We start from the raw sequence: 144,179 nt of genomic DNA, 5'->3' as shown, positions 1-144,179 counted from the left end.
GTCCAAAAGATTACGACATTAACCAAATTAACAAGATATTTGAAAGATTAGGTACGAAATTGATATAATTAAAAAGTTAAGGACTAAATTTATATACAAAGTCAAAATTAATAAAAAAATCAAATTAGATTCTAAATTGAATTCTAATTGTTGTCTAGTTTTGCTCCACACGTCATATTTAAGTTTTTTTTACTTATTTTTTTTTTTTTTGTTCTAAGTAAGTTAATGTTGTACGAAAGAAGAAGAGTCTAATATAAGTAAACCTTTAAAAAACTCAATTAAAAAGAAGTAACCTCATATGTGCATCCCAAAAAAAAAAAACTATAAAAAAAGAGTAAATCTCATATATATATATATATATATTTAAAAATGTGCAACTTTTATACTAGATATAATTTATATATATATATATGTGTGTGTGTGTGTGTGTGTGTGTGTGTGTGTGTGTGTGTAATTGTAATTGTTTTTAATTGTACCTAGGGACGGAGCTATGTTTGGACTTGGGGGACAATGCCCTCCCCCCCCCCCCCTCCCCTCCCCAACTTTTTTAAAATTCCACTTTCATATATATATATATATATATATGAGAGAATCGAGTGAGATCTTGTTTAAATGATCTGATATTATCTGATCAAGGTTTGAAACAAGAATCAATGGTGGATCTGAACAGACCTTGTTGTTGACACTACCGCTAATGCTGGGTTTAATTATGTCTTCATCTTCTGCTTCATAGTTCAAGCCGTAACATTAGCAAGAATAGAGAGTGAGGGAGAGGGAGAAAAACTCATATTTTTTGTAGAGAAGAGATAAGTGTCAATAGAAAATGTCAACAAAGGATAGAGATAAGATTCAATAAGATTTCAAGAAAGAGAAATATATATATATATATATATATAGAAAGAGAGAGAGAGAGAGAGAGAGAGAGAGATTATGTTATAATAAAAAATTTAAATAATATGTTGGTCATAGACTCACGGGTACAATGAGAAAAATGGAACAGGTGAAACAAAAAAGATTAAAAATATAAAATAAAGTTGGATTTTTGTTTTAATGTTTTAGAAATCAAATGTGTGGCTATCGTTAGAGAAGTTAATGGGCAGGCGGGCTAATGGGAAAAGAGAAAAATTAAAATAGATGGTCTGTACTGTTTGACTTTAGTGGTCCTACTTAGTAGAAACATGGTAAATTTCATGTTGTGCAATGAATTAATATTAATATCGTTGTAATTCTATTTTTTTGTAGGTCAAGTGCTGGTAAAATTTATTAAACATCATAGGTTGAAAAGTTTTCAATGAAAACATATCTCTAAAAAAAGGTTTGTTGTGGTATGTAAGATATGTTTATTTGGCTTTTTGTTTAGGACTAACCTAATTTTTGTGAGGCATGTAGTGGATTCAAGTGTGTAGTTGGATGTATCCCTAGCATTATTCATAAGCTAATATTGATGATTTATTGTTGTTAACCTCTAATGTTGATGTCATAATTTATAAAAATCTTAAAATTAAAATTTGAAAAATCACCAAAATTAGTATTAGTTTATTGCAAATCTCAAATTGCATCTACAAATATAAGATTACGATGCCAATGAATGTGATGAAATTTTATGAGCTTTACATTAAACTTTGCCCCCCTTAGGTTTGTACCCTAACTCTGTCCCTGATTGTACCCTTGCATATGGTATATACTAGTTGATATATAGTGTAAATGATAAAAACCAATTATGTAATTTTTCGTTAATAATATTAGGTCGGAAAGTCAATGGAATCATCAGTAACAAATAACAAAAATATTACTTCCTTATAAATAAATAAATAAATATAAAATTAAAAAATTTCAACAAAATATAAATATATAAACTAAATGTAATTTACTTCCTTAAAATTTGGAGTAATTTGATTTTGCACCTTAAAAATTCAAAAATCAATAAGTAAATTAATATTAGGACATAATATTTCAATGTTATACCTCACAACTATCCTTAATATTGTTGGATGCTATATGTTCTCACTGCATTCATAAAGTTTTATTCCTTCTCTTCCAAAAACAAAAAATTACATCTGTAGGTGCTTAAGAATTCTTGCCTTTGGCTTTGGTATTTTTGGCTTGATTGCCTAACCTTGCCTTTGGCTTGAATTCCCTTGTCCCACATTGGAAAGATCTCTTTCCTCTTCATGCCTTATAAGGCATGAACCAATGGATGAAACTAGTTTGGTGGTGGTCTTCATCCATTGGTTCATGCCTTATAAGGCATGAAGAGTTTCCAATGTATGAAACTAGAGTGGTGGAATTCAAGCCAAAGGCAAGGTTAGGCAATCAAGCCAAAATACCAAAGCCAAAGGCAAGAATTCTTAAGCACCTACAACATCCATAAAGGAAAAATCTCTCTCTCTTTTTATTGCCAATTTCTTTATTTATTTTTACATCACCTTTTATCTTATTCACAAAATTTTTTTGGGATAAGTTTATCTTATTTCACTTGTTAAACATATGTTTATAACAATTTTACAACACTTTTACAACAAATTCTAGATAGTAGGTTGATGAATGTAGTTTTGAATAGTTATGTTCAATCCCCACGAAAAACAAGACCGTCTCGAAGTTTTGAATGTAACACTTAACCCCTTTATGATATTGTTTTATATACAAACCATTAAATATTTGTTAAAATAAAAGGTAAATTGCTCATGTCATGACATGTGTCCATATCTAGAGTTGTATATTTCACAAAAATCAATACTATAATGACTCAAAAAAGAATACAATGAAGTTTTTGTGTTAGACTAAAAAATCCAAAGGCGTTAAAGTGTTACATAGTTACCAGTTTATGCATAAACAATATTATTTATATCCAGAGGAACAAATTTAACGCCTACAACATCCATAAAGGAAAAATCTCTCTCTCTTTTTATTGCCAATTTCTTTATTTATTTTTACATCACCTTTTATCTTATTCACAAAATTTTTTTGGGATAAGTTTATCTTATTTCACTTGTTAAACATATGTTTATAACAATTTTACAACACTTTTACAACAAATTTTAGATAGTAGGTTGATGAATGTAGTTTTGAATAGTTATGTTCAATCCCCACAAAAAACAAGACCGTCTCGAAGTTTTGAATGTAACACTTAACCCCTTTATGATATTGTTTTATATACAAACCATTAAATATTTGTTAAAATAAAAGGCAAATTGCTCATGTCATGACATGTGTCCATATCTAGAGTTGTATATTTCACAAAAATCAATACTATAATGACTCAAAAAAGAATACAATGATGAAGTTTTTGTGTTAGACTAAAAAATCCAAAGGCGTTAAAGTGTTACATAGTTACCAGTTTATGCATAAACAATATTATTTATATCCGGAGGAACAAATTTCATCTAGATTAAAAGCAAGAAAAAAAAAAAAAATTGCTCTTGTGGCTAAAGTGTGTACTGCCGCAAAGCCTTGCTCTAAACTATGAGAGAAGAAGTTTTGAAAAGAGCTAACATAAGACATAATATCTTTAACTAAATGACCAAAAGAAGAATGAAACATATCACCATGCCATAGAGAATTTATAACAATCTTGGAATTGCCTGAAAAGATGGACTAATGGAGGCCAATTTCTTGGGCAAATTGTATTGCTAGCCTAGCAGCTAGCATCTCCAAAATTACCATTGAAGAAGGCTTCAAAATTCTCTCTGATAGAACCACCACGACGTTGTTGTGAGAATTTCGAATCACCACCCCAATACCCGCTTCATCATATTCTTCAAAGATCACCCATAAAAGTTTGTTGAGGGAGTCAACAGCAGGAGGAACCCATACCTTCTTTGCAGGCCGTGGCTTCTTCAAAGGAATCTCTCTAAATTGTTTGAAATTCAAGAGGTAATTCCTGTATGAATCAACAATTAATTCTCATGACACAATAGATTCATTAAAGCAGCTTTTGTTCCTATGGTTCCATAGGGAACAAGTTGTAATAGCAAACAACTTGAAGAACAGTCTATCTCTAACCAACACTGTTAAATGAGCAAAAGATCCGAATGAAATTTTAGTTCAATCAATCCAGCCAAAATCTTGACACCAAACTAGTTGAATATTTTCACATTCCCAAAGAGCATGCATGGTAGATTCCATTGAAACTTCAAGGTTTCTGTATATTTAGAGGAAACTGCAAGAGAATTTTGTGTTTTTATCCTTTTTAAAAATCAGTTCAAAATTGAGCGTGACTTATTAGTAGTTTGGATTTGGTTATTTCAAATGCACATCTCTCCCAAAATGAGTTATAAAATATTAGTATTTTCACATGCATATCCATCTAAAAAAAATTAGTTTTAAATTTAATATTTTCACACACACATTCCTATAAAAATTGGTTTTAACTTTTAACACATGTAAATAAAATCACCAAACTGATTTTACTTTTTTATTTTTCTTATATGCGGTTTGTCAAAACACCATTTTAGTATTAAATAAGTTTAGAAGCAATTGTCTTTTGAAAATTTCAAACCACAGCTTAGTACCCTTTTGGATTGCACTTAATTTGGTGTTTACGTTTTTTTTTTTTTTTTTTTTTTTTTTTACGCGTGAAGTAAAATCACATGAATTTATTGTGCAGGGGACAAAAAACACTGTTTATGCACTGTTCACAGATCCCACGACATTATTCACACATTTAAAAATTATTTTGCTAAGTATTTTCAGTTTCAACAAAAATAAGTTCAATCCAGACGAACCCTTATTATACAAATGGTTGCGTGTGTGATGATGTAATGCAAGTTAGGTAAAGTTTTTTGGTAATTATTTTTTAAAAATAATTAAAATAAAGTAGAATATTATATAAGATGAGATCCAAATGTAGATCCTTAAATCTATTTAAAAAAATAGTACGATTTTGATCACCTAATATGCAGCGTGTATAAAATGTTCACATGCATATCCATCTAAAAAAAAAATAGTTTTAAATTTAATATTTTCTCACACACATTCTTATAAAAATTGGTTTTAACTTTTAACACAAGTAAATAAAATCAGTTTGGAACTGATTTTACTTTTTTTTTTTTTTTTTTCCTTATATGCGGTTTGTCAAACACCATTTTAGTATTAAATAAGTTTAGAAACAACTGTCTTTTGAAAATTTCAAAGTTCAAACCACAGCTTATTGTACAAATGGTTGCGTGTGTGATGATGTAAAGCAAGTTAGGTAAAGTTTTTTGGTAATTATTTTTTAAAAATAATTAAAATAAAGTAGAATATTATATAAGATGAGATCCAAATGTAGATCCTTAAATCTATTTAAAAAAATAGTACGATTTTGATCACCAAATATGCAGCGTGTATAAAATATTCACATGCATATCCATCTATAAAAAAAAAAAGTTTTAAATTTAATATTTTCACACACACATTCCTATAAAAATTGGTTTTAACTTTTAACATAAGTAAATAAAATCAGTTTGGAACTGATTTTACTTTTTTATTTTTCTTATATGCGGTTTGTCAAACACCATTTTATTTTTAGTATTAAATAAGTTTAGAAGCAAATGTCTTTTGAAAATTTCAAACCACAGCTTATTGTACAAAGGTTACGTGTGTGATGATGTAAAGCAAGTTAGGTAAAGTTTTTTGGTAATTATCTTTTAAAAATAATTAAAATAAAGTAGAATATTAGATAAGATGAGATCCAAATGTAGATCCTTAAATCTATTTTAAAAAATAGTACGATTTTGATCACCTAATATGCAGCGTGTATAAAATATTATAAAATGACATTCTCAGAATTATTTATGATGGGTCACAACTTATGTGTATATCACGTTTTTGTTGTTGCTGAGAAGCGTGCATAATAGTAGTAACACCAAGTATGATTGTCACCAACCTAATATGAGACTGATCATATTATTATTAAATTTTTTTTATGGGAAGACTAAAAACTTTATTCATAAATTGAGATAGTGACTACATTTTAAAGAAAGTGCTTGTTCTAAGAAATAAGAAATTTCTTTATTTAGAGAAATTATCAATGTTTAAAACATGTTTTGACTATTTTGCTAATAAACGAGTTAGCTTATAACCTTGAAAAAATTCAACCAGACAAAAGTCCCAGACTTATTGATTTTTCAAATCAAAATTCAAATGACCAATTTTTTTTTTTTTTTTTTTAGAATTCTAAGTATTTTTAACACATACATGGGGAGAAGGAAGATGATTTAAAAAAAAAAAAAAAAACTAAATTGATTGTTCAAATCAAAATTCAAATGACCAAATCAACTGCTCATATGAAAGTCCAAATATGATATTAAAAAAAAAAAATGTTACATTAAGCGTGAGTTTGGATAGCGGCAGAAGAGTGTTTTCAGCGTTTGCGTTTTTAGCTAGGTTTCACGGCATTATTCATGACCCAGCCAAAAATACAAAAACGCGCATACCAATGTATTTTTGGGTCCCATGACACTATTCACACATTTAAAAATTATTTTACTACAGTATTTTCAGTAATAATTTATCAGTTTTTAATAAATAAGCGGTATCCAAATACACCCTAAATTAAAGAATTAGAAATTTTTTTTTTTTTTTTGAGAAACCAAAGAGCTAGAATTGAAGTTCTATAAAAAGAAGAATATTGTTTCATAGACAGTGATTTTTTTTAATAAATCTCATCCTAACTTAGACTGAGAATTTATTGGAAAAACAGATCAAATTTTCAAACCCGATCCAATCTACCTAAAAAAATTCTAATAATTGACTTAATTTATTTACTATTTATTGAAATTAAGGAACGAACACAATCTCAAAAAACAGCGCAAGCCGTGTTAGGCACTTTCGGTTGTTAAAAAAACAGTCTCTTTCAATAAATAAATGACTTTCTCTAATTTCAAATCAGCCCCTGTCCTCATTCGGAATTATAAATCGGCCCTCGTTCCCGCTTTCACCTTTTTCCCCAAATCAAAACCCTAGCTTTCTCTCTCTTCCCCAAAATTCGCTTCCAATTCAATCGAATTCCACAGAGCGATTCAGACAATATAGATACAATAAATGGAGAGGATCGTCGGAGATAAGTACAAATTAGGTCGCAAAATCGGTAGCGGATCGTTTGGTGAAATTTTTCTTGGTCTGTTAGAATTTTTTTTTTTTTTTTAAATTTTTTGGTTTCAGCTTTGATTTTTTATTTTTCATGATTCTGAATATTTTATATTTGATTTATTTCAGCTACACATATAGACACCTTTGAAATCGTGGCGGTTAAGATTGTAAGTATTATTTTGATTTTTTTAATTGATTTTTTCTTTTGTGTTACGATTATTGTTTTTCGATGAAATTAATGTTCTTTTCGGAATTTTCTGTACAAATTTTCCTTCTAAGAAATTTGATTGTATCAAATAGTATTCTGTTTAGAAAATAAAACAATGTTTGTGTTAGCTTTTTTGTTTAGCTAAGGTCAGTTTGGTTATAGCTCAGATAGTAATACATTTATGGTTTATAGGAAAACCAGAAGACGAAGCATCCGCAATTGCTTTATGAGGCCAAGTTGTATAGTGTTCTTCAAGGAGGAAGTAAGCTGAAATTTTTTTGTTGAGACTTGAAACTTGAAAACTATTATGAGCCTTTTAGCTTGGTTATGTTGTTATGGTTGTTAATGAGTCCATTTTTTTGTGACCCATCAGATGGTATTGCGAACATGAAATGGTGCGGGGTGAATGGAGATGATAACATTCTTGTCCTTGACCTTCTTGGACCAAGTCTTGAAGATCTCTTTGTCTACTGTGGGAGGAAGTTTTCCTTGAAAACAGTCTTAATGTTGGCTGAGCTAATGGTAATCACTTATTTTTACCTTGTCATAGCTTGCTGCAGCCTATGTTTTGCCATGTTTTTAACTGTTATAGAATTGTTGTTCTTTTGGGGTTCATTGGTCTTATTTTTTATATTTCTTTTCAGGGTATCTTCATGTATTATATTTGGTCTTAAGAGTTGTGTTCATTATAAAACTTTTGTTGTATTTCTTATGTGGTGATTAAATTGTGACTTTTTTTTAAATACAGAATTTGTTACTGGTTTTTAATTCTTGTAAGTCATAAAACTCCAAGTTGTTTTTCTTAATTTATGTCAACATGGCAATATTTTTTTAGTACAGCATGGTGTGTTGCATCATTAGTGTTGCAACTCACAAATAGTTATATTTCTAATGATTACATTTATTTAGGGTAAAATAGAATCAACACCCTAGAGGTTTGGGCTAATGCCAGTTAGGTCTAAGACATTTCAAAACTAACCAACTTGGTCCCTAATTACTGTGAGAGGAGAGAAAAATGAGTAACTGTTTAGGGACCAAGTTGGGTTAAGGGACCGAGTTGGTCCGTTTTGAAATGTCTTGGACTTGGTTGACATTACCCCAAACCTCAAGGGTGTTGACTATATTTTACCCTTTTTCTTATAAGTAAATATTTCATTGAATAACAGAAAAAGGGATGTCACCCATCTACACAGGATGTATACAGCAGGGTCGCCAACATCACAATCATTACATTTTCTTAAATGAGCAAATATGTAATACTTTTGATTTTGTTTCATTCACTAAATTGCAGATTACGAGAATAGAGTATGTGCATGCTAAAGGATTTTTGCATAGAGACATTAAACCAGATAACTTCCTCATGGGTCTTGGCAGGAAAGCAAATGTGGTAATAATTATTGTTATTCATTCTACTTTAATGTCTAAACTCATAATATTTTGTCTCCCCACCCCCCCCCCCCCTCCCCTCACACAATCTATATCTGTTATCCATTTTTTTTCTTAAATTTGTTATATTTATCAGGTTTATATTATTGATTTTGGACTTGCAAAAAGATTTCGGGACCCCACGACAAATCGGCATATTCCTTACAAGTAAATATTCTATGTCTAGATCCTTGCTTGAAATCTGGTGTGTTTTTTGTTTCTGATTTCTGTTCTGGATGGTCTTACCATGTTAAATGTATATTTTACCCATATTTTCGTTCAATATGGTTCAGTTAATGTAATTATACATTTTAAATGATTTTCTTCAAATTCTGAATGAAATTCTATGGTTGACAGATAACTTTTTCATGTGAGGAGATTTTCTTTTAGGGAAAGAATTTGAATTTTTTTACTGGATTTTAAAGCATAAGAAATTTTTATAGAAGTCTCATTTAAAGAATTGTAAATTATTGCCATTGCATCCGCACATGATGGAGAAAGTAGAATGAGTTTACCGAAATATGGAGATGGCTTTCCTGACAAGGCTGCAATGAATACTGAAACTTTACTATATTTTACGTTTGTATCTGTATTTCTCCATTTCTATAGCTTTTGTTTTATGTACGCACTATCTTATATCTATGCGTTTAGGGAAAGACTGAAACTAAAGATCTCTCTCTTTGTTCGTGTGTAATCTTGATTTCTCTTATTTCTTTAAATTAAACTATATGCTTTTGATAATGCTCCCAACTTTGTAAACCATAGGACATCTTAAATTATCTTCTCCATCTGTAGTTATATAAATAGTTACGTTTTTGTTATGGTTATGATCAATGTTTGTCAAAGAGAATACCTTAATCTGCTTGTGTTGAAACTCTTTCAGTTGGTATGCAGATTGGTCCAAAATCTCCTTTTAAATTTTGCCTTTTCATTTTTCAAATAGAAGTAATAATTCTTGAACTTTTGCTTTAAGTTTCTTCTTACTGATTTAGTGATTCATTCATATTAGGGGTCAGGTTCAAGATTTACTTGGTGGAACTTTTTGGTAAATGTTATATGACCTAAAATCTTTTTATTGGCTCGGTTTTCACCAAACCCATTGTTGGATTTTATTTTTCTCCATGCTAGTCATGTTTGTCAAATATTATGATGGTTGGAGAATAAGAACTCTTTCATCAAATAAATTGTTCTGTACCAAATGCATGAATTTGGTTCTCAAAAAGAAAAAGAAGCATGAATCTATGAATATGATGGTTGATGACATTTGATTAACATGAATATGGCGTGCTTAATAAACACGGAATATATGATCTAACTGTGGATTAACAAAATATTTATATTATTGAGTGTTACACCAGATGTAAGTTGAATTTGACCTTTATATTAGTAGTTGCATCTATTTTACTTGTTAATATTCTAATACTCAGATCTCAATTGGCTAAATATTGCTTTTCCCCATCCTCTTGATAAACTCACACAGAGAGAACAAAAACTTAACAGGGACTGCACGTTATGCAAGTTGCAATACTCATTTGGGAATTGGTAAGTAGAGAGATGTAGTATGTTCCATCTACTAGATAGATTGCTGTACTCTTTCCTTAATTTCTGATTTCAATTTTTTTTTTCTTCTTTTCAGAACAGAGCCGTCGGGATGATTTGGAGTCACTGGGCTATGTTCTCCTGTACTTTTTAAGAGGAAGGTATGTCTTGCCTTGGTTTGTAGTTTTTCAACAATGTTGAAGGTTTAGATGTTTTGACTCCATCAAATTGACTGATTTATTTCTGTATTTAGCCTTCCTTGGCAGGGTTTAAAGGCTGCCACAAAAAAGCAAAAGTATGACAAGATATGTGAGAAGAAGTTATCAACTCGTATTGAGGTTTGTGTCCGTAATGTGATGGATGTATGCTTTGTCTTTATGATTTGCGTTGAGGAAATCATTTGCATATTCTAATATGCTTGTCTTTTTGACTCTCCCAATCCTGCCCCAACAAAGCATCCACCCACTCGCAAGAAACTAAACCTTTTCTCTGACAAGTTCGTTTTCAGGAGCCAAAGAATATTGTAAATAACCTGAAAGTTAATTTGAATAACAAGAGCCCTTAATGAAAAAGAATGTTTTTCAAAAGATGGCTGGCATTTTACAGGGAATCATTATTGTGCTCTTTGTGAACAAGGCATAACTGTAAATTTCCATGAGATATACCACCAAGCAATCAAACAACCCACCCCCCCCCGGCAGTGGGTGCACATGGGGACAAAAAATGTAAATTGGGGTTGACACTAGAGTACACTATACTAGATAAAATCTAGGAGAGGAGGATCAGTTTTAAAATATTTCTGGAGATTTATTTTTATTGGCTAAATGAAATTGAAATTGCAAAATCTAGTGTTTTTTTTTTTTTTGGGGGGGGGGGGGGGGGTGTATAATATCTATGTTTTAATTCAACTGACTTACATTTGTTTATAAAAGGTCCTTTGCAAGTCGCATCCTGTGGAGTTTGCATCATACTTCCATTATTGCCACTCATTGACATTTGATCAGAGGCCTGATTATGGATTCTTGAAGCGCCTGTTTCGTGACTTGTTTAATCGGGAAGGTAGTGAATATTACAATTCATATCTTTAAATTTTGCTGCACGCCATTGGTTTTTAGAACTGTGAATCAGACATGTTGATATTTTGTACAAATGGTTAAACTTTCCTTTGAGCTGCTACAGAAGTGTAATCATTTGCATTGGATGTTGGGGTTTGTGTCACTAGTGGTGTTTATCAAAAAAGGATTAGTATGTGTCTGAAAACATGACAATGTGAGCCAAGCACATCATGCTGATTTAGACATGGTTTATATAGCCAATTGGACTTTAAGAGAATCAGATAACAAACTAAATAAAGGCTTCAAACAGCATAAGATTATTTTCAAATTTAATACATTCTGTCAGGCTATAGAATAGAGGCTTTGGCTGCTTTTGGTGCCTGATTTAGTTTTGATTTTTCTCTATTCTGGCAACTCTAGCCAGGGATGCTGGTGCTGCCCAAATTAACACTTATTCTATAGGTATGGTAGTTAGACATACAGGATTCTCTCATGTGACTCTCGTGTAGAGAGTGAGCAGTTTTCCCATCCATCGGGCTGGATAAGCCATGATGAGAACAGTTCAAGGCAATTACTTAGGTTACAAAAGAATATTATTGAGCCATGTTGATGATGCTATAAGGCACTAGCTGTGTCTTCTTTTCATATGGGATTTTGTTTCTCCTTGGAAACAAAACCAAATTGCTATACTTCTATACTATGGTGCATATATAGATGATAAATTTGCATCGTTGGTTTTTTATTTCTATTTTAACATGACAAAGTTTAAACTTCTAAGGTTTATTAGACTTTAGTAAGTGGACTATGTTGTACTTGATAGATTGATTTTTCAGATTTGTGGGTCCATTATTTAACGATGTTGTTCTATTCTAGATTCACCAGCTTTCTTTCTTTGGAAAACTTTGTTTAATCATATTATTTGGTAGTGTCATTTTAATATTGTTTAATCTCATTTCTCTGCTGTTAGATTCTGATTGACAGTCTTGTTTGGCTTTTGATATACAATTTCCCCATATTTGGCAGGATATGAGTTTGATAATGTATTTGATTGGACCATTTTAAAATACCAGCAGACACAACGGACAAATATGCAAGCTCAATCATCTGTTAGTATTTCCATCACCTTTTGATTTATCATCAATTTCAAGTAAAATTGCTTGTGATAAAATTGAATGTGTGGAAAATTGTGTTTCTGTTAATTCCCCCCCCCCCCCCCCCCCCCCTAAACACTGATTTAATTATATCTCCATGAACTCTTAGAAAATTACTTCAAATAATTGATGGCCTTTCTAATTGTTGTTATTATTGAATCTTACTTGTTTCTGTTTGCCGGAGGACTAATTGTGGAATTTATCTACATGTGCTTATGATGGGTTTAGGGTTAGGAGAATTTGTGGATATTGGGTTTAGAATTGTTGAATAAAGGTTATGGGTTGTGTTGGGAATTAAAAGGTGGTTGGATGACTTTTCTTAATGGTTATTTGATAGAGAAAGTATGTGGGGTTTTAGGGTTTTGTTAGTTAAAAGAAAGACCTTGATGTAGGTTGTAAGGAAGAAGGGCGAGAGAGGATTTTATGGTGGCCATGGGCTATATTTATCTATAACAATACCACAAGAAAGAGAAGAGAGAAGAGAAAGAAAGGAAACAACAATAAGGCCAACTTGCCTTAATACTAAAACACTCAATATTTTATTGATTAAATCCATTTCTCTTTGATTACATTGAGCACACATTTTTATAGTCTTGTACTAGTATTAGGACTCTTGGTTTGACTAGTAAACTAAAAACTTAATAAGGTAATAACTAATATCTTAAAAAAGACCAACTTAAACTCAGAAAATAAAACCTTAGATACTAATGATTTTGAAAATTTTAGACTCAATTGAACTACCAAAATACCCTTACTTCACAGGATTTTTGGAAATTACAGTTTTGTCCTTGAATTGAAAATTGACCATAGCTTATTAAATAAAAACCCAAATCAAAAACTGTTTTAACCCTAGGACATAAAATAAGTCTTGAATAGACAAATTTGCATAGTAGCAAATTGATCTTCCATGGCTGCATCACTATTCTTCTCTCACAAGTTTATTACTAAATTTGCAGCCAGTTACTGGAGCGACAAGTAGTCTAGCAAAGCCTATGGATGTGGATAAGAATAAAGGTAAGCTTCTGTCTTTTCCCTTACGTGCTGGAAGTAATTCTCACCAAACTTAAACCTGTGACTGCGAACCGGGATTGCAGTCAACCCTGAATTCATTGTGGAGGGTACAATCAGGAAACTCCCCACAAAAATGTAATAGGTCCAGTTTGTTTTACATAGCATATTGGCACGTCTGTTGTGTGTGGACCATTCATCACCGTAATTTATTATCCAAGAAAAGTAAAGTAGAAATGAACAATGGCTTGGAAAACTGGGTTACAGTTTAATCCTGGATCTCTTTGGGTTTTTGATGTGTGCCTGGACAGCTGCAGCCCTTTCAGCTGCCCCTTTGGTTATTCTTTATCCATATAGGAAGATATGCAAGTCTTCATGACTGGGATTTCATATAATTCTCAGTTCAGATCTTGATCTAAGGACCATCATTGGGGTGATCATGGGCTAAGCCATAGTTAGATTTGGCCTTTGGCTAAGAGGAATGTTATTTATTTGGGATACTGTAACTTTATATTTATGTTTTATTTGATTAGAGAGCTCGTATTATGTTTAGAATGCTGCTTTACAATACATCATCATGTATGGTGTTCATTTTTTAATTTCAGGAGGCAAGGATGCTTTTTATTCAGCCAAGGCTACTGAGCCTAGAGAACCAAGTAAAAACACTCATCAACAGGTTCATGTGCAGTTTAGATCATCAGAAGCTCAGAATTTGAGTGCTTCAAATCTGAAGGAGAAACATGTAAGACTTTTTCTAATCACCTTTTGCACTTGATGTGGTATAATCTTTGTATCTCTCATAGGTTTGTTCCTTATTGGTTGTTGCAATTATCATTTCATTTTGTTATAATTTAGTCATATCTGGAAAATCAATGTGAATCACAATTTTTGATATCAATGTTGCAGACTGTGAGCAATGCAGCAATGGCATCTACTTCGTCTGCTATGCCAAGATCCTTCAAAAGCAATTTTTCAAAACCTGATGGGCAGGCAGAAACTGCATATGCAGGTCGTGGGCTCGGGAATGGAACTGGTACTTCAAGCAGCTGGATGGCATCATTAAAACGAATTTCCTCAACCAAGTAACTGGTATGGGGATTTTACTTCATACTGTTGTGATCCCTTATGTTTTAAAATGTTCTTACATTCTGTATGGAACTTTTTTAGGGCCAAAATTTTTAGTAAAATGCATACTGTTGATAGGCTATTGATGTTTGTTTACCCTTTTCATTTTTCCTCTAGTTATGGATCCAAAGGATAGCATCAAAGCATGCACAACATTGGCAACTACAATGAAATTTGGAATGATTGAGATCTTCTGTTGCAAAATCGAATGAAGTTTTAATATAAGGGGACTACAAAGTACAGACGCATTGGATACTGCTAGGACTTGGTCAAATCAAAGCTTGGCACTCGCCCTCTCAAGTTAAAGCTTGGATTTTCTGCGTGCATAGGTGGCAAAAATGACTAAACCAGTTTCAAATCATATTGTTCAGTGGATGATATGTAGTGTTTATTCCATTATTCTGTTAATTAGTAGATCATAGAAATTCTTTGATGTTATTTGGTTGTTTTGACTATAAATTTCATTCAATTCAGGATGAGTTGCTTTCTGTTCTTATTGCTGTATCTTTTTTGGATCAAAGCTCTGGAAGTTCACCTGGATAGTTTTGATCTCAGGTTCCCGAATTTGAGAACTACTGTTGCATGGTTGTTCAGGTATCAATTTATTTTGCTCTATGCAGTTACTTGTAATTGATTATATAGTGAGTGCTCTATTAACCCTTTTTGGCCCTCATTTCTATTTTTCTATGCTTCAGATTTAATATATGAGAAGATGTAAAGGATGAATGGGTGAAGTTCATGGAATCTTGATGTCAAATGGAGATGGTTTGTATGATCCAACTTTTTGTTGGTCTAGGGATTTTCGGAGCTGTGGTTCTTTAGTGTAGATAATTTCAAGGGCTCAACATACACCGACTCTCTCTCTCTCTCTCTCTCTCTCTCTATTAACAACCCCCCCCCCCCCCCCCCCCTCTTTTTTCCTCTTAGTCAAGCAATAGTTTTTTTTTTTTTTTGGGTGGGGAAGCTACAAGAAGAGGGTAGATTTGAATCTAGGTTCTCCCCATGAGGGAGACAAGGCGTGGCATTGATTCACAAAGAACTTGGCACCGAGCACTAGATCCAAAATTCCCTAGAGATACCAGATCTACACTAGATAGTTGGTGCTACATTGCATTCCACATATGAAAGGGTTCCGTTGTTTTTAGGGCTTTGTAGTGGGTCACATATTTTCTTTGCTTGTGACTGTGTCTTTACCATTATTTCGTTTGGTTTATTCTTTTTCCCTTATTTTATTTTTATATTTTTATATAAGAGGATGGAGGCAAAAGAAGGAGGTTGGGGGGATTAACTCTCCGTCCTTGTGTTTCTCAACCATACACCCTCTTCAAAATGATAGATAGATTTTGTAAGGGATTAAAACGCACTGGATTTATATTTATATAGCGTCTCTATATGGTTGCTAGGGAGCAGTTTCTTCATTCTTGGCCTTTAATTACTAACTTTTTTTTGCAAGTCTTAACTGTAGTTTCTTGCAAGATAGCAGGTCTTTTGGCTTGGAATAATAACGTAGAATTTGTAACTAATTGCATTATTATTTCTCTTTAAACAATCGTCACAAGTTAAATTATCCATAAGCATTAATCATATCATGCTACATATTTTACACGCATATTTATTAGCATGTAGTAGGCTTGTCCGTGTGCAAAAGGAAATTTAATTAAGACTAGTTTAAGTGCAAGGTAGTAGCTAACACGCCAAGCATTAGCAAATGATGAGAGTACAATACAACAATTTTCTGCCTTTATCAAAATTTCTGCATAGTTATTTCCTTCTTGGTGTGTATGTTTGAGTTGTACCACCTCCAACAGCTAGAGACCTAGAGTAGTGTTTTACAGTCAGAGATTAGAGGACTATATAGGGGAGACATTAATGGAGTTAGATTTTTCTTAATTAAAAAATTGTTCTGGGTTCTCCCACTTTGAGTCATCTGTGTTAAGCTTGAAGAAACTAGTTGGAGGTGGCTCCCAACCAATAAGTTTATAAATTGTTCTTTTGTCTATTTTCCTTGCATTGGGATCAAATTTTGGTCTTCTATTGCCTTTTGTTCCTAGTCATCCAAATATGCTGGAGAGCTATGGGGAACAAAACTTTCCACACAATCTGGGGGGACAAATACTGGTTTCCAATAAGGAACAAGTCATTTGTTTGATACAATCCCCCAACTCTTAGCAAAAAATAATTTTTCGGTAGTTTCTGCAAACCCAATTTCACCCTAACTCTGCAACAATGGAGCAATCTTTCTGGATGTGTTAAATTCTCTGGGGCATGTCTACAAGGGTATGGATCTTCAGGGATGTGTAAAATTGGTTTAGAGTGGGATCAAAATATTCAACCTACATGTGAAACCGACCTACAAAGTTTAGAATCTAAAGGGACCAACATTATTTCAGGCTGTCCCAAATCAACCTTGCAAGAATTAGGCTTAACAAGGGTCTGTTGAAAGGTGAAGTGATTGATCATTGTTCATTGATCACGATCAGGATTTACAAAACTTAAAAGGATATGGTGACTTTATTACACGATTTTCACTTCGAGACATGATTAAAGACTTCGGCCAATGATAAAAGAGCTAGAATATATAGATGCCCTGTACTTTTTGGGTCAGCCTTAAAGTCACAAAAATTGACCACATCAAATCGAACCAACTGGCCCAAATTTAAGATTATTACGATTTACGAGAGGTTTAAGGTAGGGCCAGAGGCTTTGCTTGAATTTGTCTTCTTGTTAAAACCACAGTGTGATACTTCGTAAACTGCCAAAGAGCCCCTCAAATTGTGCTTTGTGCATTTGTAACATTTTTTGACCTCATCTTTTGATGGCATGCCGCACTCATCAACATATTTTCTCAGTTTACATTTGGTCGGAACTTTTTTTTTTTTTTTGGATTCAATTCATTTGGCCAGATTAGAATGTGATAATCCATCTTTCTTGTGAAAATTTGAGGAAATTAGCCAAGATAATCAGGTTCAAATCCTCTATTCCTCTATTTCTTGTAACAATTGATTTATTAAAAAAAAAGAATTCCTATTGATGGGAGGGTTCTGAAAATATAGACTACACTGTTCATGTAAAAAAATACATAATCATGCCAATTTTGGTATCCGAGTGTTGGAGACATTAACCAGTGTGGAAGTCATGTGTCTCCGGTGGAAACTTGTTTTGCTCTGACCAAAAGCTGTATCATGTCTAATTGCTAACAAAGTCATATTGTGAATGCATTTTCTTCTTCATATTAAATGAACAATAACATCTCTACAAAAAAAAAAAAAAAAAAAAAAAAAAAAAAAAAAAGAAAAAAAAAAAAAGAAAAGAAAAGAAAGAAAAAGGAAGAAGAAAGAAAGAACAATAACATTAGTGGGACGATTTTCATTTTATTAGGAAGAGTGAAAGTGGCAAAGAAGTGGGGACAAACATAACTTGTCATATTAGTCCTGATTTAAAACCAGGAATACAGAGGCAAAATGGGAGGAGAGGGGTAGAGAATATAAAATTATGGAAAATGCTAAAGGTATAATTAGAGACTTCACGTGAGAGTGCATGAACTCTTGCCATGTAGCACTCTAATATTGCATTTAACTTTTTTTAACCTCTTCTCATTAAGTTGTTTTTACTGCTACTTAAAAAATTATGTTAACTTCTTTTTACTATTATCTAAAAGATGGGCTATTGTTGAAAATTAAACTAAGCATTATGAAAAGCCCAAACCCACTTATTTCCTTACATATTATGACCTAAGTATGATCCTTTCTCATGTGTAGATGAAAGTCCAGACCCTAACCCACTTACAAACTCTCTTTCTCCTTCCCCATTGTAGATGAAACTTGAAAGCCAAAACCCTGACTCACTTAGAAGCTCTCTTCCTCCGTACAAGTTTCCCTTTAGACTACACATACTCTTCGATTTCTTTACAAACAATAGTTTGTAGTTCAGATTCATTGATCCTATTTGACCAAACCAACGTTCCTACTCATTTTTCAAGTCTTAATTCAACCACTTTATGTAAAACAATGGAGATGTATGGTCAAGGAAGATATACAATCACTCTAAAAAAAAAAAAAAAAAAGGAAATATATAGTCTAACCTCAACAGACCCACCACTTTATTTTCTCTTCCTCTTCCAAAACTTCTCTCTCCCTCTCTCATTTTGAGTGCTATATTAGGATTTTCCATATTGAAAATAATATTCAATCTTACCAATGGGCTACACATTGGAAGGATTGTCTACTAAGATAACGAGTGTTTCTCTTGATGTATTACAAGAATAGTTCTTAGGTACTCCCAGAGCACGGTGAATAGTGTTCCCTTATATCACATTTGTGATAGGCCCACTCATTAAATTCATAATGGGATCCATCATGATTATGAGAGGAAGGAACACCATTTTACTATACTCCAAGAGCACTTAAGAATTTCCTGTGTTAAAGAAAAAGTCAAATGCTATGTGATATGACATAGTCACCAATAGTCATATTGCATTCAACAATATTCATATTAAATTTTGAGTCGTCTATGATGCTATAGTACTAGGTATGAAAACCAATTTGTTAAGGACTTTTGATATGCTCTTACAATTGATTAAGAAATTCACAAGAAGTTGGATCAAATTGCTTGTGTGCCTTCGAATTGCCATTTTTTTTTTTTTTTTTACACAAATGCATGAAAGTGGTAGGTCCATCATAAGTTTAGATATTAACAAACAATTGAGATACTATAGTAATAGATTCTAATAGCATTTGTCATTTCTGAAAATCTAACAATTTATAGGTTTCTAACCACAAATATTTGGCATAAAATCTATGATGCAAAAATAATTTTGGTATCCCATGGTAAAAACTAGAGAGGACTACATAAACTTTTAGTTAGATGCACTCCAATTTTTTATTTTTTATTTAGTATTTATTGTTCAAGTTTGAGACCAATATAATTTAATTATACCTTTTATAAATATAACTTGAGACCAACATACTTTTGGGCAAAGTTTTCCCGTGCATCGCACGGGTTTCCGACTTGTATGATGCGTCAATTTGTAATATTCTTCAAACATCACTCTAAACTTATAAACCCTTTCTTTATTTAGTCAAACTAAGATAATCAATTGATATCTCCAAAAAAAAAAAAAGTTAATCAACTGATACGATGAAATTTATGGTTTTTTTAAAAGAATAATGTGTTACTCAAATCTTAAGATAAGTTGACATGTGGATTCTAGTTAAATTTTTTTTTTTTTTTTGGTTCGAATGAAAACCAATTAGAGATTTGAGTTTGAATATTGTCTACATCAAAACCAATAAGTGTCTTGATTTGATGATAAAGAACAATTCTCAAGAAGGGAAACACCATAAGTTCAAATGCCATTGTATTTAAAAAAAAAAAAAAAAAAAAAATTAAAAAGTCCTCAAGAAAATTACAAAACCACAGCAAGAGTGCAAGACAACCGGTAAACAAAATATCAAGAACTTAGTAGCTAGGAACTAGTTTTGTGCTTGAGATCTGAGATTATGAATTTCGTTTTCTTTATAATTTAGGACTTAAAGAATAAGAGAGAGCTCTCTAAAATATATCTCATAGACCCAAATGGCCTCTAATGGATCAAGAAAAAAAATGTTGGTGCCATAACTTTTTTTAGTGGAAGGATTCAGACCATCTATTATGTGAGACTCCCCATGAGATCTGTCTAGATGAGTTATTTTATATGTGGGTTACCTAAAATTTTACATTATAAAATCTTTAAAAAATTGTAGATACGCCCACATGCATAAGAGGCTAACAGTCTACCTACCCCCACCCCCCCAACAAAGAAAAAAGAGACAGAAATACTGTTCTTATTCTGATACTATGTAAATTTGTTAGAGAAGAATGTAATATATTGGTTGTTTGGAAGGTTATATATAACTCCGTACCAAAAGGCCCTTAAATTCCTACTTTAAAAAGAGATAGTGGTGACAAATCGGAGTCAAGTCATGATGAATCTTGCAGCTGAGAAAAAATGGGTCTTAGCTCTTTATGGAGTGGAAAACAAAAGCACCCATGTACGTTGGGGACAAGAATGATTGATCTTGAGTTGGGTCCTTTCATATAGTATAAAGAATGTACCATGTACCTCCACTTCTATTGCTTTTATTTTCTTCAATAAAGAAACAAGCAAGCAATTGGACTCACCCTCTTATTAAATGTCTAACTGTTCTTCATCTTCATCATCTTGCTCTTGCTTTCTTACTATTTAGAAGTTGCACTCTTGCCACTATCTTTGAAGAGCCTCAACTGAGTGTGCACGTATTACAATTGAAAAGGCGCCGTTTGGCTTCTTGCATTAATTTCAGCTCTATAAAATAAGAAAAGCATTTTCAAGACGTATAAAGAATGTACCACGTATACCTCCACTTCTAGTGCTTTGAATTTGTTCAATAATGTAACAAGCAACTTGGTCTCACCTCCCTTGTTAAATATCTAACTCTTCTCCCTCTTCATCATCATCATCATCATCTTGTTCTTGCTTTCTTAGTATCAAAAGTAGCAGCCTTGTCATTCTCTTGAAGACTTGAGTGGAAGTATTAGTGTTGAAAAGTAAGGCATTGTTTAGCTTCTTGCTTTTGAAACAAAGTTTGCAACTTTGCATTGATTTTAGCTCTATAAAGTAAAAGAATTTTAAAATTTTTAACAAACATAAACTAACTTTCCATGATCATAAGCTTCATTATGACAAGATATAGGGCATTAAGCCCATTTTATTGTTGATGTCAGTGAGCTCGTGTGTCGCCAAATGCTTGTCGCATCGGCTGGAGAACATAGATGAAAATGCTCCACCAAAGTGGCTGCCAATATCTTCTGCCCAACCTGAAACTCCAACCGAGTCCATGGAGTTTCTTGCCAGATCATGGAGTCTTTCAGCGATGGAACTATCCAAAGCTCTTACCAGCACAGATATTGCTTCTAATATTCTTGACAAGACACCATTAAGCTCCATTGGCATTGAAGCACATGATGCAACTCATGCAAGTTCTATGACTTCAAAAGAATATGTAAGATCCTTGCTAAACCCTTTTTTAAGCAGTAAAATGGTTTCTTAATTTCCTTCTAATATGTTTAAGAAGACCATTCTAATGTGTATGAAAACGAAATCTTTTGAGTGTTTCCATAAAACTGAGGCCTAAAGAAAAACAATATGCAATAATCACTGAAGATATTTGAACACTTGATCTGATCATATTGTTATTTACTGCATTGAGTAATGAAATATCATATATAATCTTGCTTGTCATGTTTTGTATACGTTGTCTTTGATCTAAACGTTAAACTACTTCAGCAGTTACCAAGTGGGGACAGCCCTCCAATTTCACCAAGAGACAGTGATGAAATGAAGGTATATCTCTCTCTCTCTCTCAAGGGGCAGCAACATAACTGTGGATACAATCCACTTGTTTTTCCATGTTTTTCCTGTGATTGGGCAATTAACCAAGAATTATTAAAACTAATGATAACTGTCATATTTGTAACTGGGAGATCCAACCTCACTGTAGCTATTCCAGTGGACTTTTGGCCCTCCATCAAAGGAGGTTCAAGTCTAAATCGAACAATATGAGTCTGATCATAATTTTCCTGAAACAATAATCTGCACAATTGTCTGTTATGAGTATTATGAAGTTATTTTGTTAAGTTCTATTAGGTTCTCCTTTAACATATACATCAAGAACAGGTCGCTAACAGCGCAGGATTTGCAATTTTTCACCCAAACACATACACAGCAAGGGGATAGCAATTAGATTGGATGAATAGTCCATGATTACCTCACAGTCAATAAATCTTTGCAGGAAATATTTTTACTTCATCAAGCACTCAATCCAGAGTTCATTTCCAGTCATCTGCTCATAAATGGGGTATCTCATACTCATATTCATTAGAATCATCTGTTTCCTACTTATCATCATTTTCATGTTTGTTATTACTCTGCAGCTATACAGGAGCTTACTGAGAGGGAAAACAATGGGGAGGTGGTTAAAAGATCAGAAGGAAAGGAAGAAGCAGGAAATCCGAACCCATAATGCACAGTTGCATGCAGCAGTATCTGTGGCAGGGGTTGCTGCTGCTGTTGCGGCACTTGCAGCTTCAAATGCATCTCCTGATATGTCAGCTGCCCATCCGAAAATGCCTTCCAAAATATCTACAACAATAGCATCTGCAGCAGCTCTAGTAGCATCCCATTGCATTGAGATTGCAGAGGAAATGGGAGCTGATCATAACCATATCTCAACAACAGTCAACTCTGCAATTAATGCAAGGACTAACGGAGATATCATGACCCTAACAGCTGGAGCAGCTACAGGTATCAAAATCCTTCTCAAGTGTTTTAAAATTCCATTATTCTAAGACGAAAAGCTTGACCCTAACAACTTCAATATGTTAGTCTAGACTGCTCACTTATCTTGCATCACAGTCAAGCTCCACATGGACAACGACTAACATAACTGTATAGAAACATGTTATAACATTGATTATTAGTATACTTTTTGGAGACAACATCAATTAATAAAATGTTACAGTGGAATGTTATCTAATTAACCATTAATTAATGCAGCCTTAAGAGCAGCTGCCACCCTAAGGGCCAGGCTGCAAAAGGGGAATGGAGCTGCAACCTTTGCTCAGGCTGACGAAATGGGTGAAGAAGGCAAAGAACCTAACATCTTGACAGCTTTGAACTTTGTCTCTAAAGGAGGAGAGCTTCTCAAACGTACAAGGAAAGGTATATGTATATAAGGATACTAACGAGAACCATCCATGATAGAACTGTGATTATATCAATCAACCTCATATAAGCTACAATATTAATGTGACACTCTCTGTTATATAACTGTCAATTGCAGGGGCTCTCCACTGGAAGCGAGTCTCTTTCAACATAAATTCAAATTGGCAGGTAAAAAGCCAAAGAGGCTTGATACACCTCTATATATAAGTATAAAATAGATCAAACTAATGGCTCCAAGCAATGCCCTAGTTTATTTTTGGTTAGTAGCAACTTCCCAGTTGAAAACGATATTTTTTCCCTCTATATATATATATGTGTGTATATATATATATATATATATATATATTAACCCATGTGCTCTTAATTATTGAACATATGGATGTTCGTCATAGTTCTTTTTTTTTTCCTCTCTCTGGTGTGTTTTTCTTATCTTTGTAAATCATCATTTTAAATACATATTCAAATTGAAAATGAGAACAGGTTGTAGCTAAAATGAAAAGCAAGCACATGGCAGGAACATTTACTAAAACAAAGAAATGTAAGCAAAGTCTCATACCCAAAAATAATCTAATTTGTTGTTGCTTCTGCCCCCTGCCAACTGTGTTGAGAAAGCTGTGATTGCAGGTATAGTCTCTGGGGTCTACAATGACACACCAGCATGGCCCGGAAGGGAGAGGGAAGATGCTAGTGAACACATGGCTTATTTTGGGATAAAAACAGTTGACAGAGTAATTGAATTTGAATGCAGAAGTAAAGGAGAAAAACACATGTGGACTGAGGGGATCCAGCATATGTTGAATTGCCGTGCCAACATAACCTAATGCTGATAACAGTTTACAATTTGAAATACTGTAAAATTGGATTTTCATTTTTTTTAACCATCATAACAATTAACTTGTCGTGTACATCAAATGTCTATGTTCATGATGAGAAATGGCCAAGATAAACATTTTTATTTGTTGTTACCGGGAGATCCAACTGCACTATAGCAATAGTGGACTCTAGGCCATCCATCAAAGGAGGTTCAAGTCTAACTTGAACAATCTGAGTGATTGTAACTTTCCTGAAGCAATAATCTGTGCAAGTTCTCTCCCTGGTGTGAGTATAATGAAGTTTTATTGTTATTGTTGCTGTTGTTTCATTGTTGTTGTTAGTATCATATGACAATACTACACTGTCTCACCCTCATGATTAGTGAGAAGGAATAATGCCGATTTATAAAATTATTTTAGGTTAAAAACCATATAAACGAGTTATGACCAATAAATAAATAAAATTCTGGATGGGCAAGAAAAGCATTTATATCTACTGTTATAGTCATATACAGAGTGATTTTATCAGCAAATTGGGATACGGCCTGTTATCACATGGGATGCTTCTGGAGATATAAGTTTGGAAGAATGTGAGATTCTGTAGACAAAATTGTTATGATGAATTCAGTCAGGTGTAGCAGCTATCATGAAGATTTGGTCACTCTAGTTCCCTGAGAAAATCTTTATTGTCAACAAAGACCTGCAAGAGGAGGAGGCAAATAGAAAAAAGGAGAGAACAAATCAAATAATGAAGACCAATATTTTAACCCAATAAATCAACATAATCTTGGAACCATTTATTGCTTATACAAATGTGTAAATTTATTTCATACGTAAAACCTCCAGATAATAACTTATTTATTATTATGGCATAACAAAATCTTGCACCACCAATTGATTCAGGCAATGTCAGTGAAAAAGTTATCTATTATTTAATTGGAAATGCAAAGTGAAGTTAACTTTAATTTACTCTATTTTCCAAAATCTTGACTTGTGACATAACTTGAAATTTATGAAGCTTAACAGGATTGAATAATTTTTTTGTCATAGGCATAATTGGAGGACAGTCATAATATATAAAAGAGTTACACTCCCCCCCCAACAAAAAAAAAGATTGGCAAACTGTAACAGTTATCCACTTGTAACAAAGCAAATATGAGCAAGATGACTTCGTAAGTCCAGCCACACTAAATTCAAGAATGTTGTGGTCAAAGCCTAAGGAAAGCAAGAAATCATGACAGTTTCTCATTATGAATGTGTAAAATCAGAATTTTGATCAAATCATAGCTAAAAGAATCAGAGCTTTTACCAATTTCCAACCATCAGGATCCAAACAAGCGGTGATCTTGGTGTTGATACCTGGCAAGGGCCCAGGTTCACGAATAATCTTCCCTCCAAATAGTTTGATTGCTTCTGCACTCTTATAAACATTGTCTGTGCTTAATGCTATCTGCCACAAAATAAAAATCAGTCACCGTATATGATAACAAGAGTGAACCCCATATGGGGCACTATATAACAATTTCCAAAAAGTAAAATATGCTTTAGTAAGAGGAAGAGAATCACCTGTGTATAACCATTTCCTTTGTCATACTCTGTCACCCCATAGTTATATGTCAGTTCAAGCACTGCATTCTTATCTTCAGGACCATAGCCCATGATGGCATTTGTATACTGGACAAGTAGAAAAAAATTAAACAAATCATGTAGAGTAGCAAACTCCAATGATACAAAGCACAGAGTAGCAAACAAATCATTTTAAGTAGCTAAGCTTTTTAACATGGATAGCGAAAAATACAAGTGATGCACTGAAGTGCACAGAGTACTTCATCAAGAAAATGGCTCTCACATTAAGAATGGTGAACCAAAGAGCAAGGTTTTTAGTAAGCTCCTTAGCTTATTTTCCGCAATACCGAGAAAAATGGTTCCATTGAATGGGAAACTATCTTAGCACTCTCCTTTTAAAATAGCAATCAGTTCTAAACATTTTGTAATAAAGCAAAATTCACATCGTGAGATAACAATGACTGCATGGGCAATATCCCCAAACCACCTATATTTGAACAAGGTAAGACATGTCCAACACAGCTTCTGCCTGAAAGATATCTTATTGCCTTTTCCAGGAAGAAAGAAATAAGGGGCAAATGGGGGGGGGGGGGGGGGGGGGGTGTGGAGGGGTGTGTGGGAAGCTTAACAGGAATAAGATTCAAATACAAAGCGGTATTTAACACTACAGAACTAAGCCGGGGCATCCTGTTCAGATATTATGTATCAAATAGATCTACATAAATGGCCTACCAAACACATCAACCATGTTTTTTCCAAATCAATTGAGAGAATGAGAAGAGTTGATGAAGCTAATAAGTGTAAGCCCCAAGATTATCCCAAAAAATGTGTACTCCAACTCCTAAGGTGGCTTAGACACCTATAAGCCATCATCTTTACTCCTTAGCAATGATGGATTAAGCCTTAGTGTCTGAAATTCAAAGGAGATGAGTAGAAGAAGTTCTGAAGCACAAGTCCCTAGCTCACCCCAAACTAACAAATATACTTTTATTCATGCATTATAGCCCAACAGCCACCTTCTTAATAGGTTGGTAGTAAAGATAGTTGACGCTCCAGAATTTGGCAGTTCATGTTGAAATTAGCCACAGCAACCTTTGGTCAAAACTTGTACAATGCTGTCTAACCAAATTATGATGGTATGCAGATGCATTTGGATTATCATAAAAAAAATTTATTTCACAGGCATACAAAAATATTCTTGGAATTTGTTAGCAGTGATGTGTGAAGTTACCTTGTACTCAGGGTTATCCCTTTTGTGGAGAAGTTCCATGCCAAAAGCCTTTAAATTCAATAAGAAAAGCATAAACTTTAGGTCAGTTACAATCATAACAGCCAAAAAAGAAATAAACTCATTTAAACAATAAAGAAACATGTTTAAAAACTGTGTACCATTACTCACCTTTTTATAGAAGTTTATGGAGCGATCAAGATCACCAACTCGAAGCATCACTTGACATAGGGGCTCAGGAGTTGGCCCCCTTTCCAAAAGCTCAAAATTATAACCATTAGGATCTTCAATCATAGCAATCACTGTACTACCATTTGTAACAGGTCCAGGTTCCCTGATAACTTTTCCCCCCTTTGCCTTTACAAGATCAACTGTTTTGGCAGCCTACTCAGGTAGTTGTATGCAAACCATAGTAAATCAAATGTAAATTAGTTGACAAGAGATTTAAATGTAAATCAAATGTAAGTGACTAAAGATATTCTGCAATTCATGGAAGTGAATTACACATGCCATGTGGCAGATCCTCATAAGATATTGAGCGTTACGACTTTCTGAGAGCTCTTTTTAGCAGAACTCTTTGCTAACTAATGCCTATAGTGGACCAGTAAAACAGATTCAAGGTTTGACTATCATTGGCAAAAATATGCTCTAACTTTAGATGCACTAAATTCTCAAGTTCACAGTTTACTGCCCCAGGATAAAAATATTTTTCTTATAAGGGGCTAAAAAAACAGAAGTTATGAGCATTTTCAGAAAACACAGATGCTGTTGCTAGAATTAACATGATTTTCAATATATAGATGACAGAAGTGACAAAAAGAATTTTTATAACATTGCTTGATAAAGCATTGTCTGCAGAATGCTGTTTTTGAGTAAATAAAACAAAAATGCAACACTGCAGTTGTTTGCATGAGACTAAACCATCTCCATTTCAAGAAAAAGGAACTTACATCCTCAACTGCAATACCAAAATGGCCAAATCCAGTTCCAATATCATACTTGTTCACTCCATAATCTGCCAACATGGTAAAATTTTAAAATTTGAAATTTATAGAGAAGCCATCATACGGTATGGAAGTGTACTACAAGTTTTTTTAGAAGGATGAAGTAGACTTGCATTGGAATAAAGTGACATAGGACAATGACTTACTGTAGGTAAGTTCAACAGTAACATTGGATTCTTCAGGTCCATATCCAAGAAAGGCATTTGTATATCTATCCTCTGGTATGTCACGTTTTCTTAACAACTTCATTCCCAAGCATTCGGTATAAAATCTACATCTCATTAGACAATTAGCTATCTGTACAAAGTAAGAATTACTGAAACTGTATTTGTTGTATAAAAATAAAATAACAAAAGTAATTTTTCTTCATTTTTTTTTCAAATATATACTTGTTGTATTAAATAGGTGTACTTTATAGTCTTGTCCAAGTCCCCGACACTATAGACAAAATGGAGCACCCTTCTGTTGTCATTTTTTACCCAATCCATTGCATCTACCTCAGTGAAAGAGGTGCTTTCTCGTGTAATATTTCCAGCTGTGGCAACCTTAGTTGTGTTTCCCTCTGCTGCAAACAACTTAGATGCTTCTGCATTAAATAACTGTGACTGGGGGAGAGCTGGAGAACCATTTAAAGTTCATTAATACACAGCAAAAAGAATTCAATTGATGCGTCCTCTATTCAAAATCAATAATGCTTGAAACAAAGTTATTCATTGTCATACCAAATCATTAGTACTTGAACCAAGAGTAATAATAGCAAAGCTACAGCCTATGCCCATATTATTATGTTTAACTATTCCTTTTCATGAGTTTGTTAAGCTATCATATTTCCTATCAGTGTATCAGTCATTACTGATCTATGCAGCTCCACTCAAACCACTGCTTAGACATCTCTCTCTTAGAGAACAAAAACCAAAACAATGTATTAACAATACAATGAGTTTAACTTTTTACATTAAAAAAAGTTATTTATTTTTTCTGTAGAAAAAGGTACAAAACCCAAAAAAAAAATCTATAAACGCATTTTTCAGTCATTACAGAAGCAAACAAACCTGCTAGAGCCTAAATGGGGGTTGATGGTTTTAAATAGCAGGATTATAAAACCCAGTTGAATAGTCCATTTTAGTTTTTATCAATTTATCATCCATAGCACAAATTTTTGAGGTTAGAATAGTCTTGTATAATTAGTGAAGAAAGGGTGTTGTCCAGCACACTTATACCTTATTTATTTGAGTCCAAAAAGAAAGGTTAAGTGGTGTCTCTATATGTTATATGAATTACTCAATTAGAGTCTCCCCAAAGTGTAATCTCCGTAACAACAACATTGACGATTTCAACTACATTCAATGGGCATGTGCATCTTTCTTCTGTATCCTCAACCGCCTTGGCCGAGTATTACAAATCGTGCTAATAGGTAGCCTCCTCTATTAGCTTTCTTTCGTCTCTATCATCTTTAGGCTCACGTTACTTGGACCACACTTTCAATCAGTAGCCTTTATGGCTTTCTTTCTAGTCATGCATCTCTATCAAACCATGCTTCTAATAAAGAGACTCCACAGCCACAGGTATGGAGTGCACTGCACTCAACATTCAAGCCTCAATCATCGCATGCATTTGGCCTTTGTTCTAGCTTGTTATCAGCACTTCATTTGGTCCAGTCTGGTACAATCCACATCCAATTCGATAATGATTTCCTGTAAGGTCTTACTCTTTCTCTAAACTCAAGTTGTCTTCAAACTTCTATCTTTAGTTTGAGGGGAGATGTTAAAGATATCAAGGCCCAAGTCTATTGTATCTAAATTCTATTTGGCCTCCGTTTGAATACCAATGAAAAATGAAAATTATTTCACTATTCAGCTTATTTTTGCTACTATTCATGAGCCCCACTGTACTTTTTGGTACTATTTATAAGTCCCACTGTACTATTTCAGCTAATTTTTACCTTTATCTATAATACTTTCAGCAATAAATTTTCAGTTTCAACAAAATAAGCGATATCCAAACAGACTCTTAGAGTGTAGAAAAATATCAATTCTAATGTTACTTGGGAGTATAAGAAAAATAATCATTATCCTATTTGTAGTTCAAGTATTGTTGGTCTTGAATTTAGCCTACTATAGATACCTATGAAGGGCATGTAGGTCTCAAAGGCTAAACGACATTAATTCTCTATAATCTCTTTCTTGTCTCATATTTTCTATATTGGTAAGTTTGATATCAACTTTTAGCTTTTATATAGAGCTTTTCAAAACCTCACTTTTTCTTACATTTTCAAAAATTTTCAAAGTATAAGTATACTTTAGTACACTTTTAGCAAAAAAAAGTAGATAAGTTGTTCCAAACAGATCCATATATATAATAATTTGAGAAGCCTTTGTATAGAATCTCAAATTTTTATAGGGAACCACATAGAAAAGATTGTCACAAACAAAAAAATCAGCCAAAGCCAAGCCACACAAACACACACACACACACATATATATTCAAAACAGGAATTTTAACCTCATATTAATCTTCAAGCAAAACCACACTTCGCCTTGTTATAACTACATTGCCAATTTAAGTTGTATTTAATTCATTTTCATAAATCAACACAACCCAGAAGCTTAAAATTTCAAATAGACAAAAGTAAATGCAAATGCTTTTCTTTCTTTTCCTCAGATTACTAGTGAACCAAACAGAAAAACATACCATAAAACTCCAGAAATAACAAAAACCAACAAATGGGTTCTCTTTTTTCTTTTCTTCTAATTATTTAATAAAACAGAATGTAATAAAATAGAAATCAAAGGTTTCGTGTTGGGTGCTCACCAATGCCGAGCTGAAAGAGAGCGAGTCTTCGAGAAGTGTTGTGAACGGGAGAGAATTTCAAAGAGGGTGGTGATGGTGAGTGTAGAAGAGAAGGTCTTGGCGTTGAGAGATTTAGAGCAACTGATACGGAAGCCATTGCTCTTGCTACTGTCAAAGCTCTTTGCGCTCTTTGTTCGTTTCAAATTCTGTCTGGTGGAAGAACGAAGTTACATCATTATCTTATCACTCCACACAAAAAAGGGAACTGTCATCGTTCGTTTAAGTACTTATTGTGGCGACCATTAACTTGTTAAGACGAAAGTCGTCACAGAACGTGAGTTTCGTAACACGTTTTTTTCTTTCTTTATATATATATATATATATATATATACACACACACTGAACCGAATGGACTGCATTGGACTTAATAGACCGAAATGGACCAAAATAGACTGAAGTGGACCGAAATGATTATAATTGGACTGAAGGGAACTGGAATAATCTGAACTGGACTGAATGGACCAAAGTGGACCGAAACGGATCAAAGTAGACCGAAATGCAAAGTCAATGTGGCTCACTAAGAGCACAACAACAATAAATATTATACTTCATCTTTTAGATATTATATAGTGATAGCTTTTAGACCCCTTAAAACAATTGATTTAACCTAGGTAATTAGCCAAGTTGTTACTTAGTCCAATTAAACAAGTCTAGGTTATCACAATAACAAAGATCAAATCATGCAAAGCAACGGAAAATAAATAACACAAGATATGATCACCCAGGAAACCAAATCGGTAAAAACCTGGGGAGGATTTGACCTAACTATCCTCAAGGTAAACTTGAATCCACTATCTTGAAAAAATCGAAATTCATACAATAAGACTTACAAGCCCCCACGCTCGACTTCTTATTGCTACCAACCAGTAGAACTTATTGACATGACCACGTGCAAACTCCGAATCCACGGACTCTTTCTTTCTTGAATTCACCACCAGCTACAAGCACACCCGCTTGTGTTTTCTTTAAGTTTCAATGGCAGCAACTGAATTGATCATCAAGGCGTAGATAAATCTTCTCCTTGAAAACCCTAAGTTTGTGTAAAGGAAAGCTCATCTAGATCTCACAAGAGATTTACACAAACCGCAAATATGAGCAACACTAAAACGTGGTTAGGGTTTGCCTTTTATACTTAGGACAAATAAGAAACCCTAAAAACGTTTTTAAAACACTTAGGGCTGAGTTGGACGAATCTGCAGAAAAACATTCTACCCGAGCTTCGATCGATCGAGCCAGGCCGAAAGACATAATCCTTTCCTGCTTTAACTCGATTCCAACTTTACATAGATGCACAACTTTGAGCTAGACTTAAACACTTCTAAATACATTGTTTTGATCATGGTTTGCCAACAATACAAATTAGAGTTCTAAATACATAAAATCCTAAGACTTTAGAACCTAACATATAGATAAGGCTACACATGCATTCACTTTAACATCTTGAGATCATTAGTTAGCCCATCTATATATGATGCTAAAATCACCATTTAGAATGGAATTAAGGGTTTTGTTCCTTAGATTGAAAAATCTAAGAGTGTGAAAAGTTAATATATATAACATTATGGCCAATGACCTTTTGATCCATTGGTAATTTTTTTGGTTTCTAATAAAATTTTCAAAGTTCAGATTCCTATATATTCTTAATGGAATACACCGAGTTTTGGAAACATTTGTTTTTCTTGGTACGTAATCCAGAAAAAATATTTTGGGAACTTGATAGAAATTATTCATTCCTATAGAAGAAGTCCTCCCTCCTCAAAGTCAAAGCTTTGTGTCTGAATCTTTGGTTGATGAATCAACACTAAACATTTAATTATCTAATTAGTATTCCAATAAAATGATTTAAAAAGAAAATTGGTACAAATATAATGGGTAAAGCTTAAATATAATATCTTAGGTGTAATATGTTAGATTTCCCAATTGAATATAAATACTTGACTAATAAAACAAAAACAGTGTTGTCTATTTCAAAGATAATTAAATTCAATCCATCCAAATGTTTAAATTTAATTGGGAAACCCAATGTATTGTACTAAAATTTTACCTAAATATGATTATGGAGTGTATTAGTAGTACTATATCATACTCAATTTTTGTTAACAAAGAACCCTGAGTTCTTTTTCCTATCTAATTAGATAGGTTATGGCTTTAGCTACTAAAAAGGCAAAATGGCATAACACTTTCAAGCTCAAAATTGTCTTTTTACATGTTCATAAAACTCCATGGATGACATAAGGTAGAATTCACATCGTAATGAGTAATTATGGAATTAGAGAGAAAAATGGTCATTTCCTAGGCAAGTAACTAAGGTTGTGAATTGTGATGATCAAATCGTATGAAAGCTTGATCTCCATTAGTTAATTATTGATTTCCATGTGAGTTTGAGTGAATGGACTAGCATACTAGGTAGGTATATATGTCATGATAACCTAGTTTTACCTCTTTTGATAGATTGGTCTTCCTCTTCCTTTTTTAGGAGTATACTCTTGTATTTTGGGGACATTTTCTTCTTATCCTTATCTAAATAGACCATACACCTAAACTCTCACTTCTTACGATTCTATTTTCACCAGTAAATAAGCCATCACCAAGAAATAAAGTTTACTGTCACTAAAACGGGATAGGAAAAGTGTAACAAAAACAAAAATTAAAAAACGGACTGTACAACTAGGATCCAGCATATGCCAATGTGGATGCATGACCATCTTTTCTGATTCACCACATGCCAATTAACACATTGCAGGCCTGTAGCAGTTTGACTTGCTCAAAAAGTATTTGGAGCTTTTGCTTAATTTTCAATTGTTGCTAGAGGACCATAAGAGTGGAGTCATCATGACTATGAAGACAAAGTGTGGTGAAGCAGAGCGATCTTTCACAGCACAATGGACCCACCCACTCATCCCAGTACTCCAAGCCAAAAGGGAGCCAGTGAGCCACAACAAACTCATTTTAGTGGCATATAAAGTACAATCTGTCAAAGTCGAGACTATTTTTTTGCTATTTTTCCATTCTTTTATTGAAAAGAGATGACCAGATTTGTAGGATCAAAGCATTTGCAATTATTAAAGCATTCTCTGGAGGTTCTAACTGGGGGCGTTCACGAAATTGTTCACCCCGCATAACTGCACCTAAACAATCAAATAGCCTATAAAATGGGGTAACCACCTCGTACCATAGGTGGCGGTGAAAAAAGGGCGCAATGCAGCGCAGTAATTTGCAGTTTTGTGTTAAGAAAACCATACAAAATCGCACCGCACTCATATATATATATATATACACACACAAAAGATGAGATATTTCACACTGATAAACTTGTTGGGCTACTCTTAATCAGCTCAAAACAAAGAAAAATCAGTCTAATGTTTTAAAATTTGGCCCAAAACAAAGGAAAAACCAGTCCAAATTTATGAAAAATGTTCCAACCCAAAACCAACCAAATCACATTGTGATACACGATATAAAACTGAAAGAGAGCTATGGTTCTTGAAGAGTGTTCTAGAAGAAGAAGAAAGAAAAACTGAATCTTCCGTACATTCAATAGATTACATGAAATACATCTTATAGACTAACCAATCGTAACTGATTGGGTGCCAAAACTACTATTCTAACAGAATTATCTAGTGTCCAATAGAACAGAGACACGTGTACATCAATGTAACTAACTACATTCCAGGCCTTATCCTAAACAACACACAGTTATACAATATATTGACTAAACTACAAGTCGTTAAGCTGTAATACAACACTGAGCTCTATGACCTGAAGTTTTGTTGACAGTACTTGAAGCAACACTACTGGAAACAGCACCATCATCCTTTACAAAAACCACGTCACACATGTGACCGCAAAACTAAAATGCGGTGTGGTGATGATTTTGGCCAAATTGCACCTTGCACTACAATGATAAAAATAATCAAAAAGTACACCGTGAACACCCCTTCCCCTAGTTCTAACCATGCTTACACCATAGTTTGGCATGAGTATGAGTTTTAGCAAAAGCTAGATACATAGTTTAGGAAATTTTTTGTGTAGATTTTATTTGAAAATGCTAGAAGGATGAAGTTTTCTACGCTTCATACAGGCTCAATGGCGTTGTATAACTTCTAACAAAATGAGGCCAAAATAGGTATTTGCCCCTTTCGCCCAAAAGATGTAGCAAAATGTCCCTGTTCTGAAACTATTTAGCAAAATGCCCATATTTTGAAACTTGATTTGATGAAAATCAAGTTATTTGGAAAAATTCACATGGAACTCGAGTTCCATAATTTTTTTTTTTTTTTTTTTTTGCCTATAACTTGATTTTTAGATAATCGAATTTCAAAACAGGGGTACTTTGCTAGATAGTTTCAAAACATGAGTATTTTGTTACATCTTTTAAGCGAAAGAGGCAAAAACCTATTTTTGCCAACAAAATGATAAATAATTTAATTACCTATGTACATATATGTCGGTTTCTATATGCCATAAAAAAAATTCTAAGAGAACAATTAATATTGCTCTACTTATAAGAAAATGATAAATAATTAACCTATGTACAAATATGTCAGTATATAAAGAGAACAATATGGCTGTACTTTTAACAAAATGATAAATAATTAACCTAGTATGTCCATATATAGGTGACAAGCACTTTTTGCTCTCGCACAGTGTATCCTCAAGGCTTTCAACTAGAGACTAATCACTGTTTGCATCGGGTGGGCCCACAAAGGGGTAAAGTGCTGGCCTAGGAAATTCTTTTCAAAGTGTAGGTAGCAAGACTTGAACTAGGGAGCACACCCAGTCGAGCCCAGTACAAGCACCTTGAGACCGAGAGCCCAACCAACTCGACCAACCCCCTAGGTTAAGGTGCCAAGCACTTGTAACTAGATAGATCCCATCTGTTGTTTATTAATTTGTTTTGTCACAGCTGCAATAAAGATGATGAGCAATTAATGTACGACATGAGAGAGCTATTTTTTTTTTTTTTTTTTTCCGGCTGCAAAGATTCATTTCATATGCTATTGCTGTGGTAGGATGATATTGGTGAAGATTATAAGAAAGCACAGAAACCTTGAAGGGGAAACAATGTGCGAGAGAGAGAATGAAGATTGAAGAAAATACTGATTTCAATTCAATAATGAATATGTACAAACTCTGTGTCTAAATACCAAAACAGAGGTTTGGAAAATATCCCAAATCAGTTACAGCATGTGTAATAGTCTGTTATTCCACGTGTGAACATCTCCTACTTTAAATACACTACAAACTACACGTAGCTTTACATACAGAAAACATAAAACTACAATGACTACACTTCACTAATGTCGTTTAGTCAGATAGTTCATTTCTTTGCTTCTTTCTCCATTTGCTTCATCTCTTCTCTGTCTTTCTGATGTGAGTAGCTACAATCTTGATAAAGATAGCTAGTGGTAACTTGTTAGCAAGTAGCAACCGCAACATATTTTTATACTTCTAGTTTGAAAATGATTTCTGTGATTATGTCCTAACTTTAAAACAAAAAAATTTTCACAACCTTTTTCACAATAGTTAAGGATATATTATGATTATTATTAGTGCTAATTAAAATAATATTAATAGTAAGTTAATGTAAAAATAATATGTTATAATCATAATTTATTATGTCAATAATTATATAAAAAAAATTGTAAAAATTATTATGAGCATTACTGAGTTTGGGATAATCCTTATCTTCAAGAAATCCAAAATTGGGCAATGGGAATCATTAGAAACGTTTTCTTTCCCATTAATAATTGAGATCCCACTATTTAAATGTCAACTAGACATAAATATGAAAAAAAGATGAGAAGAAGACGACACTAGCTAGAATTCCAAAACCATAGACGACCTTACTTATTAGAATATGACAACTTCTTCAATCAGAAGCAAACCAGCGACTCAGCTTTTATGGATTATGATGAAGGAAAGACAAAGAAAAGAAAAAGAAAGGATAGAATGTGCCCTCAAGGCCTCTTTTATATTGATGTTGTTAACTTGCTCATGTGGCCATTGACCAATCACTATGTACATCTCTTAATCACTCAAAAGATTCCTGACCTTCTTTTTGTGTTTGGTGGATGAATAATAATGCACCATGGTGTTCAATATTGATTGTTTAGTAGGGGTTCGCAATATATTAGACCCTAAAAAGTTGAAAAGTTTAATTCTAGTAATAGTAAAATAAAGCCAAAAGCACTAATGTTTCTTTATACTTCATGTCCAGCACATTTGGCATACAAATAGCCGATGGGAGACCAATTATATTATGTATACTGTATTTTATTAAGATTAAAAAAAAGAAAAAGAAAAAAGAAAGAAAGAATATACTCTCTTGGCATTTACATTCGACTTTGTAAATTTTAGTCAATTTTTAAAGTAAAAAGTCATTTATTATTAAAAAAAATTAACCACCTACTTTTCAAATATACACGTCTCTTCATTTTCTTACATCCAAATAAAATATCATTCATAAATTATTTTTTATTTTTTGAGAAAGAGATTTCTAAACCCACCCTATATTTAAGAGTGTAAAATCAAATTCAAATCATCAAACAGACCCTATAGTCAAAAGGACAAAATTATTTTTATTTTTCAATTTTAAGAGACCAAATATTTGAGTTAACTGAAATTTATAAAATTTAGGCTATTCATTATATTTATTTTCTTCATTATAAGTGAATGGGACCGATATAGATCTTACCCTTGTGGCCTTGCCTAATAACTGGCAAGCTTACAAAATATTGCGAGTCAAATGCGCATCAATGAAAATGAGCCAAAATGATTTCGTGCTTGTTTGGTACATGCATTTAAACAAGTAATTTTCAGTTTTTAAATAACATTACATATATTTTCACATACTTTTTCATCCATACATATTTCTAAAAAATATAAATAACATTAATAGAACAATATTACTAAACGAATCCTTAATTGCATCATGCTATCGATTGTGCCCTTTTCATCAAATACAAAAAGCAAAAGCATGTAACAATAATTGTGCAAACCACATAGTGCTGACTTATGAATATAAAGCTTTGTCAATGCACTAGCAAAGCCAAACCAAAGTTAATAGCTTTTCAGTCTTGAGCTTAGGGGGTCCCTTATACCAAACTTCCTCACTGAAAGGGTGTTTGATCTCCAGGAAATCATGGCGAAAATTGCCTTGGGAACCAGGCGAGAGGCCACACAGCCCGACTGCATCCAGGCCCTTGTTGTTGAGTTCATTACAACCTTCCTTTTCGTCTTTGCAGGAGTTGCATCGGCCATGACTGCCGGTATATATGTATATTCTTTAAATGCACTCTTTATCTTGCATACTAGTATAAACTTTTGCATTTTACATTTTGATGTATATAGTTGTGTGATTAATATGATACATGCTTTGCTTTCTCATCATAATTATAGTAAACTGCCCATATATGTTCCTTGAACACAATTTCTCTTAATAAAACTAATCTTCTTGAAACTGTTTTGATTGCAATTACACCCAAAGCATAAAATGTTTCTTTGATGAACAGATAAGCTAGCGGGAGGTTCACTGGTGGGCTTGTTTGCCGTGGCTATAGCACATGCACTGGTTGTGGCAGTGATGATCTCTGCTGGTCACGTATCTGGTGGTCATCTTAACCCAGCCGTCACCCTTGGCCTCCTAGCCGGTGGTCACATCACTGTCTTCCGGTCCATTCTCTATTGGATTGATCAGTTATTAGCATCTGCAGCTGCTTGTTTTCTTCTTCAGTACCTTACTGGGGGATTGGTGAGCCAAATGATACTTTTCAAACTGTTATATATATAATTTGGTCATATCGTTGTTAATAAGCTAGGAGAAAGTCTAGGGCACAATTTTATGATCCAATTTTTTGTTACAATTTTGACATGGTCAACTATAAGTGAGTCATTGTAAAAGTGATTGGCCACCATATATTCACTGCGCTCACAGTCAATTACTTCAACATGTCATATCAAAAATTGTGGCAAATGATCTGATCACATAAAAACTGGTTGTTCCTTACTATATGTTTTTTTTTTTAATCTTTTGGTGGCTGCAGAGTACTCCAGTTCATACACTAGCAAGTGGAGTGGGCTACTTGCAAGGGGTTATATGGGAGGTTGTTCTAACATTCTCCTTGTTGTTCACTGTCTATGCTACAATTGTGGAACCTAAGAAGGGGGCCAATGGTTTAGGCCCTATTCTTACTGGATTTGTAGTGGGGGCCAACATCTTAGCTGGTGGAGCTTTCTCTGGGGCTTCAATGAACCCAGCTCGATCCTTTGGTCCTGCTTTGGTGAGCTGGGACTGGACTGATCACTGGGTTTACTGGGTTGGGCCACTAATTGGTGGTGGGCTTGCAGGTTTTATTTATGAAAATTTCTTCATCATCAGATCTCATGTCCCGATTCCCACTGAGGAAGAAGGTTACTAATTGTCCACAGTGTTGTACTCTCTACTAAAAACTTCTACTTAGCTGTATTTCCTGTAATGCTTCCTGTGGATACTTTTTCTCACTTGTATTTAAAGCTTTCTATTTTTCTGTCTTATCTAGTTTTCATCATCGTCAATTTGGTGGAAATGCTTGTATTAAAATCTTTTGTGCAGGAGTTTTTTTTATTAGAAATATCAATGGTCAAATCTAGTCAAGCTCCAAGATTATTATTTAACTCTAGTCTAAACTCATTGTATCTAAATGCACTTGAGTTGTAAGCAAATTATATCCTATTTATAGTGCAACCATTATATCTCTTTGGTTAGTCTATATACAATCTAAGATTTAACCTACTATAAATATCATTCAATAAGTTCATGGTAAAATATAGAGTTTTATAGTAAAGACATGATTGTTCAAGAACTAATCACCATGGTAATTACAACTTCCAACAAAGTTGGTGTTAATGATCACTTGATCAGTATCATATACATTTTAAACAAAGTAATGTTTTATCTTATGACCTAGTATTATAGTAATGTTTTAATATTTTTTTAAAAAATATTTTCAATTAAGTGATCGGTTAAAGATAAGATGACAATTTTTCTCCCTTGCCACTTTGCAAGTGCATACAAATGTCAGTTTTGTTTTAGATTTTTTTTCTTTTTGGGAGGGGGCTCCAAAACCTATAAAACCAGTTAAGTATATATTTTCTTTTATGGGAAATGCTAACGAGTTCCTACATTTAAAAAAAGTTATTATGAAAAATGAAAAAAAAAAGTAATTAATACTTTGACAATTTTTTTCATTTTTCATAAAAATTGTATCAAAACTTTCTTAAAATTGATTATTAATAAGTGCACAAGGCACTCGTTAGCATGAACCTTCATTTATAAGAGTACTTGTAGTGCACTCGTTAGCAGAAACCTTCATTTATAAGAGTACTGCCTACAAGTTGATTCAGGTGATACATATCTGCCTTAATTAATTGTACTAAATGAAAACTAAGGCTTCACCAACCTCTTTGTTACTTTTTCAACAGCAACCCACTGGAGGAGTAGGTGAGGGATATAATGGCGAAAGTGGTGATTATTGGTGAATGACGTGTTACACATTTTTCAAAAAAAAAAATTTGGGGTCTATAAATGCCAAGAACATAAGGTGACAAAATTCATTATGAGAACTCATTATAGCTACCTAACAAAGAGAACAAAAATGTAACTTTATTTCTAGATTAAAGGGGCTACCTACAAGCCATTTGATCGGTATACCTACTGCATATAAAATGGTGTACGCCCTTAAGTCTCATATGTCCAATCAAGATTGTTACAATTAATATAGTAGGAAGGAATGCACCAGAGCTAGGCAGTCTCATTGATTAGTTGATTCCTATTAAGAAATAAGGTCCGATTAATAGGTACTTCTTGGGCATCTATTAATCAACAAATTTAGAAAAAAAAAAGTTATGAAAAATTGAAAAAATTATCAAAATTATCAATTATTTTTTCATTTTTCTATAAAAAATTTCTTAAAATAGTTGATTAGAGCATCCATTAGTAAAATCCTAAAAAAATAAAGAAGTAATGGAAAACTATTTGTTCATTTTTTTTTTCTCTTTTTTGGGGTTCAAGGGAGAAGATAACTAATTGATTTTTATTATTATTATTTTTTGTTTTTTGCTTTAGGTTAATGCATGGAACTTTAACCATATTAGAATATGGGTAAAATTTAGATACAATATTTTAGGTATAATATATTTAAGGTATTTTTGGATGGTAAATTAAGACTCCAACATATAATTTACATGTCAATATTTGTTCACAAAAATCAAGGAAAGCAAACAATTTTTTTTTAGAAACAATAAAAAAATTACATATGCAAATTTTATAAAAGCAATTCTACAATTTTCCTTCCATTTTATTTAGATGACTCATTTTACTTTCTTTTCTCTTCAAAATCCAAATTAAGATGGATGATGCTTAGTAATTATTTGAAAATTAAGTTTAGATTCATGATTTTTTAAAATATAGTAGGATATTATATTATAAATATGTAACCAAAATGTCAGAGTTAAAGGTTATGAAATTCTCCTCTTTGTCCTATTATTTTTTGATCCTTCTCTAATCTCAATAGCACCTCCATAATATATAATATCTTAATATATTCTAAGGGTAAAACACTAAAACTTTAAGGTATTTTCGTTCCCAAACACTTGGGTTACGTTACCTAATAAAATATAAATAATATTATCTCTATTCAAGGAAAATTAAATGTCCTTCCTTGTATAAGAAGATCACCAAGCATGAAGAAAAATAGCAACTTCTAAACAAACATGGAAATTGAGTTTGTTCGTTGAAAATTCAGGGGAATTGTGATAAGCCTTATAATACAAATAGCATTAGTCATATTTGTCATGGCTTCTAACTGCTCTATTTTCTTTACAAGGTTACAGATAAGTGGAGTGAAAAAAATATTTATTATTACTCATCTACTGAAAGTAGTTACCTTGAAGCTTTTTCTTTACCCATGAGGGAGACAACACAGGGTTCGTCTCATACTCCATTTTTTGGGTCCTCGAATCGCTTTGGTCCACATAATCATAGCATACATTCTCATCAGGTAAAACCTTAACCCTCCAAACTTTAAAAGTTTGGTCCAAACTTGAACTATACAGTATAAAACCCATGACAACCTTTTCCATTTCCAAACAAGCAACTAAGCATTTCACTGGCCCTCTATGCCCATCTAACACGGCCAAGCATTCATGGTAACAACTACCTTCCTCTCTCCTCCAAATTCTAATCGTTGTGTCCTCTGAACCACTGAATATTAACTTCTCAATAGTCACTAGGCAAAGAACAGCGAAACGATGTCCTTGCAAAAATCCTCCATGGTTAAATCTATAAGACATTCTTTCTTTCTCCCAAAAATTTATGGTACCGTCTGATGAACCTGAATAGAGGAAGCGATTATTGTTGAAGGATGGACTCAAGGCCAATGCATTCATTGGAGATGGTTGGAATTTCAGAGTCATTGTGAGCGTGTGTGAGTCTTCCATGTATACCCTTCTCCATATTTTCACAGACCCATCAGAAGAGCATGTGAAAACACACCCATCATCTTGGTTCACCAATATTGCATTTACATGATCATCATGTGCCACAAATGAGTCTACGCATTTCTTATCTGAAACCCGCCAAGCTTTTACTGTTCTATCGTGGGAGCCAGTGTATAATAGCCCTTCAGCATGGTAATAAGCCATGCAAGAAACACATTGCTTGTGTTGTTGTGTGTTGGTTCTTGGGAACAAAAGAAATGAGCTTCTTCTAGGAATAGAGCAGACCTTCTTGGACTGAAAACAACCATCTGAAACCGTGAAGTTCCAGAATCGGACTCTGTGATCTTTATGCGCAGTGAAAAGCATGTTACCATAGGCTAAAATTGCCCGGACCTCACCACAATTTGCCTTAACATAACCACGCTCCATGCAATCTGGCTGCCTCCAAGCATGAATTCGGTTACTATCAGAGCCAGTAAAGACTACTTCCTTAGAAGCTGCGATGGAATAGATGGTGCCCTCGTGGCGATGGAGTGAAGCTATACAGTGGTAAAGCAGTGATGGAGATGGGGTTTGGAGAGGAGAGAGTGTCCATGGTGATTCTGGGCTTGGGGGTGCTATTATAAGCCCGTGCATTGTGTTGTGGGGGCTACAAGCCATTTCAGGGCTACATTGGAGATCATGTTCATACATTTCTTGATGGGTTTCGATAGAAAGGTGGGTGGGTGATCGTGTTGTATCTTTACCCATGACGCTGAAGAGAGATCTCTTTCCAGGGTATTCCATGCTAGGAGCTAGCTAGATGGTGTAAGAAAAGGAGCTATGGGCACTTACAATGAGGCTGGGCTATAGATATAATCATATAAAGACTTGATGGGTGGTGAAAGTTATGAAATCATTAAAGGGCTTGAATTCCGTAGGACCTAATTATAAGCATGGACACGTTTAGCAAGTGGCAACAATTAAAAAAATATAAATAAATAATAATAATAGTAACGATAATAAGTATGGACACCGACACAACACACAACATTACAATTCTTGAAAAATTACAATACCACAATTAATTTTTTTTTTTTTTTTTGAAAATAATACCACAATTAATTAAAGATGCCACAATCAATCAATTAATTAATATATATATATATATATATGTTTAAGTATATTTTATGTTTATTTTTTGGTATTCAAAATAAATATAACAACTACCAATATAATAATAATAGTAATGATAATAAGTATGGACACCAACAAAACACATAACATGACAATTCTTGAAAAATTACACAATAAAGATACCACAATTAATTAAAGATGCCATAATCAATCAATTATCAATATATCCTCAAAAAAAAAATATATATATATATATATATGTTTAAGTATATTTTATGTTTATTTTTTGGTATTCAAAATAAATATAACCACCAAAATCCTTAAAAACATATTAAAATAAAATAAAAATTCCTCTCTCAACACAATAAGAACACAAATACAAAATTGTCCTCATCATCTTCCACATGGTTACATGTCAAACACGAATGTGTAAAGGGTTTTGAAGAGTTTGTGCATCTGAGCATAGGACCATAGGGGTGGTCTTTGTGCTAAAGAACTCAAAAATTCTTAGGAGAATCATTTCATTTCTAAATATACAAATCCTTTGTTTCAATTTTTGTGTTTCATTTTATATTCTATCAATCACAACTTACCATAGATTCTTTTTACTTTTTTTTTTTATTATTATTATTATTATAACCAAAGCTTAAAATGAAAATATATTAAATTTTTTTTTTTTTTAATAAATAAAATCCAATTGTGTACAAATATTTATAAAATGAGTGTAGTTGAAATGAGAATGATAAGATAGAAATATAAGTGGAAATACACAAAAAGATATGATTCAAAATGAAGAAATTAGCTCAAAGATAAGGGATAGTCCTTATTGATGAAAGATAAGGGAGAGTCATTGATAACTTTATAAGATGGTTTGATCATTTTCAAAGGAGAGTAACTAATGAACCAGCAAAAGAAGGCGAATTGATCTAAGTTGAAGGAATGAAAAAATGTAGAGTAAGACAAAAAATAACATTAGTAGAAAGTAATAAGAAAAAACATGACAGTTAAAAGAGTAACATAGACTAGACTATGACAATAAATAGAGTAGAATAAAGGAAAATAATACATATGACCATCCATTAATAACTTATTAAGGATTTATAACCCACCCCAAAATTGTGAGACTAAAGCTTTTTTTGTTGTTGTATAAAAATTATGTAGTGAATTTTTTTTTTTTTTTTTTGAGAGAATGTAGTGAATTCTTATTAGGGTAATCATTAACAAAACCTATATATCTTCACCACGTCAGCATACGTCCATGCAGCCATTAATATTTTGGGTGTGGTGGTTCTAATCATTTATAAGTACATCTATTTCTGATGAATCATTTATAAGTAATTAAGTTTTCTATTTAGATTAGCAAAAATGTTAGGTAGGCCCTGGGGAATCTGCCCCAATTTTCTAAAGAGGGACGACCAAAAAGTTAATGGTTCCTACCAAATGACCTATAGGTCTTAATGTTAGGAGTAAATTTGTATAAATGTACTTTTTTTTTTTTTTTTAAATCATATTATATATAATAAAAGTTGAGCTTAGTCGTCGTGGTTGCACCACGTGGTTTCACCAAATTACAGAAATTTTATTAAATTTTTAGATTTTTAAAAAACTAAAGAGGAATAGTATACTACCAGAACTTTAATTTATTCTTATCATTAAATAAAATTAGATTAACATTATTTTTTTATTTGTTAGGATATATTTCTTAAATTAAGGGATAATATTTAACATACAAAAATTTAATTTAGATAATATTTATCATTTAATTAACATTATTTTTTTATTTTTTAGGATATATTTCTTAAATTAGGGGATAATATTTAACATACAAAAATTTAATTTAGATAATATATCATCTAAATTTTCAAAATTTTAATATTATTAAATTAATATTATTTTATCAAAATATCAAGCAACAAAACTTGATTATTAAGGATAAGCACAATCCAAATTCTTCAAGAGATGTTTTATATAAATCTATCTCAAGAAACAATATATATCTCTAATAATTTGATAATCTCTATATATTCCAAAAAATAGTATATATCTCCATTAATTTGATAATTTCTACATTGATGACATTTAAATATATATATATATATATATATATCAAAATTCCTTATAGCTATCAACCACATTCTCTTTCTCTTTAAAAAAGAAAAGCTCCAACGTTGATGGGGTGGAGAAAACCCAAACAGCTCCACTTCTCAAGCTTTTCTCATTTGCAGATTCTACTGATGTTGCATTGATGATTGTTGGCACCGTTGGAGCCATTGCAAGTGGGTTAGGCATGCCCCTTATGACAACATTGTTTGGCCTAATGATCAATAGCTTTGGCAACAACCAGAGTAGCATCACAGATATTGTTAGTATAATTTCCAAGGTAAATAGACAATACACGGGCTAAGAAAATAAGGTTTACTTCAATCTTTATGAATGGAAAGATGTGACTTAAACTTTTGATTTTATTTTTCACTACTTCCCTAAGAGTTTAAACTTCAATTTTCCCATTTTATAGCATGTGTAGGAATGCATTTGAATCTTTGATCCTTCTTTTATATTTTTAGAATTAATGATTAAATATGGTTAGAATTAATAGATTAATTTTAACAATTTTCTTATTTGATTTTTATGTTACATCAAATTATCAAGATGTTTTACATGTGTATTCTTGAATTATCAACTTTAATTTTAATTTATAATATTATCAATATTATATTAATTTTAGATTTATCAATTGTTTAGTATGTTTTTTTAAAAAATAATTATCAATTTAAAATTCAATTTGGAATTATCAATTTAATTTAGTTTTAGGAAGAAATCTTACCCCTTATTTTAGTGAGATAATTATTTAGACTTGATAATTTTTTCTTTTATATTTATTGAATCTATTAAAATATAGAATTATTTATACATGTATTTTATAAGCTTTTTTATAAAACCACTATATAATAAAAGTTGGACTTAGGCGCCGTAAATGTACCAAGTGGTTTCACCAAATTGCAAAATTTTTTTTTTAGATTTTTAGATTTTAAAAATATATATTATATATATAATTTTTCTTCTCCTATAATTTTTAAGTTGATAAAAAACTTAATTTGATTATACCAAATTCTTCATCTAATCCTTATTTTTTAAGTGTAGTATATTATAATCCAAATTCTGTGTCTATTCCATTTAATCCACCTAATTTAGAATTTCTATTCATGATAAGGCCAAGTGCTGCAACTTCGCATAGTATCCTTTATCCTCCCCCCCTAGCATTTCGAGCTATTATGATCAGAGGAGTGAAGATATTTGCGACAACATGTACACCAACATTGAGCTTGACTACTACAACTTTTATTTATTTATTTATTAATGACATGTCCTAAAATTGTTAGGATACTAGAAAAGCAATGATGAGGTGCTCAACCGTGGTATGATACTAGGATTGTAGCAATTTTAGGATAGGTCATTAATAAAAAATTTTAAAAAAAAAGAAAAAAAAAGAGATAATTATACTCCCCATCCTTATCTTTTGATTTGAGAAAATTACACTCTATTCCAAACCTGTCTTAACATTCGTTTTCCAAAATTATCTCTACTTTCAAAATGGATTGGATTGGATTGATTAAAAAAAAAAAAAAAAAAAACCACTTTCATTGGGAGGATATACACACAGGGAGGAATAAATAATAAATTTGTTATCGACTTTTTTTTTTATAATATATTTTGTTTTAATTTATTTATTTTTCGGATAAATATCAAATTTTTGGATAAAAAAAAAAAAAAAACTAATAATGTTAACAACTTGATCTTTATTATATATTAGGGAAAAACATTGTAATTAACATTAACAACTTGATTTTTATGGTATTTTATTATATATATATATATATATATTTATTTATTTTGCTTATAACAACTTCTTCACAACTTAAAATTATTATTTTAAATAGAAACAACTTCTTAACAATTTTTTTTTTGGGGGTTGAAGTTTACCATGGTTGAAATTTTGTTTTGTTGAATAAATATAGGAATGATTATGGATAATAGTTTTATTATATCATGAATCTCATCTTTAGATTTTCAGGTCACTATAAATAATAAGGCCAGATTCATGATTTATTTCATTAATTATCTGTCATTTTTTTAAAGTTATTTGTTATTTGTTTTTCTCTCAAATTCAATCCCTCCTCTTCACTTCAAAATATAAATTCCCAATTTTGTTTTTTGTTTTATTAATAATGTTGTTTTTTATTTTATTTTTTTCAGGGAGTTTCATTGAGGTTCCAAAGCACTCGATCAAAAGTTATTCTTAAAAAAAATTTCTTGAAGTTTATATTCACATATTTTGTTTTGATAGGGTGAAATTCAGTGCCTCCCCCCACACTTCAAAGACAAAAATTCAATTCTTATGTAAGTTTATCTACTTTTATTTTTTAATGTTTTGTAATTTGGGTTGTTCATAATTTTTAACTATTACATTGAGGTTACCACTTAAATATGCTTTCAATTATTTTTATTTTTAATTTTATTGAATTCAAGGTTTTTTCATTTAAATATGCACTTGAGTTTTTTTTTTTTTTTTTTTTTGAGAGATATGCACTTGAGTTTTAATTATGCAAACTCCCTATATATTTTTCAGGCATCTCCTTTTATATTAGTTGCATAGTTATCTACCATATTCTATTCAATTAATTTTGGATTTATATATAATTTTTTTTTTTTAATAAAAACTTAATCTTACACAATATGTATTCATTATATAACTTAAAGTAAAAGGTTACTTCGTTTAAAAAAAAATAAAGTAAAAGATTTTTTTGATTTTTTATTATCTATTTAATTTTAATTAATATATAAATTATTATTTTTTTATTTTCATTAATTTACACATGATTCTTGATTAAACCGTACATCGCATGGGCATAATACTAGTTAGTATATATACTAGGCCATGCTAGCGAGTGCCTTAAGGGCATTCATTAATAATATATTTTAAGAAAGTTTTGATACACTTTTATGAGAAATGAAAAAAATTGTCAAAATATTAATTACTTTTTTTTCATTTTCTATAAAAACTTTCTTTAAATGGATTATTAACCAATGCCCTGAAGGTACTTGTTAGCATTTCCCTATATACTATGTGTTCGGATAAATTAATTAACCCTAAGAACAATTTCCAAGATCAACTAAATCTTTCACATGTGAACTTAGAGATATACCCCCTTTTAATTTTTAGCAGTTCCAAATGCCATTTATTTCCTTGATCTTAAGTCCTCAAGAGTAGTATCTTGCAGTTATTTCATTGTCGGCCTGTCGTGATTTCCTTTAGGACACTCCTTGTAAGTTATAACAAGACCCAAAGATTACAAATTAAGATTTTCTGAGCAGGAAATAATTCTCCAAAGTCCAAATACTTAGCACAAACCGTAGGCCCAAATGGAAGAGAAGGAAGAAGGCAATTGGTTAGTCTTAGTCGGCATTTATAGATCATTTATTTGAGATAGGGGCATCACGAAATTCCATAATATTCACCCAGAGCAATGAATCGTGCAGCAGTTACAGTTGGGTTTATTTGATGAGTGTAGAGCATCAATTAATGCACTCACAACCCATTTTGAGTGACATTAGGCATACTACAAATTTATCATAGAAGGAAGGAAAAAGAACTTTACTACATAGTTGTTTGTAGATTAAATCGTAGCTGTTTTATTGACTACTCCTAATTATAGCAGATTTTATTATTATTATTATTATTATTATCATATAAAATCCTAATTATAGAATTAAACCTTTGTAGTTCTATACTTTTCTTGATATAAGTGCATAATTTTAATTTAAACTAAAAAAAAGGATTTTTTTAATGGTTATATCTTATGTTTGGAGAAGAATCTCGTCATTTTCCTCTCACCTCTGTTTCAAACATAACTTTAAACACTTCAAAACACAAAAAGTTTTCTTTTCTAATAAGTAAGAAAGTTCAACAATATATACATAAACATAAATTTTTCATGGGTCGGTGTGCTGTAACTTACCAATCCAAAAATAAAAAGGAAAAAATGTAGAAGCTGTTAGGAGATTCAAAAGACAAAATATTATTCAATGGAAATATAAAAACACCTTTGCCAATGGTTCAGTTGCAATTTTCCTTCATCTTGCCCTAATCACTACCCAAAAATTCTAAATCTTTTATTCAGAAAGCCCCATATATATATTTTTTTAAATCCCTAATTTGAAGATCATACAATGAAACAATCTCTTCAACCTACCTCAATCTGTCTGATATGCAACTTCTTTATATATATATAGAGGTAATGGCCTGGGGCTGGTTGGGTTAAAACCCCAATGCCTAGGAACCACAAGAGGTGATGGAACCATTGGGGTATCCTCAAACCCCATGTCTGATACCCAACTTTTCATCTACAATTCTATATCTCTATATAAAAAATTTACTAAAAAATGTTTTAATTAAATCAAGATCCAACAAAAATTTGGTTTTAGGGTGTTTGTTGAGTCAACTACTAAAATCATTGTTCTAATTAAATGAGCTCCAACTCTGTGTAACTTACAAATTTAAAATAAAAAGAATAGAGATTTAACTCTCTTTTTTTTTTTTTTACATGCATCAGTAAGTGCTCAAGCCTAAGTCTTCGTGTTTGACTTCCGCAACAGTAAAAAATTTGGCATAGGGACAAGGCTCTTGGTGATTCCCTGATGTATGATCTTTTTAACCATCAAAGTTTAGGTTTACACAATTTTTTTTTTCTTTGTATAGGTTACAAGATTAAATCTTAGAAAAACCAGACACAAAACAGAGACAAAATTTGGATATAAGATATTAATTGATATTGGGCTGAGTCCTCTAATCAATTTGCTCCGCATAGGGGCAAGCTCAACCAAATCTAACTTAGCGTGTGCACTGCCCACAGCCAACACAATTTATCAAAAGGTCACTAAAATTGCAACCCACCCTCCCTATCACATAGCTTTCAGCCATTCACCCTAACTCCACTGGTGCAACCTATCCAAAAGGTTGCCAATATTGGCTGCATAATCACTACATATAAAATGTTGCATAATCTAGGTAATAAACGGGCATCCAAGGATACAAAGTATCTCCAGAATGAGGACTGACTAATACACATTACATGAAAAAACACAAAAAGGATAAAGATTGAAAAGTCACCAAAACTTTGCGATGATAGTTGATTATTTAAAATTTGAAAAATAAGGCAGCAAGAGATTTAATAAATATGTGCGACAACAGTACTAATGAAATTGTTGATAATTTACCTCGAATGAAGACATCAAATTAGTTACTGTAAGTAGGATTATCGTAGCAAGGCATTGTATAAAATGGTCTCACTGCCAAAGGATAACGGTGGAGAATGTAGAACTCAGTGTCATACCTATAATCAGAAACAAAATCTGCTTGTCATTTATGTACAATTTTTGAATCATTAACGACAAAATGTAAATAAGAAAGACAAGAAAAGAACTACATAAAAAGCATAGGTAAGGATAAAAGATCAAGTAAGATTAAATTACTTCTGTAGAACAAGTGGTCCCAACTTTCTTTCTGCCTCAGTATTTAGGTCCCCAAGAGGGTCAACTTCTACACCAGCATCCTGTACAAACATGCCAAACTTTAGGATCACCCCTTCTTTATTTATAAAATATAAAGTAAAATAAAACTTAAAAAAATTTAAAGAAGGAAGGAAACTTTGCAATTAGCAGCAGCCATGTGTTATACAGTGTTAGTCTTACTAAGCATAAGCCCCCACAATTTTAAATCACTGAAAGCAAAAGATGCCATAAATTTTTCAATCAGCCATTCAGCCTATTCTATCACCTTTTCTTTTAATGTTATACAATTTGAAATTTACACAGGATAATAATTACTGCCAAAAAGAGAAGGAAAAGAATGCACAACATTCAAATAACTATGGGACTGGTAGAAACTAATTATAAGCCATCTAGAACTAGAAGTCCTCCATTGCCAATTCTTTGTGTTCTAACTCATAAAAGTAGAGAAGGAGTGGGGGGTAGATCAACCACATAACACAGATACAACTCAGCAAAACACCATGTAACCCTCAATCCCAATAGTTGCCTCACCAGCTAAAGAGAGTGTCTAATAATACATACCACTCAATTGCATTTCTCCTGCCTGGTTTACTATGAATATATTTTTTTCCTGTTCAAAACCTATGTGCCAGGGACATGGACACAAGGAACTGCCAATCCTATTAGTTTCTGCCCCGTGAAGGTAAGGTTCATGTAATTTTGTTAAATTATTTAAATCTGACAAAGTATTGGAATTAGGAAAGTGATTATGATAAAGCCATGTAAATAAGAACTGAACCCCCAACTGTTAATTTTTATTATTTGTTCAGGTTATTCCTACCTTAATGATCTTAGCTACATTCTATATATTCAAAGGTGATGCAATGGCATAAAAGCATTATCCTTTTTTAGCTGAACTTAAATGCATTATCATTACCTTGAGCATTTGGATACCTTCCTCAAATGTAAGCCTTAGGGTCTGTCGCAGGTACTGCACATATAAAAACTTAAAATTAGTTTTAAGATTAAGACAAGCCAAGGGGGATGCAAAATGGATATAGTTCCTAAATAGTCCACAAGTATTATAATGGATGAACATAAAGCAATTTTCATAAGCATCTTGAATATATAGGCACCTAAGAGTCTAAGACATCATATACCAAACAGAATGTTGTAACCAAAGTATTCCAAGATTTTGAAACTCATAATAAATAATTACCTTCAGAGGCTCAAATGGATATTGCCTCCCCACTGCTTCTAGCTCCTTCGCACAATTATTGTTCAAGGAATCAAACATTGCAACAAATAAGCGGTCCACAACATCCATAACCTACACAAACCAGCACAGATCGTCAGCAAAGTCTAGACCAAAACTAAATTTAGATGCTGATTAGAAAAAAAACCTCAGAAATCCAATTTTACCTCAAAATAATGCTCCTTGATTTCCATCTCAACATCAAGACCTGTATACTCACACAAATGTCGATGAGTGAAGGAGTCCTCTGCTCTGAAAACAGCGCCAATCTCAAACACACGTCCAAAATCACCACAAATTGCCATTTGCTTGTGAAGCTGAGGTGATTGAGCTAGGCATGCAGGTTTCCCCAAGTAGTCCAGTTTAAAGACAGAAGCACCACCTTCACTTGAGCCAGCTATTAGTTTTGGTGTGTGGATTTCAACAAAATCCCCCGATAACAAGAATTGTCTAAACACCTGCACAGTAATGAAAATAATCAAGCACATAGACATCCAGCCTTGGAATATTTCAAATAACAACTAACTCTAATGAAAAGATCAACAAAAACCTCAAATTTGGACACTACTTAAGATCCATAGAGTACCATCATCTTCTTCAGCACACATAAAATTTGGACACTACTCAATAAGCTCATATATAGAAATAAAATGACGGGCTTGTTTCTCCTGGAAATACTGATGATTCAATACCATTTCTATATAATTAATTTCACGATACATGTGAGGCATAGATGAAAGCCTACAAAACAATTAATTCAAATAAAGGAGGTAGTACTCAATGAGTTCCAACTGATGATTTTAAGTGCTTTACAAAATCATCAATTATTATTTATTAGTTCATCCTTTTTTGATAAAATTACTATGAAGTCCATTAAAATGTTTGAAACAAAAAATAAGTTTCCAAATATGAATCCATTATTGAAAAGTTGAATATGTATAAGTACAAATCCCAACCTTCCCTTAATTTCTCTTTGGGTAAGGGAAGAGAAGAGTACTATTCTCTCATGCTTTCATGCCTCTCCCTGCTTCCATTTTTATTTCTATGTCCAATCTATGGCAACTCACTCCCTCTCTCATGGAATATTATCCTATTGAGATATGAGACAGTAACATGAGATACCACCTCCTCTCTCACACACACACGATGGAAAACCAACTGACGTGCTTTTTTAGAGAGGCCAACTAAAAATTCTGCATCTACAGATTGCTAAAATTGATACAAGGTGCACAATGATGATGATGACAAGCAATATATCAAGTATCCAGAAAGGGCAGTAACTTACAATCCCAACTTGACACTGAATGCAAAAAATTCCTTGATTAGCAGGCGTTCGCATGTCAAGAACTCTATAGTTCAAACGAGTATCTTGGTTAACCCAAACAAGCTGCTCTCCATTCTGTACCAATCAAATGATCCAATAATAAATATACGTAGAAATGGCCAACGTTTCAATATAACAAAAGGTGTAAGAATTTTTAGCAAAGTTCAAGATGATTGCAGATATGCCGCCAACTGATAGCATCTTCTAATTGAAACGCTAAGATAAGTAGGAATGACAGGAGAGATAGAGAGAGAGGTCTTTACTAGTGAATGTACCTGCAAAGCTTTTTCAATTTCAACATCACTACGAGCAGCATCTTCAACATTGATGGGTAAGGCTGGCATAGCTTTGTTCTTTCGAACTTGAAATTCAACCTTCAAACATATGAATTTAGAATTGTACCCAGCTTTTATCCTACCTTCGAATGTAATAAATAGAAAAGGTTGATGTAGGAAATGAAGTTGCATGCGATCATTTGAGTAAGTCACTACTAGAGGTATCATTAGAATTAGGGTTAATTCTTTTGTACGAACTTCGATTCTACTAGTAGATTTTGTTGCCTTGAGGATTGTTGGTAAACCCTTGGGATTTTTTCCCGTTAGGGTTTTCACTCCATTAACATATTGATGTGTTCTTTTCTTTCCGCACTTGGTTATTTAGCAATATTGTTTATGTGGCATAATTAACCTAACTTTGAAATTGCAAATCATAATTGGTTAATTAATTGATTCGATTTAAAATTGGTTAAAAGATAACAACCAGGGTATAAATTTTCCAACAAATACAATAGTGTAGTACCTAGTGTAATAGAATAGTGCAACAATATAGAGATACACTATAAGAGATAGTACAATGGGCTCAAGAATAGGCTTGGGTGGAGTGTACTATTCTAACAGTCCCCTTAAACTCAAGATGAATCACAAGAAACCAACCTAAGTTGGTATACAAAAACGATTTGGGGAATGTTACTTTGTGAAAATGCTTGAGAACTAATCATGAAATGCAATTGAGTAAAGCTATAAGGAGCCCAAAAGGAGAAGAAACAAATAAGGACAATCTTTCTCAATATACTTGGTCCATTCATGAAAGAAATTGTTATGGGCAATTTGAATAGCACTCCTATTGTCATAGTATACAAGAGTACAAGAAGATTGATGGACACCAAATCTTGTAATAAGCATCAAAACCAAATGATAAGAGAGGTTCCAAGTAAGAAGCAGTGCCTAGAAGTGGAACCACAATTGGTAGGGCATGCTACCAAATTTAAATCAACGTAGGCTCTAAGCATAAGAGGTGATTGTAAGGAGAAATGTAAGCCATGAAAAAGTGTCGGCTTAAAATAGAGAAGATAGTGAAGAAAAACAATGAATTAAGTAGTGTGGAGCTTCCATGAATTGACGCACTTGATAAACGACATATGAGACTAGATTCTAAAACTTCTCTTCCTATAGTGAATTTCCTTATATTAGGGGTAGGGTACCCCTATAGTGATTATTCCTTTTGAAATTTTTTTCACTTTGTCACTATATCATTATATTTATTACTTTATGTTTTTGGTGACTTGATGGTTTGTGGTATTTGAATTGTTAAAACTATGATCACATAATAGGTTAATCAACTAAGGGGTCTACTCTAAAAGATTTTTTCATGCATAAATGTAATTTAATTCTAAAACTCTTATGATTATAATTTCTGAAAAGACTACACACTCCATCTCGACCACAATAATTTTCTTGGTTCTTAGGGTTCCACATTCATGGATATCAGTAAGAATTCCTACATATAGATCGTTTTCTCAAAAAAGATATAGTTCAAAGGTTCATATGTCATCGGGCCCTTTGTTATCATCTTAAAATTGAATAATTTAATGGTGATGCTCATAACAGTGCTTCCCACAATTTAATGGGATTTTCTGCCACATGGGCTGTCAACTTAGTTAATGATATTCTGGCCTAGGAGAAAATGGGCAAATGCCCATCTTTTGAAACTTGATTTTCTCAAAATCGAGTTATTAAAAAAAAAAAAAAAAAAAAAAAAAATTGGAGCCCTATAGTGGCATTTTAAGGAGCCTATAGTGACATTTTAAGGACCTATAGTAGCGTTTTGTAACTCAATCTCCATCACGTCAAGTTACATGCAATTTTTTTTTTTTTTTTTTTTTTTTGGTGCCTATAACTCGATTTCAAGGAGCTTGAATTTCAAATCGCCACTATATGTCCTTAAAACGTCACTATAGGCTCCTTGAAAATGCCACTATAAGGCTTAAATCGATTTTAAGAAAATCGAGTTTTAAAAGAGGAACATTTCCCTAATTAGTTTGGGAAATGGGGCAAAATGCTGGATTGTTTTTTTAAAAAGGGCAAAGGCCAATTTTTTCCTCTGGCCTATTATACTTAGATAACATGAACTGTATAGCTAATGCAACAATTATTGGTCTCAGACTCTCAATGGGTTCCCTCAAACCCCTTATATTTGCTAGGGAACCAAATCATCAGTGTCCAATCACCAAACTTAATTCGTAAAGACAACATAATCTAGAGTTTGTTTGAATGCAACTTTTTATTGAAAACTTATTTGTTTAGTGGTTGAAAACTGGTTTATATATTTATATATATATATATATATAGTCGTACCCCTAGTTAGATCAGTTTACAAGCTAGAGGGGCTGTTTTGCGATAATGGCTATGAAGCAAGTCGTGTTGTAGAGAAAAGGCACTGAGCGGGGGGACCTACTGTCCTTTATTACACTTTAGACTAGAGCCATCCCTTTGATTGTCTCTCTCTCTCTCTTTTTTTTTTTTTTTTTTTTTTTTTTTTTACTTTTTTATCTGGAGCTAAGTTATATATACTTATATGGTTATCCTATTGATCTTTTGTTTCTAACTGCTATATTGTATGTTGAATATTATGCATTGCGCATCGCATCAAGTTATGTTAGTTCTTAGTAGTAGTATAGTGCCAATTGACTAAATGCAATGGTGAAAGGAAGATCTTACTTGACATCTACACCGACCAAACTTCAATATGGTTTTTTTTAAAGTTTTATCCTAGCTGATTTTGTGGCCAGATTGTGTCGATGCCTAGAATCTCTTATGTACCTCAATTGTAAACTAAGTTTTGACTTGATGTCACCGAATCATATTGGTTTTCAAACGTGAAATGGCTAAAATCATTAGAACCAATAACTAAGTAATGAATTTGATCTTCAAGCTTAACTACTATTTTCAGTAAAACTTTGCTCACTTTCTAAGATGCATTCTAGTTTACTTATAATTAGATTGCTTAAAAATTAAAATGACATAATGTTCTCTTTGAATGAGACCACTAAGCCCTAAAAGTTAAAGTTATGCATTTTGTTTTGACTTATATGATTGACATCTCACTCATATCTAATGTTTTCTTTCCCCCTTGAATTCATGTATATGGATGGCAAAAATGCTTTGCCCCCCATTTGACCCATCTTTTTTTATTATGTCTGGTTCGAATTTTCCTCAACCGAAAAGGTGATTGATTAGATAAATATAGGTATTGCTCACTCTATTCCATTCCATGTAATTGTGCCATACCTCGAATATGTTTTTCTATATTTTTATTTAATATATACTTTCATCTTTATTTATTTATAAATATCCTATTTATAATTTATATTTTTACACATATTCTATTACCACCCCCACCCAAACACCTTCTTTCTCTACCTTTTAGTACTCTCACAATTGCTCCTCTCTTTTGTCTTTCATATCTTCTCAATGGCCAGCCCACCTCAATGCCATCCCTACTCACGTTAGATTTTTGTGGAAATGTTAGGAGGAGGTTATATTTGGGGAGGTTGTTTACTTGGGCTATTGTTTATGATTACTACTGCTGGGATTATTCCTCACCAATGAATCTCTTGTTTTGGAGCGCGGGGCTAATTGTGTGGGGTCCAATTTCTGCACACTCTTTATGGTCCCCTTTTGTCCTCCTCTCTTACGTGTAACTACCCCGTACCTGTCCTCCTCATGATCCGATCCACTACCTCCAGCTATGCCACTGCCAGCCATGCCACTGTCGACCTCACACCGAATCATTTCTTAGGCCAAAATGGCCATAAAATCCTAACTATGTAGTTAGTAGTTCTGGTTCCCAAACTATATTCTTTACTAGCATCTCGAGTCTAAGAGACACGATTTAGGGTCTATAAATCAAGTTTTTGGGACTCAATTTTCATGGGTTGTTCACGTCTAATGTGGCACTTTTTCCAGGTGGCACCTACATGGAAATCGAGTCTCTAAGACTCGATTTCTAACCCAAAAATAATATTATTAATGACCCAAAATGCAGAAACAGCAAAAAAAAACGCAGAAAGAAAGAAAAAAAAGAAAGAAAGAGAAGAAGAAGAAGAAGAAATGGAGATGCAGCAAGCCGACCCAGGCCGCCGCGCGACCCAGGCCACCACGCGACCCAGGTCGCAATGCAACCCAAGTCGTCGCGCGACCCAAGCCGCCGTGCGACCCAGGTCGTAGCGCGACCTAGGCCGCAGTGCGATTTGGGTTTTTTTTTTTTTTTTTTCTTTCTTCTCTGATGAAACATATTTTCTGTTGTTGTGGTTTTCTTTTCCTGTTGTCCTTGTGGTTTTTTTTTTTTTTGTTTTCTTTTTAAATGTAAATCGAGTCTTAAAAACTTGATTTTCATGTAGATGACACGTGGAAAAAGTGCCACATCAGACGTAAACAACCCATGAAAATCGAGTCTCAAAAACTCGATTTATAGACCCTAAATCAAGTCTCTTAGACTCAAAATGCTAGTAAAAAATATAATTTGGGAACCAGAACTACTAACTACATAGTTAGGATTTTATGGCCATTTTGGCCTAAGAAACGATTCGGTGTGAGGTCGACAGTGGCATGGCTGGCAGTGGCATAGCTGGAGGTAGTGGAATGGATCATGAGGAGGATAGGTACGGGGTAGTTACACGTAAGAGAGGAGGACAAAAGGGGACCACAAAGAGTGTGCAGAAATTGGACCCCACACAATTAGCCCCGCGCTCCAAAACAAGAGATTCCTTGGTGAGGAATAATCCCAGCAGTAGTAATCATAAACAACAGCCCAAGTAAACAACCTCCCCAAATATAACCTCCTCCTAACATTTCCACAAAAATCTAACGTGAGTAGGGATGGCATTGAGGTGGGCTGGCCATTGAGAAGATATGAAAGACAAAAGAGAGGAGCAATTGTGAGAGTACTAAAAGGTAGAGAAAGAAGGTGTTTGGGTGGGGGTGGTAAAAGAATATGTGTAAAAATATAAATTATAAATAGGATATTTATAAATAAATAAAGATGAAAGTATATATTAAATAAAAATATAGAAAAACATATTCGAGGTATGGCACAATTACATGGAATGGAATAGAGTGAGCAATACCTATATTTATCTAATCAATCACCTTTTCGGTTGAGGAAAATTCGAACCAGACAAAATAAAAAAAGATGGGTCAAATGGGGGGCAAAGCATTTTTGCCATCCCTATACATGAATTCAAGGGGGAAAGAAAACATTAGATATGAGTGAGATGTCAATCATATAAGTCAAAACAAAATGCATAACTTTAACTTTTATGGCTTAGTGGTCTCATTCAAAGAGAACATTATGTCATTTTAATTTTTAAGCAATCTAATTATAAGTAAACTAGAATGCATCTTAGAAAGTGAGCAAAGTTTTACTGAAAATAGTAGTTAAGCTTGAAGATCAAATTCATTACTTAGTTATTGGTTCTAATGATTTTAGCCATTTCACGTTTGAAAACCAATATGATTCGGTGACATCAAGTCAAAACTTAGTTTACAATTGAGGTACATAAGAGATTCTAGGCATCGACACAATCTGGCCACAAAATCAGCTAGGATAAGACTTTAAAAAAAACCATATTGAAGTTTGGTCGGTGTAGATGTCAAGTAAGATCTTCCTTTCACCATTGCATTTAGTCAATTGGCACTATACTACTACTAAGAACTAACATAACCTGATGCGATGCGCAATGCATAATATTCAACATACAATATAGCAGTTAGAAACAAAAGATCAATAGGATAACCATATAAGTATATATAACTTAGCTCCAGATAAAAAAGTAAAAAAAAAAAAAAAAAAAAAAAAAGAGAGAGAGAGAGAGAGAGTCAAAGGGATGGCTCTAGTCTAAAGTGTAATAAAGGACAGTAGGTCCCCTCGCTCAGTGCCTTTTCTCTACAACACGACTTGCTTCATAGCCATTATCGCAATACAGCCCCTCTAGCTTGTAAATTGATCTAACTAGGGGTACGACTATATATATATATATATATATAAACCAGTTTTCAACCACTAAACAAATAAGTTTTCAATATAAAGTTGCATTCAAACGAACTCTAGATTATGTTGTCTTTACGAATTAAGTTTGGTGATTGAACTCTGATGATTTGGTTCCCTAGCAAATATAAGGGGTTTGAGGGAACCCACTGAAAGTCTGAGACCAATAATTGTTGCATTAGCTATATAGTTCATGTTATCTAAGTATAATAGGCCAGAGGAAAAAATTGGCCTTTGCCCTTTTTAAAAAAACAATCCAGCATTTTGCCCCATTTCCCAAACTAATTAGGGAAATGCTCCTCTTTTAAAACTCGATTTTCTTAAAATCGATTTAAGCCCTATAGTGGCACTTTCAAGGAGCCTATAGTGACGTTTTAAGGACATATAGTGGCGTTTTGAAACTCGAGCTCATTGAAATCGAGTTATAGGCACACAAAAAAAAAATTGCAACTTGACGTGATGGAGATTGAGTTACAAAAGGCCACTATAGGTCCTTAAAACGTCATTATGGGCTCCTTAAAATACCACTATAGGGCTCCAAAATTTTTTTTTTTATATAACTCAATTTTGAGAAAATCAAGTTTCAAAAGATGGGCATTTGCCCATTTTCTCCTAGGCCAGAATATCATTAACTAAGTTGACAGCCCATGTGGCAGAAAATCCCATTAAATTGTGGGAAGCACTGTTATGAGCATCACCATTAAATTATTCGATTTTAAGATGATAACAAAGGGCCCGATGACATATGAACCTTTGAACTATATCTTTTTTGAGAAAACGATCTATATGTAGGAATTCTTACTGATATCCATGAATGTGGAACCCTAAGAACCAAGAAAATTATTGTGGTCGAGATGGAGTGTGTAGTCTTTTCAGAAATTATAATCATAAGAGTTTTAGAAGTAAATTACATTTATGCATGAAAAAATATTTTAGAGTAGACCCCTTAGTTGATTAACCTATTATGTGATCATAGTTTTAACAATTCAAATTCCACAAACCATCAAGTCACCAAAAACATAAAGTAATAAATACAACGATATAGTGACAAAGTGAAAAAAATTTCAAAAGGAATAATCACTATAGGGGTACCCTACCCCCAATATAAGGAAATTCACTATAGGAAGAGAAGTTTTAGAATCTAGTCTCATATGTCGTTTATCAAGTGAGTCAATTCATGGAAGCTCCACACTACTTAATTCATTGTTTTTCTTCACTAACTTCTCTATTTTAAGCCGACACTTTTTCATGGCTTACATTTCTCCTTACAATCACCTCTTATGCTTAGAGCCTACGTTGATTTAAATTTGGTAGCATGCCCTACCAATTGTGGTTCCACTTCTAGGCACTACTTCTTACTTGGAACCTCTCTTATCATTTGGTTTTGATGCTTATTACAAGATTTGGTGTCCATCAATCTTCTTGTACTCTTGTATACTGTGACAATAGGAGTGCTATTCAAATTGCCCATAACAATTTCTTTCATGAATGGACCAAGTATATTGAGAAAGATTGTCCTTATTTGTTTCTTCTCCTTTAGGGCTCCTTATAGCTTTACTCAATTGCATTTCATGATTAGTTCGCAAGCATTTTCACAAAGTAACATTCCCCAAATCGTTTTTGTATACCAACTTAAGTTGGTTTCTTGCGATTCATCTTGAGTTTAAGGGGACTGTTAGAATAGTACACCCCACCCAAGCCTATTCTTGAGCCCATTGTACTATCTCTTATAGTGTATCTCTATATTGTTGCACTATTCTATTACACTAGGTACTACACTATTGTATTTGTTGGAAAATTTATACCCTGGTTGTTATCTTTTAACCAATTTTAAATCGAATCAATTAATTAACCAATTATGATTTGCAATTTCAAAGTTAGGTTAATTATGCCACATAAACAATATTGCTAAACAACCAAGTGCAGAAAGAAAAGAACACATCAATATGTTAATGGAGTGAAAACCCTAACGGAAAAAAATCCCAAGGGTTTACCAACAATCCTCAAGGCAACAAAATCTACTAGTAGAATCGAAGTTCGTACAAAAGAATTAACCCTAATTCTAATGATACCTCTAGTAGTGACTTACTCAAATGATCACATGCAACTTCATTTCCTACATCAACCTTTTCTATTTATTACATTCGAAAGTAGGATAAAAGCTGGGTACATAAAGTAGGATAAAAGCTGGGTACAATTCTTAGATACTGTAACTTAGACAATTACGTGATTGAATTTAATTGGAGAACATAAGTTATTGCATATAGGCTTTATCCTTTATAAGTATAGAAAGGATGTTGAAACAAGACAAAGATTGAGGATTCAAAATATACATTTTCCCCTTCATTTTTAGGACAATGAACTGCTAGCAACCATTTTTACTGTCCTCTTAAAAGTGTGCATGGACAGACCTGAATCAAATGCATAAAACACCATGCCCCACCTCTCATATTAATGTGGACAGTGGATAAGACCATACAACAAAAGAATGAGTGGATAAAGAAACACCAAAATCAAGCACTTCAATGACTAGTCAGATAATTGAAAAGACAAACTAACAAACAACTAATGGTGGGGCTATCCTCTTAGCACTTAGTTTTGCTACAAGGATGTCATGCAAAATCAAAACCAAAAAAGTGGTTATGAAAAAAAAATTAAAAATAAAAAGGCTAGGCTATGATTCAAAGGTACTACCAAATCCACCACATGATGAAACTAAAAGACAAATTGTGAGAAGGTAGAGGGCATTCTTGGTGCTATCTTAAAAGAGATACAATATACTAATACTAGCAAAAACACTAGATAAACTGGTATAAGCTGCTGCTAAACCTTTTGTTTATAATTATTTAATCTATTACTCTATGTTCAGAAATTCTAGACATATTTCAAACTCTCTGAACAATGCATATAGTTTGGTCTTTTTCATCCACTAAAGACTATACTTACACCCTTTGCTAAAAATTTAAACCTTTTGCCTTCATTCCTACAACAATCCAAGAATTGAAACAAAAATAAAAATAAAAACGTGGTCATGCAATATAGGGAAACAAAAATAAAAACCTCAAATTGTGGCGAAATAAATGTGATCATGCAATTGAGGAAGTAAATTAACCGAATACCTGCTCTACCTGTAGTGTAGAGTCCGGTACGCAGCAAGGATGTGTGTGGCATGCTCAGCGGTGCTCTTTGGCCTGCTTCACCTAGCAAACATGGGGTTTCGACAAATGCTTGTTAGTGAACTTTCATGTGATGAACTGTCAAAAATAAAAACCTCAAATTGTGGCGAAATAAATGTGGTCATGCAATTGAGGACGTAAATTAACCGAATAACTGCTCTGCCCGTAATGTAGATAGCGACGTCCAGTACGCAGTAAGGACGAGTGTGGCATGCTCAGCAGTGCTCTTTGGCTCGCTTCACCTAGCAAACATGGGATTTCGACAAATGCTCGTTAGTGAACTTTCATGTGATGAATTGTCAACAGTGTTGTTAGTGAACTCTCTCTTCCTTTACATTTAACAAATTTTGCTTTATATTTTACATCCATATACTTCAGTATATACGCATTGATAAGTTTCTTTTGTTTGTTAGTTTGGAATATTTTTAATTATATCAAAGAGAAAAATATAATATAATATAAGATTACACATAAATAATTATTTCTAACAGACACTTGGCTTGAATAACGTGAACTCAATGAACATACCTAATGGTAAGGGGCCCTGAATGCACTGGCGGTAAAGGCGGCCTTGCAATAAGCCATATTCGTGGGAACCTTGAATAGGCCCACAACTACACCAACAACAGTGCTCCTCCAATCTATATCACATCCTTCTTCGATGCACTACTAATGTGCCTGTAGAGCCAAGCCAATGCTGCACTACCCCAGTTATACTATCTCGCATTGCTAATTGGGTTGAGGAAACACAGAGGCAAAAGTGAGACCCGGTCTACCAACTTGTCCATAAACAATAGGGCCCCCATCCAAACTAGTAGGTGGTAGTGGGCATGTTGCTGCACTACTTCATCACCGGCGTCCACAGTTGGGGGAGCGGTAAACCATGCATCAAGCCACTTGTATCTTATCCTTACCCCAACAAGGATAGACCTGCTGCATCTATGTATTGCATGATACGTGGGTCTAGCCCATCCCGCAGCAATACACATTTACGACGTCGAACCTTTACGACGCCAGGCACCTCCTGCACACGGATGAGCATTGTGTTAGGTAGTGCACACGAGTTAATTATAAAACAGAGATGTATTTATAATACAACTACATACCTCGTCAGCAGCGCGCCTCCAAAGCAGAGTTGATCGATGATCTAGCCACCGAGTCAATTGGGTATCATCATCGGGTCCAGGCTCCACTCTATTTAGTGCCTGCATATTTGACATAGCAGCAAATAGATTGTTAGCAATTATTAAGGATTCACTCTATGACAAGTAAACCACAATTAATATAAAATAAAAGCATGGATACAATAAGACATATTATGAGCCCAACAAGATTGTCAACATATCGTCAAGTTAATGAACCAATTAACAAATCATATAATCTCTGGCTTCAACTCAAGTACTTAACTGGATAGCACAATTGTCTCCAAAAAGATGTAGAGTTTCTATAGGCTACAAGTGCTCAACTGTAAGCCTCATTACTAGTCATATTTGCTTAGTATAGTTCATCCAAAAAAGGTTTCTCAAAGTTCAATGAGAACATGTATGAAAGGTCCAGCCAAATAGGTCCAATATGAATGTAGAAATGAAGTGGTATGATAAAGTCTTTAGACTTCTTTGTCTCTCTTGTACATGAAGTAGTCTCTTTGCAGTAAAATATATGTTTACTTACCAAAAAATAAAAAAATAAGGTATGATAAAGAAGCTTTAACATTGAAAATGCTTGCTATCCTCCATCTATGTAAGGCAATGACCTAAGTAGCAAAGTCCTTATCTTTAATATGCTAAAAATTTTTTTTCCATTCACACAAACCACCTCAACATCTAGTGACTTGTAAGTGTTGCTCTCAAAACCACCTCAAAGTTACTCTAGCTTCAAACGTAGTTTAATTGCTTATTAGCACACATCATTACAGGACCAAGGAATCCCATAGTATTGTATAATTACTCCATTAACACACATCCTTACTTATTCGTCAACCAATCACTATGTTATTTATTTTTCGCTGCATAATCAACTTATTTGGTGATTTGTTGGTGCCTCCACAATTTATAAGTAATCTGACCTAATTAATCAACTTAGGTAATTGAATTAATTAACTAGGGTCAATCTTTAACCCAAAAGAAAGTAGTCCAATATTTCCCATTAAAGCTTTGCCTTAATAGCTTCATGGCTGACTCATAAATTTTGGTTTAATAAAGTTGTGTGGGTTCATATATCAAGTGTATTTTGAACGCTCCATATAGCCCAAGTAACCATTTATAGCCTATATTTTGTTCTTCTATCTGGTTGTCATGGCCATAATACCATATATCATTGTGAAAGGGAGAGACAATGAATTAAGTAAGAGTGGCAAAGAAAATGAAAAGTGTGGAAGGAGTTCTTTTTAAATTAAAGTAGATAAATTTGTAAAGGCAAATTAAAGCATATGTAAAATTAAAATTGTGGGGCCCGAAATCTGTGGTCCTAGCCCACTTTACATTCAGGGCCCAAAGCCCAGGCCGAGGAGCCCTACTGCCGAGGACGTATGATGAAAGCCCCTTAAAGGCCCAAGGATGTGGCCGAGGACGATCCCACGCTTAACACTTCACAAAACGCCTGAAGAAAATGACAAACTCAGTACAAGAGCAGTACAACGGAGAAAGCTACCAACACCGTAATGTGGAGCCCTGCGTTTGACAAGCCCATACTTTAGACCATGCTATTTAACTTTTCCCAACCACCCCCAACCACTCTGACGTATGGATTGATAGGACGAGTCAATACCCCAAAAAGGCAAAACTGACACGTAGACGGAAAACGGGAAGTAAACACTGGTATAAAAGGGGAAGAGAGTTAGGGGGAGAAGGGAGGAAAAAAGATCCTAAAAAAGGAATAATGGGAAGAATGTGATGCTCCTCGGACTAAGTCCGAGGACTCAAACCCTCCGAGCTACACCGATGTGAAGCCTAGCTATTCTGGCTAAACCTACTTTTGTATGAGCTTCCATGAAAATCACGACTAAACCGCCGTCCAACGACCAAGGTCCAGCCTTTCAAGCCCACTCTCTACAAATTATATTGTGCAGGCCCATTACATACGAACCCAATGTCATTCTTGGGTCGTTAAAAATCGTATCCCTACAATTGGCGCCGTCTGTGGGGAGGCTTGCGCGTTGGCACAGGTGGCGGTGGAGTCAAGCCTCTATCAAGCAGAGGTCTGCGAAGGTTCCTCCCTTTCCAGCGACATGTAGTTGTCGCCCCGACATAAATTCCCGCTAAGGGCTACACCTCGCAGTGAAAATGGCACGGGCAGCTTGAGGGGCTTCCAACATTCAAGCTAACTCTCCCCACCTTGGTCGAGGGGCTAACCTTCGAAAAGTAAATAAATAAATAAAAGAAAAAATACAAGTTTTGGACAGAACCAAGGCCTTGTATGGTCCTCGGACTCAAGCCTATGGGGAAACCAACTACTTAAAAGAAAAAATACAAGTTTTGGACAGAACCAAGACCTTGTATGGTCCTCGGACTCAAGCCTATGGGGAAACCAACTACTTAAAAACAAAAATACAAGTTTTGGACAGAACCAAGGCCTTGTATGGTCCTCGGACTCAAGCCTATGGGGAAACCAACTACTTAAAAGCAAAAATACAAGTTTTGGACAGAACCAAGGCCTTGTATGGTCCTCAGACTCAAGCCTATGGGGAAACCAACTACTTAAAAGAAAAAATACAAGTTTTGGACAGAATCAAGGCCTTGTATGGTCCTCGAACTCAAGCCTATGGGGAAACCAACTACTTAAAAGCAAAAATACAAGTTTTGGACAGAACCAAGGCCTTGTATGGTCCTTGGACTCAAGCCTATGGGGAAACCAACTACTTAAAAGAAAAAATACAAGTTTTGGACAGAACCAAGGCCTTGTATGGTCCTCGGACTCAAGCCTATGGGGAAACCAACTACTTAAAAGAAAAAATACAAGTTTTGGACATAACCAAGGCCTTGTACGGTCCTCGGACTCAAGCCTATGGGGAAACCAACTACTTAAATAAAAAAAAATAAGTAATACAAGTTTTGGGCACAACCCGGTACAATCAAACCTAGGTCCTCGGATCAGAGGCCAGGTATTATCGAAAACACGGCCAAAGTTCCACACTACTCGGCAACCCTCTCGGATGGATTATTTTGGGTTCCTCATTCTCGGGGACCTACCTCGCGCGTTACGGTACACTCAACCGTTATCTCGGTTAGTCTCATAAGTTTAATTTGCTATTGATTGGTGTTATTATATTTGATAGTTTCAATAGGTTCAAATTGGTAGTTTTTTGTCACAAGGTTTCCCGTCCTAAGTATCATTAAAGGAAAATACACATGTAGCATACCCATTCACAAAGTAATTGCCGCAGAAAAGAAAAGTATTTAGAGGGAAACAAATTCATCTTTTGTTAGCACAAAGAAACAGTACAACGTACAATGAAAAAGCTTGAATAAGCTTATACTAAAAGCTAACTACATAAGCGGAAAGAAAAGATACAAGAAAGTGAAGAAAAAGCCGAAGAAGAGGTGCAGAGAAGAGGGATACTGTCGTTCCAAAATATTGTCTAAGGAGACCATTCCTCAATACTTTTACATGCCTATGACTCAGGCAGCAAAAGAACCCAACTTGGGGCTAGCATCGTTGAAGAAAAGGTGCAGGGAGCCCAACTTGAGACTGGCACCGTTGAAGAAAAGGTGCAGCGAGCCGGAAGTTGATGAGCCTCCATGTTAGCCACGCCTGCAATAAAGCAAACGATGCTGATAACGGAAAACCTTACTTCTGACGCACCAAGAATCTGATGCGACCAGTGCCTGCTTCGGATTTTGACTGAAAGAGGCAGAGTTACCATCCCCACCTTATCAGACCAAAAGATCATCTTGAGTCTATGCCTTCCCTGTCCAAACCGTAACACCTTGAGTCTTGGAAGGATTCAGTGCCTCTGAAGCGGGTATAGATCCTTCATCCCCACCCATGCCTCAAACATATTGCTCTAAGGGTGGATGGCACTGGAGATGGAGATTGTGAGTATGGCTGAAGGATTATGAATTGGGATGGGGCCGAAGGGTTTATATGTAGGAGGAGTAACCCCCTATCCTACTTACACAGAGGGCAAACCGGTGGAATTTAATCTACGCATGTTCCCAAGAAATGCTACGGACGAGACAGTCTTTGCTCAGCTCCCAACGCCGCTTGCAACCATAAAGTTTGGATAGCCTCGTGAAGAAGACATATTAATGGCACGCCTCGAACACTGAAACGTCAAAGGCGCCGCGTGAGAAAATCTAGAGGGATGTCTCACAATTTGGCGCGTCTCCCATGCAAACAAAGAAACCCCGGCATTAAAGAAATGTTGAGCTGGGCAAGTCATGGTTTGGGCCTAACATTACCAAAACCCTCCTCCCCAACAACAAGGCCGGGAAGTAGGATTTTGAGGGGCTATTGTGGGGCCCGAAATCTGTGGTCCCAGCCCACTTTGCATTCAGGACCCAAAGCCTAGGCCGAGGAGCCCTACTGCCGAGGACGTATGATGAAAGCCCCTCAAAGGCCCAAGGATGTGGCCGAGGACGATCCCACGCTCAACACCTCACAAAACGCCTGAAGAAAAGGACAAACTCAGTACAAGAGCAGTATAACGGAAAAAGCTGCCAACACCGTAATGTAGAGCCCTGCGTCTGACAAGCCCATACTTTAGACCATGCTAGTTAACTTTTCCCAACCACCCCCAACCACTCTGACGTATGGATTGATAGGACGAGTCAATACCCCAAAAAGGCAAAACTGACACGTAGACAGAAAACGGGAAGTAAACACTGGTATAAAAGGGGAAGAGAGCCAGGGGGAGAAGGGAGGAAAAAAGATCCTAAAAAAGGAAGAATGGGAAGAATGTGATGCTCCTCGGACTAAGTCCGAGGACTCAAACCCTCCGATCTACACTGATGTGAAGCCTAGCTATTCTGGCCAAACCTACTTTCGTATGAGCTTCCATGAAAATCACGACTAAACCGTCATCCAACGACCAAGGTCCAGCCTTTCAAGCCTACTCTCTACAAATTATATTGTTCAGGCCCATTACATATGAACCCAATGTCATTCTTGGGTCGTTAAAAATCGTGTCCCTACAAAAATCATCTAAGATATTTAAAATATATATAAAATATAAAGTAAAACGTCATAGATGAACATGAAAAATCAATCGGTAATTTATTTAGTATTATCAATAAATTAGATGAAAAAATCAAATAAAAAAATAGTAACGTGGCTAATGATCGATGTGGCTCAACAAAAAAACAGCAACATTAAATATTATGCTTCAACTTTTAAATATTGTTTCTCAAAAAAATAATTTTTAAATATTATATATGGACTATAACTATACATTATTATTAATCCTTTCCTAGCTAGGCTGTATGGTGAGTTTGTGGGTACTGCAGTATGTTATCATCTTCAAAAAGAACTTCAATGCCTAATTGACCATTTAGGAACTTTAACCTATAAAATTTTATTTTAAAAAGTGGTTTTAAGTAAATAAATTAGTTTTTTATATTAAAAAAAAATTATCTTATTTTCTTAAACTACCTTTTTCTCTTTTTCTAAGATAAAAATGCTAACAATAATCTCAACCAAATACATAGTGATTGTCTTTAAAATAAGTAACAAAAACAAACAAAATTTTCCATCTACTTCAAGATATGGTAGATGTAAGTATAACAAGAATGTAGGAGAAATCATGATAGAGTAGTGCTTTATCTGAGTTGATTGAACCACACCTTTTGAAATAAATATATAAATAAAAAAATTAGACAATATTTAAATTTCACTTGAACCAATGAAGTAAAGTGATCTATATATATAATTACTTTTATTTTCTAGTTAAAATAAGAGTTGAATTTAATAATTTCAACAAAGTACGTTATTTAAATGCATAAGAATTAAATGATTAACATATAGAATAAACCGAATTATAAACAAAACCTCCCCATTAAAAAAGAAAGTATATATATGGACCCATAAACTGTACGCGTGCTGTCCTAGTTTCTGTCTAATTAGAATATTATACTATAGGTAATGGAAGATAATATTAATTACCCACCATTTCTGACACAAACACCTTCTGGGAAACTATCGGGAATTTTCCCTTCAATATCAGTGATGAGAAGGGTTTCTTTCAACTCATCCTGTCATCCACTGGAGCGAAGTTACTCTGCAAGTAATTTTGACACAATTAAGATACAAAGTTTTTATCAAAAAAACGATCAAACATTAATTAATTTATGTTTTGTGCGTGCGTGCGTGCATGTGTGCTGTTAAAGCATACGTGTTTGTGCATGAGAACATCACTTAAAATGCAAAGTGATATACATACGTACCTGAGATGGGAGCAATGGCTGGTCATCAAACTCAAATACCAAATCAACAAAGGCATCCAATATTATCACCGAAGCGTTCTTGATGGTTTTGGAAACATCAAATTGCATTGGAACTTGCTGCAGATCTCTGAAATTTGGCTGTTTATCAACACTTTTTCCGGTTAGATGAAGGTGTTTGATATTTGGTTGTTTATAATTATGACAGTCTGAAACAAACTAGTTTCCCGAAATTAATGAATTGTGAACTTATTTTGAAAATTGAATCCAGAAATCCAGGAAATTAGGCCAAAATCTTCTCTATTAGTTGCCTTTTTTTTATTTTTTTTATCTCTATTTATATTGCTAATACATTTACCTTTGTTTGATGTTCAGGGAAATCGAACTGAATGTTATCCAAATTTGGTGCAAAAGTTGGTAACTCAAACAAGTTTTAACTTTCCAGTCCTCTCTTCACAACTATATTCTATATATGCAACAAAATGAGTTAGCTTCATGAGAGAGAGAGAGTGTGGTCTTGAGGTGATCAAAGGTGTTCCAGAGGTAGGGCCTCCTTTCAATATTGCAATTCACTTGAAATAATGCCATATTTGCGGCTGCCATATCTTACTCTCTATGCTGCCTCAAAGTTTAGGGAGTCTATGACTTATAACTTACAACTATGCCCATATTTATACTTTTCACACTTTATTCGTCTCAAACTCAGTTCCGAATGCAAAGGGACAACTTATAAATTGTTGGGACTAATAGCTAAACATAGGTGACGAAGTAAATAATATAATAGATTCTATTCAAATAATGTACGTTGTTTTTGTGCAGATATTGATAATTAATTCAACAAGGATAACGTTTTTTATTTTCATCAAATTAAAAGAAAACAAAGAAAACTCTTTTTTTTTTTTTTCTCTCCTCCTGTAGGAGCTATCCCTCTCGTGAAAACGAGTCTTACCTCCCTGGGATATTCCTAGTGTCTTTCCATCATCCTAAAATCTTTCTAACCTTCTTTACCTTTCTACCACCACTTGTCACATAAAATACATTCGGTATAACGTTGTGTTGGCTGTTCAGTAGTGCTTGAGGAAAACAACCATGGCTGAAGATGTGATTAATAGTATGGTAAACTTGAAGTTGACGGCGGAGGAAGAAGAAGAAATACAGGTTTTGGAGGAGGGCAGATCGGAGGAAATGGATAGCTGCGTTTTAAGCTTGATAGGAAAATTCCTTACTTGTAAACCATACAATCGAAAAGCTGCAAAAACTACCCTCCGGAAAGCGTGGGGATTAGACAAAGAGTTGCAGATATCTGAGGTGGGCTCAAATCTTTTTCAATTCAAATTCCAATCTGAATATGATCTTGATCGCATTCTCCGGGGAGGGCCGTGGTGTTTCGATAACCAACTGTTGATGCTTACTCGGTGGAAGGCAGGAATGAGCGCTAAAAATGTAGTTTTGGAGCATGCATCAATGTGGATTCAGATATGGGGTGTCCCATTCGATATGATGGCCTCAAAGGTGGCGATGGAGATAGGAAATAAGATGGGTGTTGTGGAGGATGTTGAACGGCGACGACGGACTGATGAACAAAATCTTTTTTTACGAGTTAAGGTTGCGCTTCCTATTTCGAAACCCATCCGAAGAGGTGGATTCCTAATGGGGTTGGATGGACGGAGGCATTGGGTAGACTACAAGTATGAAAGGCTGCCGGTGTTCTGCCATTTCTGTGGAGTTCTTGGGCATGATCTTAGACACTGTCCAGCACACTATGAAGAATCAAAAAAGGCTACCACGTTGGAATATCAATACGGAGACTGGCTAAGGGCGCCCAATGGAAGAAATCGATCTCCTCCGCGTCGACAGAATGCAAGTCCGTATGGTGATGATGTGGTTGAAGAGGAAGTGAGGCAGCCGGCGGAGAAGAGTGGAATAGGAGCAACGGTAAAGACGGCGGCGAGGGTTTTTGCTCCTAGTAACGGACACACAAACAATATTGGCAACAACGAGATTCACGGGGCTGTTACAATTAATCAACCAAACGTTACGGAGGAAATCACGCAAGTGCAAAATACTATAGCTGAACAGGTGCCGAGTTTACTGCATGGGGAGGATTCTAATTGCAACGTGTACGTGGATAAGGCTAATGGGCTTGAGGAAGAAAGTAAGGTAGTGGGCTTGTCTAATTCAAGGCCCAATACACATAAAGCAAAGTGGACTCGGCTAAACAGGATGGAGGTTGGGCCGAATGAAGTAAAGCTCACTAATAGCTCGAGCATGTTGGGGAAACGGCAGGGAGAAGATGCTCTGTTTTTTAGCAGTGAAACAAGGGCAGCAGCGTGCTCCCAAAAAAGAGCCAAGATTGATCTTGGCGATGGTATTCTAGACTCTACATCGGCGGGGGTGGATGATCACCCTTGCCGGGAACAATGAAAATACTCAGCTGGAACTGCCAAGGGCTTGGGAACCCTTGGATAGTTCGAAACCTTCGCAAAATCGTGAAGGAACAAGCTCCCTCTATTTGTTTCCTCATGGAAACGAGGCTGGACAGAGAAGGTATAAATTATTGGTGCAAGGAACTACCCTTTAAGAACAGGTTTGTTGTTAAAAAACCGGGGCTAGGTGGCGGACTTGCTATGATGTGGAAGGAAGATATCGGTCTCGATGTTTTTAAATATTCGGACAATCAAATTTCGGCGATGGTGACAGAAAGTGACGGTTTTCAGTGGGTATTGACTGGTTTTTACGGGTGGCCGGAAACACAAGAACGGTATAAATCTTGGGCTCTCCTTTCTCATATTTGCTCTCTTGTTGATGGTGCTTGGATGTGTATAGGTGATTTTAACGAAATGTTAAGTTCGTCGGAAAAACTAAGTTGCAGACCAGCCCCTCCCCGACAACTTGATGCATTCCGTGCTGCCTTGGAGCAATGTAATTTGGTGGACTTGGGTTTCATTGGTTATCCGTTCACTTGGGATAATAAACGTCCAGGGATTGCCAACACAAAAGAACGATTGGACAGAGCTGTTGCGAACCAGCGATGGAAGTCAAAATTTCCGGGTATACCCACATTGTCTCACATACATCAGACCATATGCCTCTGATTCTTCAAAATAAAGAATCTCCAAAACATAGTCACAGGGGAAAACGTGGCTTTAAGTTCGAAGAAGCTTGGTTGCTTTGGGAGGGGTGTGAGCAAGTGATCCAGGAGGCTTGGGATAATGGAGAAGGGGGTAACTCGGCATTGGATATAGTCAAAAAGAAGATCGGTGGATGTGCCTCGGATTTGCTAGCGTGGGGTGCATCAAAAACTCACCCAGGCACAGAAGAAATAAAAAACTTGCAGAGAAGAATTGAGGCCCTCAATCAAGCTCCACCAACGCAGAAAAATAGAAGTGAATTCATCCTAGCCAGTAAAGAGCTAGATGACTGGCTCAGAAAGCAGGAAATTTACTGGGCCCAGAGATCAAGGGTTAATTGGATTAAACATGGTGATAAAAACTCAAAATTTTTCCACCTAAAAGCATCCCAATGCAGGCAGAAAAACCTTATCCAAGGGATTATGGACACACATGGTCAGTGGGTGGAGGATATGGAAGGAGTGGCTGATGTGGCAGTGCAGTATTTTAGCAATTTATTCTCCATGGGCCCATGTACAAGAATTGAGGAGTGTCTTGAAGTTGTACCAAATAAGGTGACTAGTGAAATGCAACAAATCTTGACCAATGAATTTAATGAGGATGAAATAAAAGCAGCCCTATTTCAAATGGGACCCACCAAGGCGCCTGAACCGGATGGTATGAATGCTCTTTTCTTCCAAAAATTTTGGCATATTGTTGGTAATACTGTTGTATCTGCTGTACTTGATTTTCTTAATAATGGTCATATGGTGCCCGAGCTAAATCATACCTATATTGTACTCATCCCAAAAATCAAAAATCCTGTCAAAATGTCTGATTTAAGACCCATTAGCCTTTGTAATGTTATTTACAAAATTATTGCAAAGGTTTTGACAAACAGATTGAAACAGGTACTACCTCAGATCATTGCCCCAACACAGAGTGCTTTTGTTCCAGGGAGATTGATCACAGATAATGTCCTTGTGGCATATGAAGCTTTACATATGATGCATGGCCGGAGAAAGGGTAAAACAGGGAATCTAGCTTTGAAGCTGGATGTGAGCAAAGCCTATGACAGGGTGGAATGGAGTTTTTTGAAGCAGATTATGATGAAATTGGGGTTCCCAGATCTTTGGGTTGATAGAGTGATGAGCTGCATTTCCTCAACCTCGTTTTCTATTCTAATTAACGGCAAACCAAAGGGTATGATTACTCCTACAAGAGGTCTCCGGCAGGGAGATCCCTTGTCACCTTATCTATTTCTCTTATGTGCAGAAGGATTCACATCGTTGTTGCAGAAAGCAAAAATGGAGGGACATATCCATGGCGTTTCTATTTGTAGGAGAGCCCCTAAAATCTCACATCTCTTGTTTGCTGACGATTCCCTTTTATTTTGTCAAGCTTCTGAGAAAGAAACAAAGGAGGTACTGGAGATCCTGAAATTATATGCAGAAGCCTCGGGTCAGTGTATAAATATGGAAAAGTCCTCAGTTTATTTCAGTAGCAATACAGCTTCTCAGAAAAGGGAGCTAATCAAAACCATGCTGGGTGTGAGTGAAGTACAGAGATTTGAGGCCTATCTGGGGCTACCAACGTTGTTAGGGAGGAGTAAATACCACACTTTCTCTTTTCTCAAAGATAGAGTGTGGAAAAAACTACAAGGGTGGAAAGGGAAAATTCTTTCAAGAGCAGGAAATGAGATTCTAATCAAGGCAGTGGCTCAATCAATTCCAACATACACGATGAGTGTATTCCAGTTGCCAGTTAAATTATGTGAGGAGCTTCAATCCATGTGTGCCCGATTTTGGTGGGGACAGGTTGGGAATGAGAGGAAAATACATTGGCTAAGTTGGGACAAACTAACTAGACCAAAAATAGAAGGAGGGATGGGTTTCAAGGATCTTCACCAATTCAATTTAGCAATGCTAGCCAAACAAGGTTGGAGGTTGATGCAAGACCAAAATTCTTTGTTGTTCCAATGTTTGAAAGCCCGATATTTTCCAAGAAGTCACTTTTTAGAGGCTACTGACTCACCAAACAGCTCTTACACATGGAAGAGCATCATGGCAGCTAAACAAATCTTGCAAAGAGGAACATATTGGAGGGTTGGTAATGGGCGCCATATTCAGATTCTGAATGAGGCATGGATTCCAAACCATTATACAAATAGAGTGCTCCATCCAACATCTAATATCGAAGACGGGATGATGGTTGAGGATTTAATGGATCCGGAGACTCGTGGGTGGGACCATGAAGTTATTAGGCAGAAGTTCCACTGTGAAGATGCTGAAGCCATTATGTGCATACCTTTGAGCTACAGAGATATAGCTGATACAGTTGTTTGGAATGGAGAGAAATCAGGTGTGTATACGGTAAAGTCAGGGTATTGTGAGGCACAAAAAGCAGGGAAGGAGTTGAACTGGGCTGAAAGTTCTAAGGGAGTTGTGGGAGGAGAGGTGTGGAAAATGTTATGGAAGCTAAAGGTCCCTAACAAAATTAAGGTCTTTGGCTGGCGAGCTTGCCGCGGTATCCTACCAACTCGGGTCAACCTGGTCAAGAGGCGAATAATTACAGATAATCGGTGTGAAACATGCAAGATGGAACCAGAAACTGAAGTCCATGCATTGTGGAATTGTGGTGGGGCGCAGGATATATGGGCTAGTTGTCCAGTTAGAATACAGAAGTGCCATGTGGGGCTGGAGGATATGATTCAACTTTGGGAGGAATTGATGGCTAGACTCACCATTGAAGAGCTAGAACTTTTTCTAGTGCAGGCTTGGATAATTTGGAATCAAAGAAATACATTAATCCATGGGAAACGAATGCAGGCACCTGGAGTTCTAAATAAAAGAGCAGAAGATTACCTAGATGAATTTCGGCATGCTCAACTCTGTTTAGTCACAAGATCGCCAAGCTTGTTCCCGATTAGCTGGAGACCACCACCTCTGAACCGGTTCAAACTAAATTTTGATGCGGCGATATTCAAGGATGAAGACGCTTCAGGCTGTGGAGCTATTATTCGGAATGATCGAGGAGAGGTTATGGCTACTCTTTCAAGCAGGGGACCACCGGTGTCATGCAGTGAGGAAGCTGAAATCCTCGCTTGTAGGCGTGCAGTGGAGTTCGCGCTGGAATGTGGGTTTAGGGATATGGTGGTTGAAGGAGACAATCAAACGGTAATGAACGCATTAGAGAAGAAGAGAAGTTTATCATCCCGGTTTGGCCATATTCTGCAGGATGTGCTCTGCTTGATTAACGGGTTTGGATGGTCACAAGTTCAGTTTGCTAAAAGGAGTGCCAACACGGTAGCACACTTACTAGCTAGGCGTGCAAAGTTTGAGTCACATGATGTAATCTGGATGGAGGAATCCCCTCCACCTGTTGAGCAAGCTGTGTATTTTGACTCCAATTATATTTAATGAAATATGAGGACGTTTCCCTCTTCAAAAAAAAACTCTTTTTTTTTTTTTAACAACTATATATGAGTAAACGAGATACCCATATATATATATATATATATATATACAATTATTATACATATACTAATACTATATTCGCCTGAGATCCAACCAAATGCTGGGGGATCTAGCTAGCTAATGGTCTGTTTGGAAGTTTAGAGAGAGAGGAAAGTAGTGGGGAGGAGAGTAGAGGGGAATGGTTCCCCTCCACCTTGTTTGGATGTTTTTAAAATTAGTAAAGGGAAAATGAGTAATTAGCCCTTTCCCTTATTTGGATGTTTTAAAAACTAGGATGGAGAGGAGAGGAAATTATTAAAATAGACAAATTTACCCCTATTTGAAAATGGACTTACAACATTGGTCTATTATTAATTTAGAAATGGTAAATTGAGAAATTTATATAGTCAATAATTTATCTACTCTATTCTCCCTCCAAATCTCTCCAATTTGGGGGAATTAAAAATGAGGGGTTAGAGGTGGTTGAAACCCTTCCGAAACCCTTCCAAACCCCTCCAAACTCCTCTCTCTCCTTCCTTAAAAAACTTCCAAACAAGGTAATTGAATTACTCTCTCTCCCTCTACTCTACTCTCCCTCTTTTTTTAAACTTCCAAACAAGCCATAAAAGTTAAACATCAGAGAGGTGGCAATAAATAAATAGATTATATTAAAATGATGTAGCATTTTTTTATGCAGATTTGCTTGTTCAACGAGAGGAAAAAGTTCTTTTTTTTTTCCTTATTAACAATGATTACAAGGGGGAAAAAAAAAATCTTACTCACTTATTCAAGGATAAAACCAGGAATTTCTAAGGATAAGGAGACCGTACTATAATATTGAAACATGCTAAATCTATGTATAGACATATTTGTATTGTACAATGTACACACATGTATTGGTGTATATATGTACATATTTGACGATGTACAAAAATCATCAGTGAGCTAATTGTCCACAAGTGCTCCAATAGTGTGCTTGAGAAACAAAAAAACCAAGAACCAACAAAGAACACTAGTGGGGTGCCGACCAAAGACCCTCCGAAGGTTAAGTCAATGAAAGAATAATCACCAAAAACTCAATACTATGAAAGCTAGGGATATTCTGCTTACCTTGAAGAGGAGGAGATCTAGTGCTTATATAGCGATGTAAGGCCTGATCAAGATCCCTTGAATGAACGGTCTTTCCTTATGAGGAAGATCTTGGAGTTTATCAAGATCCCTTGAATGAACGGTCTTTCCTTATGAGGAAGATCTTGGAGTTAAGGCTCCAAGATCTTAGGGCTCCTCTTACCATATAAAGATGCGAGCACGTAATAGGGTTAGGCGTGGTGTACAAGTTATTTCCATGTAGAGACTCATGAATGAAGAACAAGCAAAATTGGTAGGACCCACCATGCTCAACCGTTAGCATGGTCATTCATTTGTCGGTATGGTCATGCATCCATTGGCATGGTCGCTCCATCCGCTGGTATGTGAGTGAACATTACGCAAGGGTTTCGTGGGGCCCAACGTGTTCTTTCATCAACACATGTAGTCCTTCGTCGGACAGTCTTTACACGAGCCAACCGTCGGTTTAACTAGGTGATGCTTGATAGACCGTTTAGGAGGCAGACAGTTGCTAGCTGAAGAGCCGTGAGCGAAGTTCGTTCATGCCAACAAATGAGGAAGGTTTTAGTAGACGAAAATGCCCTTATCAATATTTGTTCATGATATATGTTTGTGTTTGCATGGAAGAATAAGTGACAAATTTCTTTCTTTCTTTTTTGATAAATTTCTAAACTAAAAATATTGGAAAGGTTCTTAATTCAATCTTCTTTTTGAACTTTCAAATATTAAAATTTGTAATTAGTGAAAAATCTTCATACAATATTGAAACTTGGAAGACCTAACTTTTTTTTTTTTTTTTAATTCAATATCGATTGAAAATTTCTATTGTTTTACATATACCTTATATTCTTATTTTATTAGAAAGCTTTTGTTTCCTGAAAAATTCTAATCTAGATCATGAATATTTACATTTTGCGATCACTCAAACGAGATCTTCAAAGCATAAAAAGTTATTTTGAATAATATTTACATAAGGCCTAAATGACTTTTTAAAAAATTTAGAGTCAACCTCCACCTTGTTCTACCCATTCCCTTAGTTCTACAAAGTCCACACCTACAATGGATCAAACTCTAGATTTCCACCTCTATGACCACTAGACAATAAAATCGGTAACAATAAGTAAAAATGAAATTTATATTTTCAATAATTTTAAGGGTTCAATATATTTGACTTTTAAATTTTAACTTAAAAATAAGGATAACCTACATAATTAATTAGGGAAAATTTTCTAAAGAAAAATATTTTTTCAAATTATAACAGGAATATTTTAACTTTTATTTGCAACTTATAAAAGATTTATGTATCAAATCTTCTAAGATTGTGATCACCTAAACCTAAGTTAGGTGTAACCGTAGTTAGTCATATATATATATATATATATGCATATTATAAACCTCAAATTGGCAAATAATACTAAAACTCTCATAAGCATTTTAAGATTAGTGTCATAATTTTATTATTACTAGCTGGTATCCTTGTATATATATGCATGGACACATTTTTAATAGTAATAATCAATATGTACTGATCAGTTATTGTCTTGGAAAAAGAGTGGCGCTTGTGTCCAGTAGTCAGTTCCACTGGATACGTTGTAATACAGACACGTGTCCGTGTCCCAACATGTCCCGTGGACAGATTGGACACATGTCCATATCGCAACATGTCCAGTGGAACTAACCACTGGACACAAGCCATTCCCATAATATAATTAGGCTAAATATTTTCTTATACTCATTTTACCTGTAGTGTTTTACACAATATTCACAATTACATGTATTAATGTATATATTTTTAAAAACACAAAAAGTCATGTTCACATTTAAAACAATAAAAGTGGATGTGAAATAATGATTTGAGAGAATCATTATCCTTATAATTAAAAGATTATAATTATTTTGAATGAAAATTTTAATATTTAGTTACAATTAGGTTCTTGTATAAATCTTTCTCAAAAAAAAAAAAAAAAAAAAAAGAAAAAGAAAGAAAAGAAAAAGAAAAGGTTCTTGTATAAAATAAATAACTACAATTACATAAATATGAAATGTTTCAAATCTAAATATAATAATACCAATGTCAATTGTGGATTACATAAATATCCTTGCATCGTCAATTGTGAATTACATAAATATCCTTACATCGAAGATGCGAGTGCTCCATTTTAGTAAGAAAAAGGAATGTAATTTGTAATTTTGTAGAACTACATATGTATTATGTAGATATATTTCCTATACGAGTTTTTTTTGCTCTCGTGATATGATGACTTTTTTTAATTTTTACTATTTCTTTATAGTTAAAATTTAGTTATTACGAAAAACCTAATAAAAAGAGACCTAGCTTTTCTAGAACATAATATTTTTAACAGATTTTTTCATTGAATTGTTCGCTTTAGTTGATGATAGGTTAATTTTTTTTAAAGGAACTTGGATTAGTTTCAAATTTTCATATTTGTTAGAGGTCATTTTAAAGAACAGGGCATATAATTAAAGTTAAAGTTAAAGTTAACTAGCTTAATCTTTGGTTGCTTTCAATTTAGTTATTTAGTACAGCTATTGGATTAATTGGGTTTAGCATCCATCAATCTCTATAGCCAACGGATATTTAACCAGAGCCAACATAATTGTAATCAATGAATATATTATCCAGAGCCAATATAATTAGGATTGAGTTAGGTACGGAATAAGACAACTGGCTGTTCCAAAATAAAGGTATCATTGCTCGTGAGATTCTCAGTTCCAAACACACCTATTTTTTGGCAGAACCTGTTTTTGGTTGCATTGAAAGCTTGGAAGGCCATGCGTATATTCCTGTTTCAATATATATATATATATATATATATATTTTTTTTTTTTTTTTTTTCATGCATAAAAACAAGGAGTCCCTTTTAGAATTTATGTTTCATAGGCATTTCTACCAAGCAACAAGCCAAACACAAGTTGAGTAAGAGAAAAAGGGGAACATGGAAATAGCAAATAAGCTGGGCCAGATTAATTCTTCACATAAAGTATTATACTACAACATGTAATGGCGTTAATAGTACTAGACCAAAGGTATATTTTCATCAGCCCAAATTTAGCGAGAGTAAGCTTAAAAAATGGCACCAGTAACACTTCAACCAATGGGATTGTACTACTTCCCATAAATGTTGTACAAAACTCCCAAGTTTCGGAGAGGCAATGGGTAGGAAACTTATACCACACCCCCCCCCCCCCCCCCCTTTTTTTTTTGGAGAGGGTGATTGCTAGGCTCGAATCCCCGACATGTCACTTTGGGTGAATGGTGTTTGCTATCACACAAGGCCTGACCTCTATAAAAGTAAAAACTACTTACAGTAACATTCAAAATCAACCAGCTTTACTTAAGTCACCGGCAATTTGTGGTTGCAAGTTCCTTCTAAGCACAGTAGACATCTTAGCAGTAGCAGCACGCCCTCGTTCAAGACAGTTAAGATAATCATCCACTGGAACAGTTTTTAAACAAGAACCAAATTAGATCAAGAATCAGAACTCCAGAACCCATATAAAGACACATTTAAACTAATGAGACAGACAAAAACATCCTCTAACCCAGTCAAAGTTTCCCCTTGCATTTCATATAGAAGACCAAATATGAAGAGCAGTTGATAATTCAGGTGAGCTACGTTGCACTTCACTCTCACAAATATGCCAACCTTTATTAAGCTAGGAGGATAATAACACACAAATTTGATCAAGGATTAGAAGTGTCAATACTAATAACAGCAAAGCCAATTTTCCAATGGACTTGCCTTCCCAGGAAGACCATTTAATGGTCAACTAGAGAACAGCTCTTTTACAATTACTAGATGCCCATGGGATGCAAGGCTTATATGTAAATAAAATGAAATGAAATTTATTTTAAATTACTTGTAACTTTTTACTTTTGTTAATAGAATTTTAGTTGAAGTAAAAATTACTTGAGAGTTTTAGTATTAGAATTTTATGTAAAGTAAACTGTTGGCAACAGAGTTTAATCTACGGTAAGCTATGTTAATAATTAATGAGAGTGTAGACACTTGTCACAAAACAAATATACCCAACTTTTATTATATAATATATTTCTTTCTGCCATATCTATAATAGCAGGTTGGCAACACCTACAACCAAAAAGGAAACCAAGTTTTTAGTGGTTTAATGCCTATTGCCCTATTGCTGACAGAAACCATGAGAAGCTGTTGGGTATTCAGAATGAAGCACTCCATCCAAGAAATTAAATTAATCGATTGATCAGGATGGGAAATTGCACCTGCCAGTCAATTGGAACAAATGCCCACTTAACCTCGAAACATTAATTATTGAAACTTAATTAAGGAGCCATTAAAAACTAAGGGTAAAGAAACAACGAGCTTATTGCAAAGAACACTAACAAAATATTGAATACAGATGATATTTGTTTTCTTTTTTTGATAATGTAGGGAACCTTTCTAAAGAAGAACCCTTTGGACTCCCTCTAGCTAATAAAACCAACGGGCAACTAACCCCACCTGCCAGAATCATTTGCCAGGTAATCCAGGGGCATTCAACCTAACAAGCTAAGCACATTATGCTCATGCCCAGAAGCTGAATACATATGATGAATGACAAACAAATTTTTGAGATTAAGAGATGAAACAATTAAAGCGTGATAATACCTGACATTGCACCCTGGGTACCAGATGTTATAACCCCATGTTCCATTGGTTCACCTTGTACCTTTAATGATCCCTCTGGGCGAACTGAGAGAATCGAGTTTGGAAAGACCAAATATGCATATGCTTTCATACGCTGCAAAAATTTCAGACAATGTTAAGCTTGATACTTCTTAAGTATAAACCAAAGCAACCTGACATTTACATCCTCAAAATATCTACCCTTTAAGCCTTAGAGAATTTTTTTTTTTTTTTAAAAGTTACATTTCTTTTTGAATAGGTACGTTTCTTATCACAATGGAAAACTACAACAGTGCAATCATATTACTTATGACCACACTCACGAGGTAATGAGTTTTCTCCTTTTCAGCTTAAGAAATTTGAAACACTTTGGAGTCTTATCCAGACTGTAGTATAAAAAAAGTGTATTTAAGTATGTCAATTCACTTAATATCATGCACAACCATAAGAAATACTAAAATGTAAAAGAAGAAAAGTACAGTGACCTGCTCTTCTAGCTTGGTGGGGTCCAGTATGATGTATCCACTATCTGCCAAACAACAACAGATTGCAACTGCAAAGAAAAGTTTGAAACAGTCAGTGCACACCATCAAACAGAAATATGGAAGTTAACCATTACTCTTAATTACCAGCAAGATGCTTCAGTGGAATTCCAGCATCTACAAGAGCAGCACATGCTGCATTGATGGCACATGGGAGAAGCTATACGACAAATTTAGTAAAGGAGTTTTTTATCACATTGACATATAAAATAAGAATACAAAGAATAAGGTGAGGGAGAGAAGCTGGCAAATTTTACAAGGCATTGGTCAGTATTCTTTTTTTCCTTTTCCTTTCATAAGTGCCTAGAACAGGATAATTGATGTCTCAAGGTAAAACAAGTTAATTCCTTCTGTACCTCCACAGCACTAAAATGGCACGAGTCAACCCTTTGAAAAGTGTCAACGCAATTGCATTTGTGTACTTGTTATGAAAGACACCAGTCATTACCAAAAACAAATAAACATAGATAAACTCTTCCAGGGAATTTAAAAAGAAAAAAAAAATGTAATACAATACGAAGGTCAAATATTGCATTCCATGTGAAAAAAAAAATTGAAAGAATACTTGTAAAATTTCCAATAGTTGGGGGTGGGGGAATATAATCCTTGGATGTCTCCATTGGAAACACCAAGAAGTGCCAATTGAGCTACAAGACTCTTAGCTATAATTAAAGGGATCAAATCCAAGGGTCATCCAAACACATCCTCACTAATGAATTCCTAAGTACAAATTATTAAAAACTAAGAGCACAAATTTTAAAACATTATAAGAGCAGCTCTATCAACTCAGATGAAATGTTTTCAATGTAAGACAAAAAATAAAATAAAAGGTTAAAAGCAAAAAGAAAATAGCCCCTTGATGTAAATCTTATGAGGATTTTAAAGCATAAAAACCAACATTTGTAGAGCACAAGTTCAGCAAAGGTCAGCAAAGAATTGCATGGTGGGTCTTAAACCCATGGACCTCAGCCTCCATGTTGCTCTTACAAGGGAAGGAGATGCTATCTGAGCTAGGACTCATTAGCAGCCCACCAGAACTGCTATGACTATATTACATCAAAGACACATAACCGTGAAGGATACAGCCCCATCATCATTGATAACCTGCAACAGAAACATGAAAAAAATCAGGAGATGCATGAACCTATTTATTCTATAAAAACTTTTTAATAGCTTTAAAATAATATGCATCCTAAGGCAAATGAAGAATTATGTGCCCTCTCAGTTATGAGCTACAAAAGACAATTTAAGAGATAAAGATGCTTGCCAATGCCAAGCTGTCAAAGGTGAAAGATGACCTCAAGGTGCCAAGTCCTTATATCACTTAAGGAGTGCAGCACTAATAATGCGCCAGGCACTCACCTCAAGAGTCTGGGACTTATGCAAGGCACTCACCTTTAGCACTTGGGACATTATGAAAGGCCTCACCTTGACACTCGCCTTCAGTGCCCGGGACATTATGCAAAAGGCCCTCACCTAAGAGCTGTTTGGGGGTGTTCATGGTGACTATGCAAAACAATTGGGAAAATATTTGTGGCTTGGGTGTTATGCTACCGGTTGAAGCCTTTAAGTGTGGGTATTTTGGGGTGGTGGCACAGTATTTTGGGTTCTAATTCTATTGGGTGTGATATAGGTTAGGTGTGAAGCAGTCACAGCAGGACTGGGCTGGGATAAAGGAGGGAGGAGAGGATACCATCTAAGATTTTGCAAGGAATATAGGATTCAAGAGGAGAAGGCAATGCTACTATCAAGAGTATTGACAGAGGTAATACTCATGGTTGACCCTTTTTTTTGGTGTTTCATTGGGGTGTTGGCAATTGGGTTTGAGAGATTTCGGATCAAGTTCTGCCTTGGTTGGTTTGGTTAAGTGGGAGAGTTCTGTTGGGACTTGGGATACTTTACAAATCTAGCTGAAGATGTTGGTGGGCATACGTTTGTTGTGGGTCTCAACCATGGTGGGCAGCAAAATAAGAAAAGAAGATATGAGGAAGAAAATAAAAGACAGAATTTAAAAATAAAAAATACTAGTGCCGCTTCAGTTAAAAAGTCCACAACAACAATCTAGTCAGCATGCCATTAATCACACATGCAAATAATTGCAGAAGTAATGGAGGGTCTAAATTATCACATTTTAAATATCGGAGGAACCAAAATCAAATTTACCCCAATTTTCAAGCACCAAATTGTAAAACTAGAATTTACCCTAAAATTTATATGAAACAAACAAATATAGAATGTACAAGATGACAGCATCAAGCTCACCTATTCCAACTAGAGTCTGTAAGTTGCATGACTAATAGGGGAAAAGCTAAAGCAACATAACATCAAAGATAAAGACAGAAAAATTGTCCACTTGAACCAAAACTATTACCTGAACTATAACTGATGTTGTGGTATTTGGATTGATATTCAAAATGCAAATGCTTTGCAAGGTCCTCTTCACTATCATTTCATACTCCCTTTCCAATTTTCCTGAACCACGGAGAAATTTTTTACACGTTTAAACAGCATGAGTCAAATAAGCCACAGTTATAGTTCATATAAAACCCATAATCCACTCAAAAGACAACACATTCCTATCTTACAAAGTGACAAGCCCAAAGCTACAGTTAGATGCAATTCACGGAGTAGAAGCATATCAACTGTGAAATTATTTTGGTTTCGTGTGGTTAACTAGCTTCAAGCAAGGTTATTTAGCACCAATAAAATGCTAAACTAAATTCCTGCATTAATTTTCCAAATACATATATCCCAAATCCTATCAAATATTATACATGTTGAGAAAACAAACCACTAATGATTTCATGGGATCTGTTAAAATGGCACATTTTGAAACTTTGATTATAAGATTCCATGAGGAATCCAAGTAAGAATCTATAGAAGTATCTTCATCCATTGCAATAGAAAACAATTCTTGATACAATTCTTTCAAATTCTCACACCATATATCATGAAATAAAATTGCACTCTACTGTCACCCCCGACCACAAAACTAATGTTTTTCACGAATCTATACCAACTCGCCCTTACTAACCCCATTGTAATAGTAGGCATATTATATTGTAATAGGTAAACATAGACCATTTAATAGTTGGGCAATAAAAACAGATACAGAACTCACCAATCTGCCCTGACTTAGGCTTCCAAATAACTTCAATGCAAGCCTTCTCAGGGTTTTCATTCTTCTTTGTTCCGGCTTTTGGTCCATACACTGCAACAAGAACTTTGGTATCCCCTAAAACACAACAACAAAAAATACCCACTATTGACAAATGCCCAGGAAAATAAAAGCCAATCAAAAGTTTAAGGGAAAATTTTTTACCTTGAGTCCAACTGGCAGAGCCATGAGCACGGTTGAGGATATTGCGGGAACAAGCAAGGGGTCTCAACTGGTTTGCTTTACGGCCATCTAATCTATCTATTTCCATTGTCTAATCTTCCACAGCTAAAACCAACAATTTCTTCAACAGGAAAAAAAAATATCGTCAAAAAATTTTACAAGAAAAAAAAAAAAAAAAGTAGAGAGTAACTAACAACACAATGCAAAACTTAGAGAGGGTTCATGGTGACAGAGAGAGTGCAGGTGATGTTCTTACAGTGAATGCCTAGAGAGAGTGTTGTCTTCTTCACGCCGCTAGGTTGAGGAGATGTTACCGTGTGTGTGTGAGGGAGCTTGAATTCGATGGCTATGGTTGGGAATTGGGTTGGGTTGGATCAGGTAAGACTGCTAGCTACGGAATTCGGTTTTGCTGCCCCTAAAAGCCCAGCCCAAGTCACAATATCTGAAAATTAATTTCAGAATTTGCATGTACAGTTTACACTCGGCCTACACAATTTTGTACATTCATCGTGCATAACTTTTCAAATAATTTTTTAAACTTAACTTAACATTGCAAGTCCGTAGTTTTTTTTTTTAATTTATTTATTAAGTTTTTAAATTTAAAAACTAAAACAAAAATATTTCTTGAAATTTGCCAATAGACTGTGCCGAAGGTGGCCACCAATCTTGAGGAGTAGAAGCAATGGATCACACCATTGTAAGTGTAAATCATTTATGATTTACCACTTCGACTTTTGTTTTCTTCTTGGGTAAATTGTAATTTACACTCCTAAAATTTGAAAATATTTAGATTTTACATTCTAGAGTTTCAAATTTTGACTTTTACCTCTTGAAATTTGTGGGTGTTTGGATTTTACACCATAACGTTTCAGAATTTGGATTTTACTCCGTAAATTTCAGTTATGTTTGGATTTTACTTCCTAAAGTTTGAGGGTGTTTGAATTTTACACCCTAAAGTTTCATAATTTTGAGTGTAAAATCCAAACACCCACAAACTTTATGGAGTAAAATCTAAATTCTAAAACTCCAGGGATATAAAATTCAAACACTCCCAAAATTCGAAGGAAAAATCCAAATTCTGAACCTTCAAAATGTAAAATCTAAACACTTCCAAACTTTAGGGATGTAATTTGCCATTTACCATTTCTTTCTTATATTAACATTTGTTATTATCTGTGGATTCCAATTAGCTTAACTAATAAAGTCTCTGATGGTTGAATAAAATATCTGAGGTTCAATCCTCGTCTATACTAAAAAAACGACCAGTATTTTGGTCTGATAATAAAAAGCTATCATTAGGAACAGACGTTATAGATTGAAACTGTCTCCAAAAACATTTGTTATTATCTCTTTGGAAACAAACTTTTTGTTTCATCTCACACTAAACGATGTGGCTTCCATGGTTCGATTAAATTATAGGTAATAGAGAAAGAAGCTTTCGCAATGCTGTGTTTGTTTTAAGGTGGAGAGCAAAGCACTTATTATTCAGTATAAGTGGACAAAGTTTGGCAACAAACACTCCGCTTTTTTTTTTTTATATATATATGAATTTTGACAAATCTACCATTGGATTACGTTTTATTCTTAATTCTTCCTTACTTGTAAAATTTTTAGATGATTAAAGACCAAAGTCTTAATATATAAAAAAAATAACTATATCATCAATTAAATATTTAAATCTCAAGTTTTTATAGTATGGAATTATGTATAAAAAATAAGTTTATGAATTGAATGGTAAATAATATTGTCAATTCAGCTACAAGGCCTATGGTAATTTGACATATATGTTAAGAACATAAAGAACATTTAGATTTTTAAAATATGTAATCATATTAATTTTTTGAGTGGGAGTTGTAGTCATAAGATACAACCAAGTTTATAACTTAAAATTTTTTCAAATAATAAGAGAAATTGTTTTTCCCTGATTTATTTTATTCAATAGAAAACTGAAACTGAAGTAAAATTACAGGACTGAATCTAATCTACATATATATACTATTAATAACAGGATTCCTAGCTGTTACAGGAGCAAGAGTCACTATTGTATGGATGTTTCAAGGCAAAGTACTTTCCAAGATGTAGCATCCTAGAAGTAGGGCTGGCCCAAGATAGTTTGAGGCCTAAGGAAAAAAATTTAAAGGGCCCTTTTTATATTTTAATATCACTTAAATAATATTTAGTTGGCTTTTTATATTATAATTTTTTTTTTCAAATCTATTATTAATTTTTACATTTTTTTTTTTTTTTTGAGAATCATATTAATATGACTAAGTTACCTAGAGTGAGCTAGTAATACTTGCTATATAGGTTTTACTTTTACAAACTAGTGTGTTACCAATAAAAAAAAGTTATTCAAACATTTATTTAGTATATTGTTTAAGTGGCACCAATCATATTCTTGCCACATCAATTTGTGATTATTTTTTAGTAAAGTTTGTATTAGTTTTAACATTTTTCATTCACTTGATAGTGTTTGAGTTGTATTTCTATCAATTCATAATTTTTTTTTTTTTTAGAAAATGGTAAAGTTATTAAAAAATTTACTGCAAAAAGCTTACAAACTGATGTGGCAATGACGTAACACTTCAACAAAAGAATAAATGAGTATTGAATTATTTTTTGTGATTAGAGACATATCAATTTATAAGATCTATGTAATAAAACTTTTAATATAGTAACATGAATCTAATATTTTAGGCCTAGTTCTTAAGAGTGCTAAAAAAATTGTATACCATAACTCACATTTTTTTTTAATAAAAAAAAATATAAATATGTACCTTACTGCCCCCATATTTGGGGGCCATAGATCATGGCCTAGGCCTAGGGCCAGCCCTACCTGGAAGCTTTTGATGTTCCCAGTAGCTCCTATGTTTGGAAAAGTCTACTTGTAGCCTAACCAATTCTGAAAAAGGGATGTTATTGGAGAGAAGGGGGGGGGGGGGGGGATGGCTCCTCCATTTGGGTAATTCAAGATAGGTGGATCCCAAATCTTCCAACAAACAAGGTTTGCATCAGCTACTAGATAAGGAATGGGAGTGGCAAGTTTATGATCTAATTGACTAGACTGTGCATGAATGGGACCGAGGGATAATTGAAGCAAAATTCCATAGGGAGGACGCTAAAGCCATACTTCGCATCCCTTTGAGTCAAAGACATGTACCAGATGCTATCTTGTGACTCCCTAATAAAATTGGGGTGTACTCTGTAAAGTTACAATACTGCTAGAACGCTCTCAAGGGAGGTTAATGGCTTGGATGAAAGTTCGGGGTCAAAGAATAGGTGTATGATCTGGCCAAAGCTGTGGAAACTCTATATACCTAATAAAATTAAGGTGTTTGGATGGAAGGTATGCCAGGATATTCTGCCAATAAGAGAAAATCTAGTTTGTTAAAGAATTATTAAGGATGGTATCTGTGAATTCTGTAAACAAGCTTCTGAGTCAATGCTTCATGTTTTGTGGGAATGTGTGGTGGCTCAAGATGTTTGGGCTAAAAGCCAGGTACATTTGCAGAAGAGTGTAAGCAACCAAGCTGATATACTCTAGTTGGTTGAAGACCTAATGAATAAGCTGACTGTTGAAGACCTTGAACTGTTCCTGGTTCAATGCTGGATAATCTAGAACCAAAGAAACTTAGTTTTTCATGATGGCACCTTACAGGACCCAACTTAGCTGAATAAACGTGCTGTGGACTTTTAGGAGGAGTATAAGGGTACACAAGAACAATTGGCTATCCCAACTATTCTTGGGTCAATGTAGACATGGACTCCACCATTGGGTTTAGTCTACGAACTCAATTTTGATGCTGTTGTATTTGCCAACATTAACGCTTCAGGTTTTGGTGCGGTTATTTGTAATGACAAGGGAGAAGTGATGGCGGCATTGTCAGCAAAAAGGGAAAAAACTTAGGTGCTCCAGGAGCAATGCTCCCTCCTCTCACATGAGGGGTGGGCCCCATGCATGGGTCCCACCATGGGGCCCACCCCTCATGTGAGAGGAGGGAGAATTGTTCCTGGAGCATGTAAGAATTACCTAGTGAAAGGACCCCTAGTGCTGGACAGTGAAGAAGTTAAGGTGCTAGCCTGTCGGAAAGTTGTGAAGTTCACGTTGGATGTAGGGTTCATGAAGCTGGTACTGGGACGGGATAATATCAACGTAATGAAGTCCATTTCATCTCCAAGGGTTAACAGGTCTCAACTAGTTCATATATACGAAGATGCGCAATGCATTGCAACAAGTTTTCGGGGGTTTATTAGTAAGCTTTGTTAAATGAAGTGCTAACTCTATCGCCGACTTGCTAGCTAAGTATGCTAGTCAATTAGATAATCAACTTGTATGGTTGGAAGAATCTCCACGACTAGCATTAGAGGCTTTGTATTTCGACTCTCGTTGTTTTAATTAATGAATGGTGTCTGGTTTGTTTTCAAAAAAAAAAAAAAAAAGGATTCCATCTTTGGTGTTCAACATTTTGCATACTAAAATACACTCACACAGATTCTTAAACTCTCTAAAATATTCCTATCTTTTAGTTAAATAATTTTAAATTAAAAAACACAAACAAGTTAAAAGAGTAATTTACTGTTCTTAAGTTTTAGGTTTTTTTCTTTATCTTTTCTATCTGAATCACTACTGTAGGAGACAAAAGTTTAGACCAATTATAAAATGCCACATTAAAATTTAGTGACAGATTCTAAATTAATATGTCATTAAATTAATTAAATCAAATGATGACATGTGTCATCCAAATTGATATTACATTGGCATATTGAAATTTGTCACGTGTTATTTGGTCCGCAAGATAAAGATAAATTCTATATTCAAAGTTTATAGATAATTATTGTGGGGCCAGAGAATTTGTAACCCCGACCCACTTTATAGTAAGGCCCAAGGCCCGAGCCGAGAAGGGACACTGCCGAGGACATACAGTGAAAGTCCAAATGGCCTAGAGATATAGCCGAGGATGATTCTGTCCTCGGCATTCCAAAGCGCTCCTGAAAGAAAGGGCAAGTACGGTATAGAAACAGTTTAAGGAAAAGCTGAACACCTCCACATTGATGGAGAAAGGATCCCTGGACAATATGGCGACAAAGGACAAAGAAAAGGCTGCCATTACTGCAATTAAATACTTTGCGCCTGACAAAGCAATGCTTTTCAGTTTTTACAACCACCCCCAACCACTTTGGGTATGGGCCAATGGGACAAGTATCAGTCCTGGAAAGCTAAACCTACACGTGGACGTTAAAGGAAGGGTAAAGGCTAGTATAAAAAGAAAATAGAGGCAATTCAGGAAGGGGGGGACAAATCGTCTCCCAGACCATGGAGCCCTAAAAAAGGAGGCTGAAACCATAGTATCCAAATAGAGAGAGGAATAATAAGAATATGAAGCTTCATGGACAAGATCCATGGACAAGCTTAGTTCACCTCTGCGCGTCCACCATGAAAACCAAGTCTAACCACTGTTCGGTGACCAAGGCCTAGCCTTTCAGCCCACGCTTTACAAATTATATTATTTGAGCCCTTAACGTACGAACCCAATATCATTTTGGGGCCTTTACAAATTGAGTCCTTACAATTGGCGCCGTCTATGGGGGAGGCTTATAAGTTGGCACAGGCGGTGGATCGAGCTCCTGTCAAGCAAGGGCCTGCGAAAGCCCCTCCATCACTTCTAGCAGCCCATTGTTTTTGCCCTAATATAAAGTTCCACTAGGGGCTACACTTCGAAGCGCCAGTGGCTCGAACAGTTCTAGGGGCTTCCAACGTCAGGTCAACGCCCCAAACCTTGGCCGAGGGGCTAATCTCCCAAACTTAAAGAAAATCTAAGTTTTGAACAGAACCAAGGTATTGCATGGTCCTCGGACTCAAACCTATGGGGAAACCAACTACTTAAAGAAAATCTAAGTTTTGGACAGAACCAAGGTATTGCATGGTCCTCGGACTCAAACCTATGGGGAAACCAACTACTTAAAGAAAATCTAAGTTTTGGACAAAACCAAGGTATTGCATGGTCCTCGGACTCAAACCTATGGGGAAGACAACTACTTAAAGAAAATTCTAAGTTTGGACAGAACCAAGGTATTGCATGGTCCTCGAACTCAAACCTATGGGGAAACCAACTACTTAAAGAAAATTCTAAGTTTTGGACAGAACCAAGGTATTGCATGGTCCTCGGACTCAAACCTATGCGGAAACCAACTACTTAAAGAAAATCTAAGTTTTTGACAGAACCAAGGTATTGCATGGTCCTCGGACTCAAACCTATGGGGAAACCAACTACTTAAAGAAAATTCTAAGTTTTGGACAGAACCAAGGTATTGCATGGTCCTCGGACTCAAACCTATGGGGAAACCAACTACTTAAAGAAAATCTAAGTTTTGGATAGAACCAAGGTATTGCATGGTCCTCGGACTCAAACCTATGGGGAAACCAACTACTTAAAGAAAATCTAAGTTTTTGACAGAACCAAGGTATTGCATGGTCCTCGGACTCAAACCTATGGAGAAACCAACTACTTAAAGAAAATCTAAATTTTGGACAGAACCAAGGTATTGCATGGTTCTCGAACTCAAACCTATGGGGAAACCAACTACTTAAAGAAAATCTAAGTTTTGGGCTGAATCAAGGTATTGCATGGTTCTCGGACTCAAACCTATGGGGAAACCAACTACTTAAAGAAAATCTAAGTTTTGGGCTGAATCAAGGTATTGCATGGTCCTCGGACTCAGACCTATGAGAAGATTATCCATTAGAAAATGGATTAAGTCCTAGACAGAATGGAAGTCCCGACCTATCCTCGGACCCCCAGCTCTAAGGGAACTAATGCAAACAAGTGTTTAGGTCCAGTACAGTCATACCTCGGTCCTCAAACCGGATGCCAAAAATGGTTAAGGCTATAAATGTTGTTAGGAACGTGGCAAAGCACCCTAGTACTCGGCCACTCTCTCGGATAGTCCATTTTGGGTTACCCCTCCTCGGGTGATCACCTCATACGCAATATAGAGCATTCAGCTGTTATCTCGGTTAGTCTTATATGCGTAACCTTTTTTCAGGTCAGTATTATTGTGCCTGTTAGTCTCAATAAGTTCAAAATAATAGCTTTTTGTTAATAAGGGTTTCGGCCCTAAGTATCGTTCATAATAAAAAAAAAAAAAAAAAAAAATAGCACATCCATTCACAATATAACTATTGCAGAAAAGAAAGAATACGTAGAATAAAATAAAGTCATCTTTTATTAATACAAAGAAATAGTACAGCGTACAATGAGGGGCTTAAACAAGCTTATACCAGAAGCTAACTACAAAAGCAAAAAGGAAAAAGATACAAGGGAACGATAAATCCTTCAAAATTCTGCTCTTGTGGCGACTAAGCGTATCAGGATGGCCCCATTGATGGAGAGGGAGAAGAAGCAGAAGAAAAAGCAGAAGCACCAGGATGCCCCTAGTGATGGAAGAGAAGAAGAAGCGAAGGCAAAAGGAGGCACCAGAGAAGGAGGAGAGGAGGAAGCAGGGATGCCTAGTCCCCGTGCCAGCTCTAACTCCCATCAGGCAAGTGCTATGTTAGCAGCGCTCAAGAGAGAGCGGATAGTACCGACGATGAGCAACCCTAGTGCTATCACACCAAAAATATGATGCGACCAGCACCTGCTTCGGATTTTGGCTAAAGGAAGAGGAGGCTTCTTTCCCGCCTTATCAAGGGGGAGAAATATTTTGAGTCTCTGTCTCTCTTGTCCTGACCGGGCCATCTTGAGTCTCGGAGAGACCCAATGCTTCTGGAGAGGGTGTGGTCCCTTCACCCCCATCTTCTCCCCAACCATATCACTCCCTAAGGCTTAATCCCACTGGCAGTGAGGACTTTGGGCACAGCAGGTGGTTTAGGAATGTGAAAAGATTGAGGGGTCTGTACGTAAAGGAAATGACCTCCTACCTTGCTTCTTATATGGAAGGCAAGTCTGGTGGCATTTAATCTGTACAGATTTCCAAGAAAAGCTACAAACGAGATAATTCCCACTCAACTCCAAACGCCGTCCACAACCGTTGGATTGGCGTTGCCTCGTAAAGGAAACTTATTAGAGACACGCCTCGTACACTGAAACGGCAGAAGCACGACATTAGTAAAACTAAAGGAATGTCTCATAACCAGAAGCATTTCCCAAGCAAATGAAGAGACACCGACATTAATGAAGGACAAAGCTGGGCAAGTAGTGATATAGGCCCGACATCACCAAAACCCTCCTCTCCGACCAAGGGGTCGGGCAGCAGGATTTTGAGTGGCTATTATGGGGCCAGAGAATTTGTGACCCCGACCCACTTTACAGTAGGGCTCAAGGCCCAAGCCGAGGAGGGACACTGCCGAGGACATACAGTTAAAGTCCAAATGGCCTAGAGATATAGCCGAGAATGATTCTGTCATTGGCATCCCAAAGCGCTTCTGAAAGAAATGGCAAGTATGGTATAGGAACAGTTTAAGGAAAAGCTGAACACCTCCACATTGATGGAGAAAGGATCCCTGGACAATATGGCGACAAAGGACAAAGGAAAGGCTGTCATTATTGCAATTAAATACTCTGTGCCTGACAGAGCAATACTTTTTAGCTTTTACAACCACCTTTAACCACTTTGGGTATGGGTTGATGGGACAAGTATCAGTCCTGAAAAACTAAACCTACACGTGGACGTTGGAGGAAGGGTAAAGGCTAGTATAAAAAGGAAAGAGAGGCAATTCAGGAAGGGGGGGACAAATCGTCTCCCAGACCATGGAGCCCTAAAAAAGGAGGCTGAAACCATGGTATCCAAATAGAGAGAGGAATAATAAGAACATGAAGCTTCATGGACAAGATCCATGGACAAGCTTAGTTCACCTCTGCGCGTCCACCATGAAAACCAAGTCTAACCACTATCCGGTGACCAAGACCTAGCCTTTCAGCCCACGCTCTACAAATTATATTGTTTGGGCCCTTAACGTATGAACCCAATACCATTTTGGGGTCGTTACAAATTGAGTCCTTACAATTATCTTTATTAAAATAAATAAAATAAAATAAAGAAAATTTTTCTATTCAAAATTGATGGATAATTATCTTTATTAAAAAAAAAAAATAGAGATAATTATTTTTATCAAAATATGATCTTTATCAAAATAGAGATAATTATCTCTAAACAAAATTTGGGTCAATCAAGAGTCTACTACATATCTTCAAGCATATCAATTCAAAGTGGAGCTTATCCTCTGAAACCACCTATAAATAGGGGACATCCCCTCTCATTTTCAACCCCAAGTTTTCAAGAAGCCCAAACTCTAGAGAAATTCCATCTCAAGAATCTTTGAAGAACTTGAAGAATATTCAAAGAACTTGAAGAAGTTCGATCCATCTTCCAACCAAAGTGAAGAAAATTTCGTGTTCGGGTAAAGACCATTAAGAAGATAGAATAAGAGGAGCACTTTTTGTAAAAAAAAAAAGAAACAGAAATTGTACTCAGTACTTTATTAATACAAAAATATATTTGTGACATCTTTTCCAATTTGTTTGATTTTCAAACTTTGTGAAAATTTTGTGTTTACAATCACTTTTTATTTTAAATTTCAAACTTTAAGCACACATACAAATAACTTTTTTTTTAAATCACCTATAGAAATATTCTAAAAATGAAGATATTATCTTTATCTCACTTTTAAACAGGTGGAGCTTGTATCCAATGACACTGGCCATTAGACATGTTGCAACATGGACACATGTATCGGGACAGATTCAGGGACTACAGGCTAGACCCTTTTTAAACATTATATAGCTAAAAAAAAGAAAAAGAAAAAAAAAAGTATCATGGCACGCACCTAGCACGTGTATTGAAGCTAGTTTTTAGATAGAGTTATTTCTCATAATTTTTAGATAAAGTTAAAAGTGACACTTGTAATTTTTAGCTAAATTATTTTCCCCCGATTTCTCTCATTAGTAATTTCGTTCTCACGCGGACTGCGGACACAGCTCTTTACTTTTCTCTGCCGTCCTCACAAAGGTGATTTCTTTTCATCTCCACCACCTTTTTTTTTTTTTTTTTTTTTTTTTTTTAGAGTAAATTAGGAAATAGACTTTCCTACCCAGCAACTAAAATTCATTTTAAGTTTTCTGTTTTTTAATTTTCGATTCTGTTTTGGGTTTTGTGTGTGTTTGTTTTAGGAAGGAACTAAGGTAGTTTGAGAACCGGGAAGACTTGTTTGGAAGCTAAGAAAATAGAGGAAAAAAAATTAAGATTTCAATTTTCTTGATTTGTTAAGTTATTGTTTTCAGAAAGAAAAAAAAAAAAGAAAAACTTAAAAAGCCAACTAAGTTACACAGTATCAGCTTGATTTTTTTGCATAGGGTTAAAACTCTAATAAAGAATTATAAAATAATTGTATTATATGGACTAACTCACTAACTCCATTCCTGAATGAAACTTTGCTTGATAATTGGTGATTTAAAAGCATATGAAATTTCTATGAAGTAGTATATTTCATGTCAATCACTTAAAATTATTAATAAATAAAATAAAATTATTGTGCTTAATTGTAGATTATAATGATATTTGATTGTTGTGACAGATGAACACTAATTCTGCAGCACCGTCTTCGAAATCGAGGGCTGGGTCATCGCAGTCCTCAGAAACTTCATTTAAGCGCAAACGTGGAGTCTTTCAGAAAGAGTGTGAGTATTCAAAAAATGGGTTTGCTTTGTTGGGTTTATTGCACAGTTTTATTTTATGACCTTATTATTATTATTCTTTTTTGGGTTTTACAGTGCAGCATATGATGTATGGTTTTGGAGATGATCCTAATGTAAGTTGTGCTGTTTAATTGTATATGTTTTGTGCTTTTGGACTATAACAACACTGGTAATCTGGCTGCTGCTGCGATTTTTTGAATGTGATGTGGGTGGAATAATTTATTTAAGATTTTGGGTTTGGGAATGCACTCTTGGATTTGGTTACAAATTCAAATGTTTTATATGTGAAGATGCCTACATCATAATGGAAGTGCCATATTTGTCATTAGCAGTGGTGATTGTTGTAAACTGGTCTTAGGCATATTATATTAATTCTCAAGTTAAGAAAACGAACTTGATTTACATTAGCTCAAATTATGATCAGTTTATCCATTTGTGTAAACCCAGTACTTTTCAAACGTCTTATAACTTACCCCACAGAAGCATCTCGGAGGTTGATTTTAATTGCTACGGTTACATTTTTCACTAAGATATTGATATGCTTAGAGTTGGCCTTTTGATTTTGGGAAGCAGACTCCCACAACAAATGGCAAGAATCATGATAATATATATTAATACCATAGTTGAAATTATATAAGGGAAGATAAAGAAACTGGCTTTTACATTTTTTGGAGGTTTACATATGTGATTGAAAGCAAAATCTGCATGATTCACCACATTTTGTACCTGTAGCAAAGCTTTTAGCAGTGTCTTGTGCGTTATTGGGTCCACAACGAGCTAAAACCACTAGACGAGGCCTACGCAAACTCATCTGCATTAGGCTTTATATGCAATTGCATCCACCTCATTCCTGCACTACTTGATTATTGAAGGTGTTCTGCTATTGTTATCTATGCCTCATTGAACAAAAAGGTTCCCTACCTTTTCCTGTTTTAGGTGCCAACCTCTTCTTGTTTTTACTAACTGCAATAAATAAAATAAACAAAAAGTCTTATGTATTACGTGCAATATTATTGAAATGAAATTCTTTGATTACAAAGAATGAAAAGTGTGATGATTTATAGTATTCAATTTATACGTGGTTTTGTATATTTTTTATTGCATTATCAGCCGCTTCCAGAAAGTGTGGCACTTGTGGAGGACATTGTTGTGGAGTATATCACAGATTTGGTAAGTACTTCTTTTGGTACTCCCTATTTACTCTTAAGTATGATGACACTCATGGTAGGTTTATGTCAACATCTTTAACGTTTCTGCAGGTGCATAAAGCCCAAGATATTGGATCAAAGAGGGGAAAGATATCAGTTGAAGATTTCCTGTATCTGATACGCAAGGTTCCTCAATTAGTAACCATTTTCACCAAAAAAACTTCATTCCTCTGACCTAGAAGCTACTTTAAAAAAATATAAATCACTAACCTCGAAGTTCTTTATGGCTACCTTTGTTTTCAAGGCATAGTATCTTGCAAGCTCACTTTACTATCATGTTTATAGTACAACACACTTTTCACATTGTGTGCCTCGGCTAATAGCACCCATACACTTCAGAATCTTATTTCCTTTTGTGTGTTTAGAAAGAACCTACACGACAACACTTTTACTCTCCTTTTTCCATTTTAGTACTATTTAAGGAGAAAAGCTTTAGTTAACTTCATCCTCCACCCCATTTATCTCTTTTCTTTAGCTAGAAATTAAAATGGCATTTGGTGAAAATTCTCAACGATATCCTCTGACTTTGTCTTCTGAACCTTTTTTTTTGCCTTTTCTTTATAGATGCGGGATATACACTGCTGCAACATTTTCTTGCTCTATATTTGTTTTTTATTGGTTAGTAAATGGTAAACAAATGCCAATGTTGCACTTTGATCCTGCAGGATTTGCCAAAACTTAACCGCTGTACAGAGTTGCTGTCTATGAACGAGGAGCTGAAACAAGCAAGAAAGGTTTTTGAGTCAGATGAAGAGAAGCTGAGGAAGGTTTTTGAGGCAGATGAAGAAAACTAGCGTAGATACTAGATAGAGTAGCATGCCAGTGTTTCAATCAGCTAACGTTTGTTGTTACTTTTGTATTGAGGCATATATATGTATATTTTAGGCTAGCACTGATGCATGCTTCTTTTTTTTTTTTTTCCTTGCTAGAACTGATGCATACCTGTTGTAACTTTGTGGTGGTGTAAATAAGAAACTGTTGTTAAGACCCTTCTAATGCAGTTAGGCTAAGCAGATACCATTGAACAATTGTCTTGTTTCCAACTGCACTGTGTAATGAAGACAATTTCTGACAGGATTTGTTGTTTCCTTGTCTCTATACTCCATTACATCGACAGAACTAGTATTTTTCCTTTTTGTCTTAAGTTTTCTCAATGCTTCTATCAAAATTTAGTTAAGTAAAATATTTTCAGGTGATTGATGTGACATGTAAAAGTTTTTAAACACAAACCACCAAAACCTATGGCTTTTAGTGGAGGGCAAATAAGTAATTTTAGTAGTAGATTTAGATTAGAACTAGCATTAGTTTGCCATCTAAAATTTGTTGTGAATGTAACATTACTCAAAAGAAAAAGGTGTGCAATGATTAATGACTTCCAGCATTTGTATCTATATTTGCAAAAGATAACCAAATTTAATAAATATGAAATATTTATCAGTGATTTAATACTCTTCAATTTCTATTGTAGTTCTCCTTAAACATGGGAGAAACTAGACCACCAATGAGGAAAAAATATTATCCAGGTGGCTTCAAAATGATGACAGCTAAAACACCTTAGAAAAATACTACTTAAATGAAGAGAGAGAGAGTTAAAAAAAAGAAAAGGAGAAACCTCAGGGTTCGTTGAATTCTCTATAAGAACATCCTCATGTTACAATAGGTACATTTTTGAAGGTGATCTATTATTCCAAAATATTATCCATTACTTACACTAGGGTAGAAAGAAAGAGTGATAGTTTTTTGGATCTCTTTGAAAGAATGAAAACTTTAAATTCACCTCTAGAAAAAGAAAGAGAATTTGGACCTCATTATAGATCACCGTTAACAAAAACCATGACAGATAATTGGCATAATGAAAGGAATAGTGCAATAGAAAACTGGCATATAAATAATAGTAGAAAAAATGATAAAGAACTAAAAACAACCGAAAGACCTATAGCTATAACATATAAAGACAATAAAAAAGACTTTGAGAAAGAAGATTTGAAGACACTAGAGGCAACTCTGACTGAAAAGAAAGAAAGTAGTGCTATGGAAATAAAAACAATAAAAGGATGACATAGAAAGACAAAAGAGTAATAATAAGAAAGATGGCCTAATAATGGAAAGAGCAACACATATAGAAGATAAAGGAAAGAATGCTATGGAAATAAAATAAAAGAAGAGGCTAGACATAATTGAGGAAGACACAGTAAAAAGAATGATAAGAAAAGGCATAGTAAAAGAGATATTAGAAAAAATTAAAAGACAAAATGATATAGAAAATCTACGTAAGAAGTTACAATAGAAAGAGACATAGAATAAGAAAGACACATGTCAAGAAAAGAGATAGAAAAGGAAAGACATAATAGTAATAGTTTAGAAAAAGTAGTCAACAAAGAAGAGAAAGATAATAGTTCCAAAAAAATAAATAGTTTAAAGGAAGAAATTGATGAAAGACTAAAATCTATTGAAAGATCCATGACACATACCCAAGAATGGTTTAGTAGAATTAATTAAAAAGATAGAAATTTTAAATTTACCCTTAGAGAAAAAAGAGATAGAAAGAGATGTAGCAGTTTTAGATATTATTGAGACATCAGATAATGAGAAAAATGACAGACATATTAGAAATACTATTTGTCATAAATGTAAAGAATATGGACATACTAAAAAATAACGTGACAAACATAATAAAATTATTAAACAAATCAGTAAATTAGATTTTGAGAAAGACATAATAAATGAATTGATGGAAATATTTAATGTTAATCAAAAAGAGATAGATCAAGTTAAGAAAAAGACAGAATTAAGATCAACTAACCCACTCAAAGTCAATAAAAGAAAAAGGAAACAAAAAGACATAATAGTGAAATTGATAGACAACGTACCTAGTCACCTAAAAGATAAAAAAGACTATTTACTAAAATTGAAAGATTCTATAGACATACCTAGTGCTTGTATTAAGTGTAGAAAATATAGACACCATGTTACGGAATGTGGAAAAGAAGAAAAAGTTAAGAAAAAGAAAGAAAAAGATAAGAAAGAAAAGACAAAGAAAAAGAAACAAGATGGAGAAGATATAAAACTAGTAACTCTACAAGATTTAATGACAGAAGCAAAAATAGTAAAACAAGAAATTAAAGAAGATAATTCGACAAACATGGATGAACAAAAAATTGTAGAAATAATAATTTTGAAAGAATTGTCTAAACCCATGATAGACCCACACACCCCCTATTAGAAAAAGATGATCACAATAGACAGAATTTCTTGAATTTAATTGACAGGGTAATTTTTCAAAAATGGCATACGAAAATCACTTTAGTAATTAATAACGAGTTTTCTTTGACAGAAATTGCTTTAATAGACTCAGGCGCTGACATGAATTGTATACAAGAAAGACTAATACCTTTCAAGTATTATGAAAAATCATCTCAAAGATTAACTCAGGCTAATGGAGAAAAGCTCATAATTAATTACAAAATATCTAATGTTCACATATGCAACGATGGAATATGTTTTGAAACTATTTTTGTTTTAATTAAAGACCTTTCTTTTAAAATTATTTTAGGAAATCCCTTTATGGCCTTACTTTATCCCTTCTTAACAACAAACGAAGGAATTAAAACTAATCTGTTAGGAAAAGACATACTTTTTAAATTCATTTTACCACTGATCTCGAAAGAAATCTATTCATTAGATAATACTTCTATAATAAAAGAAATTGATAGAGAAATAATTTACAGGAAAAACAAACATTTATTATCATTAAAGTTAGAAATAATATATGAAAGAATTGCTGATCAATTGACAGATCCCATATTGAATCATAAAATAAAAGTATTCAAACAATAGATTGAGACAAAAATCTGTTCTAATCTCCCTACTGCTTTTTGTCATAGGCACCGACATATAGTACAATTACCTTATGAAAAAGACTTTAATGAATGACAGATACTATGGGGGGTAAAAGACCATTAGGACTATGTCGATGTCTATATTGGACCAAAGGCCCAGCCCAAGGGAAAAATCCCTCCTCGGTCGCGAGGAGGAAAAGCCCTTCCTTGGCCACGGGGAGAGCCTTCCTCGGCACAGTGTAGCCAAGGATGGAGGAGGTAACCTGCTACCGGTAGTGACACTCCCTATCATCCCACGGAGCGGGAAAAGTACTAAAGCAGAAAAGGACAACAAGAGTGTTTAAAGGAAAGGCTGCCATTATTGCATTCAGTGCCCTGTGCCTGACACGGCCATACTCCTCTATCCTTACAACCACTCCCAACAACTGGAGGGAGGGGCTGATGGGACAAGTACTTACCCTAGGGACCCCATTCAGAAGTAAGAAAACTACTATAAAAGGGGAGTAAAGAGAAGCAGAGGAGGCGGGGCGAAGACCCCCCAACACACAAGAGGGACCAGAAAGGGCTCCCGAAACTGTATCGAGGACCAATTCTCCCAGATGAACTCAGTCCATCTCATCCTGTCGAGTAAAACACCATGACAACTTTGTCCATACACCAAAGCCTAGCTCTTTGGCCCACTTTCTACAAATTCATTGTACCGGGCTCGCTGGTCTAAAGTCTCACGCATCTTGGGCCGGATTAGAAAAATCGGACCCTCCAATTGGCGCCGTTTGTGGGGAGAGCTTGCGCGTTGGCGAATATGACGGTTAGTCACGGTTAAGCTCCTATCAACAAGAATCCCTCGAGAGGATCATTTTGGCAGTGGTGCAAGCTGCGCGAAAGCCCCCATCCGTTTTGGGTCATGCTTCGAAGTGCTCACTACGGGGGGAGGACCGCTAGGCAACGCAGTTCAAAGGGGCTTCGGACGTCAGATATGCGCCCTCATGCACTTGTCAAGGGGCTAACTCTTGAGACCCCTAATATTCCGGTTCGTTAAGTTCCCTACAACATAGAAGCCGAGGGCTAAACCGGAATATTTTGAAGTGCTAGACAAAACCAAGGTCTTGCATGGTCCTCGGACTCAAACCTATGGGGAAACTAGGCACTCTAACGGCCAAATGCTAGATAGAACCAAGATCTTGCATGGTCTTCAAACTTAAACCTATGGGGAAATTAGACACTTTAACGGTCAAGTGCTAGACAGAACCAAGGTCTTGCATGGTCCTCGGACTCAAACTTATAGGGAAACTAAACACTCCAAGAGCCCAAGTGCTAGATAGAACCAAAGTCTTGCATGGTCCTCGGACTCAAACCTATGGGGAAACTAGCAACTTCAAGAAAAACCTAAGTCCTAGGCGGAATGGAGGTCTTGTATGGTCCTCGGCCCCCCTGCCTTATGAGAACTAACACATAATGGTGCCTTTCTAAGTGTTTAGACCAGGTATAGTCATGTCTCGGTCCTCGGACTAGACACCTAAAACAAGTTAAAAATACGAATATCATTGGAAACGCGGAAAACAACCCTAGTACCCAACGGCCTCCTCGGACAACCTATTTTAGATTACACGTCCTCAGGTAGTCACCCCGTTCGCAATACAGAATGTGCGGCTGTTATCCCGGTTAGTCCTATATAGTTAACCTATTTAAAGTCGGCATTGTTGTGCCCGTGGGTTTCGATAAGCTTAAAGTAGTAACTCTTTACCGACAAGAGCATCGGTTCCAAGTACGGTTCGAAAGAGAAGACACCAGCACATCCATTCACAAAATAATTATTACAGAAAAGAAATGATACATAAAATGCGATAAAATTATCTTTTATTAGATAAAGAGATAGTACAATGTACATAAAAGGGCTTAGATAAGCCTATGTCATAAGCAAACTATAAAAAAAAAGGGGAATACACGGGAATGATAGATCCTTCAATTTTGCTCTAGCAACAACTAAGCAAGCCTGGGTGACACCAGTGATGGAAGAGAAGAAGAAGCAGAGGCACCTGGTCCACAACCTTGCTCTAGCAGTGACTAGGCAAGCTTGGATGGCACCAGTGATGGAAGAGAGAAAGAAGCGGGGATGCCAAATCCCCATAGCTGCTCTAGCAGTAATCGAGCAAGCATCGTTCTAGCAGCAATCGAGCAAGCATGGATGGTACTGGTGATGGGAAGTCCAAGCCCTCACGTGCATAACACACAGCACCGGATGGAAGTCCCAGTGCTGTCGCACCAAAAATCTGATGCGACCTCCACTTGCTTCGGATTTTGGCTAAAGGAAGAAGAGGCTCCTTTCTTGCCTTATTGAGGAGAAGAAATGTCTTGAGCCCTTGTCTCCCTTGCCCCGACCGGGCCATTTTGAATCTCGAAGATACCCAAGGCTTCTGAAGAGGGTGTGGTTCCTCCACCCTCACCCTAACCTTGACCATTCCACCTCCTAAAGCTCAGTCACACTGGTAATGGGGATTTTGAGAACAATTGGAGAGTTAGGAATCTGAAAAACTCAAAGGGTCTACAAATAAAGGGAATGACCTCCCACCGTGCTTCTTATATAGGAGGCAAACCTGGTGGCAATCAATTCACCCAAATCTCCAAAAAGGAATTATGGGCGAAATAAATCTCGCTCAATTTTCAAAGTGATCTTCAACCGTTGAATTTATGTCACCTCGTGAAGGGACCCTCATTAAAGCACGCCTCGTATACCGAAGTGACAGGGACGCGGCTTGGATAGATTAAAAGAATGTCTCACAGCCTAAAACGCGCCTTAGGCAAACGAAGAGGCTCTGGCCTTTAGTGGGAGGCCTGACGTGGCAAGCCGAGATGGAGGCCCGATGTCACCCAAACCCTCCTCTCTGCCTGAGGAGCCGGACAGTAGGATTTTAAGGGGCTATTGTGGGGGGGTAAAAGACCATTAGGACCATGTTGATGTCTATATTGGACCAAAGGCCCAGCCCAAGGGAAAAATCTCTCCTCAGTCACGAGGAGGAAAAGCCCTTCCTTGGCCACGGGGAGAGCTCTCCTCGGCATAGTGTAGTTGAGGATGTAGGAGGTAACCTGCCACCGGTAGTGACACTCCCTATCATCCTATGGAGTGAGAAAAGTACTAAAGCAGAAAAGGACAACGAGAGTGTTTAAAGGAAAGGCTGTCATTATTGCATTCAGTGCCCTGTGCCTGACACGGCCATACTCCTTTGTCCTTACAACCACTCCCAACAACTGGAGGGAGGGGCTGATGGGACAAGTACCTACCCTAAGGACCCCATTTAGAAGGAAGAAAACTACTATAAAAGGGGAGTAAAGAGAAGCAGAGGAGGCGGGGCGAAGACCCCCCAACACACAAGAGGGACCAGAAAGGGCTCCCGGAACTGTACCAAGGACCAATTCTCCCAGATGAACTCAGTCCATCTCATCCTGTCGAGTAAAACACCATGAAAACTGTTGTCCATACACCAAAGCCTAGCTCTTTGGCTCACTTTCTACAAATTCATTGTATCGGGCTCGCTAGTCTAAAGTCCCACGCATCCTGGGCCGGATCAAAAAAATCGGACCCTACAGATACCTACTAAAACTAGACCTATACAAATGAACAATGAATTATTAGAACACTGTAAAAAAGAAATTGAAGATCTTTTAATTAAAGGTTTAATCAGAAAAAGCAAGTCTCCTTGGAGCTGTGCTGCTTTTTATGTTAATAAACAAGCAGAATTGGAACGAGGAGTTCCAAGATTAGTTATAAATTATAAATCTTTAAATAAAGCATTACAATGGATAAGATATCTTATTCCCAATAAGAAAGATTTACTTGACAGACTTCATGAAACAACCATATTTTCCAAATTTGATATGAAAAGTGAATTTTGGCAGATATAGATAGATGAAAAAGACAGATATAAAACTGCCTTTATAGTTCCTTTTGGTCATTATGAGTGGAATGTCATGCCTTTTGGTTTAAAAAATGCACCTAGTGAATTTCAAAACATAATGAAGGATATATTTACACTTTTTACAGATTTTTCAATTGTTTATATAGATGATGTCTTAATTTTTTCTAAATCAATCGGTGACCATTGGAAACACTTAGATATATTTCTCAAAGTCATTAAACATAATGGATTAGTTGTCTCAGCCACTAAGATAAATTTATTTCAAGATAAAATCCAATTTTTAGGTCATAATATTTATAAGGGAACCTTGAGCCTAATTGACAGAGCCATTCAATTTGCAGATAAATTCCCAGATGAAATAAAAGATAAAAACTAGTTACAGAGATTTCTTGGCAGCCTAAATTATGTTTCAGATTACTTTCAAGGATTAAGAAAGATATGCAAACCCTTGTATAAAAGGCTAAAAAAGAATCCTCCTTCATGGACAGATAGACAGACATATTATGATAATCAGACAGATAAAAAAATATATGTTAAGCAACTCCCTTGTATTGTTATTCCTTCCCCCAATACTTTTAAAATTGTTGAGATAGATGCTTCTGACAGAGGTTATGGTGGAATTCTAAAACAAGTAGCAAAAAATGATGCCAAAGAACAGATTGTTAGATTTCATTCTGGCTCCTGGTCAGCTACCCAGCAGAATTACAACACTATTAAGAAATAAATTTTATCTATTATATTATGTGTTTCAAAATTTCAAAATGATCTTTTTAATCAAAAGTTTTTAATTCGAGTTAATTGTAAAAGTGCTAAAGAAGTTTTACGGAAAGATGTTCAAAATCTTGTTTCCAAACAGAGTTTTGCTAGATGGCAGGCTATTTTAAGTGTTTTTAACTTTGATATTGAATATATTAAAGCAGAAACTAATTCGATTCCTGATTTGCTAACCCTTGAATTCCTACAGGGAAGATGAGTTCCCCTGCAGATAAGAGCAACTCCCCAAAACCCAAAACCAGACAATCTTATGCTACTTCTCCAATTCCCCCTAGCAGATTTCTCCCTTGTCCCTCTTTCACTTCACCTACTTTTTCTTTGAACAGACCTCGAGAAAGATCCCCATTAACATGTAGCCCAAACCCCTTTGAACCACTTTCCCCAAGCCCCACTCCAACAACCAAACAGACATATGCCTCGCCCTCAACTCCCTTAACTCCTCCCTTAAAAAAACCATTTAGCATAGTTGCATCTTCTTTTCCCCCTTTAGCCTCTCCCTCTAACCAACCAAAGTACAGATCATCTACCTTTCAGGAAGCCCAAGCCCCAAAAGAAGACCACAGTATTGAACTCCCAAAAGATTCCTGGAATTTTATTCTTTGGATTGAACTAGAATACCAACACATGACAAATACCCTCTCCCTAGTCAGACGGCTCATACCCCCTAGATGGGAACACCCTAAGACAGAAACTTTAAAGAACCGGAAGTTTTATGAGTTTATTTTAGTTGATATAGACTTAATCCTAGTAACACATATGCCTTGCTCCCAAAACCCAAACAGAATTGGCTACTCTAAAGTAGTCATAAAATAGATCCTCACCCCCTCCCAATGAAAAGCACAACCCTGGATCACTAAGAACTTTTCCCAACTCTTTAACCCTCAGTTTTATAATCATTATGATTATATAGAAGCTTGGAATAGGTTCCTTCTACTCCAAAATAATATTTACAAACATACTTGGTTGTTCCGTTTTGATATGTACAGAAAGAAAGACATAATGATACCAAGATGGTTCATTGACTGGTGGAATTCCTATGGTCCTGGAGCTATGATTCTTCCTCCTGATCTCTTAAAAGCCTATGAGACTTTCAAGAAAGAACCAGACATACCGCATCTTAAGAATTTCCCACATCTTTTGCAATTCTTTTACAGGTTTCCAGATCTCCCATGGATCATTAGATGGGAATACAAGATAGAAAGACATCCCCAGTATCCTTTCCCCATACTTACCAGAAAATTAAAATTAAAATGGTGGAATAAGTTTAGTTTTGATCATATTTGTCAAGAATTACAGAAAAAGACCTCTTCCTCCCCGACAGAAACTTCTAATTTCCTTCTAGAAAAAAGTCAAGTCCAGTGCCAACTTGCCTCCATCTCAGACAGAAGACAGCTTAAGAAACAACTACTTGAAGCTGCATCACAAATTTCGAATGATGAAGATGACACAATAATGGAATCCTCCTCTCCAAACTACAGGACTCACTCAGAAGCATTTCAAGACTCTCAAGATCCTTATGACATATGACAAACAAAATAGAACGACAGATCAATAGCTCACTCTCTTCAAAGATAATTATGATAGATAACTATTCACCAAGAATGAGTCAATAACTTTCAGACAGACCACCTAGACAGATTCAGAAAAGCAGATAGATATTTTTGACAGATCACTATTCATTTGCACTCGTGAATAGTACTCTGACAGATTCCCAGACAGATTCATTAGAAGTGACTTTATGAAAAGACTATTGTTCGTCAATAGTATTTTACAAGTTTCCACCAAAAAATTAACATGAGTTAACTTTATTAACTCAAGTTACTTTTGAAGACTTACCATGGTTCATTTCATCTATAAAAGGACAGACTCCGAAGACAGAAGATAGGGTCCAATTTCAAGATCCAAAAACTTAAGGTTCAAAATTAAAATTCAATTCTCAGGTCCAAATTCCAGAAAGAAGATAGCCCTCTCTCCCTTAGAAGGACTCTTGTAATCCTTCCTCTCTTGTAATTCTGTAACCCTTCCCTTCGGACAGAATCTTGTAACTTTTTAGTTTCAAAGATAGATTTTACTTTGTAATCTTGTAACTCTTCAGACAGAGTTTTATTTTCAAAACTTGTATCAAAGACAGACGTTTTTAGTTTTAATCAAAGACAGAAGTTTTTATTCAAGTAAGATTTTACTAGTTTCTGTTTTCATATTCTATATTCTATTTTAACTTATTTTGAATATATCTATTTTGCTGTTTTCTTCTTTATCATCTATTTTATTATGGTAAGTTTTCAAAAGTAACTTGAGTTAGTAAAGGGTTACAGGATTACAAGAGATGAAGAATTACAAGAGTCTTTCTAAGGGAGAGGGAGAGAGGGCTATCTTCTTTCTGGAATTTTATAGATGGAATGAATCATGGTAAGTCTTCAAAAGTAACCTGAGTTAGTAAAGTTAACTCAAGTTAATCTGTCGATGGAAACTTGTAGAATATTACTATTGATGAGCAGTAGTCTGTCTGGGAATCTATCAAGTCTCTTTTCACGCATGTTAGAGAACAGTAGTGACTTATGAACATCTGTCTATATCTGTCTGGAAGCTATTCACGTGTGTTAGTGAATAGTGATAATAATCTGTCGCAGGTGAATAGTGATCTGTCACAGTTGTAATATATATATATATATATATATTTTTTTTTTTTTTTTTCTGGATCCATCTGATATTAGCTATAGTAGCTATTCTGTCTTTATGTCTATTAGTCAGGCCTTTCTTATTTTTTTGCCTTTTCTTTATAGATGCGGGATATCCACTGCTGCAACATTTTATTGCTCTATATTTGTTTTTTATTGGTTAGTAAATAGTAAACAAATGCCAATGTTGCACTTTGATCCTGCAGGATTTGCCAAAACTTAACCGCTGTACAGAGTTGCTGTCTATGAACGAGGAGCTGAAACAAGCAAGAAAGGTTTTTGAGTCAGATGAAGAGAAGCTGAGGAAGGTTTTTGAGGCAGATGAAGAAAACTAGCGTAGATACTAGATAGAGTAGTATGCCAGTGTTTCAATCATCTAACATTTGTGGTTACTTTTGTATTGAGGCATATATATGTATATTTTGGGCTAGCACTGATGCATGCTTTTTTTTTTTTTTTCCTTGCTAGAACTGATGCATACCTGTTGTAACTTTGTGGTGGTGTAAATAAGAAACTGTTGTTAAGACCCTTCTAATGCATTTAGGCTAAGAAGATACCATTGAACAATTGTCTTGTTTCCAACTGCACTGTGTAATGAAGACAATTTCTGACAAGATTTGTTGTTTCCTTGTCTCTATACTCCATTACATTGACAGAACTAGTATTTTTCCTTTTTATCTTAAGTTTTCTCAATGCCTCTATCAAAATTTAGTAAAGTAAAATATTTTCAAGTGATTAATGTGACATGTAGAAGTTTTTAAACGCAAACCAACAAAACTTATGGCTTTTAGTGGAGGGCTAATAAGTAATTTTAGTAGTAGGTTTAGATTAAAACTAACATTAGTTTGCCATCTAAAATTTGTTGTGAATGTAATATTACTCAAAAGAAAAAGGTGTATAATGATTAATGACTCCCAGCATTTGTATCTATATTTGCAAAAGAGAACCAAATTTAATGAATATGAAATATTTATCAGTAAATTTAATACTCTTCAATTTCTATTGTAGTTCTCCTTAAACATGGGAGAAACTAGACCGCCAATGAGGAAAAAATATTATCCAAGTGGCTTCAAAATGATTACAGCTAAAACACCTTAGAAAAATACTACTTAAATGAAGAGAGAGAGAGTTAAAAAAAGAAAAGGAGAAACCTCAGGGTTCGTTGAATTCTCTATAAGAACATCCTCATGTTACAATGGGTACAATTTCGAACCCAAACAAAAACATTTCACCTATACCCTAACCAAGAACTGCCTTAATCTGTGTTTTCTGGTCCTCTGTTAGAGAGGTTGGGAATAGAACCTCAAATTGGACATAAAGATCCCCTTTCTTTGTGCTAAAATGCAATGGCATCCCCTCCCCTTTGAACTTTCTCACTTCCTTTGGCTTAGTAATTCCCTGTGAAGTAAAGACAGTGATGTCAGTTAAGTTTCTCCTAATAATTTCTTTCACCCAGTCAGCCACCGATCTTAGTGATACAAAACAAAGCTAGAGGATATTTCCTTACCTTTGTGCCGATGTCCACCAAACGGTCATCAAGATGTTTGATTGTCTTCTCAAAACCAACCAAAGCTTGAACCTGGAGAGGGTTCAGAAAATCAACACCACATGAAAACAAGCACTTTGGTTTCAAGAGGATAAAGTTGAAGAAAGGATGAAAATTGAAATGCATATACAAATGTCTGATATTTGCTCAGACTAGCTATAAACCTCATCCGTCTGGGAAGAGAGAAATGAATGGAATGGATTGAAAGACATTTTTTAAGAATATTGCATCAATTCTCTCCTTTTTGGAAGTTTAAAAGGAAGAAATGGAATGACTGCGAGAGAAAACTAAAAAAAAAAAAAAAAATTCCCTGTTCTTTCCTCCTTTTATAAACTCCCAATCACTCTAGAAAAAAATACACCATGTTCCATTCTTTTTATTTTTTTGAATTATCCATTCCATTCTTTTAAAAAATTCCCACACATATTGTAAAAGGCAAAAACATTCCTAGAACTCATATCAGAGTTCCTCTAAAATCTACTTGCATCATTTGTGTTCTCTTGGCTCAGTAAGCCTAACAGAACATCTCCCCCACCCCTCCTCTCCTCCCTTTTTTTTTTTTTTTTGGCTTCCTTTCATCTATGGTCCAACACTCCAATCTGAAATATTATCTTTTGTTCTTGAGATCTTTTTATGATTGAACAGCGGCTACTACTACTCTTTTTTGAATTTGTTTTTCTTTGTCTTGAGCTTTAGATGCTAGTTTTTGCTTTTTGGGTATTTCTCTTCCATAACTACCACTTGTGTCCCTTATGGTGCTTTTTTAATTATCATATATCAAGAAAAAGCTCAAACCTTAACATGTTGATCCAACTTCAACCACGAGTATTAAGAGCAAAATGAACCCATAACTAGAGCTATTAATATGCACAGAGCTTAATTTAAGTGCTCATTACCAGTGTAATAGTGATAGTAGCGTGCAAGTCATTGCCTTCCCGTCTGAACCGATCATGGGGTGCTGTGCGGATACGAAACTGCCCAAAACGTGGTGTTTATTGTCAGTAGATAGTAGATCCTGAAGACCAATCACTAAACCAATGTTAAAGAACTAACCTTTAAATCTCCAGCTTCTCCATCTATTATAGGCTCACCATCTTCATAAAATACAACCTCCTGTGAAAAGCATATAATTATTTTTCTGAAAATCAAGAAATATTACATTTACAAATATTTCCCATTGAGTGCACCCTTATACAGCAAATATTCTCTACTCCAGATGGCAATTGAGTTCCCCACAACACCCCCCCCCCCCCCCCCCCTCCTCCCCCCCCTACCCCACCCCACCCCAGTTTCCCTTTTCTTTTTGAAATAAAGAAGAACCTTTACATCACTACAGTACTGAAACACCTTGATAGGTTAAAGGGCAAAGGCACCCTGCTTTTGACTGATTCTTTCAATTCAAACATAATGATGTGAAACATGTCCACAATCACAAAAATATGGGATTCAGTCTTTGGCAAGATAAAGGCATATACATGAAAACAAGAAGAGGATAAGTATAACACTGTTATGTCACAAACAAAGAAAACAATATCCACTATGAAATACAAAAAGCTTACTTGCCCATCCTGCATCCCTTTCTCAATATCAACAGTGACGAAGTATCCCTCCCGTTCATATTTGACATTTGGGCACTGTTCACAGACCTGAAAGGGCATGTGAAACATGTAATAAAATAGGAATAGCATCCAAGAGATATTGGTTAACAAAGAGGTGGAAACGGAATAAAATAGCACAACTGATCATGCCACTGCAGTGTATGGACTATAATTTGAAGCTACACAAAGGCATCCTCCACCACCATAAAAGAAAAAGAAAAAAGGGCATCAATGGCATTATATACCTGCTCGGTCATCTGTTGGAACATCCCTGGACCAATCTGCTTGTGATAAACCTCATTTCTACAGTTACAGCGTCTCTTGCCCGGGGCAGGCTTTAAAATGTTTTTCTCTCTCCAAACCTGATAATCCCACGCAAAGGTCACATAAAGAAGAAAGCAATCATCTAAACAATTAAAATATCATTATTGGGTTGTACTGTTGATAGAAGCTTGTAAGAAGACTCAGAACACATGCATGTTATTCTATTTTCTCCATCAGCTAGCAGATATGAAATTAGACAAAACAATATAGGTACTAAACTACAGCTCAGCAGAAAAATGAAGTACTTGATTATTGGGGCAGACTATAGTTCAATTATTTCCATTTTAATTTTCTCAGATAGGACCGGAATGGAAAGTAATTAGTACTTCAATGATTTCCATTTAGAATTTCTTGGGACTAATATGCATGCTGCTTTGTGCTAGTCTTTCCTGCTATTTCTGGAAATATTGCACATGTTACATAAGATTTCCTTTTCTTTAAAAAAAGAAAGGCAAGCATGTCCTCAAATTACATGTCCAGACATGATCTTACCTTCACTGAACCTCCCAGGTACAGATCTTCCAAACTTGCATCAAGTTCAACAATCACATCATCGCCTTTCGCAATTCTCTCTTCCTCTTCCATTTGGCCTCCACCAAAAAACCTAGAAGAAAATTTCAAGTCTTTAGTAAAGAGACAGGCAAATTGTGGACACAGCCACACAGGCTACAAAAGATAAACAGGATATCACTAAAACAACAAAGAAAAGCAATCTGCTTGCCCAATTCAGATTGTTCACTACACTCGTGCATGTAATTTCAAAACCACAAAGACCCTTTATACATGTGCAATAACAGCTTCCTCATATAAGTTAACAACAAAAATGAACAATGTAGTAACTCTTGGATCATGTGATGCCAATGGGAATCTAAGAGGGTCATTCTTTCATGTCTATTTATTCTTCCATTTTTTTTTTATACGTAAGAATACACACCCCCAATGGGTCTCAAACCCATGACCTTGAGAAAGTATATCTTACGACAGAGTTGACTGTATAACAAGCCAATTAGTGAATACCATGTGATGTGACTCAATTTTATACTTCTCTAACAGAGTTGGTCCCTCAAGCTTCCCACATGGTACTCACTTCTTGGCTTGTTACATGACTGACTTGGCATATCTTTAAAAAGAGATACATTAATCTCCATGACTGAACTCAGCCTCCACTCCATTTTAACGGAGGAAGTAAGCACTAGTTGAGTTCATTCATTTCTTAATTTCTTTCATGTGTATTTCTATCAAATACTAGCCAACAATAACCATTGAAGTCACATATTTTTTTTTTTAAAGCATATTAATACACTACACTACAGCATCAATCTCCTGCCATGATCCTTGTCCACAACTTCATGAATACCATGTTTTGCTTAATTTTTTGAAAATGACACTTTCCAAGTCCTTTGTTTTTATTTTGGGAAATTTTTCATTCTTTAAGGGCAGTCTTCCAATGCAACTACTTTGTACTACAACAATGTAAAAACTCACAAACTCAAAAGCTTTTTATGAATCAAAGATTCAAACAACAAGTTCAATAAGACTTACTGGCTAAAAATGTCTTGCATATTCATTCCACCACCTCTGCCTCCACCACTAGCTGCGTGTTGTTTCAGTCCATCTTCTCCATACCTATCATATATATTCCTCTTCTCGCTATCCGATAACACCTCGTACGCTATTCATTAAATTAATCAACTATACATTAATTAAAAGCACTAAACAAAAAAACACAATTAGGATTAGTAATTAAAAAAAATTAAAAAAAAAAAAAAAGAAGAAAAAGTACCGTTGTTAATGTCGGCAAATCGCTTATTAGCTTCCTCATTGCCTGGGTTCTTGTCCGGGTGGTACTTGAGCGCTAGCTTCCTATACGCCCTCTTGATCTGATCGTCCGATGCGCCACGTGGCACTTGCAGTACATCATAGTAGCTCTTCCTAATCCCCAAATCAACCAACAAAATCAGATTATTTTCAACCATTGCATATAATTTCATAGTAGTTACTTAAAGAGAAAAAAAGAGAGGATTACCCTGCAATGGCGGAGAGAGCGTAGCACAGAGAGCAAAGGAGGAACAAGAGCTTTGTTGTTCTTCGATGCGCCATAGATAGGGACCAAACAAAAATTTTAATTAATGTTTAGGGATTTTTGTGGTTTCAGATCTTTTGGCGAGGAACAATATTGGCTCTGTGTGTGTGTGTGGAATTGGGGACCAAGGAAATGGGAATCGCAGAAGACTCTCTGAAACTCAAAAATCAAAAAACAAAAAAATTGACTGGGGGTTAGTTTAGTAGTGACTACGATTTGCAACGTGTTCTTGCTAAAACTGGCCAATGAGGGGAGGGCTTAAGGGTGTTTCCGCCAATGAGTTTTGGCCACGTGGCTGGTTCCTTTTTTTGTTTGTGGTTTCCTGGAAACTGAATGAAAGAAAGAACGGACGTGGAATTCACGGCACGAATGAGGTCTACGACTGCGAGTCAAGTGGTTTGGAATTTTGAACGTATGGGATGGGGTTGGGAAAGCCCAAACCCAGATTCCGCCCACTTTGGATTGTTTGGCCCAACATTTTCTATTAAAGGATTTTTTTTTTCTTTTTTTTTTTAAGTTTAGCGACAAAAATGTTACTCAATATCTTTTTATGTTGGGGTTTATACCCTAAAATCTAATTTATTGGCATGTTATAAATAATTAAGTTGTTTAATTATATGAGATTATTTATGAACTAATGAGACATTATCATAATCCATGAGATGTATTGTATGTGATTTATGTGATTTATTCACAGAAGATATAAATTACAAGTTCCTTATAAACTCAAAATATAATTCGTAGTTGGTGATGAAATTGGGCGTTTCATTTGCGAAGACTATAACACATCAACTAAGATGGTTTGTCTTGATCATGAAAATGAAGACTTTTAGTTGAAGTGTTGATGTGTCTTAAGAGTTAAGATATATTGAACTAGACCGCTGTGAGATTAATTATTCAATCAACAACTGTCACCTGAATAATTAATCTCATGACTTCTAATTTCATAGACTCTCAATCCTGAGAGGATAGTGAACCCAATCATGAAATGTAGGTTACTTTGATATATTAGGAGTGAGATTTAATATTCACGGTCGAAACCTCAGTATGTTAGGTAACTATACGTAGTGTTGAGGGAACACATATTCTTAAGATGAAATTCATAATATCTTTTTATAGAGACACAAAATATTCCCTTGAGATAAGTTTAATGGAAATTGGTTATTCAGGGTGCTCACTTTAGTAAGGAGTTACTAAAACTTATATTTATTGAAAATAGATTTCAATAAATGTGAATAACTAAAAGATTAAACCGGGTATTCAATAATAAAATAATTGTTTATAAAGTGACAATTTATTATGACTTTGTTCACTATAGATATTTCATAGAGAAGTCAAATAATATCATTAGAGTCTTGGGATATAATTTATTAATAAGGCCTAGAGTGCAATTATATTTATATAGTGGTATTAAATATAATTAATGGTAACTTTGAACTTGTCAAGAGTTGACAGAAAAGCCCAAAACTCATTGGAACTAGAGTCTTATTTGTTCACTTTGGTCCCATCTCAAGCCACAAATTAAAACCCATTTGAGTAGGCCCAAAAGGCTAACCCAATTAGATAATCAGTTTTTATTTAATAAGAATTATTAAATAAAGTAACTACCAAGGTAGTTAGTATGTACGTATGATGAAAAAGAAAAGAAAACAGTTTTTCTCTACAAGGAGAAGGACTTTCTTTGAGAATCAACGTATAAAAAAACTAATTGAAAGACTACACTTCTTGGGCATTGTGTGGAATTGGGATGAAGATTAAAGGTATTCTTAAGTCTTGGTTTTGAATTTCACTGCATTAGCGTACGCTTTCTATTCTTTGTTCTAGAATTTAAAGTTACATGTTATCTCTTATGAATGAAGTAGATCTGTGATTGTTGCTTCCGTTGTGTGTTTTGTATGAGATGCAAAACCATATTTTTCAACATTTTATTGGACGTGAATTTTAACAAATCTACCATTAGATAATCATCTTCTTATATTCTCTATACTTGCAAATTTTTAAAAAAATTAAAAATCAATAGCTATGTTATCAATTAATTATTTAAATTGTAAGTTTTTGTAATTTAAAATTATGTATAAAATATAAGATTATAAATAATGAGTTGGGTTCAAGTTGTAACTCTAAACAATGCTACACTACCCAATAACTTATTATTGAATTTATATTTTTAAAAATCAACCGTTTGATTACATTATCTTCGTATATTCTCCATGCTTACAAAATTTCAAGATGATTAGAAATCAATAGTCATGTCATCAATCAATTATTTAAATTTAAGTTTTTGTAATTTAAAATAATGTATAAAAGATGAGTTTATGGATCAAATGGTTAATTATATCCGTTTGGCAAGGAAATTGGCATGCATGTTGAAAATATATAGAATATGTAATCCAATAGTTGATTTTTTAAAATATGAATTTAATAATAAGTTATTGGGTAGTATAATATTACTTTGAGTTACACCAGGTGTAACTTGAACCCAACCTATAAATAATATAGTAAATAATATCCAATTGACACAAAATTTGACATGTGTATTAAGAACGTAAAAAAGTTTTGAAGCTAAATTTTATCCTTTTTTTTTTCTTTTTAAATTGATAGTGAGTGATATAACATATAAGATACTCTGCTCCACTCTCTTCATCTCATTTTATTATGCCTATTTAGAAAATTTAACTTTTTAATAAAATATCATTTACAATATTTTCATAACAAATCCTTTTTGACAGATTGTTACTTGCTATTTTTTGTGAATAAGAAAGTAATTTTAGTGATGTGTTCGAATTAAAACAAATAACAACTTGTCATTTAGGGATTATTAAAGTGAGGGGTATGTTTATACTTATTAACTTTTCAAAGAGAAATTCATTTTGAAATATTCCAAAATGGAATAGTGGCAAAGCAATTTGGGACAGTCGCATAGAGGAGTGGGAAGGGGTGGAGAAGGTGGTAATGACCCATAAAGAGGATGGTTTTTATTTTTATATATTGATAATGATAATGTCATAAAGAGAATGGAGGTAGGAAGAGAGTACAGTCGCAAAACGCAATATCAGTATAATTTTTTTGTGGAATTGAAAAAGGGTTTTCCATTGATTAGCAAGTTCAATTGCACCAAATATACGATTATTTTTTTTTTTAACTCAAAACAAATGGAATCTTAACAATAGTATATGACTATTGATTGGGTCAAGGGATGAAAATTATGCATGGATAACTTTTAGAATTACCGCCCAACAATTTGAAGGAATGTCGTTCAAACCATTTCTTATAATTTTCTAATAAAGACTGGGCTTCAAATGTATATTAGATTAATAACTTGACAATAGGGGCAAGAAATGTTTGACCCCGTAACCTTTGAAAATTGAAGTCTCCAACCCAAAAAACGACAACAAAAAAGTAATTTGGTCTCGTTTTGCAATAGGTACAAATTTTGCATTTGGTCCAAGACCCAAATACAACAGAACAGGGCCCTAAAATTCAGGCCTTTCCAGTTTCCACTATTTTAGCTTTGCCAAGCCCATATGAATTGGCTGGCCGCATTGTCAGGGGGAAAAAAATGACAAATTGCGTTTGCTCTTTTAATTGTGGTGTAGTTGTAATTTTGTTTTTTGTTTTTTGTTTTTTTTTTTTTTTTTTTTTTTTTTTTTTGTTTTTGATAAATTCAATAAAATCTCAAGTTTCAACATATGGTATCCATTCCATAATGAGACAATAAAGTCATTCCTTTCAAATTTGTGTGAAAATGACATTATTTAAACATTTTTGTATTAAAATTTAAATGAAAACATCCATGAGATGCGCCATTATCCTAGTGTTTGATGAGTATCATTATTTTTTTATATATAAAAAAAGGTTTAAATTGCTTCACTTGCTATTTGATTTGGAAGAAGGACCATATTGACTCATTTTAACAAATGAGAAACTAAATTTAAAAATAAACCTTAGTAACTGATTTGACAACCGAAGAAAATGTCAAGGAACTAAAATTATTTATAACCTAAAGGATATTAAAATTGCATAATAAATAGAGGGGAAAACACAATTAACCCAAAAAAAAGTCTAGGAACATAAAATTTTTCATATTTGTTGACATTACATATAGGGAGCGTTTGGTTCACTATGATGTGCCTTTGATGTGGTGCATATTACAATGATGTAATATTAAAATTTTTGGTTTATTTAATTTTTTCTAACATTACCATTGATGGTGTTCTAAAAAACGCCAACTCCTAAGCTCGTTCATATGGCTCGTCCTAAGGAAATGATGGGTGGCATATGGCTTGCTCGTCCAAGGTAAGCTTATTCGTCCACAACATCAATTGGACGAACTCCTTGCGTCCTGAACATGTTGAAGCTGTTCCTGTTTTCCTGTTAGGCTACAAACCACTCCCCCAATAAACGGTTATGAAAGTCAGACCCCAAAAATGTAACTTCCTTGGTGGTTATGGAAGTTAACTTCGAATCCTCCGAACTCCACAATGGTAGGAGAGGTAATTGCCTCAGACAAGCACTATATAAGAGCTCTTCTACGGGAAAGTAATTCATTCAAACATTTTTCCATACAAATTGGAATTACAAAAAATACTAACTTTACCATCGGAGGATTCTTGGCCGGTCTTCCCCGGCCTCCTCTGACTTTGTGTTCATCTTTTCAAGATATTCCAAGCAACACAGATCAACACTCGAGACATTCAGCCTTACTGATTTCCTTGTGTTCATCAGTTGGCGCTGTCTATGGGAAAGTTATTTTGTTAGGCTTTATTGAGTTCTACAATTCCTTTCTCTGACAAAAAGGTTGCAATGGTTTGGACTAGATCGAAGGCTACCAGCCCAGGCCATCAAGAAATTAGGGTTGCTTCTAGCCATCCCCATCGCGATCGTCAATCTGCGCCTGCCATGCAACCATCCTCGGTTCATGTGCAATCCATGACAGCCGCTATGACAGAGTTAACTTGCCAGAACCAAGAACAGACAAGGGAGATTCATCTTAGGAGGCAACGACATGAGGCATATGGGGAAGAACAAGACCAAACCCAGGGAGATGGAAGAAGTGCTGTGCTTCAAAGTCAATCACGGGGCACCACATCAAGAAGGGTGCCACACTTGGATAGAGAGATCAACCAGATGAGGAAGGTTATGGATGAGATGAGGGAGAACATGAGAAGAACAAATCCTGTAAAGGATCTAGTTCACCGCACAGATTCCCCTTTCACAGCTTCCATCAATGGTCACCCCTTGCCTCCAAAAGTCAAGATGCCTTCCTTGGATTCGTATGATAGAGCGTGTAACCCATTTGATCACATTGCTAATTTTCAGACTACAATACACCTTCAGGGGGTCCCAGATGAAATTATGTATAAAGCCTTCCCTACCACCCTCAAAGGTCGGGCACGAGTGTGGTTCAATAAAATACCCCCGAATTTGGTAAGTTCTTTTAAAGAGTTGAGCAAGTTGTTCATTAATAACTTCATTGGGGGACAGAGACACAAGCATTCTTCGTCCAGCCTGTTGACCATAGAACAGGGGGAGAATGAAAGCCTGCAGTCCTTTATCACTCGTTTCAACAGGGAAGCCCTGACAGTGGACGAGGTGGATGATAAGCTACTATTGGTGGCCTTTCATAATGGGGTTAATTCTGATTTGTTCATCCATAAACTTTATGAGAAGGAGCCTCAATCCATGGCTGAACTCGTCCATTTAGCCCAGAACTTTATGAATGCAAAAGATGCGATTATAGCCAAGAAGAGGAAGAGAGCTGAAAGAATGGAAGCAAACCCCATGCGCCACTCCGAGTAACGCCCTCGTCCAAAAAAGGGACGGACGGAAGATAAAAAAGACTGGGATGGTAAGAGGGCTGGTCCTTCAGCACGGAGTCAACAATACACGCCACTGAACACACTGCTCAAACAGGTCCTTATGCAAATCAAGGACGACCCTTCCTTGAAATGGCCGAAGAAAATGAAGGGAGATCCTAATAAGCGCAACAGGAACAAGTATTGTCGCTTCCATAGAGACCATGGGCATGACACGGATAAATGTTACGATCTAAAACAACAAATTGAAAATCTTATAAGACAAGGAAAGTTGAGAAATTTCCTTGGATGAGAGCATAAGGATGAGAAGTTGAAAAAGGGAAGGTAGAAGATTCGTCGCGCCCCCCACTTGGAGAGATAAGAGTCATTATAGGATGAAGCTCAGCCGGTCAATTGTCCAAGTCTAGGAAGACGTATCTGAAAGTAATGCAGAATGTTCAACTCTCTGGACGATCTCCAAGGACGATGACCACGGACGAGCAAGCCATCACATTCACAGACGCGAATGCTGAAAGAGTTCACCACCCCTATGATGATGCCATTGTTATTACTTTGCTAATTACCGATTATACAACTAGAAAGGTGTTGGTGGACAATGGAAGTTCAGCAGATATTCGCTATTACCCTGCCTTTTAGAAAATGAGGCTCGGACGAGGCCAACTTCGTCCAATAAACTCACCCTCGGTAGGATTCGGTGGAATGAAGGTGCAGCTTGTAGGCACTGTCACATTACCTGTCGTGGTGGGGGCATACCCACAACAGGTAGCCAGGGACGTGAATTTTTTGGTGGTAGATTGTTCATCCTCCTACGATGCCATAATTGAAAGACCAACTTTAAATAGTTGGAAAGCAGTTATATCTACTTATCACCTGTCAGTCAAATTTTCAACGGAGCATGGGATAGGACAAGTGCAGGGAGATCAGCTAGCAGCAAGAGAATGCTACCTGGCCATGTTGGCCATGGACGAGCAAGTTCAGACAATGAATATTGAAGAAAAGAAAATGGTGGCTGAACCCATGGAAATGTTGGAAGATATTTCTTTAGATGAAAACAACCCTGAGAGGTGCACCAGGGTTGGAGTAGATTTAGAAGAGAAGGTTAAGAAGGACCTTGTTTGTTTTCTAAGGAAAAATATTGATGTATTTGCTTGGAGTCATGAGGACATGTCGGGTATAGATCTTAGTGTCATTACCCACCGTCTAAATATGTATCATTCCTCTAAGCCTGTACGATAGAAGAAAAGGGTGTTCACTCCTGAAAGAGACAATGCTATTAAAGAAGAGGTGTAGAAGTTGACCATAGCGAAGTTCATTTGAGAAGTTTATTATCCAGATTGGTTGGCCAATGTAGTCATGGTCAAGAAGACAAACGGTAAGTGGAGAATGTGTGTAGACTTCACCGATCTGAATAGGGCTTGCCCCAAGGACAGCCATCCGTTGCCTTGCATTGACCAATTGGTAGATTCCACTGCGAGACACAAGCTGCTTAACTTTACAGATGCTTTCTCTGGATACAATCAGATAAGGATAGACGTCGCAGATCAAGAAAAGACATCCTTTGTCACAAGTCAAGGCTTATTTTGTTATAAGGTAATGCTTTTCGGTTTGAAGAACGCTGGGGCAACATATCAAAGGTTGGTTAACCACATGTTTCGTCCACAAATTGGGCGGAATGTAGAAGTTTACGTAGATGACATGCTGGTGAAAAGTCAGGACGAGGAGAAGCACCTGGACGACTTGCAGGAAATGTTTGACACACTTAGGCAATATAACATGAGGTTGAACCCCAACAAGTGTGCTTTTGGAGGTCATCCGGGAAATTCTTGGGGTTTATGGTTTTGTTCAGGGGGATTGAAGCAAATCCAGACAAAATCAAGGTGATACTGAACATGGAACCTCCATGAAATATCAAAGAAGTCCAATCTCTTACCGGACGAGTTACTGCCCTTAACAAGTTTGTTTTTAAAGCTACTGATAAATGTTTGTTATTTTTTAAGGTACTTAAAAAGGCATTTGAATGGACAGACGAGTGTCAAAAAGCCTCTCAGGACTTGAAAATCTACCTCACTATGGCTTCTTTACTAAGTCCATCCGTGCTGGGAGAGGAGTTGTATTTATACTTAGCAATTACCCCACATGCCGTTAGTTCAGCATTGATAAGGGAGGAAGGAAGAGTGCAAAAGCCCATATACTATACAAGCAGAGCACTAAGGGGAGTGGAAGGACGATATCCACTAATAGAGAAGCTGGCTTTTGCATTGATAACGACTTCTAGGAAGTTAAGGCATTACTTCCAAGCTCATATCATCAATCATGACCGATCATCCGCTCAAGAAAGCAATGAACAAGCTAGAAGCTACAGGACGACTGATCCAATGGGTTGTCGAGCTTAGTGAATTTGACATCAGATATCAACCAAGGCATGCAATAAAAGCTCAAGCCCTGGGAGATTTCATTGTAGAGTTCACTCCGAGTTATGAAGACTTAAGCGAGGTAGAGAATAGAACAAATGGATCGTCCATGTGGATGGATCATCTACATAACATGCAGGAGGGATAGGAGTTGTTTTACTGTCCCCGGAGGGAGATAAATTGAAGCACAAGATTCGTCTGCAGTATCAAACAACCAATAATGAGGCTGAGTATGAAGCCCTTCTTAAAGGGTTGGAGTTGGCTAAATCTATAGAAGCAGAATCGATACTCGTCCTAGGAGACTCTCAGCTAGTCATAGGCCAAGTAAATGGGATATGTGAAGCCAAAGAAGAATGAATTAAGAAGTACCTTAATAAGGTGGTACGCCTTGTAAAGAAGTTTAAGGAAGCTGATTTCATTCAGATCTCAAGAGAAGAAAATATGGAAGTAGATACTTTAGCGAAATAAGTCTCGGCAAGCGAAGTAATGGATGAGTTTGATGAAATTCAATACCTGCTCAGCGTAGACTTTCTAGAGGTGCATCAAATAGAGGGTGAAGAAAATTGGATGACTCCAATAGTATCATACTTGAAGGATGGAAAGCTTCCAAAAGGAAAAGACGAGGCCAGGAAGCTCAGAATCAGATCAGCCAGATACGTTCTCATGAACGAGGTACTATATAAAAGGGGTTTTTCACAACCTTATCTGAGGTGTTTAACTTCGGACGAGGCCAACTATGAATTGGGGGAGGTTTATGAAGGAGCATGTGGCAACCATTCAGGAGCAAAATCACTTGTCCACAAAGTCATCTGCGCAGGCTACTACTGGCCAAACATGCAAGCTGATGCCAAGGCATATGTCAAGGTCTGTGATCAATTCCAACGATTTAGTAACATCCCCAGACAACTATTAGAATATCTCACCCCGATGATGGCCCTATGGCCTTTTGCATAATGGGGGCTAAACATCTTGGGTCCCTTTCCACTTGGGACGAGACAGATGAAATTTCTGGTAGTGGGTATTGATTATTTCACCAAGTGGGTAGAAGCAGAACCCTTAGCAAGTATCATGCAACAAAATGTCAAAAGTTTCGTTTGGAAAAACATTGTGTGCAGGTTTAGGGTGCCTAGAGTATTAGTGTCTGACAACAGACGACAATTTGATAATGCACTTTTCAGGGACTTCTGTGAACACTTCGGAATTCAAAATCATTATTCTTCACCTGCCTATTTCCAAGTAAACGGTCAGGCCGAAGTTGCAAACCGATCCTTGTTGAAAATCATTAAGACTCGACTTGAGAGGGCAAAGGGAGTATGGCCAAATGAGTTACTAGGTGTTCTATGGGCATACAGAACGATGGTGAGAACCCCTACAGGGGAAACTCCTTTCAAGCTAGCTTATAGAAGCGAAGCAGTCATACTTGCAGAAGTGCATATGGCCAACCACAGGGTGACGATGTATCAGGATAAGGATAATGAGGAGCAACTCCGTTTAAACCTCAATCTAATAGACGAGATAAGGACGAACGCAGAACATAGGATGGCAAGGTACAAAAACCTAATGGCTAAACAGTATGATGCAATGGTGAAGCCAAGGCGGTTTAACATAGGGGATCTCGTCCTGAAAAAGGTTTCTTTGGCAACCAAGAACTCGACTCATGGGAAATTGGGGCCTAATTGGTAAGGACCCTACAGAGTTATCAACTGTAAAAGGCAAGGATCCTACTATTGGAGACCCTGGATGGGAGAAAATTGGAGCATCCTTGGAATGTTGAGTACTTGAGGAGGTACTATCAGTAAAGATGCTGTCCTGGACGAGTGTTACTATGGACGAGCTTGGAGCCTTTTTGTCTACTTATGTTCTACTTATGTTTAATGCTACTTTATTATTTATGTTGTGATTATGAACAAAGTTATGGATTTGTTTGTACTCATTAAACTCCTTGGAAGGCATTCGCTTCTAAGCATGTGCCTCGTTTGTGAACAATATTTATGATATGTACATAATGTTATGTGAATTCTTATTTTCATTCAAATTAGTTCACAAGAAGGCTAAGAGCCCAAGACAAGTAAATTCTCTGGACATAGGGATGTAACGTCTGTAAACTCTCCTAAGGATGAAGGTATACTCGTCCAAATCATGAACGAGTAGAAGCCTTAAACTTGGGTGGAGTATGGAAACGTCCAAACAATGGATGAAGTAAAGCCCATAATGCCTTAGTACAATCCATGGATGAGGAGATACTTGAAAAAACAATCCAATCTATGGACGAAATAAAAGTTGGGCCTTCATAAAACGTGAAAAATCAGCTAAGACTAAGGACGAGTAATGTTGGTAATCATCATTTCACTCTTCATAAAACGTGAAAAATCAGCTAAGTCTAAGGATGAGTAATGCTTGTAATTATCATTTCACGAACGAATTACACTTAGTGAAATTCAAAAAAAAAAAAAAAAAAAACAATTATATATATAAATGAGCAATGGATGAGCTGAGCTTGAAATCTATTATTTATAGAGATAAAAGCTTTTGTTCATATCATGATAAAAGAAAATAACATTCATTCAGATTGTTAAGGGTGGACAACCAACGTCCAAACACCCTTATGAGAGTAAAACAAACTGTTAATAGCTTATCCTAAAACTATGGACGAGCTTGGTGTACTTTAGTTACATTAAAGGGTCCTAAAACCAAGGACCAAACAAAAATCAAAAGAAAAAAGAAAACACAAAGGATAATCAAAAGATTTAAGCAGGGGGGGCATTAATGTTGGGGTCGTCCTAGGTCAGCTGGGTAGTAGCATCGTCCTCCACATTAACATCCTCGAAGCTGGCTTGAAGAAGAGAACTAGTTGCAGCAGCAAGGTTAAGCTTGATGGAGCTAAAGTCCACTTCAGGGAAGTTTTCCATAGCATCCATTCTAAAATCTTCAAAGCCTGCTGTGTAATGTTCATCCAGACGATCAGTATATTCTTTAGACGCCTTGAACTCAACAATTGCATCTTCTTTTGCCGGGGAGAGAAGGGTATTCAACTCGTCATTCTTTTTCTATAACTGATCAAGACGAGTATCTTTCTTCGCTATATTGGTTCTCAACTCTCCAATCAAATTTTGCTGCTCCGTTACTTCCTTCTTATCTTTGGTAGCCACCTCAGCCCATTTCTTGCATTCGTCCCTCATCTCTTGAATTCTCGTCTCTAGCAAGATCCTCGTCTTATCCAATTCAGTGGCTTGCCTGGACGCTGCAATAAATTTTGACATGCCCTGTAAAAAGATAGATCCAAAAAATGCTGGTTAGACGAAGAAAAAATTATGGGATAATAAGGACGAGACAAAAAAAATACAGTTAACGCACCTTAAAAAGATCATGAACACCTGAGTGCTCAAAATCCTTTAGGGACATGTCATAACAAGCAGTTATGTCCTTGTCCTTCACAGCTTCTCCAAAGCGTTCTTAAGCCAAGTCTTCATTTTCAATAATGTTTGTGGGAACCCTTGGAGGAAGCTGGGATGAAGCAGGTGCAGTCGTCCTGGGCGGAAAAGTCTTGGACGAGGTAGTCTCAACTGGAGTGGACGAGTTAACATTAACTATATGGACGGGAGGCTGGGATTGAGGAAGCTTAGGTTTAACCACTTAGGACGACCCACGCTTAACCCTTTTCTCTCGTTGACTATCTCGTTGGCTGGGAAGACTTCCCAAATCAATGTTCCTTGACAGGGATTTCCTTTTCTCCCCAGTTGACAGATGAGTCTGGGGTTGGGCCTCAGGACAACCTTCCTCGCCCATAATCTCCTTTTGTTTGTTTTCTTTCATTGTTGCCATTCCTAAAAAAAAAAAAAAAAAAAATTAACTAAAGCAGAACATAAATATTGTAATATTCATTTAAAGTTCAAAAACCTACTTCTTCGTATTGTGATCTCGTGTGCAAGTGCTTCGTCGGACGGATTAGGGCCTAATCCCCACTTGGCAAGATGTCTGAGCATGACCAAGGAATGGAAGCTCCTATCCATGTGTAGACGAGCCTTGTGAACACAGTCTCGATAAAATTTGCTTAAAGATGATCGTTCAACAGTTGTAAGCAAACAAGTAAGAAAAAGTTAGAATGTGAAAGAAAGAGAACAAAATGAAGAAAAAAGGGGAGGGACTTACCTTCAGGACGAAGGTTCCCTAGATCCCCGGTGCAACGACCAAAGACGTCCCGACCAACGTCCATAAGATTCCCAGCCCAGAGACCGGAGATGAAGAAAAATTCCTTCTTCCAGTTTCTATTAGATGAGGCCAAAAACTTAATCAATCTACAATCTGTGCCCCTAGCTGTGAATTGGTAGAAGCCAAGGGACTGATGTATTTTTGAGGGTTTGTAACAATAGAGGAACTCGTCCATGGTAAGAGGACGGTCCCCTCCAAATACTTCCCTCCACAAAATTTGCATAGAGACAATTAATCTCCATGCATTAGGATTGAACTGACATACTCCTAAACCTAACCTAACTAACAATTCTCTAGCGAAAGCGTTCAAAGGTAACCTTAAGCCCCCCAAAAAATAAGCCTCATAGACGCCTATTTCGAAGTGGGGGTTACAACACCATTCTCCATGGACAGACAACTTAGGGTTAAACTTGTCCGAAATTTGGTACCACTTCCTAATATTGTCGAGTCTTTGTTCATCCGTCTTAGAAGGGATGTCTATTGCACAGCTATAGACGGTGATCTTCGACTTGTCCAAAGGACTAGATGGAGGGACGTTGGGCGAAGTACCAACTTGAGACCCTGAAGCCTTCCTAATTTGTTCTTGTATGACTTCTAAAGGAAAACCGGGGACACCAGAAGTGTACCCTTCGTCTGTGGAGCTTCCCCCACTACTGCTATGGCTATACTATTGTTAGAACTACTATAGCTAGTTGAGTCACGGTACTCGTCTATAGCTTTCTTCGTACTATTACTAGACGAAGAAACAAACATTTTTCTGAAAAATGAAGGAAAACTTAAAGACGAGAAAAGAAAGAACACCTGACTCTAAGACGAAAGGAAGCTACGGACACGAAGGGACTTCTAGATGGGGCTCTAGATGAGGAGTGTCTGGAAAGAAAATTTTGGATATGCGAAGGGTAGAGGAGGAATTCCACTATTTATAGACAGTTGACCTGGGCATTTAAAACGACACAGTTAACCAGGATGTGACACGTGGCTTACCCCTCAAAAAAATAAATCGACGAGACTGGTCACCGGTAAAATTAGGACACGTGGCACATCAAATTGTAGACATTAAATACACAAGTCTAGGGATATGGTGCCAAGCTGCACATTCCTTTAAACAATCCATGTGGACAAGGGGGCAACTGATGGTGTTATAAAAAACCCCAACTCCTAAGCTCGTCCATATGGTTCGTCCTAAAGAAATGATGGGTGGCATATGGCTTGCTCGTCCAAGGTAAGCTTGTCCGTCCACAACGTCAGTTGGACGAACTCCCCGCGTCCTGAACATGTTGAAGTTGTTCCTGTTTTCCTGTCATGCTACAAACCACTCCCCCAATAAATGGTTATGGAAGTCAGACCCCGAAAATGTAACTTCCTTGGTGGTTATGGAAGTTAACTCTGAATCCTCCGAATTCCACAATGGTAGGAGAGGTAATTGCCTCAGACAAGCACTATATAAGGGCTCTTCTACGGGAAGGTAATTCATTCATACATTTTTCCATACAAATTGGAATTCCGAAAAATATTAACTTTACCATCGGAGGATTCTTGGCCGGTCTTCCCCAACCTCCTCTGACTTTGTGTTCATCTTTTCAGGATATTCCAAGCAACACAAATCAACACCCGAGACATTCAGCTTTACTGATTTCCTTGTATTCATCAACCATAATTTAAAATTACTAAATATATCAAATCACCTTAATCTCATTACCTTCCTAAACAATTTAATTATGTATTCTTGTATTGAGATTACATTAATATAATATTACGGTATAATGTAACATCACGGCGAACCAAACGCCTACATAGTGATTGGTTTATTACCAAATAGATTTCCTTAAATTATTAGCCATTTTTTAATGATTTAATGGTCTAAATTTTGCCATGTTAGTATTCCACTAATAATAATTTTAATTATATTGTTTGTACTTTTGTTATATTATTTTAAGAGTATTATTAGTGGAATGCTAATATGACATAATTTAGACTCTTAAATCATAAAAGAATGGTTAAGATTTAAGGAAATTTATTGGTAGAGTACCCTAGAAAATCTAGAGGATCTAAATCCCTCAAGCGATTGTTCATCATTAACACTTGATCATAATTTGCTGTAAAAGCTGTGGTAAAAATTGATGAGTTAGTAAAACTGTTAACCAAAATGTGGGATTGGCATGGCGTATAGTACAAATCTGGTTGTTAACTAAAACACCTAGGTTGTTACACTCACTATTCTCCTCCCCTCTACTCTCCTCTACTCTCCTCCCTCTCTAAACTTCCAAATAGGCCATAAAAGACCTGGGTTGTTACACTAACACCAAACTTTGCTGCTATTAATAGCTAGCCATCTGGTTACCTTGAAGTGAGGCCGAGGCCAGGGGCCAATTGGAAAGTAGAAATTAAAAGGTAATCTTTCTATTTTTATTTGATAGTATTTGTCACGGGGAAATCATTGTCATGTTTTGTTTTGATATTGTAAACCAAGGAACACTGGTCATTTGTCAGCTTCATTGCTCAATTTTTTACATAGTAAAACCACCTTTTGATCCCATCAAAAAAAAAAAAAAAAAAAACCACCTTTTGTTTTTGGAGAGGCAATATCTCGGCTCATATTTTGGTCCAGTTATTATATATTTAGCTGGACTGGGCCAGTTCTCATCTCTAATCTTCCCTTTTTTATTATTATTATTATTATTATTTTTTTTTTATGAACAATAAAGTATTTATTTAGGGAAAAAAAAGTAAAATATGATTTCACAGACCCTTTTGCTATTTTTATTTTTTATTTTAAATAATTTGATAATTTCAACAAAAATAAGTGATTTAAACCTTAAATGTCTTAAACATTTTTGTTATTTTCAGTTGGAAAAGGTTACTAGTCATGATTTGAGACATGCAAAAACCAAACTTTTTCTCTAATTTAATTTTTAATGCCCCTTTGATTTATGAAGGAATGATCATGTTATGTATACGATGGGTAGCGTGCTCTTGTCAAAATATTTTTTTCATTGATTATGATTTTATGAAAGAGATTGATAGGAAGTGCAACTGCTAGAAGTGATGTGGGTTAGACAGTCATTTATGTCTTCGTATATATCTTAATCAACCCTAATTTAGTAAGAAGTAAGAAACACTCTGCAGCAACCTTACTTCAACTTCTTCTCAAATTAATATCTGCCATATGTAGATGAAATGAACCTTGGAATATTACTTCTTTTCTTCTGATTGTACAAAGAGATTAAAACAAAGAAAGATTAATAGGATAACGTGTGGAAGAAAACTTTTGAAGAAATGTCATTTTAGATTTGTGGATCAAGTGATATGATTTTAATGCGAAAGCAATAAATGGAGAGAAAAAAAATTCTATTAATTTGGTAAGTGAGGTGAAAATTAATAATTATTTAATGGTTTTATTTTTATTGTTAGATTTCTTATAAATTTACAGTTTAAAAATGTGTAACTTGAACACATTTCTATCTAGTACGAAATTTATCTATAAACCTAGTTGAAGTTAATGGTTACAACTTCATTCAATATATTTTTATTAGATATGAATTTTGAAAAATTCACTATTGGATTACATTTTCTTTTTCTATCCTTCATATTTGCAAAGTTTTCAGATAATCAAAACTCAATAGTTATGTAATCAATCAAATATTTAAATTCCAAGTTTTTGTAACCTAAAATTATATATAAAAAAATAAATTTACAGATTGAATAGTAAATTGTTTCCAATTAGTACAAAATTTAATATATGTGTTAAGAATATAAAAAATATATTATTTAAAGATTAAATTTTCATAATCTGTAATCATGTTCAAATTTTTAATTGGAGTGGAAACTATTGACTTCAACCAAATTTATGGTTCATCTCTCTCTCTCTCTCTCTCTCTCTCTGCACACACGCACAAAGGTTTCATTTTTCCAACATAACATGTTACTATTCTTTAGTTGAAAGTGGACAAACAAAACTTCAAAAACTTTTACTGTCTTCTTCTTTGGAAGTGAAATGCCCAAGACAGAGTGGTATTAATAACCAAACCATGATGCAGATGGCTCAGTCTCTCCCGCAAACAATAATTGCATTTAATCAGATAGAGCCGTGTCAGAATCTCATTCGAAATAGAAGCGGACACGTCAAGGGATTTCACTGCCATTGTTTTACAATTATACAGTACTCTCTAGGGTAGGGCCGCTGTGCAGTGGAGGAAACCATCAAAAGTAAATTTCATGCAACGATTAGTCATCAATGAATAAAGTGGTTGCATTAATTCAATTTAGGTTGTTTTGTCATTGTCTTGTTTTAAGAGATAACATCCCTATATTTATTGTTGATTTTTTTTTTCATCTCTTCTGGGCGGTACATGTCGGCACTAAGAGCATCCATAGTAGATGTGGCAAAAAAAAAAAAATGCTATTTTACCACATTAAACACCTACTTTATTATTTTACCACATCATTTTACAATATCCCATTTATCAGATGTTTTATAATCCTAAAATAATATTTATTACCCATTAAAATAATATATTATCCCCCATTATCATCATCATCAGCGACGGCACAACCACCTATCCAACCCAGTCACAGCCTCACCGAACTAGCCACGGCCACAGCTCCGCCGAATTAGCCAGAGCCACCACCCACTGCACATCCTAGAAAAACTGAAGCCCACCCACTACACAAACCAAAACCCACACACGACACAAATTGAAACCCACAAAAGCCACACAAACTGAAACGCAAGCCACCACACACGGCACAAACCGAAACGCACCTACTGCATAAACCGAAACCCAAGCCACCACAAACGACACAAACCGAAACCCACCCATCGGACAAACCGAAACCCAAATCAACCAATAACCAAACACAATAAGAAAGAGTGAGATCAGAAATCAAGCTAATTAGCCTTCACGCTTCTGATTTCAACAGCCACCACAAGCTCACCAACTGCCACCACGGCACCACCACAATCTTAGCCGTTCACCACCATGGCAAACCCAACAAATCAAGCTAATTAGTCACCATCATCATACAACTATGAACCCACAACCCAACAAATCAAGCTAAAGAGAGAGATCAGAAATCAAAAATCAAATCCGCTCCGTTCTGCGAATCCGGCGCCGCTGCCGCCACCGCTGCCGATTTTGACGAAGTTGCGGCTACCTTTCCTCCTCTCTTGGCCGCCGCCGCTGCCTTCTTCTGCGTCGCCTTCTTCTTGCTCGCGTCCGATTGTGAGAAGAGGAAGAACGGGTTGGGATTCTTGGGAACTTGGGAAAGAGAGAGAGAGAGACAGATTCTGAGAAGGAAGAGAGAAAATCAAATAAAAAAAGAGAGGAGAGAGAAAAGTCGAATAAAATATTAATTTCTGGTTTACAACATTTGTCCGTACCGTTGCAAATTAATATTAATTTTTGGTTTACAACATTTGTCCGTACCGTTGCAAATTTGCAACGGTACGGACATAAGTGGTATAATTTTACCACGTTTACCATATCTGATGGTGTGCTGTTTTTTTGGTTTGGTGTGGGATATGTGCCAAATATTTAGCATTTGGCACATATCCCACATCTACTGTGGGTGCTCTAAGGACGTAATAAATTCAGGACGTACGGTTTAAAAAAAAAATCAGAGACGGACGAATATAATTTTTTTTTTTTTTTTGAGAAAACGTACGAATATAATATGATCGCATGGTTTCATAGTAGGAGTAGGAGACGGACGGATACATTGTTTTGTGTGACTTGTGTCATCAATAAAAAAAAAATATATATATATATATATATATATATATAAGGGAAAAATAGGTAACTAACATTAATTTCCCAACTATCTAGTTAATAGGTTCAGTTTTGAAAGTAATTGCTTTTCTAACATCTCGAGTCTCAAAGACTCGATTTAGGGCCTATAAATCGAGTTTTTGAGACTCGATTTTCATGGATTGATCACGTCCGATGTGGATTTTTTTCCACGTAGGGCCTAGCTGGAAATCGAGTCTTAGAGACTCGATTTCTAACTCAAATTTTTTTTAAAAAAATTGAACTCTCATAGACAACCCAAAATACCAAAAAAACAAATTTAAGAATCAATCCCAAAGCTCAGATCAGAGCTTAGAGGCAGATCAGAGGGAGAGAAAGAGCTGGGTCGCGCGAGCCCAGGCAACGCCATCCCAAAGGCTCAGATCAGAGCTTAGAGGCAGATCAGAGGGAGAGAAAAAGTTGGGTCTCGCGAGCCCAGGCCGGGTCTCGCGAGCCCAAGCCGCGTGCTGCCTGGGCTCGCGAGACCAGGCAGCGCGCGGCCTAGGTCTCGCCGATCTCTCTTTCTATTTCTGGTTTTTTTTTTTTCTTTTTTTCTCTGCTTTCTTCCCTGACGTTCTGGTTCCTCACTGAGTTGGTTGTATATATAACACTTAGAAATCGAGTCTTAGAGACTCGATTTCTGTGTTCCCACGTGGCAAAGTTTGCCACGTCGGCAGTAATTAGAGCATAGAAATCGAGCGTTTGATGGTCGATTTATTGGCCAAAATCGAGTTTAAAAGACTCGAGATGCTAGAAAAAAAAATAGTTTTAAAACCTTAACTACTAACTGAATAGTTAGTTTTTTAATGCTAGTTACCTATTTTCTCCTATATATAACATGCAAGAAGATTTAGTTATTTAAATTAAATTTTTATGTAGTTCAAAAATACTTTTATAAATGAAGGACAATTTCTCTTAAAAATAAAGTTATAAATGTCAAATAGTAAATTTTATTTTGAATTTAAAAAGAGAACTCTTAAAATTTAGATTTTTTTTTTCCTTTATATTTATTTTTTATTTCATAAAATTTAGCATTTTTTTTCCTTTTTCGTTAAAATAAAAGTAAAACACTCAAATTTAAAAAAACTAAAAAACTAAAAAAATTCCTAAAATATAAACTTCTTTCTCCTTACGTTCATCTTATTTTTCCTATTCAAATTTTTCTTTATATCACACGTTCAAAAAAGAAATAACAGTTATTGCTTGTCTCTAAAGTTTATCATTTTTGTATGTTTGAAAAATAAAAATATATATTTTCAAATTATAATAGATACAAATTATTAACATTTAACCAAAAAAATAGAAAAGCCTCTCAACACGCACAACACGCGTGCTTAGAGGCTAGTAGTACGAATATGGAAATATGGTTGTAACATTAGGCCAATTAATCATGAGAAGTGATTAATTCACAATATTTTCAAAACAATTTCAAAATAAATTCTAAATGGTAGGTTTTTAGTGGTTGTTATGAGTGAGTAAAAAAGTGATTTAAGTGGCGTATTCAAATCAATATCAATAATAACTACACACCTAAGATTTTTTTTTTGTAAAAAATGCTGTGAAAATTTTATGGATGCATCATTTCTCATTAATCATTGCCATTCTTCTTTTATCCAATCCCTAACTTTTACTAAATGCATCTCTATAGTGTTTTGGTAAGAAAAAAAAAAAGAGCTTTATACATATATTTCAAATTTTCAACTAGTCTATTCTAATCAAAGGAGTCGATTTTGAAAGTTGTTTTGGTTTGATTGTAGGAACGAAATATTTTGGTATTGGTATTTCGTTTTAGCATTATCGCTATTTAAATATTGGTGAAAACACCATTTTAGTTTCTACATTTTGGATTCACAGTCAATTTTGTTCCTACATTTTGGTAGCAATCAACTTGGTTCCTACGATTAACTCACTAACGAAAAATGATTATGTGGCAAATGGTGCATTGTTGGCACTTATAAAGCTTATGTGGCAAATAAAATAATAATAATAAATTTTAATAAACATTTAAAATATGCCATGTAAGCTTTTAAATAAAAAATCGAAAATCCTAAAATAAAAAATAAATAAATATTTTATTTTCTCTCTCTCGCTTTGTTACCAACCAAACACACTAAAAAATACAAGTGAAAATCTCACTTCAACGTCTTAAAAAAAAAAAAAAAAAATCAAATCTGAAACACAAAATGTCCAGTGTGACCGAAAGGCTAAACAAGAGGTGAGTTTGGTCATCGGTGTAATCGAAGTCCGAAAGCTAAAAAAAAATCTCTAAAATCATCATCACCGAATGGGTTCAAGTACTACTGCTGTGATTGTAAGTTGTAACATTTCTATGGGTATGAACTATGAACCTTAATAACATGTCCAAAGTTTGGTCGTCAGTTATTCTATCATTTCTAAGGTTATGAAAATAAAACTTCTATGGGTATGAACATCAGTTGACTTCAATCATTTCTAAGGGTATGAATCCTTTTATTTATGGATTTTGTTAATGTGTGTCCTAAGGGCACATAATAACTAACCATTTTTGGAAAAAAATTTCCTCAAGAATTAAAAAAGTATTGACAGTTTTTTTAATTTCCGAGAAAATGTTTCCAAAAATGGATAGCTTAATGTGTGCTCTTAGAGCACACATTAAGCGGACCCTTTATTTATTTATTAATCTTTTTACAATTCTAAAGTTTGTGACTTTCAATTTTTGATGGGATGGGTGGTCGTAACCAAAGAGCTATTGGAGTGGTGAGACCGAGAGAGAGAGAGAGATGGACAGTTTGTGCAATGGGTTATCAAATTCATCATAGATGCAAATGTTCTAGTGGAGAGAGGGAGGGAGGAAGAAAGGAAAGATGAACGATTTGAGAATTGGTTTTTCAAATTCAATTTTTTTTTTTTTTGACGTAGAAATGAGAATTTTCTTGTTTTTGTTGGTGTGTTTGGTTGGAAAGAAAGTGAGAGAGGAAAGAAAATTTTTATAATTATTTATTTCTATTATTTGGAATTTTTTTCTTTAAAATATGATGTGGCATTCTTTTAAATATTTATTATATTTTATTATTTATTATTTTATTTGCCATGTAATCTTTTTTTTTTTTTTTTTAATATAAGATAGAATTTCTACTCTAGTTTAATCTAAGTGTATATGTGTGTGAAGCTCCCTCCTGGAGACTTGAACCTTGGCCCTTGCCTTCGTATCCCACAAACACTTATACTTGTGGAGTGACCAACGCACCAAAGGTGTGCGGTAGTTTTGCCATGTAATCTTTAAGTGTGCTAATGATGCACACCGTTTTCCACATAGGTATTTTTCATTAATGAGTTAATGGTAGTGTAAGGACTCGATTTGTAACGACTCAAAAAGATATTAGGTTCGCACGTAAAAAGGCCCAAACAATATAATTTATAGAGCGTGGGTTTGAAAGGTTAGGCCTTGGTCACCAGACGGTGGTTAGTCGTGGTATTCATACAGAATTAAACCGTGTTCGCTCGAGGAGTCTTTCTCCTTGAGGCGGTCTGGGAGGCTCTGGTTCTTGGCCTTTTTTTCCCAGCCCCTTTTTCGGATTGCTTGCTTCCCCTTTTATATTAGCTTGTATCCCTTATCCAACGTTCACGTGTAGGTTCGACTTTCTAGGACTGATACTTGTCCCATCAACCAATACCCAAAGTGTTGAGAGTGGTTGTAAAAGCTAAAGAGCATGGTTCTGTCAGGTGCAGAGTATTCAATGGCAGTAATGACAGCTTTCTCTTTGTCCTTAGTCGCCATACTGTCCAGCGGTCCTTTCTCTATCAACATAGATATTTTAGGTTTTTCTCAAAACTGTTCCTATACTGCTCTTGCCCTTTCTTTCAGGAGTACCTTGAGAATGCCGAGGACAGAATCATCCTCGGTTATATCTCAAGATTACTTGGACTTTTATTATACGTCCTCGGCTATATCCTTCCTCGGCTCGGGCCTTGGGCCCTAATGTAAAAATGGGCCAGGGCCACAAATTATTGGACCCCACAGGTAGGAATCAAATTTACTGCAAATTGAAAATGATAGGAACCAAATTAACTGTTACCAAAATGTAGTAACCAAATTGATTATGTCTCCAAAATGTAGGGACTAAAATGATGTTTTCGCCTTAAATATTTCTATAAATATATACATGTTTATATTTATTTATGTAAGTATGAATTCATTAATTTTTATGTTTATTAATGTCAAATTTAAAATCCACACATTTTATAAGCCTGAATATTAACATAAGTAAATTAACCAATATGTTAATTTAAATAATATTTTAAAAAAAAAATTCAAAATTCAACATTTTAACATTTTTTTATTGTACATGCTGAAATGCTAATATTGGCCGAAATACTTGAAATATATTCGGTTCAAGCTTATACAACTTGATATTTTTTTGGTTCATTTTAGAAGAGTACTAATAATGTATTGACTATTTTCATGGTACGGCTAATAAGAGTAAGACTTAGGTACAATACTTATGTCCTATTTCTTAGGTTCCTCTTTTAAGATTTTGCCATGTAGATTTTTTTTTATGGGATGAAAATGTATTTTTTAGCTAAGTAGCCACATAGTTGAATCTTAAAAGGGGAACCTAAGGAACAACATTTAAAGTATTGTACTAAGTTTTATCTCACTAATAATATATTGAATTCCCTTCTTCTAATACATTCTAGGCATTTTAAATAAGAGTTGAAGGGTTTAAACTTAAGTTCTTTTTATGGAAAGAAGTAGATAATATTATTATTCAATCACAATGCTTAATCTAGATTTCATCAAGTGCTTACTTTAATCGCACACTTCACCCGTTTGTTAAGGAAAGATTTCTACCTAGTTTTTTTTTTTTTCCCATTGACATTAAATAGCAAGAGATCTTATGTTTTAACAATGCCCCGTACGTACCTGCGTATTGTTCTAGTTTTGGAATATAGTTAGTTGGAATTATGAAGGCATATAAGACTAGCTTGGGACCTAGTATAACTAGTCGCTAACCCGTGCGATGCACGGGAAATGTATTGAGTACAATATATAATTTAATCTTTGTTTATTTTACTACAACACCAAAATTGAATTTGTAAAATAAAATCATGTAGCTAAAACATTTGTTAACAGCTATACGTTTCAGACATTTATTAAACTATATTATTATTATTATTATTATTATTATCAACTTAACAATATTTTAATATATGATACCAACATGCTTCAAGAAAATGTCCAACACTGAAAACAATTTTGAAAACAAACTCAACTAAACAGTTTGATGAATAAATATATTACAATCTATAATATAAGCCAAGAAATAAACTTTGAAACCAATATGAACAAAATCCACGTCAAACAAAACCATTTCGATCATTAAGAATATGACTTACTAAAGTCATGAAAAACACAGGATTCATTACCAAAAAAAAAAAAAAAAAAAGCATCTTTAGTCTTTATAGATTTTGCCTAAGTACCCAGATATGATGACACATACTCACACAAAAAGAGACATAAACACGGACAATTAAAGAAAAAATAAGAAAAACAAAAGAGACGTAAACACGGACAATTAAAGAAAAAATATAGGAAAAAAAAGTTAGGAATAGAAATATAAGATAAAGATGGATTACCCTCAAAAAGAATAATTCATGGATATTCATTGAAATCTTCTAGATAATTTCTGATAATAGAAAAAAAAAACCCAAAAGTTATGATGTTAAAACTTCCAAAAGGCCAAAAAATTTTTTTTTTTTTTAAAAATCAGAAGATTCAAAGCTTCAAAAGTATTGAAATAAAACAATATATATATATATATATATATAATTACGCAATAGAGAAATACAATAGAAAGAAGGGAATCCATGATTATAACTTTTCCACTTATGTATTGGACTCCTCTCTTTCTTCGGTTAATGCATCAAGGTTAGGGTTATTTGATTTGTTTAATAAAAATTTGAAGATTTAATTAAAAGATTCAGGCCCAACAATTAAATAAACAAAACAACAATTGACAAACTTATAAGAAAAAACAACAAATCTATAATTTTTATTGAACAAATCAAATAACCCTAACCTTGATGCATTGACCGAAGAAGGAGAGGAGTCCAATACATAAGTGGAATATGTGAATTGTGAGGCATGAGCCGCCCTCAAAAAAAAATCTTGAAGAAAAATAAGTTTTAAGGAGAAAATTGTGTTGCGGCAAAAATAAGTTTTTGGGGCTTAGGTTTTCTACGCAAGCAATTCTTAAATAGGAGAGAGTAGAGGCGGTGGGAGAGTGTTCTTATTTGGCTAGAAGTCTAATTTGCATTGGAAAAGGAAAACAGTGATGAGGTGGAAAATTTAATTTAATTTAAATTTAATTTAAATATTGTGCTGACGTGGAAAATTGTGAGAGTTTCAAAAGCTTCGGTTTTATATATATATATATAGATTAGAGATTTTTAAAAGTAAAAGAAATTCAGCTACTTTGAAAAGTAATCCCACCTAAATTTCATTCATCCCGGATTAAAAAATAAATAAATAAAAATGAACATTTGATCAAACTGAAGATCTCTGCTTTACCAAACGAAATGAATGCATGTAGTTTTTATTTTTATTTTTATTTTTAAAGCCGAAATACTCTTGAACAAGTAATACGTAACTATATATTTTGTATTGTTTCTGAAAATACAGAAAATTACAAGAGAAATATAAAAAATTACAACAATTATTTCTTGAATATTACATTACAATTGGACTAAGACACATAAATCTTGCTTTCTTTAATAAGATTTAAGCCCTCTCATCTTCCCCACTCGCATGGGTTAGACCCAATTTCTACTACATTATACTTAAGCCTAATTAATCTCCACACTTTAAATTAATAAGAATTCTTTCTCCTTATCAGTGTGAGATTACTAAAAAACTAACTCCTCATTAACCACTTATAACTCTCACAATTCCTCATTTAATTTGCCAACTTAACATTTAATTAATTTATTAAAATATCATTTTAATAATAAATGTTCCCAAAAGTATTAATAAATGAGTAATGCTACAGTTACAAATTATTTTACAATATTTTTATAAACATGTTGTTGTGATCAACTTCTTATTGGTTCTCATTGGAGTCCACCAATATTATCACTTTTTTATTACCAATAATCACTCACCACATCAACAATTTGTAAGTGTTTTTTTTTAAAAAAAAATTATATCTCTAGCATTTTCCTTAATAAAGTATCTAAAAAATAATTGTTTCTGAAGTATTTGTGTTTTCTTCTTTTCAAAAGATTAAATATTGTAGTTAGTCTTCTCATAAATTACAAAATAAATAAAGATCATTATTTTTATGATTTTATCTCATATTTTCAATATTCTATGAATTAAAAAACCAAAAAACTTATAATAATTTTGAATTAAAAAAAAAAAAAAAAAACACCCAAATGCATCGAGGTGCTATCAGAGCACATCACAATAAAAACAAAGTGTACGTTTGGATAGTGATGAAATGATTTTGTAAGCTGTGTCCAGCATTTTTGTGTAGGTCTCGTGCACTACTCACGGGACCTGCAAATACGGATTTTAGCAAAATCAACTTTAAAACTAGGTCCCACGACACAATTTACACATTTAAAAATTATTTTGCTACAGTATTTTTAGTTTTCAGCAATAAGCGGTATCCAAATACACCATAAATCTTAAAGTTCTAAACTTTAAATTTTAGTTCCCAATTAAATAGCAATCAACCAAAAGTAACTAAACAAGTAAACAACACACAATTATTTGAACATATATTTCTAAAATGCCAAACACTTAACAAACATTTTGTTATTGTGTGTGCACAGGGACGCGCGTGTGTGTATATATATACATATATAAAATTGTAGGAGAAGCTAGCCATGATTCATGAGCCCCCTTGGACTCTTGTTAATTTTTTTTTGGTTTTTTGGGCTGCGTAAGTAGTCTCTTGCTACTTAATTAGCTAGTACCAGTTTACATCCTCAAAAAAAAAAAAAAAAAAAGCTAGTACCAGTGTACACCACCATCCCTGATATAGACTTAAGAGAATTTTGCAAGCATACGAATTACAAAGTTGACTTCACCGTCGTGAAAATCAGTGTCAAATATGGGCTAAGGCTAGCTAACAACAGAAGCAAATACGCAGAAAACAACTATATATTTGCTTTCATGTTTTATGCTGATCGCCTTAATTTCTTTCTTCTTCATGCTATATATGTACATGTTGGCAAAACAACGAAACATAAAATTAATTGCATTGGATATAGGGTTAAAATCATATGAAGTAAGGAATGCAGGACAAGTTAGGTTTGGACTCACATGCAACACCAATAATTAAGTGGACCATTGCCAAACTCAATCGGTCCCCATCTTTCATGAAATCTCCTTTCTACTTAAAGTCAAGGGTTTCTTTCTTTTGCGTTCATGTTTCACCTCATATTAATAATTTGAGTTGATTTTAGATTAAGCTAGCACCAGCAGGAAAAAATGGAAAAACAAAACTATTTATTACATTCAGATGGCTTGGTAGGCAGAATAATTCTTAGTTTTTGTTTTAAAAAAAAAATTTGTTATCATAGTAAAATTATTTGCAATACATACTATAAATTCAAAACTAATTACAATATGCTTGGTTATTTTGTATTTATATTTTCAAAACATGATTTCAACTTAGGCCATGTTTGCTTCGACATTAAAATTAGCCAAATCTTTTTTGAGAAGTATTTGATTGCATTCTTACAAATGCTCTAAGAAACATCTTCAGGTGTTTGGCTTATGAAAAATAAAAAAGTTTATGAACACAAAATACACCATAATAATAGTATAATCCCATAAAATATACACAAATTCATAATACCAACAAAACCACAATACTTTTATAAAAAAAAAAAAAAAAAAAAAAAGCCACAATACCAAAATTTATTATGATTTCACAAAATAAAAGAAATATCCACTGAATATTTAATAGAAAAAAAATGCATGAGAGAGAAAAGTCGTGGTTGTACAACCTCGCCGCCATTGTCAATCACGATCTTTGAAGCATGGTTTTTAAACCCAAACCGGACCGTATGGTTCGACCGGGAAACCTCGAACCTGCCATTTCTACGGTCCGTTTAAGGTGAAAAATGTTCTATGCGAAAAAAGCATGGACCCGTACAGACCGCGGTCCAACCGCTCGGTTCTATGAATCATGACCAGTTCACACTGTTCAAATGGTTGCTTTGTTTCAAGCTTAAAACGGCGTCGTTCCATCTCTTCTCTGTTTTTTTTCCCCCTATATGGCATCATTTGAAGCATGTGCATTGAACAAAATAGAAACCTTGAAACGGAGAAACCCTCGCCTCACTCTCTCAATCACTCTCTGAGCTCTCTGCCTCTCCCTCACTCTCTCAATTACATCTCTCATCTCTGCCTCTCTCCCTCGTCCTCGTCGCAGCTCAGCCCAAATCACAGCTCACTCTCTGCCTCTCTCTCACTCTCATTACATCTCTGCCTCGTTGCCGTCACTCTTACTTCATTACATCCTTGCCCAGATTGGAAGGTACTTTATCCTTTTTAATTCTTCTTTCTTTTATGTCAATTTATATTTTTTGGCCAATTTTTCTCAAGTTATCAAGCAACATATCATCTGTTAAATTTGTGCTTCAATGTGTGTTTATATTTATAATTTTTGTTTGATAAGTATGTGTTTATAATCTGTGAACATCAATCTTTAACTTGTGAAAGTTGTGAATCTTGTGATGAGTCTGTTGTAAAAAATTAGTGAATTTCACTATTTCAGAAATTGTATGAAGTTGTGAATTTGTGATTCTTTGACTCTATGACTCTGTGTATATTAGTTTGTTAATTGGACTCTGTGTATGAAGTTGTGATTCTTTGCCTATCTGTATTTCAAAAATTGATGGGTCTATGTGTGTTTGACTGGTTGTTTAGTCTTTTAGAATAAAATGGAAACAGAGAATGGGTCTACTCCATCACATGAAGTTGATTCCAATGTAGTGGAGTCTAGCTCAAGAATAAGGGAAAAGGTTGATCCGGCTTAGGAACATTTTAGCCTTGGGGCGAATGAGAAGGGACGGAATACTTTTACATGTGTGTATTGTAGGAAAACATATAAAGGTGGGGGTATTAATAGGATGAAACAACACTTTGCGGGGATAAAATGTGATATTAGATCGTGTAAAAAGCTTTCTCATGATGTGAGATACCAAATGTTGGAATATTTGAAGGAGTTTGAGTTGAAGAAAAAAGTTAGAAACAACGTCAAGAACAAATGTTTAGTGTGCCTTCCACAAATAATGATATGAAAGAAGATGGAGATGTTCAAGAAGTATTTAGTAGTAGGTTGCCTAAAAAACCTGATTTAGGTAAAAGAAAGGGTACAAGGCCAATGGATAATTACTTTGCTCCAAGAACTACTCCTAGAGCTCAACCTGGTCTTAAAAGTGTGTTCCAAAGCAAAGAAAATGTGAGGCAAGCTGATATGGCTATTGTAAGGTGGATGTATGACACTTGCATTCCTTTTAATGTAGTGAATTCAGTGTACTACCAAAGGATGATTGATGCCGTAGTTGCTGTTGTTCCTGGTTACAAAGGTCCATTTTATCATGCTATACGGGTCCCTTTGTTGGGAGATCAAAAGAAAGAGGTTCAGTTGTTGGTTGACTCACAACGTAGGCATTGGGCAGAAGTTGGATGTACACTTATGGCTGATGG

The 144,179-nt window shown here is 35.0% G+C and overlaps 9 protein-coding genes and 1 pseudogene across 25 annotated transcripts; 5 read left to right on the top strand and 5 right to left on the bottom strand.

Annotated features, from left to right (window-relative positions):
- The first annotated feature begins 6,857 nt into the window (after nucleotides 1-6,857).
- LOC126710322 (casein kinase 1-like protein 3) lies at nucleotides 6,858-16,000 on the top strand. Of its 3 annotated transcripts, XR_007649638.1 has the most exons (17): nucleotides 6,860-7,099; nucleotides 7,198-7,238; nucleotides 7,472-7,541; nucleotides 7,653-7,801; nucleotides 8,571-8,666; nucleotides 8,802-8,872; nucleotides 10,185-10,246; nucleotides 10,341-10,404; nucleotides 10,497-10,581; nucleotides 11,176-11,302; nucleotides 12,322-12,404; nucleotides 13,406-13,463; nucleotides 14,063-14,199; nucleotides 14,364-14,546; nucleotides 14,700-14,911; nucleotides 15,057-15,176; nucleotides 15,278-16,000. XR_007649638.1 is itself a non-coding variant. In XM_050410727.1 (15 exons), the coding sequence occupies exons 1-14, from the start codon at nucleotides 7,024-7,026 to the stop codon at nucleotides 14,541-14,543; spliced, it is 1,299 nt and encodes a 432-aa protein (XP_050266684.1). In that variant the 5' UTR covers nucleotides 6,860-7,023; the 3' UTR covers nucleotides 14,544-14,546; nucleotides 14,700-15,076. The 3 variants fall into 3 exon arrangements, 1 of the variants encoding a protein (XP_050266684.1); XR_007649639.1 differs by lacking the exon at nucleotides 8,571-8,666 and having other exon boundaries at nucleotides 6,858-7,099; XM_050410727.1 differs by lacking the exon at nucleotides 15,278-16,000 and having other exon boundaries at nucleotides 14,700-15,076.
- Nucleotides 16,001-19,857: 3,857 nt separating this feature from the next.
- Nucleotides 19,858-24,463, top strand: LOC126710323 (VAN3-binding protein). Of its 6 annotated transcripts, none has more exons than XM_050410728.1 (9): nucleotides 19,858-21,146; nucleotides 21,302-21,601; nucleotides 21,886-21,942; nucleotides 22,391-22,456; nucleotides 22,533-22,902; nucleotides 23,155-23,319; nucleotides 23,441-23,490; nucleotides 23,803-23,860; nucleotides 23,947-24,463. In XM_050410728.1, exons 2-9 carry the CDS (start codon nucleotides 21,317-21,319, stop codon nucleotides 24,141-24,143), a joined length of 1,248 nt encoding a protein of 415 aa, XP_050266685.1. In that variant the 5' UTR covers nucleotides 19,858-21,146; nucleotides 21,302-21,316; the 3' UTR covers nucleotides 24,144-24,463. The 6 variants fall into 6 exon arrangements, with proteins under 6 accessions (XP_050266685.1, XP_050266686.1, XP_050266689.1 ...); XM_050410729.1 differs by having other exon boundaries at nucleotides 21,293-21,601; XM_050410731.1 differs by having other exon boundaries at nucleotides 19,860-21,146; nucleotides 21,324-21,601.
- Nucleotides 24,464-24,605: 142 nt separating this feature from the next.
- On the bottom strand, nucleotides 24,606-30,975 carry LOC126710326 (probable lactoylglutathione lyase, chloroplastic). Of its 7 annotated transcripts, none has more exons than XM_050410735.1 (9): nucleotides 30,744-30,974; nucleotides 28,322-28,518; nucleotides 28,079-28,229; nucleotides 27,879-27,943; nucleotides 27,100-27,312; nucleotides 26,932-26,979; nucleotides 25,701-25,808; nucleotides 25,444-25,584; nucleotides 24,606-24,834 (listed from the first exon to the last, which is right to left on the bottom strand). In XM_050410735.1, exons 1-9 carry the CDS (start codon nucleotides 30,877-30,879, stop codon nucleotides 24,793-24,795), a joined length of 1,101 nt encoding a protein of 366 aa, XP_050266692.1. In that variant the 5' UTR covers nucleotides 30,880-30,974; the 3' UTR covers nucleotides 24,606-24,792. The 7 variants fall into 7 exon arrangements, with proteins under 7 accessions (XP_050266692.1, XP_050266695.1, XP_050266691.1 ...); XM_050410738.1 differs by having other exon boundaries at nucleotides 28,322-28,497; XM_050410734.1 differs by having other exon boundaries at nucleotides 28,322-28,548; nucleotides 30,744-30,973.
- A 6,818-nt stretch (nucleotides 30,976-37,793) lies between these two features.
- On the top strand, nucleotides 37,794-39,437 carry LOC126710327 (aquaporin TIP4-1). The gene is made up of 3 exons (XM_050410742.1): nucleotides 37,794-38,053; nucleotides 38,297-38,535; nucleotides 38,828-39,437. Exons 1-3 carry the CDS (start codon nucleotides 37,927-37,929, stop codon nucleotides 39,200-39,202), a joined length of 741 nt encoding a protein of 246 aa, XP_050266699.1. The 5' UTR covers nucleotides 37,794-37,926; the 3' UTR covers nucleotides 39,203-39,437.
- Nucleotides 39,438-41,609: 2,172 nt separating this feature from the next.
- On the bottom strand, nucleotides 41,610-43,140 carry LOC126710321 (protein JINGUBANG-like). Its single transcript, XM_050410726.1, has one exon. It carries the CDS (start codon nucleotides 43,044-43,046, stop codon nucleotides 41,691-41,693), a length of 1,356 nt encoding a protein of 451 aa, XP_050266683.1. The 5' UTR covers nucleotides 43,047-43,140; the 3' UTR covers nucleotides 41,610-41,690.
- A 6,511-nt stretch (nucleotides 43,141-49,651) lies between these two features.
- On the bottom strand, nucleotides 49,652-70,490 carry LOC126708184 (aspartate--tRNA ligase 2, cytoplasmic-like; annotated as a pseudogene).
- Nucleotides 70,491-81,015: 10,525 nt separating this feature from the next.
- LOC126709343 (exosome complex exonuclease RRP46 homolog) lies at nucleotides 81,016-87,005 on the bottom strand. Its single transcript, XM_050409551.1, has 9 exons — nucleotides 86,854-87,005; nucleotides 86,580-86,718; nucleotides 86,379-86,492; nucleotides 85,629-85,729; nucleotides 84,341-84,361; nucleotides 83,345-83,417; nucleotides 83,201-83,268; nucleotides 82,698-82,830; nucleotides 81,016-81,509 (listed from the first exon to the last, which is right to left on the bottom strand). The coding sequence occupies exons 2-9, from the start codon at nucleotides 86,683-86,685 to the stop codon at nucleotides 81,394-81,396; spliced, it is 732 nt and encodes a 243-aa protein (XP_050265508.1). The 5' UTR covers nucleotides 86,686-86,718; nucleotides 86,854-87,005; the 3' UTR covers nucleotides 81,016-81,393.
- Nucleotides 87,006-96,467: 9,462 nt separating this feature from the next.
- LOC126709289 (transcription initiation factor TFIID subunit 13-like) lies at nucleotides 96,468-110,240 on the top strand. Of its 4 annotated transcripts, none has more exons than XM_050409474.1 (6): nucleotides 96,468-96,602; nucleotides 97,168-97,270; nucleotides 97,364-97,401; nucleotides 98,399-98,458; nucleotides 98,548-98,634; nucleotides 109,908-110,240. In XM_050409474.1, the coding sequence occupies exons 2-6, from the start codon at nucleotides 97,168-97,170 to the stop codon at nucleotides 110,034-110,036; spliced, it is 417 nt and encodes a 138-aa protein (XP_050265431.1). In that variant the 5' UTR covers nucleotides 96,468-96,602; the 3' UTR covers nucleotides 110,037-110,240. The 4 variants fall into 4 exon arrangements, with proteins under 4 accessions (XP_050265431.1, XP_050265430.1, XP_050265434.1 ...); XM_050409473.1 differs by lacking the exon at nucleotides 109,908-110,240 and adding an exon at nucleotides 99,162-99,570; XM_050409477.1 differs by having other exon boundaries at nucleotides 96,469-96,602; nucleotides 98,548-98,622.
- A 430-nt stretch (nucleotides 110,241-110,670) lies between these two features.
- LOC126708951 (dnaJ protein ERDJ3B) lies at nucleotides 110,671-115,576 on the bottom strand. Its single transcript, XM_050408982.1, has 10 exons — nucleotides 115,196-115,576; nucleotides 114,953-115,101; nucleotides 114,712-114,841; nucleotides 113,662-113,773; nucleotides 113,091-113,207; nucleotides 112,807-112,893; nucleotides 112,301-112,360; nucleotides 112,144-112,221; nucleotides 111,209-111,280; nucleotides 110,671-111,099 (listed from the first exon to the last, which is right to left on the bottom strand). The coding sequence occupies exons 1-10, from the start codon at nucleotides 115,267-115,269 to the stop codon at nucleotides 110,941-110,943; spliced, it is 1,038 nt and encodes a 345-aa protein (XP_050264939.1). The 5' UTR covers nucleotides 115,270-115,576; the 3' UTR covers nucleotides 110,671-110,940.
- Nucleotides 115,577-120,193: 4,617 nt separating this feature from the next.
- LOC126708183 (uncharacterized) lies at nucleotides 120,194-121,051 on the top strand. Its single transcript, XM_050407990.1, has one exon. The coding sequence runs from the start codon at nucleotides 120,194-120,196 to the stop codon at nucleotides 121,049-121,051; it is 858 nt and encodes a 285-aa protein (XP_050263947.1).
- Nucleotides 121,052-144,179: the final 23,128 nt, after the last annotated feature.

Source organism: Quercus robur, chromosome 12 (genome assembly GCF_932294415.1).
Source record: "Quercus robur chromosome 12, dhQueRobu3.1, whole genome shotgun sequence".
Taxonomy (NCBI): Eukaryota; Viridiplantae; Streptophyta; class Magnoliopsida; order Fagales; family Fagaceae; genus Quercus; species Quercus robur.
Note: the sequence above shows the minus strand (reverse complement) of the source record. Positions and strands in the feature narration are given on the sequence as shown.

Bases quoted from the DNA above. Each gene is read 5' to 3' on its own strand.
- LOC126710322 (XM_050410727.1), top strand. From the start codon at position 7,024: ATGGAGAGGATCGTCGGAGATAAGTACAAATTAGGTCGCAAAATCGGT. The intron at 8,873-10,184 runs GTAAATATTCTA...AAACTCACACAG, and splicing joins AATCGGCATATTCCTTACAA to AGAGAACAAAAACTTAACAG. The intron at 10,405-10,496 runs GTATGTCTTGCC...TTCTGTATTTAG, and splicing joins CTGTACTTTTTAAGAGGAAG to CCTTCCTTGGCAGGGTTTAA.
- LOC126710323 (XM_050410728.1), top strand. From the start codon at position 21,317: ATGTCAGTGAGCTCGTGTGTCGCCAAATGCTTGTCGCATCGGCTGGAG. The intron at 21,602-21,885 runs GTAAGATCCTTG...AAACTACTTCAG, and splicing joins CTATGACTTCAAAAGAATAT to CAGTTACCAAGTGGGGACAG. The intron at 23,320-23,440 runs GTATATGTATAT...TGTCAATTGCAG, and splicing joins TCTCAAACGTACAAGGAAAG to GGGCTCTCCACTGGAAGCGA.
- LOC126710326 (XM_050410734.1), bottom strand. From the start codon at position 30,879: ATGGCTTCCGTATCAGTTGCTCTAAATCTCTCAACGCCAAGACCTTCT. The intron at 27,944-28,078 runs GTAAGTCATTGT...CCATGTTGGCAG, and splicing joins TACTGTTGAACTTACCTACA to ATTATGGAGTGAACAAGTAT. The intron at 25,585-25,700 runs GTGATTCTCTTC...ATTTTGTGGCAG, and splicing joins AAGGAAATGGTTATACACAG to ATAGCATTAAGCACAGACAA.
- LOC126710327 (XM_050410742.1), top strand. From the start codon at position 37,927: ATGGCGAAAATTGCCTTGGGAACCAGGCGAGAGGCCACACAGCCCGAC. The intron at 38,054-38,296 runs GTATATATGTAT...TTTGATGAACAG, and splicing joins TGCATCGGCCATGACTGCCG to ATAAGCTAGCGGGAGGTTCA. The intron at 38,536-38,827 runs GTGAGCCAAATG...TGGTGGCTGCAG, and splicing joins AGTACCTTACTGGGGGATTG to AGTACTCCAGTTCATACACT.
- LOC126710321 (XM_050410726.1), bottom strand. From the start codon at position 43,046: ATGGAATACCCTGGAAAGAGATCTCTCTTCAGCGTCATGGGTAAAGAT.
- LOC126709343 (XM_050409551.1), bottom strand. From the start codon at position 86,685: ATGGAAATAGATAGATTAGATGGCCGTAAAGCAAACCAGTTGAGACCC. The intron at 85,730-86,378 runs GTGAGTTCTGTA...TCCGTGGTTCAG, and splicing joins GCCTAAGTCAGGGCAGATTG to GAAAATTGGAAAGGGAGTAT. The intron at 81,510-82,697 runs GTATTATCACGC...AAACTGTTCCAG, and splicing joins TACCCAGGGTGCAATGTCAG to TGGATGATTATCTTAACTGT.
- LOC126709289 (XM_050409474.1), top strand. From the start codon at position 97,168: ATGAACACTAATTCTGCAGCACCGTCTTCGAAATCGAGGGCTGGGTCA. The intron at 97,271-97,363 runs GTGAGTATTCAA...TGGGTTTTACAG, and splicing joins TGGAGTCTTTCAGAAAGAGT to TGCAGCATATGATGTATGGT. The intron at 98,635-109,907 runs GTAACCATTTTC...TTGATCCTGCAG, and splicing joins TACGCAAGGTTCCTCAATTA to GATTTGCCAAAACTTAACCG.
- LOC126708951 (XM_050408982.1), bottom strand. From the start codon at position 115,269: ATGGCGCATCGAAGAACAACAAAGCTCTTGTTCCTCCTTTGCTCTCTG. The intron at 114,842-114,952 runs GTACTTTTTCTT...TTTAATGAATAG, and splicing joins ATTTGCCGACATTAACAACG to CGTACGAGGTGTTATCGGAT. The intron at 112,894-113,090 runs GTATATAATGCC...ATGCCCTTTCAG, and splicing joins TCCAACAGATGACCGAGCAG to GTCTGTGAACAGTGCCCAAA.
- LOC126708183 (XM_050407990.1), top strand. From the start codon at position 120,194: ATGACAGAGTTAACTTGCCAGAACCAAGAACAGACAAGGGAGATTCAT.